This window comes from Xiphophorus hellerii, chromosome 19 (assembly GCF_003331165.1).
Source record: "Xiphophorus hellerii strain 12219 chromosome 19, Xiphophorus_hellerii-4.1, whole genome shotgun sequence".
NCBI lineage: Eukaryota > Metazoa > Chordata > Actinopteri > Cyprinodontiformes > Poeciliidae > Xiphophorus > Xiphophorus hellerii.
The window spans coordinates 11,075,568-11,206,864 of NC_045690.1; the positions used below are offsets into that span (position 1 = coordinate 11,075,568).

The window sequence follows — 131,297 nt, forward strand, 5'->3', positions numbered from 1 at the left end:
CAAGATGCGAAAAAAAACACTCATGTTTTTGAGCAGGGCTCATCTCATAGGAGCAGTCTTTTTGTGCCATACCGAGGCAGTTAGTTCAATTTCTGAAGAAAGTTATGTTATTAGAGGCAACATTTAGTTAGCCAGGAACACTGCAAACAGTGTTCCAGGTTAATTTGACATTGAACATTTATGATGTAAAAAAGAGAATGCTGGGTTAATTTAAAGTGCTAATCTCATATACATATTAGGGATAGTCTATCTTGCAAATCTAGTCATACTTTTTGAAATGTTTCACTTTACTACCACAACTGTCAGTGTGTTTTATTGGGATATTGTGTGATAATAAATGACCTTGTTAGTCCATCTGTGTATAATGTAATTTCAACACAAACTTAGTTGCACTGTCAAAGTCTTGTAAGAGAGCATTAAGCTGCCTCATTAAAACCAAGGTACACCAGATAGGTCAGGGTTAAAGATGTGGAGAAGTTTAAAGCATGGTTAGGTCATAAAACATTATCACAAGCTTTCAACATCTCACAGATTCTCAATCCATCACCTGAAACAAGAAGGAGTGCAACTGCAAACCAATCAAGACATTGTCATCCACCTAAGCTGATAGGTCAGCCAAGGAGAGCATTATTCAGAGAAACAACAAAAAGGCCAATGATAACTATGAAGCTGGAGAGCTTCATAGTTATCTCCAGCTATGAAGCTCTCATAGCTGGAGAGCTATGAGAGCTCTCCAGCTATGAGAGCTGGAGAGCTCTCATAGCTCAAACTCAAACTCGGCCTTTACAAAATGTCAAAAGACAGCCATTGTTGACAGAAAGAACATGACTTTTGAACTGGTATCTTGTGTTTTCATTTGAAGAATGAAGTATTTTAGTGGCATATCTGTTTCCAGGCGGGCACCCTGAAATACCAGGTTTTTCTGTACAAACCATAATGACACCCATGTCATTCACTGAAGACAAAGACACAACAAGCATGGCAGTGAACAGGGACTCAAGGCATCTGCCATCTTGCTATAACACTCTTCTTCCAAGTTGTGTAACTCCCCGTTTATATATGCTTGGTCCCAAAAAAAAAGATGGAAATGGAAATTTGCTATCAACAAAATGCCAACTTTCTGAGGCACATGAACCAAGCTTGTTCTTTCTGTGGAAATAAGTTATATGTGTGGCAGCACATCACTTTGAACACTGTAAATTCACAGTGAAAAACGGCTGCATTATGTGGTGTGGATTCTTTTCTACAACAGGAGCATAAAAGCTGATCTACACTGATGGGAAGATGGAGCTAAATATGGGAAAATTCTTGAAGCCTGGTGGAGGCAGCAATAAACATGAGACTGAAACGGAGGTTCATCTTCCAGCATGGTAACAACCCCATACATGCAATCAGAACTTCAATGCAAGGGTTTAGATCACAATATATTTGTGTCGAAATGGCCTAGCCAAAGTCTAGATTTAAAATCAATTAATCTGTGACAAGACCTGAAAATCTCACAATTGCTCCATTCTAATTTGACATGGTTTGAGTTATTTTGCAAACACGAATTAACCACAAGTTCCCCAAAGCATTATCTGCTGACGAAGTTGAACAATAAAAAGTTGTGACTTCTGACGTTCTGAGACCAAGAAACAAGAAAGATTATCTCTATTTTCCTGAGATTCTTTGTGTTTTTGTTCCCCAAACAACTTGCCTCACGTGGCTGTAACACCCTGAAGCCTCATGCTTTTAATTGCGCCAGTGAGGTTTGAGTAGATAATAATGACTCGCATCGATTCCCTGCAGAGCAAAGTCAAGCTTGTGCATGAGTCAAGAAGGGTTGTGTTTTAATTAATATGACTATCAGCATGAAACAAATTGTGGATGCCTGATATGCTTTTAAACAAGATGCAGTAAAAGTCATAATTTTCCATAAAGCTGCTTCACAAACATTCAGATATGTGTGCACAAATTTAACCTCAGCAATGAGTTTGTTTACGTGAAATGTTTTGCTGTTTGGCGAACTGTTGGTATCCAATGCCTGAAGCTCTACGCGAGTTATCAATAAAAGGTTAATGACTTGACCTTTTTTCAGCAGTGGGGAGAGGCTGTTCTCTGCTATGACATCCCCTGCAAAGGGTAGTACGTTGTGGAAACCAAACAGATTCTTCCACTTTTCTCATTAACTTTCAGCATCTCCCTTATATCTGTCCAACACACCGCCGTCAGCCTTTCCGTCATTAGAAGCACCACCTGTATACTAGCTGGTCCATGAACTGACCCCAATATGTCTGTGCCCAGGGGCCTTTAGGGGAATGCTATCAAAATTCAATCACATAGTAAATCCTGCACAGGCTGTTATGATAACCACATTGAGAATAACTATGTTTTAAGTCTTTGCATGCTCTGACAATGTCTGCGCTTCATTTTATTGGAAAATGCATCCAGTATGTCAACCAATTTGGTAAAATGGATCTCAACACAAGCACTACTAAAAGTATTGAGACACTGAAGTTTATTCTGTTGATATGGGTTTCTGCATCAGTGTTATGATATGTTTATTGAAACTGGTTCATAAAATACACCTGTCACTGCCGTGGCATTGTCAGATAACATGTGAAAATCTTTACAGCAGACTATTATGGAACTGCGACATATTGATTACAAAATCAATCATAGCCTAAATAGAGAGGTAAAACTGGGGATTATCCTGCAGTATTTGTTTTCTCTTTGATATGATGACCAACTAATCTGATCCATAAATACATATGGTCTTGATGTTTTAATAAATGATTGCCAACGGTTAAAAGCAGCCTCACCAAACTCTCTCCAGATGTTTTGATTTCTCTACAAAAACACCCATAAAATATCATGCTTATCTTCTAGGAACATCTCTGTGTTCTGATTGACACAATTTGTGTTGCAATTACTGATTAATCCATGTGCATTGACCTATTTCCTGCAGCCATTTCTTCTTTGCCTCAATGTTTAATCAGAAAATCTGTGTAGTGGATTTACTGTAAAAGTCTTCTCTGTTTGCCTTCTGTTATCGTCTGCTCCATTCAAACCTGATCTGCAGAGTTAAACTAAACAAGCTGATGTCTTCCTGGCCAGCTATTACTGGCTGAAGGAAGCCAGTGGAGGCTATGGTTTGAGATAATCATGCCACTGGGATAATTGCACTCTGTAAAACACTAACTGGATGTTTATGTCCAAACCCCAGGGGAAGTCATTAATGCCATCTTAATTAAGAGTAATAAAGCTCTTTATTTCTGCCTTTTGGGATGAAATGACCTTGACTTGATCTCTGAAATGACATATGAGTCAATTTGAAGACTTTATCATTCTCCAAGCATGCTTTCACAGCTACACACTGCATTAGGTTTCACCCATGCTGCTGTTGCTTGATCCTGTTGCAGATAATATAATATGATAGGTTTTGTCCATTGTCTATAGTAGCTGGGATGCACTTACAGTGCCTTGCAAAATACTGACAAGCGTCCCTGTAATCTTTCATATTTTGTCACGAGACATTCAGAATCTTCAATGCACTTTATTGTGATAGGCAACATGTGGGAAACTGTTCTGGTCAGATCAGACCATAGAACTCAATGTGTATAAACACCCGTACAAACACCCCCCGCAGACGCACCCCCACACATATATACACATATATATATAGATAGATTTGTAGAGTTATGTTAAGATGGATGGAGCTAAATAAAGGGCAAAACTGTAAGATCAATTAGAGGCTGCAAAGTACTTGAGACTTGAATGAAGGTTCATATTCTACCAGGAAAAAGGCCTAAATTATACAACCAGGGCTACAATTGGATAATTTGAATCAAGGCACTATGTATTGGAATGGTCCAAAGTCCAGACTTAAATCCATTTGAAAATTGGTAGCAAACCTTCTTATGTCAAAGGGGGAAATTCCTTATCGTTGATGTGCAAAGCAGGTAGAGATATACTCCAAAACAATTGCAGTTTTAAGACAGTGACAGATGGTTGTACAAAGTATTGACAGAGAAGGATACAAATGCATATGACACGTTTTAGTTTTTTATTTACATTGAGCTTCTTTGGTGCATAAAATTCCTGTAGAATATAACAAATCTTCATGCCGTAAATGATGCCACAAATGAATATTTTTGCATGAACCCTACATGAGAAGTTTCCATATAAATTTTTCTATATGCTTGCTATTCATCTTTGCACGGAACTCACATGAACAGTTAATTTTACATGTTTGCACTATAAGTAACAAAATAAAGAACAGTTAATATTTAATCAAACGGTTCTCTGAATCTTAAAATATAAATCACTTGGGGCACAATGATGGTAGGAAATGATTAAACTGGACAAGCTTCACTGTGGCAGAATAAACAGCCTGCCAAGGTTCAGCCAACCCAAGTCATACAGCGACTGCAGTGCTGGTTGCTTGGAAAGAAAAACAGAGGGTCAGAGAGGGAGCGAAAGAGTGCATGCTGATATGAGTAATGGCAAACAGCTGCTCGGGTCAGCCGCTAAAAATACACACCCACCCCTACACGCACATGCACATGTGTGTGGCAGGTGTGTGGGTGTGAGCATCAGACTGCAATAAATTAAAATTTGGTGTACACCTAACTTTTCCAAATAAAAAGGTAAATTAAATCAGGTATATAACTGAATTAGGTGATTTACTGTATGTGTAGAATGCTACTATGCACAATTAGGTGGAAGTATTATGCATAAATGTTTCCACTTATTCAAAAAAGTTGAAAAAACTAAAAAAATTACGTCATTAGAAAATAAAATTAAAAACCTCACTAAAAATTTGTTTCGCACAAAGTAAAAGAATGCTTTTTAAGTGAAGAAATATGCATGCAAATACTTGAAATTGAATAATGTTTACCTTTCTCACAGAAAATATATTTCTGGAGATAAGGCTTTCTGTTCTTTCACTCACATGAACTTTATCTCTGACCTCCCTGCTGTGTTTATTGTCTAACAATTGTCTAACAAACTTCTCAGATTTTAACAGAACAGCTGGATTTATTCTAAAATTTAATTAGATACAATTAGGTACTGTTCAGAATGGGTTAACCCAAAGCATGCTGCTGTTTTCGCATTTTTATTTGTAAAATATCATAAAAGTATCTCCTATCCACTTCCACTGAATTCAAATTTGGAATATTTTATAATTTATAGCTTTTATACTGATAATTTAGATTTTGTTTCAATAGTTAAAATAATCATTTAGGGTGTAGTTTCATCTCTCACTTTGTGTCCAACCCATACCAGGAACCCCGGGGGAAAGGCCCAGAGTCTCAGTAACAGGATCTGGAGAGGCAGGGTCTGGACCTGAGGCAGCAAAAACAATCATGTGGCTTCTACTGGGAGTTAGAAGCCGGCCTTCTGCCAATGATAACAACTCCCTGATCGTCCAAGCTAGAGGGAGAGAATGAGAGCGCAGTAAGGGGGAGGAATAGAGTTTATCTCCTGTGCCTGGTGTAGGTGGCTACAAAGTTTCTTTGAGAGGAGGGGCTGCCTCTCAGTTGGGACGCTGAAGGGACTCATGCGCAACCGCAAATGTCAGCCTCACGACCTTTTGTTCTGTCACTCACAAAAACATTCACAAGCTGTCAGACGGCAAATCAACAACAGGAGATATCAGTGCCACCCACTGCAACCACAAATACACGGTACATGCAGAAAAAAATAACATGCACTAATTTTTTTTTCTCATAAAGATTTAGTCTGCATGCACACAGCTCACCCCAGGCGACCACATCTCTTATCTCTCTGGCATATGCAGAGTGATAAGGTCAAAGCATGATGCAGGTAATAAAAAATCTAGATATAAGTGATGACAGTGTTTGTTTCTGACTTGCCTCCACTGTGTTGAGCGCTAAATTGTTTTGGAAAATCTGAACTGGAAATAAAAAGCAAGCACAACAACGTATGCACAGAAAAACAAACACAGATGTAAGCAAGCAAACAAAGTTGGTGATATCCTGTTTCTTTTGACTTAGCTTTCCTTAAATAGAGCTGCTGTTGGGGTGTGTAGGTATGTGTTTGTGTGTGCTCTCAGTCCAACTAAAAGGATTAAGAAGGCCGGTCCTGGATATTCTATGTGGTTTCCCCTGAGGCCTTCTGGTGAGGACAGATCCCTGCTGGAGACTGATTCTTTGCATGAATCACAGCGTGGGTGTGTGTATATGTGTGATGCTGCGTGTTTATATGTATCAAACCTTGTTTGTGCTCACTCACTTGGCTCGCCGTCTGTCTTAATTTAATTCAACATATCTCCAGCTTTTCTCTTATCTTTCACGCTCGCCTTGGCAACCATCCTCCACCCAGAAAATGTATTTTGCCAGCTTGCAGCTGAAATGTTGGACTCATTTACATTTATTATCTTATTTCTGGTTCCTGGCATGGTAAATTCTGTACTAAAATGGATCATAGTGGATACCTGGGAATATTTAAGTACAATAAACAGAAAAAGTAATGTGATTAATCTCACTTGTGCTAGACTACTGTCAAAAAATACATTTAAAGCCCACAAAAGACTAGTTTGATTACAAAATAAAAGCTGCATCCATCAGCAGCTTCACTGTGAAGCAGACTGAGCAGTCTTTCAGCAACATATTCACATGTTGTTAACTCCAGTATTGTCCGTGAGGAGCCATGTTTTTTCTCATGACATTAGGGACTTGAGAAAAAAATATTATTACGAACTCACTCTGCTGTCAAAGTTGTAAAAGCAATAAAATCAAGTTTTTCCTGTGTTCAAATTTGACTTGGTGAACATTAGACAATAAATCTTGAACAGGGTAGCTTTCCTAAAAAAAATCTATGTAGGTTTAACTCCAACATGTTACATTTCTTGACTCATTCGTGTCCATAGTTTCATGCAAAATAGGACCCCTACTAGAAAATGTCTAATGTGGAGTCAGCTGTCCAACAATGTTCACATAAATAAAAATGAACCCTGTGTTTTTTCTCGGGGTTTTTTGACAACACAAAATTTTTTCATGATTTTTGTGGCAAACGATAAAATTCCTAAAACTGTGATGCAGATTTGTAGATCCACCATTTGTCTAGAGAGTTTCATTTTGGTTTGCTTTTATTTGCAAAAGCTCTCAAGCTCATTCAGTAAACATCATATTTTAGTAATATGTGTTAACCTAAACTATACTGGTGTTGTTCTTTTCCTGCTAAAAGAACTCTTCCAAGTTTTAACTTATGGCTGCGTATTGGTGCCAAAATAAAGACACTTGCACACCCCAGGGTGGATACTTTCTTGTCACAGGAGACTATTCCAAAGTCAGCTACTGATCTGAGTAATGATAGGCCAGCACCAGTAACTTACCAGCCTGTGTTGGCAAATAAGAAGGATTTGCATTAGCTTTGGAGAGGCTGGCAACTAGCATGCCTAGACTGGTCACCCACTGGATTGCTTACGTCCTCTCCTGTCCATTAGCATGAATACGCAATCTGGGGTTAGTACTGGATAAGCTAGTTTTAGCCCTGGACAGGCTAGCAACTTTCACTCTTAGACTGGTCCCCTGCAACTCATAATTTTTTCTTCAAAGATAATTTTATCAAGAAAAATGGCTTGACACAATATCTGTAACCGGCATACATTAAGTGCATCGAATCCAATGAAACATCAAGCATAAACAAACTGCCTCATATACTGCATACTATGGGGCTGAAGTTGACAATCGATGTCGCAATCGGCTGACGATTGATTTCACCTATTTTTTCACTACCTTGAGCATTTTTAATTTGCTGTAAATTAAAAACTTTAACACTTACACTCTTCAAACATGGATTAGATTATTAAACACTAAAAGCAGAATATGTAAAGCATATTTGTGATTTGTGAAAACTTTATTTGATTTGTGGAAGTTCAACAAAGGGCCATATTTTTGCATTCATAAATTCAGAATAGAAATAGCCTCCTTCGACAAGGAAGTAGTCACCGCTGGGTGTGCAGTAGTCTTAATTTTTATCTGTAGCTCTATTGACCTGTCTGTTTATCCTGACAAGATTCTTTGCCCCTGCTGAAGAAAACATATCTTGAACATGATGCTATGACCATCGGGTTTCATTGGAATGGTGTGTTTAGAGTGATGTGCAGAAATAGTTTACTGCAACACAGCGATTTCCATGTAGTCCAGATAATTACATGTTGGCCTCATCTGACCAAAATGGCTTGTGGCTTCTTGCCAATGTTACATAAATGCCAGATATGTGAAGCACAACTAATTATTATCATATGGGCAGATTCTCCTACCTGAGCTACAACTTCTCCAAGGTTGCCTTAGGCCTCATGGATAGTTTTCTGATTAATCCTTTTTTTGCCTAGTCTGCCAGCTTAGGTAAACAGTTGCGGTTGTGTTATACTTTGCCATTCTTTAATGATTGATTTAGCAGCATTCTGCGAGTTGATCGAAGCCTAAGATATTAGTTTTTAATTTAATCCAACAAACTTCTTGTCTTGTCGAGTTTTGCTGACTAAGGCCTTCACAGAGCGTCTGTATTTATACTGAGATTAAATTACGAACAAGCTGACTATATTTTACTTTTTAGCAGACTCTGAGGGCATTTTGTGCAACAACAGTAAAGGAAGCTTCATAAAAGCATACCAGACTATTAAATATATAAAAAAGGAAAACATTTAATCCTTCTTCCTCTTCAAGTCATCTTTAACTTAAATTCTCTTTAAAAATACTGAACTTTGTCATAAACTCCTAAAATCTCAATAAGGGAGCTGTGAATACCAAATACTCTAAAGAAATTCTGGCCTTGGCTGTGTTATAAGAAACAAGGTTACTAAAAGTTCAACCGTCGGACTGCAGGAGGTTGCACAGGGTGGTTCAGAGAAAAACCTCTGTGGCCACAAGAGCTTAGCAGTGTTCCTGAATACGTGCCAACATGAGTACATCCTTTGCAGAGGCAACTGTGACCCAGGTTGTTTTGCATCATGTTGCAGCAGACAATATGATCTATCTCTGCAAGACTTTTGATGAAGCGGGTAAAGTCTGTGGTTACCTTTCATCATATCCCAGCCCTCCGCACTCTTGCTGCTGCTGCTTTGACCTGAAGTTGACTCTCAAGCTTGTCTGGCTGGTGAAATTCACCCATTTCTCAAAACAGCTTGGTCCGATTACTTCTTTCTGAGGTAAACCACTGGTTTGAATAGCTCAGAGCCTTTCATTCTGTACATGCCATTTGTTTTATTACATATTTCTATACAACTAACAAAAACCAATTGCTTGTACTTTGAAAGAATGAATTTGATCATGTACTTTCAGAGCAGACATGTTGCACAGCTGAAATTAAAAGAAGTGGTAAAACCATTTTTGGATCTTGCTCAGGCTGCTGGGGACATAGAGCTTTCCTTAATCATTTTGCTTATTTTTTTATGAATACCATATCAGGGTGTTCCAGCAAGACCCATGGCTGCTGAAAAGGATTTGTCACCACAGCATAGACACATCATGTTGACTTACTCATGAACAGTAGTAATGTGTAGTATTTTAAATTTAATGCAGCTGAATGGTGGAACGCAGCATCTTTTGAATGTCCAATCCTGCAAAAAATGTTTGGAAAGGAGTCCATCTTGCTTAAATTCAGAAATATTTTTAAAACATTCCAAATAATGAGATCTACTCTTGTATTATGTTCAATGCCTTGCACAAATATTTTTGCATATTATAATTACATCTTCCAGTTATTTGGAATATGTGAGATTTATTGAGATTCATGTGTCAGAGCAATACAAACTTCTGAAATATTGTGAAGTGCATCAAAAATAATAAATGGCCATTATGTGTTATTTTACAGTTTAATCAATAGTCAATAGTCATCCCAAGTCCCTGTTTAGATACTAGCCTTCTTAGTTTCGAAATATTTGTCAGTGAACTCTAAAAGATCCCTTGGGCAAAAATCACACAGTCTTCACAAAGTTCAATAAAATGGAATATGTTTTTTCACCTGTTTTGTAATTTATTTTAGGCACTCAAATAATTCAGACAGAAATTATTATATGTTAAGGTTAACATAGTTAAGATTAACATAGTTAACATAGCACATTTTTGCAGTTGACTTTACACTTTCAGCTAAAGTCATCTGCAAAATGCTCAAGTCATTTTGCAGATGACTTTAGCTGAAAGTCATCTGCAAAAATGTGATTGGAGAATCATCTGTTGGAGATGGTGTATAGAAATAACAAAAAAAAGTTGCCAAAGCAGTCCCCTGGGAGTATCCCAAATTTTAGATTAGCAGAATCTGTTATAATTGGGGCCTGCCATGCAAAGCAATGGCAGGAACCTATTACTATTGTCGGAGAGAAGTGTCTCTTTAAGTATTATTATTATAATTCTTTATAACCGTTAATGCGGCTCATACCGCTGGGTGCACACCTACAAATGAGGTATCAAAACGTGCAGAAAATTCACGCCATTGGAGCTATTACTTCTGGTGGGATTTGGGCTTAACGTGGCGACATAATTCGCAAAAAACTACGAAAAAAACCCCATTATAACTCAATGGGAAAAATCCTAGAAATACCCTATTTTGGAGGATTTGCTGTGTCGTCACAAATTCACCTAGAAATGCCATTCAAATTTCATTTTGTAGATACGTCTGTGATCTCTTCGAAAGTGAAGACGGCTCGTCGATACCAGTTACGGTTTGTCCACAATTTGCCTCTAAGCGACCCAAAGTTTCTCATTTTTGCTCAAGTTAGAGTGCGTTTCTGGCTGCTTAGAGTGAGAGATGAAGACAACTTTTTCAACCCAAATCATTTTTGAAATCGCCATCACGCCCACAAATATCGCACGATTAGTATCAAAATCGGTCTTGACATTGATACGCCTGTCTGCTCCGGTAAAATGTTTTCGAAATTTATCTAGACCGTACGGTTTTCTGTCACGGTGCTTCAGAGCAAAGTCATGCGACAGGATTTTCTGAGGCTGTCTGAGGCTCTCTCCCATGTATTTGAATAGAATTTCAGATCTGGGCACAACATTTCTTTCTCTCATCGCTGTAAATGTTCTGACTGAGGTACAGATATGAATCTCGGGACTATCGCAGAAGACACATTGAACTGTCATACGCTGCAAACGCTTTTCGAATATGTATTACGGTTCCCGAACAAGAAGGATTTGTTTCCAATGCTTTTTTGTCAGTAAAATGTGTTTGCTCAAACACACAATTGTGTGTTTGAGAGCTCAGCGCTCAGAGCTCACACCTGCTGAGACCATTATTTACCATAGCAACGGAACTCAAGAGGCTATTGGCTGCTGATTTGGACTACAGATACGCATCGCTGTAGTTCTATCTATCCTCAGTTGAAACAGATCAGGACTGAGAACTGGCCTTTAGAACTACCTGCTGCTATGGGCTGTATATAACTGATTGAACTCAGTAACTGTTACACATGGGATTAGTTTGGAACTTTAAAATTAAGCATACTGAAAATTTCAAAATAAAAGCCTTGAATATTTTACATGACGTAATTGCTCTTTTTGGCCGTATATGACTTTTTCATCCAAAGCAATGTTACACATGGGATTAGTTTGGAACTTTAAAATGGAGCATAATAATAATTTCAAAATAAAAGCCTTGAATATTTTACATGACGTAATTGCTCTTATTGGCCGTATATGACTTTTTCATCCAAAGCAATGTTACACATGGGATTAGTTCGGAACTTTAAAATGGAGCATAATAATAATTTCAAAATAAAAGCCTTGAATATTTTTACATAATGTAATTGCTTTTTTTGGCCGTATATGACGTTTTCATCCAAAGCACTGTTACACATGGGATTAGTTTTGAACTTTAAAATGAAGCTTAACAAAAATTTCACAATAAAAGCCTTGAATATTTTTACATCATGTAATTGCTCTTTTTGGCTTTATTTGACTTTTTCATCCAAAGCACTGTTACACATGGTATTAGTTTGGCCCTTTGAAATGAAGCTTAACAAAAATTTCAAAATAAAAGCCTTGAATATTTTTACATCAGGAAATTGCTCTTTTGAGCTTTATATAACTGATTTAACCCAGCAATTGTTACACATGTGATTAGTGTGGCAATTTAAAATTAAGCTTGATGAAAATTTCAAAATAAAAGCCTTGAATATTTTTACATCAGGTAATCGCTGTTTTTGGCTTTATGTGACTTTTTCATCCAAAGCACTGTTACACGTGGTATTAGTTTGGCCCTCTGAAATGAAGCATACTGAACATTTCAAAATAAAAGCCTTGAATATTTTTACATCAACTACTTGCTTTTTCAGCATTATATAACTGATTTAACCCAATGACTATTACACATGGGATTAAAATAGACTGTTTTGCATGAGCAGCAGATAGATCCTCTATTGCACGTGTCAAACTCAAGGCCCGCGGGCCACATGTGGCCGGCTACGTCATTTTATGTCGCCCTCTCCCCCCTACCACCGTTTTACAGCCCCATTGATTGACTTAAAATAGGTTTTGAGCACGAATTGACTACAACCTACATATCCCATAATGCCTTCCGATTCTTACCAACCAACATTACGGCTTCTCGCCACTAGAGTGCAGCAGAGTCACCTCAAGCTGATCATTAATTTTCCCAGCGAATAAAACTGAAACATCGACAAGCTAACAAGCTAAAGAGCGAAGTCCCGTGATGTTTCAATCGAGGACTTTTACCGTCTACTGCCCCCTGATTTGATGCCACAGCTTCGACTCCATGCAGCTCGTGTTTTGTCCACGTTTGGAGGCACCTATCTGTGCGAACAGATGTTTTCAATAATGACTTTAAACAAGACCAAGCACAGATCGCGCATTACTGACGAAAACCTACACGCCGTTTTGCGGATTGCCACAGAATAGAACTAAAACCAGACATCGACGAACTGACCAGGGGAAAACGGTGCCTGACATCCGGCCAGAAAACATTGGTAAGCACAAACAAACTACATTTAAATAGAATGAATGTAAAACCAAAACGCAGTATACTGGAATATGCATATAGTTTATTGATTTTGCTTGTGTTTTGTTTATTTACAGAACACAACGCAATTTTTAAACTGAGCAGTAATTTTACATCCATGCAAACTCAAATGTAATATTTAAAACTTGAATACATAAAATCAGTTATTTAACAATATGAGGTGTTGTTTAAAAATAAAAAAGATAGCAATTTCTTTTTATTGCAGAGACATTAGATTCTTAAATTTATGGTATTCTTTAAATGTTGTAATTTTGGTTCATTGTAAACTTTACCTGTAAAAAGTTTGTAGAAATCTTTAACATAAGGTCAATATATATTTTTAAACTGTAATATGTTGTGTGTGTGCGTTATTGAAAATTTATATTTGTGACAATCATTAGGTAAATGCTAATGAACTGCCTTCCTGCAGTTTATGAGCATTGAACTGTTACTAAACAGTTCAATGCAAGGTTCATTAGCGTTAGCATTTTAGCTTCAATAAGCTATTAGCTATTTATTTTACTTTTTAGCAATGTTTAGTATACTGAATGGAGTAAATCAATTACAGAAAATATCCTAGTGATTTCCCACATACTGATGAAAGCAATGACGCTAACATTAGCGTTTCTGCTGATTTTAGCTGATATACTTACTTTATAATACTGAATGGTGCACGTCCGCCTCGCTTAACGTTCTTGCGATTCTCCGCGTGCCACTGATTACGTTGCGGCGTTCTTTAGCGTCGACGCCGATTTGTAGCGTGACGACGCCGGGCCCATGCCCGACGGGCGCGCCTTGGCAGGCCCCGGCTAAATTTCTTCCGAAATTTTCTAGTTCATTAACATTGTGCATTTGGACACTGAGGCTTCTCTTTGAAAGTAAGGCCTGAACTATTCTAAAGAAGTTTGTGAAATCCCCAACAAGCTATGAAGTCTCTTAATTAACATTTTGTGACTGACAGGGTCAAATATGAAGTTAAACCGGTGTGTGTATAAGAGATATTTTTCCCAGAATGGGATAAATGTCCCTTATGCTTGATTGTTGCTAGAATTAAAAATAAATGTTTCTATTCCCTTTCAATGTTGAAGATCAAAAACAGTACATCTGCAACAAGTAAAGCAGATTTTGTTTTCTTCCCTTGCTGTTCTCCTCTCTGTCTTTTTCCTTTCTGCAAGCCTGCAGGGTCTGCCCAGGCTGTTTTGATTTAGCAGCGGGTGAGTGGCAGCCTCGACCCCACCTGACCCCAAGCTCCAGATTCTGCTGATGTCAGCATCTTGCCGCAGATTGGAGCATGCAGTTTTTAAACAAAGCCCTAGTCTCGACGCCCCAAGGGGGAATCATCCACTTTATTTTTTAAAGGGGCCATGCATCAAATCAACCAGTGGCTGCTTTAGGATTTCTTAGAATTTCTCTCATTTTCTCACAACTGAGTCACCAGTGTAGATACTGCTGATATTCTTGAGGCAACATATGACAAATAAAGTCAGCAAGTGAAATCTCATGGCAGTGTTTTGTCATGATATCCTGTCTTGCTTTCCTCTTGTCGGATGTGTTTTGTGTAGAAGCAGAACAGGCAGATTTATGAAACATACTGTAGTTATACAAAGCCCTTCTATCATCACTGCCTGGATTCTCTCCCACATACTACCTCAAATGTATTGCTTTTAATTAATTAATTAATTAATTAACGAATTAATTAATTAATTAATTAATCTATTTATTTATGTATGTATTTATTTATTTATTTATTAACCTGCTACACTTCAAAGTTTGACTTGGTTACTTTTCTTTTACAAGACAAACATATTTTAAACCCTTGTACGCTGCTCAGATTTTTCTGTTTTTAATTGAACACAACCAAACAATGTTCATGTTAAAACACTCAATAGCTTTTTACTTCATCTTAAATACAAACAATATGAGCAGAATCTAGTAATTAAAAAATCTAAGATGTCTTGTCAAATTCCCAGGATTCTTATCATAGAAATGTTCACAAATTCAATGAGCAGTTTCTATTTATTTCTTCTGAATTAAAATCCATTACTGAAACAAAATGGTGGTAAAGGCATCAATCAGCTGCAACATGTGTTTGGTGCTGTTTTTCTATGCCTCAACCGTACTATGTTTGGTAACTAACTCGTTGTGTTTGTGGTCAGAAAACAGTCTACTAATGTCTACTAATGTCATAGCAGATATTAGTGCATCTGATTTAGAAGGTTTAAGAGACACTCTGCAAAGGGACAGAGCAAAGTGAGTGCAAACAGGGGGTCAGCATGGAGAAGTAAAGGTAAACATCCAATACAAAACACCCAGAACAATCATGCACACATGAGCACACACTGAAGCTACAGAGCTGGCATGCTGTCTACACCTGACCTAACTTTATTGCCTCGATATACCCCTGCTGGCTGAATGTGCTGTGTGTGGAGATTTTGTGTGAACAGCTGGGCTGGCAATTCCAGGCTACAGACTCAGATCAGCTAATATCTCCTGGCTGGCCCTGAGGCCCGGGGAAACACCATCCATAAAGAAACTCTTATCTGGCTTGGGCCTCCTTACATTGTGCTGCTAATAAAACACCACAGAGACTCTTTGACTTGATTCAAGGCCAGGCCATTTTTTTAAGTGCTAGATGAATCGAGCAAGCCATCAGGGGTTTGGCCAACTTAATCTTTTTGTGATTTGTTCAGTTTCTTTCAAAATGAAATTACATACAGTGGATGTTTTTTTTTTTTTTTCCAAACAAAACTGGTCTCCTTGATAACCCTAGCAACCAAACACAGCTTCACTTCTTGGGGATAACATGAGTTTTGTTCAGATCTTTCAAATGTGAACGAAGCACATCGGTCAAATTATCCACCTCTACATTTTGCCCTATCAAATTTAATTAGTCACACAGGATGATTTAAGGACTCTTTGCAGAATTGTAATGGCAGTATTACACAGATGTCTGTGAATCACATAAGGAGTCATTATCTAACACTGGCGCCACTTTCTGTTAAAACCACACAGCACTGCTGATCATCTCATCATGAGATTCACATTAGTTTTTCGTTGAAGCACGGTGGATCAGTGCATCTGTATGTAAGTAAGGAAAATAAGATTCTGTGGCAGAGAATTCATAAGGTGATATCAAATTCTAAATTGACCATCTTTAAAGCTATCACTTTCAAAGTCCTTCAATCTGTTCTGCCAAATGTGGTTGTACACTGAAACAAGTGTGTACACACTGCGTAAATTTAAATAGTTCAGCATCATTATGTTTAAAATTAGTTTGAACTCTATAGGGCATGCAGTGGGATTTATAGCTTGAGCTTTTCATAAGCTTAGCTTCAGGAATATTATAAACATGACTCCTTATCGCTTTGTTTCGACTACGATTTTTTTCTTGCCACCTGAGCTGTTCTGTGGTTAGTACTTTATGGAGATGCTAATTTAATTCTTTATGCAACACTTTGCACTTATTCACACCGTCAAAGTTACCGAAGTCTGGTTCAATAACCATGGTGTTACTGCGCTTGATTGGCTAGCAAACTTGTCAAACCTGAGCCCCATCGATTTTTATGCATACATTTTTAAGGTTTTATTTTTGTGAATATAATCTTTTTTTTTTTTAAGCTTAGAAACAGATAACTTTCAATTTGGTTCTTGCTATCAAACCAGAGGTGTCCAAAGTGGGGCTCCAAGACCATTTGCATCCCTTGGGATGATTTTGTCCATGATGACGACTCAAGAATGGCATAAGTTTGATTCACCAAATCAGGCAGGTACATAAAATCACACTACTTTGCTTGCTGCATTAAGATATTTTGTGTTTATTTTATTTTTAAGCAGGTAGTAATGAAAAAGGAAAGTATTTTGCAATATTAATCAAAAGTGATAAACATTTTGTGGCCCACTGAATACTTTCAACTTGCCATTTTTAGCCCCTCCCTAAGGCAAACAGTTTGGACCAATGTATTAAACGGTGTAATCCATTTAAGTTTTACATTCAAATTCGTAAATTTTTTATTTTTTTATCTAAGCCAACTCAGACAGCCGCATCAAATCATTGCTTTTGGTGCTCCCATTGAGTCTAGGAATCCTTTTTGCAATCAATCCTCCTTACTTTGTGAAAACTTTAGCAGGTCTAAATGAGTGGTACTTTCTTATTCTTTTCCACAAAGAAACTAATCCAAAACTCTATAAAGCACAATTTTGTTTGATTTTTGATGACTTGGTAAGGGGCATTTTGTTACTCTTTTCTTTAATGGGCTAGTAATCCCATTAATGCTCCAAAAACAGCAAAACCTTTGAGAGGAAAAGTAAAAATACAAGGTGAAGTACAAACTCTAAAAGGTGAACAATAGGATCTGTGCAGGTTGATGTTGTAGTGCCACAAAATGTGGCCTCTGTCTAAGTGGAGTTGATGTGCCTTCCATTCCTGCAGCTATCGAGTGAAGAGGGTGACACTTGACCTTGAAGTCCTAGATTTGTTTTTCTAGCCCTTAGGCCATGGCTCTGCTATACAACACATAAGCCCTTTCTGTCTGGTCTGCTTTGCTTCCTTCTGGCATCTCTCCAGTGCCTAAAGCCATTTAACAGTCACAAAAAGATCCCTGTCATCCAAACTTGCCTCAGACAAGCCTATTTTAAATTATAAGGCTACTTGTAAACTATATACAGTACTTCATGTTTTTCCTTTGCAGATTTTTATGTTTGTGTCAAAACACTGAATACAACGTAAATTCCAGCCGAGTATAATAAAAAGCCAGCTAAAAAGAGTTGTTCCTCAGCAATGCCCTCTCCTGAAAACTTGTTTGTACCTCATTTATCATTTACTATTCTTGAGAGAGGGGCTCATGCTGCACCCACAAGATGCCACCCTGGATGGTTCCCCACCTCGCCCAACAGAAACCACCACCGACACTAAAAATTACAAGCAAAATATGTTTACATCTTTTTTTCTCAATTTTATTTTATTTGTTTTTTTCAATTTATCTGTCTTGTTTAGTTTCTAAACTATGAACAAAAAAAAAAAAGAGACAACAGAAATACTGTGATGTATTTACCCTGCCCTGGTAGCCATCCAACTCACAAACTTTTTCTCCCAAGCTTAGCTTAAAATTTAAAAAAGTAATAAAATAAAATAAAAATAAAAAGCTTAAGAATTAAAACTTCCCTTGCCTCAGTTTTGTTAAACTGAGCAGGCAAATCAATGGTATACCCTTACCTGCCATTATTTGCATGGCCGCCACCAACTGCCAGGGGTGTTTAAAATGCACATCTTAGATTAAGTAAGAAAAAAGTAATACTGGGAGTGTATTTCATCGATGTATTTATTACATTTCCTATAATGGTCCCTGATGATTTCTGTCTGACTGCAAAGTGTTCTTATATTTTGAATTAATAAAATATTAATGAAATCACCAGAATTCTGTAGAGGAAAAATAGACCTAATAAAATTTTAGCTGTAATAAAAGAAGTGCAGTCAAAAGAATATATGATTATTTTATTAAAGAGTTTTAGCAGTGTTTCTGTTCTGATTTTTAAGATGTGATGTTTTACTTTTCCAACAGGAAGATTTAAAAGCAATCTTTCACCAGTTTAAAAGAATTACCATAAAAAGCTCCAAGTGCTGGGAGTTGTTACTGAAGGGGTTATTAAATATCAGAAGTGGTAACCACAATGTGACTCAGCAGAGGCATATACAAACAAACACAAACACACACACACACGCACATGAGAGTGATTAAACCTCTTGGTGCACTGTCTCATGGTTAGATTTGTGTCCCGACATGTACCCTGACCTGAAAAGAGAGTGTAACAGCCCAAGGCAGGGATCATGTTCTATAAAACTGGAACTCTGACAGACTGCATCGACTCTCTGGCAGCAATCGCTAAAGTGTAACTGTAGAAAGAAACAAAACAAATATCTCATTTTGAATAGGGAACCACTTGTAATACTGTTATAATAAGAACTGGTAAAGAGGTTTCTGTTTGACTGACACATGCTGATTTAAAATAGTTTTTTTTTGTTTTGTTTTTTTTGTTTTAGACTTTTGTGTTGCCCCCTCTCTTTTGGTTCTGGCACAATGTGCAGCATAAAAGCCGGCCACTTCAGAGAGCTTGTTGAGCTTTCAACTTCAACATGCGCCTTCTGAGACCTCCACTCACTGTCAGAGCACTCAGAACAAAGCACACCATCCACTCGGCAGCCGCTAGAAACATTAGGCCACAATGTGTGTTTTTTTGTGTGTCTGCATGTGTGAGAGATAGCAGGGCAGATATGCTGCATTAATGGATTGAGAGCTTTTCATTGCTGCTGTTTATGCTTGTTTGGTTTATTACTTGACTGGCATTGATTTGGTTTGCTGCATTAATGTTTAAATGGCATTATACCCAGCTTGTTAGACCAACTACATTAAATTTAAATCTTAACCTGGCATGCACTCCAAGTTGATGGATATGCACTTCACTGAAATAAAAAGCTAAAACACTATCATACAAAGTTTCTAATGAGTCATTTTGTAGTTTGCTGTTTTAAACTTGTCTAGTCTCATTCTTTTTGATGAGAACAGAACATTCTGGCAACAAGTTGGTATATTAGAATGTTGTTTCATTATAACTTTAGTTGAAACCATTTTTTAATAGTTATTCAGTAACTAAGGAAATGTAAGCGTATTGTGAGTTAATTTGTAGAACAAAGGTATATATATATTTTTTTTTAAATCTACTCACAGCTAAAGAGGATTAAATAATTTAAAATAATGTGAGGTGATAAAATGTGAAAGATTTCAAGGGGTGTGAATACTTTAGCTCAGGACAAGCTTTGAGTTCATCTAGCCTAATTTGTCTCTTTTTCTTTCATGTTACCCTTGGTTTGAATGCAAACACATCTTCAAAGGCAGTATTTGACCTCTGTCACATACACACACACGCACACCCCCACCCCACCTCTTGCCAACACACTGTTTTTTCAAACCTCCTTAAAGATAGACACATCAAAGACATCTATTGGCAAGAATGACCTGGTCTGACCACTATGACTAGAGCCAAGCTTCTTTAAACAAGCAGTGCTCTGAGCTATGATTCTGCAGGTCACCTGCTTAACCACAGCCTGGGGGAAGAGAGGATCAGATGAAATAAGAAAGGGGGCTGTTGGTCTGTTTCTTCACCACCTTTTCACACCTGCCATGATGAAATTTCCTTTGCAATGCTCATGTTCCTGTTCCCTTGTCTTTTTTTACACCCTTTTCTCACTATTCCCCCCACCCTCCCTCTTCTTCTCCACAGTCTTCTCTCTTTGCCTCATCTGGGCAGCATTAGTGGGGCCGCTGACACGCACAATTCTGACAGGCAATCAGCAGCATGGAGACGTGCAAAATGTGCCAATGGAAAATTCTCCTCACAGCTGTAAAGAGCGAGAACCCACAACCGGCCCAGTGATGTCTGGACCTTGGAACAGATGCCCCTGAAGAATGATAAAGAAAGTTATAGAGGAGCAAAAGGTACAAAACTTTCTCCAAACACAGAGCACAGCCAGTGCTGGGGTGAGCTGACAAGAGGTGGGTCCTGACCCGTCACTCAGACTGATGCATTAATCTGCTGACAAGCCCAGCTGCTCCCACAGCTCAAGCTTTCCCAGAGAGGCTTCACTCTGAGCAAATTGGCCATCCTCTCCCGTCAAACCAGTTTGACTCAGATCTGTGGACTTAACTGTTACCTGAGGCAATTCAGGTCAAAAAGGCCCAGCCTGCTTTGCTAAATTATAGCCTTGCTTGCTTTATAGTGCCTGAGGCCATGTGTCTATACGAATGTAGTGGCTAACCAACTGCTTTACCCATAAACACCAACGAAGGAAGTAACACACACAGAAAACACATTAAGATAGCCAGGGCCCCATTTTTGTGTACTTATCTAAAACTCCTAACCCAGAACAGGTTGTTCCAGATTAGCAGTTTCAGCAGCCTTGGACGTCCTCCCAGCAGACAACACTTTATGCTGTAATTATCCTGTAATATAGCTGCAAGAGGGACTCGATAGTCTGCAAAGGATTCCTAAAAAAAAAATCTAAAATCTAGTTATAACATTGTGGCTCCAAGGCAGTGAATTAAGGTAACTGTGTCTCTGTATGGATAGCCAACGTTTTTTAGAATTTCCAAGTATAGCATATCAAACAGACACACATCTCACACACACGCACACACATACTTATATATAAACATATACATTGTGCTTTTGGCATGTTTCAATGTTTGATATTTTTAAACTTCAGTCTTTAGCTCAGTCAACATGCATGACTTATTTAATCACAAGATCAAGTATTGTCACTTGTTGATCGATCATCACTTTTATCATTAAGATGAGATATATTGTCACTTGTAAAATTTTGTATATTGTGAAAGAAACAAATGTAGCCTGAAGCCTGAATCCAAGTGCATTTAGTAAAGATTTATAAGGTGGTTTTTCCAGTGAGGGTAATTTGGAGAAATGTTTAACACCCTACAGAGTGCTATCTGCGGAGAGCACACTCTGTCTACAATTCCCTACTCTGGCAATTGACCACTTGTGGTAAAAACTGTGTTTCAAAACACAAAAATTTTGGCATTGCTTAGAAAGATGTTGATATTTCTCTCCAGTTCTGACCAGAACTGTTCACAGGGATTCGTTAGTACCTTTCTCCCAACACCATTAACATCTGGACAGCCAACCTTATACTGAGGAGCCAAACAGTTGTGCAAGTGTCACTTTTCTCCATATAAATAACGTTTGAGGGTTTAATAAAAGAGGGTCTAATTGCACCACAGTAATGTGCACTATTATTGATTCCTAAATAACTTCAAGTTAGTGCTAAACATGTGTTGTGAGGAAGAGAAAGGAAGGCTGACATAGAAAATGACTGCAGCTGCTGTCAAATACTCTCTCCTTTGGTTGCCTCGGACATAATTGTAAGATTTCAAAGTAATATTCATAGCTAAGCATTTAGTATGGGCATTTGGAGATTTGTGATATTGATTTTATGTGTGTATGACTGCCAAAAATAATAAACGTCTAAAAGAAAAAAACCATTTGGTTATCTGATAAACTTTATGCTCACAACACTGATGGCCACCTCTTTCATGACCAAGTTCGGCAGGCGGATTCCTCTTTGCAAGCAACATTGTGCAATTTTCTCCAGAAGTCTACATCAATGAGAGTCGATTTCAGCACTTTGGATGAAGTATGTTAAAGCCTACAGTGTCTTACCTGGAGTACTCTAGATAATCTTCATAATGTGCTAAATGTATCCTTTCTCTGTCACCACTAAGCTACTTATGAGCCATACTATCATTAAAAATGTCTATCAGATGCAAAATCATCAATGTGTGTTGCTGATATTTTCTCATTAAAAATTAACACTGTACCAAAATGTATGTCACATATTTCTGCCATCTGTGATAGGTGACATGATTATGGTCTGTAAAGGAAGATGGTGAGTGATTCAAGCATAACTTAGCCTGGGATGTTCCAGCAGTAGTCACGCTACAGCCATTTTACAACTAAGTGTGACCTGACCGCAGCATGTCTGCACACTTTGATGCCCCCCTGCAACCACATTATGGGTCTCTAAAGTCTTGTTGTTTTTTTTTGTATATGTCAAATGTCACTTCAAAGTCAAGAGTTGCTGGCTAATAAATATGTGTATACGCTTGGATAGTAGGACTTTTTTGACATTCAGGTCAGAGCTTTGCCTAAAAAATTCTCTTAAATCTATTTTAAAAAGGAAACTTGTATTGTGCTTATTGTTGTAGCAATACATTGGGTAGTCTTAATGTTTGGAATGACCTAACCCAAAGGCACCTCTCTGAAGCAGTGAAAGTAGTTTTGACCTAAAAGAAAAAAAAACATATCTAGTACTTCATCACCTCACAGTTCATCTCACTTCCAGTCTTTCTCGCTCTCACAGATTGCTCTGCTAAGAACTGTTTTCACTGTAGGCTTTTCAAATTAAGCACCAAATCCTCTAATTTATCTGTACATGACAGCAAGAGAAAGGTTGTGGGGAGTGAATGTATAACATTGGGCACTAAATGAAACAGATAAAAGGAGAAAGATGTCACAGACAGAGACAGAAAGAGTGTGTGTGTCAGGGTTTTGGAGGTCTGGTGTCTTTGATGTCGACTGAGCAGTGCCCACATGTCCAGCCCCTCTCTGCCAGGAAATTACAACTCCGTCCCCCCGGAGCCCCGCTGACTGCTGGGAGAAACACTCTGTTTGATGTTCTAAAGAGGGATCTCAAATGCAATTTGGCCTTTCATCTCTTTTCTTCTTCTTTGTCTGCAATTCATCCAGACTTTGACAAAGTTAGCAACATCTTCACAAGTTAAAAATAATATTGCACTGCTCTGTAAAAAGTTACTTGAAGTACAATAAATGAAATGGAACAAAACATTAAGACTGTGAATTGCTTCTCTATTAGAGTAATTACTCCTTCTGATGTAAGTTAAAGTTATCTATAAGAAACTATACTATAGTAAAGTATTGCATGACACATTGTATTATATTGTTTTAAACCTTTTATGTTTTGGAGCATTTTAGGTTTTGTCAAAACTCTCCAAGCTTACAAAAAATCTACATGTGTACATGCCTGCAACTGTTTTTACAAAGCAAATATAGCCATACATTTTAAAAAGTGAAATGTGGACACTTACCTACTGCTACAGTTTAATTAAAGATAGATCTGTCATTTTAGATGATTTTAATTCTTTTGAGAACACATAGATTTTATATATGACTAACTTTAAGAGGCAGTATTCTTCTGTAAGCTAAAAAGTTGGTCAGGGATTGTAAGGCTTTTTTTTCCGAAATGGCGTCCAGCAAGCCATATTGTCAAATTCAAAACCTGTCACTGAGCTGTTACAAAGGTCTAACATGCACGGCATGGCATATTGATATTTGTTCCATTTTTGCATTTCATTTGAAATCAAAGTAAAAGTTGAGAGGTGGATGTAGGTTGGGGATAAAGATAATGTGGGTTTTTTGGCACAGTGCTCAGAAGGATTATGCACGCTGGTTGTTTCAATAAGCACCATTTACTATGTGCTCTCATCTTCAACAAAACCAGTATCTATTTCTTAGAATTAACTTTGACTTTTAGGCTCATTGAGACTCATTAAAAAGTGTTTTAGAGGATACAATCTTGGACTTTGAATTAGGCTGTAATGGCTCAGTTTCACTATTATTGACTGTGGTACAGCCAATAGGTTAAAACACCACGATGATGCTCTCCTACAACTTGATTCTCTCCTACAAATTCGTATCTGCTTGAAGTCTCTTTTGACAATGGCATTGTTTATCTGACAGTGTGCAAATTCAGCCTCCAACATCTGTCATACTTCTATTATGATTATGTTTAGCATATTTTATGTTGAATTTCAAACTCAAAACAAAATAGATCTTTCTTAATTCAGATTATTGGGCTCAGGCAGGCACAAACAGCTGTTTTGTGTTGCCCTCCACTTGCTCTAAGCTTTATTAATAAGCTCTCGGTTCACCCTGATGATTTATGATACAGTAACACCCTTGAGCAAGGGAGGGAAAGACATAGACTACAGCCACAGCTGGGGGTGTTTGCCTTTGCACAGAGTTAGATTAATGTTCAACAGGCTGTTGTTTGGCTAAAGGAGAACATTGCTTTTCAGATGAAGCACTTATCCCCATGCCACTCTTTACTGCCACATCTCTCAGCTCACTTCTCTGTAACCAGTGTTTACTACATTTATGAGGTTGCAAGGGAGAGACAGGTGATAAAACCAACATTCACTGTTAAAACAAACCAACTTTTCGGGTTTGGGTTATTTCTTCTGATTTGGCCGAGCAGAGAAAATAAATGTGACCAAAGGAGATGATCTGCTTGTTTGGAAAAGAAGGAGAACCTTTCATGACATCACCACAATGAAACCACCATTGTTGACAATGTTTTATTCTGAGACTAGAGGTTTTTTTTTTTTAAATCCCCATCGGACCTCATGAGAGTTAAGTGAGTAACACGCTGACTCTGGTTGACCCTGTCAAGCCTGAGACCCATCCCGTGTGACTTTTCACACAGTGGCCTTAGTAGAAACTATTGCAGCGTTAAGGTGATACAGGATTAAGCAGTGTCTTAAAAAAGTATTTAACCTTTTTAACATTTTATCACACTAAAACACCAAACTTTCAACTTTTTGTTGAAATTGTATGTGATAGACTAAAACAAAGCAGTATGTATTTGGAAAACTGAATAAGCAGCATGGTTTTAATAATTTTGTAAGTTCTAATCTGAAGAGTTGGCACACAATTTGATTCATTACTCCAGATTCAATACTGTGTAAAACCAACTTGTGCTGCAATTGCAGCAGCATGAGTTTGGGGGTTTGCCTCTGCCACATTTGCACATCTAGAACCAAACCTATTTCCTGCTGTGGATCATTGTCCTACTCACAGCTCCTCTGCAGCATCTTTCTTCCAGAATTGCTGGTCCTATTCCTAAAGAAACCCATTATGATGATGCTGCCACCATTATATAAAACTCAGGGTATTGTGCAATCTGATTGATAATCAGTGTTATTCTCTTGGAACACAGAGAGCTTTACACATGGGCCACAAAGTTTTTATTTTGGTCTCAATGACCTGAGCAGATTATTTTAAATTCTTCCTGTGCTTCTTGCATGGATTGAAGTAAACTTTAACGGGGTGTCCATGTCAACAGTGGCTTTCTTCTTGTCACTCTTCCATAAAGATCAGATTTGTGGAGTGAATAACTAATGGTTGTCCTGTCAACAGATTCTTATACTAGCATGTGGATCTATGCAGCTCTTCCAGGGTCACTGTGGGCCTCTTCATGGCTTTCCCAGTTAAATTGTTTTTCCTCCCTGACCTGTCTTTTTTTCTAAGTGAGTTAGAAAAAAATACTTTTCCATATTAAAACAACAGATTTACCAGTGCAGTGTGAGAATATGTTGAGCCTGTTATATTATTTTATAAGCAAATCCTGTTTCACACAACTGTGTTTCTGAACTGTTTTCTTTGTTCTTTCATCTTCACAATGCTGTTTGTTCATTAATGTTCTCTAGCAAACATCTGAGGCCTTCACAAACCTGCCTTATTCAGACTGAGACTATATTACACACAGTTGGAATCCATTTAAACTAAACTGGTTTCCCTTGGGTTTTGTTTAAGAGTATTAAAGTAAAGGGAGCAAAGCACATAAGCACGCCACAGTTTTCAGAGTTTTTGATTTGTAAAAAGGTGGACAACTTATTTTCTTTCTAGTTGACAATGAGGCACCCTTTTATGTTGGTCTTCTGAGTAAAATTGCAACAGAAAACATTCAAATTTGAGTTTGTATTGTCACAAAATGTAAAACCTTTAGCATGTGTGAATACTTTTGCAGGGCACTGTATGTCAGACCAATAGCTCTACTGTATTATTGTTGAAATCCACAAAAATCCATAAACTATAAGCATCTATTGCACATTGTTCAGACTGCAAATATTTGACACCACCCAGGTATGTCACCAATACACCTGTAAATGACACCAGTCCATTCTTAAGTGAGGCGTTCTTCTCCCAATTAAATATGAGAGGACTGTGGAGCCAGAAAAGATGTTTTGAGTTAGCCTCAACCTGAAACATATGGGACTCTACCACTACTTGATTCGTCCAATGGGGTAAATGCCTGCCCTCTTCCTGTGGCTCTTTTGTTCTCAGATGGGTCGAGAGGTATCAGGGGATTGCTTATCACTCTGGCACAGGAGGCCAGCAGAACTTCATGGTTCAAGAGGGGAAATGACAGTGTGGCACTTATTTGTTTTCATAAGGAACACAGTGATATTGTCACCTCATGCACCGCAACCCCCCTCCAAAAAAGAAAAAAAAACAGGAACAGCAAAGCACTCCTCAAATATTCTCAAATGTGATTCACAAGCTCACAACTGAAAAAGTAAGCAACTCTGCTAAAGCTTTACGTATTTTTAATAGTGTAGGCTAATTGCATGTAATGCTAAAGACACAAGCAATAAAGGAAGATATACTGTCATTTTATGGTTTTGGGCGCCTGTGCCCAGTGAAGAAGTTGTGGTTCTCTGGTTAGACTGAGACACTCAGACATGGGGAGGTGATAATCTTGCTCTGTCACAGGTGCGTTTCCCTTGAGTATATGTGGTTTTACACTTGGCTCACACAGCTGTGTGTGTTTGTGTTACCTCAGCAACAAAAAGACAACAGCTGCTGGAGTCTCACTACAAAGCCCTGGTGAGCTTACAGTGGCCAAAATGATTTCTGCAATTGATGAGGAACAGAGAAAGAAATGAGAGAAAAGCTTTAGCTGCATACAACATTTTTCAAACGTATAATTCTTTGTTTTACATTTTGTCAGTCTTAAATTTTAATGTATTTTTTTGATCATTTTATGAGATAGAATAGACCAACAAATAATGGTGCCTTATAGTCCAGGAGGAAAAACATGTTGCAAGTTTTCAAAATGCCTTACTTACAAAAATCTAAAAAGTGTGGCATGCATCTGTATTCAGTCCCCCTTTACTCTGACACCCAGTTAATGTCATGAAAGCACTGAATGATTTTCATCTGCGATATATGCTGCATAAATAAAAGTTGATTGCTTACTATGTTGTTGAAGTCTGTAGCTGTAACATGGCACATATGATGCAACAGTTTATTTTACAATGCCCATAATTATCCATAATTATCCCAACTAATGGATAATTATGGAGACTCCTTGGGAACATGGGAAATTTTGTTTCTTTGCATTACCCCATAAAGTATTGCATTTCCACACAATACTTTTGAGTTTCCCCTCAAACAGGTTTTAAGTTCCCATGCATTGATCCTTTTTTAGTCAGCTTATGCAGCATTTTGAGTACTGAAAGTCTTTCTGCTGTAATTACTAATTGATCATTACTGGAAATATAGATGTTTTTGTTTCTGCAGGTATGCATGTGAACTTTGTTCTTTTATTTATTTGTTTACTGACCGAAATAAAACGATTAAATTCGAACAGGTTTAAGATGCATTTCTTGTGAACACTTGCACAATTTCCTTTTTTCTTATTTCATCTCCCTTAACCAAAGTATTTTTTAAACAGTTGTTTTTGTTTCATTAAAACCATTTCTCTGTCAAGCACTCTACAATTTTCAGAAAACTGAGGTCAAAGAAGAGTCAGGATCTTGCAAAAAACACTTTAACCGTATGACTTCCTCTTTAGCCGTCAGATACCCTTAATATAACTTTGCTGCAGAGTTGCTCCTTTTTATTTTTGCTATTCTCAGATTATGAGTGAACTTGCACTAACTACAACTACAGTCAGAGTAACCATGACTTTATGCAGTGCACTGAAACAGCCCTGAAGGTATACACTGTTATCAGTCATTCAATTGAATAGAATAACTGCAATCCTGTTCAATAAAGTCAAAATCTGGAGTGTTGTAAGCCCCAGGAGCGCTTACTTTGACTTATATATGTCACTATTGATGACAATGGCATTGCTATTTTATCAGGAATTAACACTGAAAGGAATACACAATTGTTTGTATTTTTATGCAAAGTAAACGGACATAATCATTATGAAAAGGTCAGTTTCATAAGCTGGACACCTTGTTCTGCCCAGACTGACTCATCCACCTTATTCCTGGCTGTGGTGCTACTGCAGAAATGATTATGTTTGTCACGATGTGGAAAACAGACTCTGGTGCAAGCAACAATTACGGACACTCTGAAATGGTAGGTAAATGGTTTATTTGAAACAGGATAATGAATGGTCTGGAGATCAGCGGCTGTGGGAAGAAGAAGTTAGAGCCAGTTTGGGTTTATATGGAATTTCACTTTTAAGTAACAGGCTAGCAGTCAAACTGAAATGTATTCTTTATTGTTTGATAATCACACATCTATGGACCCTTCCTTTTGTATATCTTCGCTATATCCTGAAATGTTCAACCTGCTGTGTTGCTTGCTGCTTCACTTTTAATTAAATGGCTTTAGCTGGTGGTTTTTAAGAATGAACTATTAATGCAATTAGTTGATTACTTTCCTTGTGTTCCTAACAGAACCATAATCAAGATGTATGAGGCTGAATAATCTAAATTTAAGCCCTGGAAAGTCCCGAAGAGGTTATCTGTTTACTTGTAAACTAAAGTCTAGTGAGGGTGAAAATCCTTACACCACTGCTATGACCGATCACCCAAAAAAAAGCCCAGTTTTGAGAAGTGCCAAGTGCCTTATAGGAATGATGTGTAATACTCTGGTAGTGCATCATATCCCTGTTTTTCAACCTGTATCAGAAATGTAATACGCAAATAATGTGTTCTCGGTTATTTAAAGCACAGAAGTGATTTAAGAGCATATAAAACACCAAATTGAATTGTATTTTACCTCTGTTATTGTCTATAGTAAAGAAGTTTATGAGGCAGATAAATACGTAAGTGCATGCAATCACAGCCAATTTCTTTGTGTAACCCACAATCTTTGAAGGAAGAAAGCACTGGCATGACAATTATACTTTGGACACCCGTATTTGTTCTACCAGAGACATTTTTTTTTACCTATAACATACAAGATTGGATGTTGTGAACAGAAATTCACGTAATGTATCACATTATCTAGGAATCACAGTTTAGATTTATAGCCCCTCCCAAACAAGCAATCTAAACTCTACCAGGAATAAGATGCACATCCAAAATATCTTTTTCATATGAAAAGGAACACTATGAACAAACCAGATCATTTACTTAGTGAGACTACCCTAGAAAAACAGAACGTCTTCAGTGAGGGGTTTCTTCAGAACCGCTGTAATTCAGACTGCTACAGGAGTTAATTCCTGTCAACAACCACCAGAATCTACAACAAATCTCTGAGTAAACTTGCTTCATTTAATCATTTAGATGTAATAGCATAATGAAATTCTTGTCTATAATGGTTTCTGGTTTTGGTGCACTACACTCATATTAAAGTGTGTGTGTGTTTGTAGGACATGTAGCAGAATTAGGTTAAATGCATACAATAGAAAGCATCAAACTGGCAATAGACCAATCAAGTAAAGAATTGTTTGAGAACAAGTGTCACATTATGAGTTAGAAATATATATGTTAGCTCATTAATCATCGTTGAACATGTTTGTCTTGTTCTGCTCAGAAAACTAGAAGAAAGTAGAATATCTGGTCTATTGCCCCTACCCTCGGTAACCCCTGACCTCTGAAACCCAGGTCCTGTTTAGACCCTAGACTGGGGGTTAGTAGTTTGACCTCACCCGGTTTGGATCAGGAGGCTAATGGCCTGCCACTGTCACTGCTTGCCACAGTCTGACAGCTCTGCTAGACCTCATCACACTGACCAAAACAGGAGCACACAGGGCAAAGAGGAGGCAAAATGGGGTCCATTTGTGCATTTCAGATCTTGGTATGCATTTGTGTCACACAACACTGATTTCTTTTATACTGGAAACACACGTGCACAGAGACCATAGACGCAAACATGAACACAGAGGGACTGTGTGCTTACAGTCAGTGCAAGCATGTGGAAGCATGTAAGCCACAGAATATTAAAACAAGGAAGACTCTGCTGGTTTCACAAATGGGAGCGCAAAAGGAGAATTGTGTGTGTGTGGCGTGTGTGTGTGCTAAGAGGTCCTGTGATGCTGAACAATGGTTCCTCTTCATCTGATCATGTGCTGTGATTGCGTGCACGTGTAATTTTGTATGCAGCCGTTTAAAGTGTGTGTACGTGTGTGTCCCTTGCGGTGCATCTTGGTCACATGAAAATAGTACTAATGAGGGACTACTGTTTACAGCTGGCACCAGCAGTCAAAACTCTGCTGCACAAGCACAAGCACACTGAAAGAGATAAGAAAGTCAGGCAGAGAGAAGGTTCAACCTGTCATTAAGTAAGAGAACTCCCAAGTTATTTAAGGTCTGATTCTGTCAACTGCAAAGAGTTTATAGCATATTTTACATACATACATTTTACATACATATACATATTTTACATACATATTTTATATTTTCTGTCTAACGACTAGTGCCAGAAACAGCAACTAGCTGCATGGGATGGCAACCAGAAAATAGCTGAACTTGCATATATCTAGAGTCAAACCAATAATCAAAAAGCTTAAAACTACTGAAACTTTAAAGAAAGAAAGAAGACCTCTATTTATCTACTGCAATATTATCATAAACTCACTGTTGGAAGACTGCAATAAATAGTGTCGAGCCTTAATAATAACCAGGAGTTAGATGTTATTTTGGGAGGCCTTCCAGTAAAAAGTCTTCCTTTGTTCTACCATCACAAACATAAACATGTGAACCTAATTTTGAAATTGATACCCAATAAATTTAACATCATCCCCTGTGTGGGTGTGTTTCCCTAGTCAAGGACTTGGAAACTTTGTGAGAGTGCATTTCATTATGGACTCTTTGTAATACCCGGACATTTTAAATGGAAAGAATTAGATGATTTCTGCCAGAAAAATGAAAACAGATGTTCATTGCGCCTTTCAGCAGAGTTAGTTTCTGCTAGAATGTTTTAAAGTGACCTGAAAACAGTTAATGAAGCAAAAGGTCAAATGTGTGTTTTTGTGTATTTTACAAAAGTAATCGACAGGAATTATTTTGATTCCATTCTATAAGTTGATTTTTTTCTTTTGATATGGAATTTCCATGTGTTTTATAAAGTGGGGTAGTTGTTAACACTGGTACATAAAAGTTTAAATGTGTTGCTTTGGAGGGGGAAAATATATGTTTAGATTTTATGTATGATGAAATACTGAGTGAGATTAGAAAGGACACCACAGCTGCATTCTCATATCAATATACAAGGTCATTTTCTTTTACTGTGCTGTAAATACTGTAAGGCTGTTTCTTACTCATATTTTCAGATTAAAGCTATTTACCTTTTCACCACAAACCAAAGTCTTTAGTCCACAGTCATTGCAAACACATTTAAGTGTGCTAGGAAAACAAACACCTGCAAACTCTAACATAGTCACATGCATGGCATCATACAGACAAATGGAGAGTAGAGTGCCCATTGCATGGGCCAGTAATCACAGCCTCATTAGGACACTTTTGGCTGAAGGCATTTGTTTTATAAACCTTAATCCGTTTCTCCCAGCGTGAAGTTTCCAGGTGATGCATTAGAGCAAGGAAGTGCTAGATATTTGTTGTTTGTGTACAAGAAGATGTGGAGCAATGATTTCCTCACTGGAAGCAAGCCAGCTGACAGTGTTTGGCAGCGCCTGCTGAGCCTTTGTGTGTAAACTTTCTGCAGCCAGAGGACCAAACACACTGTGTAATTGTTGTTCATGTCAGACGAAAGCTATTACAACGTGTTCTCAATGCTCCCAGATGACAAAGATCTCAGTGCATTCATGATTTTGGAAAACAGGGCATTTTGTCATTTTCTTCTGCGTTTGCTCCTGTGTTGCCTAATTAGAGATTTAGATTAAAGCAGCCAGTGTGAGTCAAGACAATCCATCTCATCCTGGATCCGTTTGATGGAGGAGGTGCACTGACTAAATTACTGGTCTTCATACATTCATGTTTTGCTCAAATTGTTCCTTGGTCACATGATGGGGGGGATTAGTTGCCGCTTGTGGTCTTGGCTGGTTGTTTGAGGATAACACAGCTTTTGAAAACGCTGACCGTACAAAGACAAAACATAACAACAAACCCTTTATGTCATCCAGGCAGTTTTGTCAACGTTGCCTGATGCAGTAAAAATCTGAGAAGAATCAAAGATGGTATTTTGTTCCTCTTTATCAAAGTGTTTTTATGAATTCCAGCCTGAAAATGCCTTTATTCAAATTTTGTCACAGTGCAACCATGGATTTCAGTGTGTTTTATTGGGATGTTGTGTAGTGAAATAAGATAAAGTAGTGTATATACTTGCGAAAAAAAAAGGATCAAAAAGATCTTTATTTTTCAAAAATAAAAGTTTAAAACATTTTGATTTGCCCAGTACTTTGACACCCCAAATAAAATCTCATAAAACCGAATGCTGTCAGAAGTCACATAATTTGTAACAGAGTCCAACTGTACAAATAAAACTGCACTGAGAATGACTGAGCTTAATTAGAGAACATCAAAGTCCAAACAGACTCAGCAAGACAAAGGAGCACAGCAGAGCAGCCAGAGATGAAATTGAGAAGATATTAAAACAGGTTTAAATTACAAACAAATATCTCCAAATTTGAATATGTGAGAATATTGTTCAGTCTGTCATCTGAAAATGGGAAGAGTGTCACATAAATGTAAACCTATCTAGACACAGCAGTCCACTTTAACTGTGAAGTTGGGTGAGGAGAGTATTTGTCTGAGAAACAACCAAGAGGGACATGGTGGGAAAATCTGTCAATGCTACAATTATCGGTTTGCACGCCACAAGTGTGTTCTGAATTATTGAGTGGCAAGACGATACTTTTAAAAAAGCCATCAGAAGTCTTTGTTCAAAGCATGGTGGGGGTGAAGATGTATTTCTTCTGCACGGACAAGGAAGTTGGTCATGGTCAATTAAAGGATGCAATACTGAAACATAAACCTCTTAGATGCTTTAAAATATTTGAGACTGAGGTAAAGTTGGTCGTACCATTCACTGAAAGACTGATGGCTGTAACTACAGTGACATGTACTGACTTAGAGGGAGGGGGCAGTAAGCAAATGCATGCCACACTTTTATTGGCTTTTTGAAAAAGAAAAGCAACGACACTGCAACACTGCAGCTTGTGGTTGGGACACAATGTAAAAATGTTCAAGCGCTATGAATCATTTTCTTATCAATCTTTTCATTCTTGCTTCTTCTGGAATCATTTTGTCTGTTAAAATCAGAATAATTTGTGCATTCAGCTCACTGACCAAGGACTGTTCGCTGCTTGTTTTTCCTAGCTAATGAAAACCAGACATGACTCCTGGTGCCAGAAGGAAGACAGGGTAGTGGAAACAGTAGATGATCTTGAGGCAATGTGAGCGATGCATTACTGCAAACGCTGAGGGACTGCTTGGCTGATGTTTGGATCAGAACGTTGAAATTAATGCCACATGCTGTGAAGTGTGATCGCATGCAGAGTGGGAATCCATCACACTTCCACGACATGAGGGTCATAAAGTTATTTTCCTGTTAAGAAATGTTGTGATCTGTTCCTTGGTGTGAACGTGCACCGTATGGTGAATAAAGAAACAGAAAACAAGTGGATCGAAAGAAAAGGGTATATTAAAAACATGTGTTTGGGGCAGTGCCTGCAAGTGATGGCAGGGTGTTTTTGCAAGCCTGTGACAGGGAATTAAGGTGAGATGAGACACACAAGGGGTAAGGAAGAACTGCTTGGCTTTGGTTATGGGGATGTGGAAATAAAGTTTTACATCCCTAGCTGTTTTATAGTGCCATTTACAAGACAGCAGGTGCAAGGCTATTAAAATCTCCCTTTACTTGTAAAATCACTTTAAAATGAATTGCACAGCCAGTCTGTGTGACGACTAATAAGAAGTTGAAGCAGGCCAGTAGCAAGTAAGGAAGAGAAGCTGGGCCAAATGAGTAGGGTTAGAGGAGGATTAGATATTAGAGATCCTAGAGTTGAATCATTCTCAAGCTGAGCTGCAGTTCTGCTGAAAGTTTCACTCTTTGCTATCGAAGCTGCTCAGAAATACACATGCGCATCTGCACACACAAATCAGCGAAGCTCGGAGAGTGAGGCACTCCCTCTCACGCAAAGAGTTGCGATTGTGTCAGTGCATCAGGCGTCCTGCCAAAGGAAGGGGGAGTGAAAAAGTCTGCATGGAGGGAAGGAAGGGGGGGCGGAGGGGTCCACAGGTGCTGAGTCTTAAGCCGGGTAGGACGAGTGGGGAGATGAGGAATCAGGGTTAGGCAAGTGGACACATTAGGACACAGTAGAGGAGATGTTATTATGGGCCAGCCCACATTTTTATGACTCCACAAAAGCCGGTGGCCTCAAGCAGGACAAGGAAGCAACCGCACGCTAAGGCTGGTGGCCCAAAAAAACGGCTGAAGAGGAGTAGTGACATCAAAGTGTTTCAACAAAAAGTAGCTGGAGCGTTTGCTACAGTCATGACTTGTCAACTGCGTCATAAAAATAAATACATGACGTTTTTGAACATCTGATTGTCTGAAAAGTGTAAAACTGTTCCAGAATTTTTTTTTTTTTACTATCAAGCATGAATACATGCACATACATAGAACTGGATTGTTTCTAAAAAAAAAAAAAAAAAAAAAAAAAACAGAGAGAGAAGAGGAGAAAGAGGAGGGGGGAGAGGAGGGGAAACATGCTGGTAGATTGTATTTGCTCAGCAGAATTTAATATGAGCGAGCCAGTGGTGCTTTTCTTCTGGGGCCAATTCCCTGGAGACACATCCATCTCTGAGAGATGGTTGGGAGGACAAAGGAGGACTGCCCCCAAGACTCAACCCAGACGTGCTTAAATACACATGCACACACATGGAGCATGATGGTGCGCACGGATATCAACAGTTGTGAGCGTGTACGCCGCTGTGCACATATTCACACAAGTGCGGTGTTCAGACAGAGTCCGCCTTGTCTCACAACAACTATAGAGCTGGAACAGAGGGAGAAGGAGGAGGAGGGAGCTGAACTGAAAAGGACTCTGAGAGGTATACTGAAGTAAAAGGATAGAATGAAGGAGAACTCATTTAATGGAAAGTGACATGCTGGATGCAGGGTCTTGAAAGCAGAGGGAGATTGCTTTGAGAGAAGCAGAAAGGCAGGGAAGAAAAGAGATGTTGTAGTAAGCAGTAATGTCTCATGACAGCCTTGCCAGTCTAAGGAAACAGCATAAGGACATGTTTATATACAGTGTTATGGCAACCTTTCCAGACTGCCTTAGCTAAATCTTAACCTTGTTGAGCCAGTCACTCACCATCTCTAGCAAACCTATTCATACTCTTGATTTTTTTTGTGATTTTGTCACTTCACAACTGAAAACTTGAATGTATTTAATTGGAATTCACTTTTATAGATAGACTCAAAATGGTACATATTTGTGGTCCTATGTGTATTTTAAGTTCCCTTTGTGCTTTTATCCCTAAATAAAATCTAGTGCAACCAAAACTCACTTGAATAGAGTCAACCTGTTTTTGTTTTAATCTCGGAGTAAAACTGAAACTGGCCTACATGCAACTGTATTTAGTGGAAGAGTAGTCACCTCGCAATTTGAAAGTTGTAGATTTGGTTCCAGGTTTCTCCCCTGTAACATGTTGCCATACCCCTTGCAAAGGAGCTTAACTGTTTCTCACCGATCTGTAAATTAGTGAAAAACGCTGTAGTGTGAAGTGCTCTGAGTGGTCAGAAAAAAAAGAAAAGAGCCTAGAATATAGATTCAGTCCATCAACTCTTTGCCGTGTCATACGCTGAACTCATCATCCACACAGTGAAACATGGTGAAGCTAACGTTATTCCGTGGGGATTCAGCTGGGACTATGAAGTTTTTTCAGAGGGGACAGGATGTTCACAAATAATCTCAGACTAATCTGACTCAGCTTGTGCCATTTTGCAAAGAAGAATTAGCAATAATTTCAGTCTACAGATGTGCAAAACTAGTGTAAAGCAACAGACTTGCAGCTGTAACCACTTTAACTTCTATTCATCATCTATTTTGAGATGATCTACGACATAAACTGCAAAACAACACATGGAAGTTGTTTTGTAATATAAAGAAGGGGGGAACGATTTTACTTTTGCAAGGCTCATGTCTCACAGTGAGTTAATAATCGTATAAATTCTTTGACATTATGAAAAAAAGAAAACTGACAATAAAAAATGTCACACTTAGGTGTTTTTCTTCAAACTTACCTCGACAAATTAAAGCCAACTGCGTCCTATTACATAAACGCCGTTTAAGGAATTGGGTAATTGTGTTTTGCTTAGTTGGTATAACAAGTCGCGTAATCACACTTGTGCGAACTCCGTGGAGATTTCAGGCCCTGGAACAGCCTCTAGCCCTTCTTAATTCATTTCCTGTTCCTGACAGAGGCAATGAAGGATAATAAGCTCTACGCTACACTTACCGGTCTTGATGATGTAGTCATGCAGCTTCTCTAATAAGGAGAGAGAAGAGAGAAGAAGAAGGAGAAAGAGGGAAAGAGAGCGAGAAAGAGAGCTGTCTCATTAAATTCCCTTCCTTTGTATGATTGATGTGACGAATACATAGAGCTCCTCCAAAGACAGGAGCATGATGAAAACATGCCATCAAGACCACAACCTGTGGTTCGACTTTGGGGAGATTGCTCATTTTCTTGTCTGGATTGATGGCTGTAGTGCAACACAAACCCTGAATGGTGTAGTGTGGTACAGAAGGGTAGTTAGATATAAAAGCTGCTGTCCCTCCTGAGGGTTATTGGCAAGACAGGCAGCTCTGGAAGCAAAACTGAAAGGATCATGTTCCAGGTCGATGGGGCTCCACGGCTCTGTCACAGGACTGTGATTGTTTATGAAGAGAAATGAGAAGAACAGTGCACTGTCAGTCACTTAGTCCTCGTGTCGCATTAAATACATTTCTTATTTTTAGTTTCTTCCTGACATTCACAGCATCTGTACAATGGCTTGCAAAAACCTTCACAGCCTCACTTTTTGTAACATTACTACTATGTATTTTATTGAGATTTTGTGTGATAGACCAACACAATGTAGCATGAAATTGAGAAGTGGAAGAAAAACAATACATGGTGTTCGATTTTTATTTTAATTAAAATCTGACAAGCATGTTGAGCATTTGTTGTCTGCCCTCTTCGATAGGTTACCTCTAAATAAAATCCAGTTTAACTCCCTTTGGCATCAGTCAATATATTCCACATATGTGTAATTCAGCTGTTTCAAGAAGGCCTTAGATATTTGTTAGAAAACATCTGTGAACAAACTGCATCATGAACACCAATCAAAATAGTAGTCAGGTAGCAACTAAAGGAACGTAGCAGTTTGAAGCAGGTTTTTGTTGTGAAACACTTTCCAGAGCTTTAAATATCCCACAGAACATTGCACATCTGCAGAACCTGGAAAATTGCTGAAAGAAAACCTACAGAAGTTCCGTTTGCAGTTTGACACAAGCAATATAGCACACAGAGCAAACATGTGGAAGAAGATGCGCTGGTCAGGTGCAGACTTTCAAAACACTGTGTGGAGGAAACCTTAAAAACCATGACCATGGTGAAATATGGCGATTGCAAAATCATGCAGTTACAATGCTTATTTTCAGCATGGATGAGGAAGCTGGGAAGTCCAATTGATAATCCCTAAAAGTCTTGAAAACTGATCTTTGCAGACATCATCCAATCTGAATGAGCTGAAGCTATTTTACAAAGGAAAAGGGTAATAAATTTTAGTATCTTGATACAAATAACGAAGGCTTCCTGTTGTAACTGCAATGAAAGTATTGATAGAGATACTAATTTCTAGTTACAAATGCACATCACATTTTTTTGGGCATTGTATTTGTAAAATCATTTCAAAAACAATAAATCCTTTTCCTTCTTCTCTGAGATTATTGCTTACTTCCCATTGGTCAATCACATTAAATCTCAATGAAATATAATAAAGTTTCTGGTTGCAACACAACAAATAGGAACAAGTTCAATGAGTAAGGGCATATTTTGACTATACAGTGTTTACACAATTACTATTAGGCAAGGAGTGAGAGTTATTCATGTTTAAACTTTGCAGCTTGAACAAAAATAAATGCAGTCACCACTTTATCTCCACTTCCTCCTTTGCCCCACATAGATTCCAAAAAACTGAACAGATCCTTGGTTTTTTTCCAAACTGTGCAAATGCCTGGGTCAGATTCACTCTAGATACCCATGACCAGCCTTAATACACATTTCTCCGATAGCCTACTACTTGGACCAAGCAGGTGGGGGAAAAAAAATGGGGGATAAACTCACCAAATACACACACGTGCACGTATGCAGAGTTAATATGAGGTTGCGGAGGTCATCAAGTGCACAGAGCGAATGGATACTGCACTTGCCTGGCCTCTTCCCAGCTGGTTTTGGGCCACAATGCAGGTGTCACACGTCCCCCCTTACATATCATTCTCCAGCTACAGTGAGCTTCCATAACAGGTGCAGTAGGTTAGATTGCAAGCCCCTGCATGCAAGGAAACAGACTATTGTGGCCCTTCCATGCGTCATCTCCCACTTTATTCATATATGTTTTTTTAACTTTACGTCTTTCCACATCTTCTCTACCCTGCAGCCCCAGGGAGCAATCGAGAGGTCCAACCTGAGCGTGTAACCTGACCACATCTCTTCGGTGTTGTGCAAGGTTGTTACAAAAGGGAGGGTAAAGAGTGGTGGATATGTTGGACAGCTTGGCAGTGTGCTTTTGTGCATCTGAGTGTGTATGTGTAAGTAAGTGGTGTATTTTGGAAGCAGTAAATAAGACCACAAAATGATAGATTTCTGACTTCCTGGAACAAGTACGGTTAGGTCTGTTTGTTGACATTTAAATGGTAATTGATCAATTTTAGTGTCCATTTGCAAAAACATTACAAAAATACACAAATGTGAAAAAGGGCTTTCTCCCTGCACTGCTGTATGCATGCACATGTGCAAGAAGTTTCTAAAAAATTGAGCTTATGCCAGTGAGTGACATCCAATGATTATGCATTATTCGTGCACACACACACAAAAATCTTTGCAGCCTGCTTTATTTCATTATGTGAAATCCAGATGTTCTTTTTGGCTGCTGGTGAACGTTTTCAGCTGTGCATGACACTGTTGTTGGCCTCTCTACACTGAGTGCAGACAGGGAAACAACGCCTCAAGGCAAGACTTTCTGTTCTTTCTCCCTGCCATCGCTTGATCCACCTCCTTCTTTGTCTCTTTCAGTCAGCTCTTGTCCACTTACTCACACTTTTGCACCCTCTTCCACGTCTCACCTCTCATATCTCCATCCCTATCTCCTCCTCTTTTCTCCGTGTCTTTGTCCCTCTTATCACAGCGGTCTGCTTTTGGAGACGAGGCTCTCACTAGTCACAGGTAGTCAGAGGGCATGGAGGAGCTGGCTCCAGAAAGTCTGCCCTATACCTACTTTGACATCGGTTCTCCCTCATTTGCACACGCATCCACACGCACACACTTGCACATTCATACTAATTTGCAGCCAGCATGGTGCAGCAGTCAAGTCAAATGTCAGATAACAAATTACTCTAGGGAGTCCTCAGAGTTCAAAGAGAGCAATGTGTTGCTCATATCTGTCAAGCCTCACACTCCTTGAACTTAGTCACTGTTTTGAATGAATAACACTCATCACTGCTTCATTGTTGACATTTGCTCTTAGTGAATGATATGAGAAAGTCTTAGATCAGTGATTCTTTAAAATTTTGCTGTGACACACGTCGAGTATTCTGGCCTGGATAAGTTCGAAGAAAATCTCAGATTGCAATTTCATTGCTATTTTTGTTTCAATCCTGAAAATACATCTCTGATGATTTTTGCACAATCTTTGCTTTGCATAGGTGCTTACATCCTTTTTCATATTTTGTTATTTTACGGCCACAAACTTCAACATGTTTTGCTATGGGTTCAAGTGAATGATGAGCATAAACTAGTGCATAGTTGTGAAAGCAGTTTTTTAAAATATATTTTTTTATTGCCTTCACAATTATGTGCCACCCCTCCAAGGAGTCTGTACATTGCAGAACCATTGTTTGCTGCAGTTTTATAGCTGTAAGTATTTTAGGGTTTAGCACATTTCGAGGCTGAAATAGTGTCCTGTCTTCTTTGTAAAATATGTCAAGCTCAGTCAGATTGGATGCTGATAATCTATGAACATACATTTTCAAATCTTGATCATAATTTTGCTGAGTCCATTGGATGGTCTACACTTTTTATGCCTGTTTCACCAATTTATCAATCTTATCTTACTTCCACAAAAGCTAGATTAATGGACTTAGTAGCTCATGATCCTCCTGTTAAAAGATTCTCCCACCTGGGCTGGGAATCTCAAAGGTTCAAGAGCTGTGAATACTTTTGGAAGGAACTCTTCTGGTGGTCTAATTCTTTTTTTTTTTTTTTTTTTGGAGGAATGAAGGGGGGTTGATAATTTGTTCTGTCTTAATTGCTATATTAGTAACTGATTTATCTTTGTGATTTGCTTCTCATTCATTCATGGTGCTATTCATTTTGAGCTGTAGAGGTGCCTGCTTCTGGACTGCTAGGTAATTTTGCCCTCTACTGATGAAAATGAGCAATTGCACAAATAATTTAATCTTAAAAGATGTTTGCCCTTCTAAAGTAAAGTAATTTCTTTCTAGGCCGTGAAAACCTACAGAACTTAATTTATATTATGAAAGTAATGGTTTTGTCTCACTGGATGAGTGTGTTGCTATAGCACAAATCCCAAAAAAATTAGAGATGTACTTAACTGCACTTCTTCACATTAACAGACTCATTAACCTCACTTAACTGTCAAAGCTTCTGTTCGAGGCTGTTTGGAGGTGGGAGACAGCTGTCTAGACACATAGCAGACCTCTTCCTACTATTGTTTGTTGGTGGTCAGTGGTGGCAGAAAAACAGGAAGAGTGTGCAAATGCGCCAGTAAAAGCCTTGGGCCAGGAAGAGTAAAAACTTCCTGTCTTTAGATGTTTCTTTCCATGAGAGCTCACATCCAGACAGGCAGGTTTATGGAATCAGATGCTGATGTGCCTGATAAAATCTTGAATGAAGCAGAAAACTGCACTACCAGCCTTCCGCCTCTCAGTGGAGGCACTGCATCAAAAAACTAGGCTGTTACGTCCATGACGTCTGCGAATCAGCTTGTTGTTGTCTAATTGAGATATAAATAATCAGTCACAATTAATTAGATCTCTAAAGCTGAAAACAAACATTTATGCTATATTTTGATTGTTGTAGTGTTCATCACGAATCAGCTAAATTAGTGAGCAGTAAGTTTTGTACAGTGGTGATGTTTTTGCACTTGTTTGATATTGGAATGCCTTATGAAATATTTAAAAGCTGTGAAATCATTATTTTGTGTCAACATGTGAACTAATGAGTCTGTTCATTGAGCTATTTCTTTAAATTGTAAAACTAGAAATTAAATAAAGGTTTTAAAAAAATGAAAGGCTTTGAACACACCAACCAAAAAAATGTAAGTTAATCTACAGCTGTTCAAAATCTTAATTTAAAGATAAAATATTTGGAAGAACAGGCTGCCTTGCTCTAATCTGCCATTAAAAATCTGCCTTTTCAATAATCTTCACACTGAGTAAATAATGACTTTATAACTTGAAAAAATACCAAGCATGAAACTCTCTGTTGATGCTTCAGTATCAGAAAATATTTCAGGTATTTTGACTCATTAAGTGATGGCAGAAAATTACTTACCATTTCAATTACCACAATTGACCCTAATGTAAGGCTAACAAAAGGTCATACATGGTTTGCAAAAGGCTTTCAAAATATAAAAACCTCAAAAGTCTGCAGTGCATTTTGTTGTAATTACAGATACAAGTCTTCTGGAGTATACATGTGGAAAGTCTAAAATAATTTGATCTTTTTTTAAAAACTCTATCCACAGATTATTTGTTAGATTTACTTCTGGACTTTTAACACATGATTTTTAGCATTCCATTGTAGTTTGGGTTGCATGTTTAGGAATTGTTGTTCTTCTGCAAGTAAGTTGCCTCCCCAGTCAAATTTTCTTTGAAATCCTCTAACAGGTTTTCTTCCAATATTGCACTGTCTGTAGGGGAGGGGAAGGCGAGCCCATCTAATTCTGCTGCCAGTGCCATGCATTACTTTGGGAATGGTGTGTTTAGGGTATTGCTAGTTTCCCCCCCAACATTTTGCATGTACTGTAGGGTATGAAGGTAAACTTCCATCTTATCTGACTGGAGCACCCATGTACTCTTTGAGATGTTCAGGACTTGGGATATTGTTTAATAACTGCCTAACTGCTGTATTTCTAGGTTTTCATTATTCTGTTTGTTCACTGATGTTCACAAGCACAGAAATGAGGCCTTCACAAAACTATTTATATACCAAGAATAAAGCACTGATTGACTTTGGAATGTCTAAGAGATAACAGAGTAAAGTGAGCAAAATAAAGTTTGTGAAAAAAAACAACTTGTGGGAATATTTTGGGGGCTTGAATACTTTTGCAAAGCAATGTTTTTAGTAAGGATCATAAAACAACAGGTACCTTTCTTTAAACTTTGGAAAAGCAAATGTTATTTTTCTCTTTTTTATGCTCAAATTCTTCTTTTGTTTTATATGTCAAATAAACAAGGTCTATAAACAAATGTAAGCAATTCGTACAGCAGACCCCTGCCTCTCTCCCCTTCATTCGACCTCCTTCAGCTATCCTTTGACCCATGTGACTTCAAGTATGCACATGCCACCCCGTGCTAATGATGTCAACCCTCTGCTTCACCTTCCTGGAGGTCACAGAACTAATACATTTCTCACATTCTTGCTCCTGCTGCCAGCCTCAAAGGATAGGAGTAAATCTGTGTCCCAGACATAATATTAGGCACTGATCATTTTCCCCCACTCGAGGTGGTTGTTTCACCTCGAAGCTCGAGTCAGTGGCACTGTAATTATGAGAATTTACAGCTGAAACATAGGCTGCAACATTCCTCAGCCAGCTGGAGGTCTGCCTGTAAACCTGGCGCCTTTACCTGAGGATCCTCCCATCACTGAGAATTGGCATAAACAGTTTGAACCATCAACACCATGAGAGGTCATAGGTGTATGTCTCAGTCTTCATAAGTTTTCTCTTCCAAGACATCTTAATGTTACACTTTACACTTAATTTCACTTTTAAGTGAATTTATGTGTAAAGGGACAATTTCCTCAACATTTAGTGGCAAAAATTCGCCTCATGATTCTTAAATGTAGCTCTAGTTCCAACATGCAAAGGTAATATAACAAAAAAGAAAAGAGCTCTTTTTTACAATTATAAAATACATCACTTTGACATTAAATCTGGGCTTCAGGGAAAAATCGTCTTGCAAAAACAATCACAGCCCAGCCCCTCACCTAATTGCTCTAAGATTGACATTTAGTTGCTTAACATTAATGATCTTAAAATGAAAGATTACTGGACAGGTGTTGTGGGAATGAGGCACAAGGGTCCCTTCAAGCTCCAATCTACTAAGGAATTCAGCATCATCACAAAGGTTTTTCAGATTAAAACTCATGACAGTGCCACTTGAGGTTCGACTGGAGTTGAATAAGTACAGCCCACTTTTAGCTGTCAAATAGGCTGGTGGCAGTTTGCTCCAAGGTCAAAGGATCGCTCGATAAGAAGGTGCAACAATGAAAGCGAGAGTGAGGCCGGATTTGAGCTCAGTCTGAGAGCCAGAGGATGTGAGCCATGCGTGGAGGAAGGGACCGGAGGCTGAGTCACAGGGCTAAGTTTGCCAGTCGAACCCAGAAACCTTATGTTGTCATCACAGCTCTTTCAGAAAGTCTTGAGGTAATTTGTACATGTGTGCTGCAGAAACAAGAAACTCAGTAATATACTACTGGCCTGTTTGTGAAAAAGAATATGCCTACTCACCGATTTCTGTTGTTTCAGATATTTATATATATATAATATCATTATGCTAATTAAACTAACCATCTTAAACTAATGAAAGACAAAGACAACTGGAGTAAATGCAAAATATATTTTTTTAAAATTCTGGTTTCATTTATTAAGAGAAAAAAAAACCTCATCCAAACCAATCTGTCCATCAGGGTTAAAATACTGACTAACCCTAAAAATTGCATAACCCATCTTTATAGCAAAGTCCAACCATCAACCTCTTGTAGTAATGGTAATGAGTCTATTGAATTATTGTGGAGGAATTACTTTTTACCCACATTTAAAGCATGCTTTACAGCATGAATAGTTTAACACCATACTGCAGTATTTTAATCAGATTTAAGACTGTACTTAACCTAGGTCACTCTTGAATATTCACTTTTCTTAACTCAAGTTCACTTATGTCATGATCCTGGGTTGTTGAGTTATTTTGGTAGTTTGATTTGATTCTAGTTTCATTATTATTTTGTGTTCCTATTTTGGTTAGATTTGCCTGTTTTCCTTTAGGTCAGTTCTTTTTAGTGTTTCTAGTCATGTTTATTTCTTGTTTGCAGTTATTCTTTGTTACTCTAGTTTTATTATCTAGTTTTATTATTCTTTAGTGTAGTTCTTTAGTGTTAGAATTATTTCCTGTTCTGTTCCTCTGTGTACTCTCCTTTGCCTCCTGTGCCACTTTCTCCTTCTCCCTCCACTCACACTTGAAATCCATTAGTTCATCAGCCCAAGTTTTGGTTCAGGATTCAACCTTCCCATTATTTAAGTCTCTCATTCTTAGTCCCTCCTGGCCAGATCCTTTCATCTACTCCCATCACTTCCTTGCTCTGTGTTCTCCTTGTGGTTGGTTTCCTTCTATGGATTTTTTGGGTTTGTGGTTTTGTCTCTGCTCTCTTTGATTTTGTAAGTTGTTCTTCATTATTTTTCATGAAATCTTCAAATTCATTCAAATTCCATCTCTGTATTTTGGTCCTACATCAATCACTTAATACACCATGACAACTTGAGCTTGAGGTCCTGGCAAGGTTCACAACTGTTCCGTCTTTTCTCCATTTGTGAATAATGACTCTTGCACATGTGCTGCCATCTGGACATTAGAAGCACCACTTTTAAAGGCATTAGCTGAAATTGGATGTTTCAGCTTGAAACTGAACAAACGAGACGATACCTATGAGCTCAATCAGGCAGTCAACTCAAACTGTGTTGCTGGAAGTCACTTTCGGGCATTATATGAATACAAATATCTCATCCCATGGTGATCCATTCAACTTTCACACAAAATGTACAGATATTCTCTTGATGAATGATGGTTAAAAAATGCTGAACTTAACACCAAAACTCACTAAAGTGTCTTTTGTGGAAACCAAATACATGTGCTAGTCCCAGACCATTAGGGTTTAAAAAAATGGTCCTACATACGTTTTTAAAGTCTGAGGTTTTCAAGAAGATGAAAGACAAGACGCTCCTCTTCCAACATAGTCTCACATGTTGACATTCATGATGTAACGGCTCTAAATTTATGTTCTCTTAACAGAAAGCAGCCATTTCACAGACTACAAAGCTAAAGGTGCGTAGTGAAACCTCAGGACTATTTGACCTTACTGAACCCTTTAAGCCTCAGGCAGCACCATTCAAAAAGCAAAATGAGAAGATTGTGTATCTCCTTAGTGCAACTTTGCTGTTTTGATGACACTAGGGGTGGGGGAACACCACAGGAAACCTCATGGTGTCAAAAGTAGTTATTATAGGACTTGCAAGAAAAACAGCAACAAAAAACGACCTCACAGAGAGGGAAAGGAAACACAGAGCTAAAAGAAAATCCAGTAGGCAGACAACAGATGCTGTGGAAAGACAAACAGGCTACAGCAATTAGTAAATCTACTTTTTAATTTAGTCAACTCGCTGTCAACCAGATCTAGATTCTCACAACAAAGAAGGTTTCGCTTTCTGTAGGCTGCTTTAGTTAAATTAAGATATTGGTCCCTTCTTCTGTCACTACACTTAGATAGATGCTCACTTCCCCAACAAAGTTAGGTGTAGACTAATGCAGTTAAGGTGAAACCAGTTGCAAATTTTAAGATTTCATATTAGAGATGGTTAAACACTGCCTAGAGTGATAAAAAAAAAAAAAAACCACAATGAAATAGTCATTTAAACTTGCATTGAAAACTCCCCTGAGGGATAGGAGTGTGAAAAGTCTCCCCTGAACTCTAAACAAATTATGAGTATAATATAATGATAAGTTAGGAGTGGCTTTAAGAACAGAAATTATTTTTGAAAATCAAATTAAAATTAATTACAATGTGCTATAAAGTTGCCTGCGAAGAAATCTTAGCATTACACGTTATTCTTGTTTTGACTAGTTTTTTGACATGTTTTTACATCTCTTTATTGGTCTCTTTTATTTGTTTTCTTTGTACGGTTGTTGCTTTTATAAAGACCAGATGATCTCCTCAGCGCAGACTTTCCAACAGGCCATGCATTAGTGAATGTGTTGCTTAGTCTCCGCAGTAAATGTTCCATACTTCCCCTATTTAGCTGAAGTCTGAATTGCTTTAAAACTCTTTCAACTGTTAGCATACATTACTATTATGTCCGCACTCATCTCCCCTAGCACCACTTCCACCCATTTCCCTGAGTCTGGGAAGCATGGCTCACCCCATGCACCATGTGCTCATGCAGAGATAAGCTAAACATGGCTGATAGCTAGCACAGTACTCTGATACTTTGGAGGAAAAAGTTGTAATCAGGTGTGCTGCAAGCTGTCCCCTTGACATACGTTCAACACTCTGTATCACACTCTACATTCAGCCTTTTGCCATTATCAGTCAAGCATTGCGACCACTGGTTAGTTCACTTCCACGACCATTACTGGCACCTATCTGAATCTCTGGAAACACATCCTCACCTTCAGGCTCGTGCCTCCACAGAGAACAAGCAGTAAGAAACAAGAGGAGCGTGTTGCACAAAGCGAGGTTGTCTGGGACAGAACCAACACCAATGAGTCAGTGATGTTGATGGGGAGGTTTTGGTCACATTAAGCAGTGCATAAGAGCTGATGGCTTGTGTTTTCTAAGAAATCTGTGACTCAGAACATCATTAACACACACACTATAACTGTTCAGTCCATGCAAAACAATCTTAACTGCCTCATCTTTTCCAGTAGGATTTGTTGTGATGCTAGTTGTGCATCTTGTTGAGAAACTTGCAATTAACTGGACCTTATTATGCCTGGAGTTTTTTGATGATAGATTTAACAACAGGAAAAGTCGGAGTGAATGCCACATCTATGCAACATTTGACAAAAGACTTGTGCTCAGAAAGTCTAATGAGGGTGTATTCTGGTTTGGGTTCTTTTTTTGTTTGTTTGTTGGGTTTTTTTTTTTTTTTTTTGCTCCACTGAAATAAATTAACCCTTTTAAGGATCCAGTAAAGAATGTGGATTGAGAAATAGATAGCTTCTGTTCATGCTCACAGTATATAAAAAGTCCTGTGAGAGTTGGCATAAGGTTTTGTTGGGTCTAGTATGTTGTAAAAAAAAATATATATATATATATACATATATATATGAGGGTCTGGCCAGTAGTCAGCGGATCAACCCATTTGATGAGCGCTCCAAGCAGACGATGCAAAAAGGGAGGGGCAGAGGAAGAGGCAGAGGACAAGAGCTGATCTGTGTTGCAAGGGCTGATTATGCGTGTTACATGGGCCGGTTTCCTGGTTGTTGTGTTTGTGTTGGAGCGAGTGGCTCCAGGCAGATGTTGCAAATGAAGGAGGTGCTGCTGTGTGCTGACTTAGTGGGGGAAAACAGTTCCTTAGGACAGTTGATTAGTGTTCGGTGGGAAGAATTTTTGACAGCAAAATACACACAAGATGTGGATCATTCCTGAGCAACAACTAACAACTTTGATTCTGTAGCAAAATGATGATCCAGAACAGCAGGCTGTAGAGTCACCGGCTAAACTTTACATATCTCTTAAAATCTTTCCCAATTTTGTCATTTTGTAAGGAGAATCTTTGCCCAATTTTATTGGTATTTTTATTTGATTAACCAAAAAGAAGTGGCTCATAGCTCACACTTTTTGAAATCGTAAATTATGAAATGTGTAGCATACATTACCCCTGTGAATTAAAACCATCTGTGAATATATGTTTTCTAACCTCACACACTTAATTGGCTTTAGGTCTGGACTTTGACTAGGCTATTCTAACCATGAAGAGGTTTTTTTGTTGTTGTTTTCAGACTTAAAGGTGAGTCTCAATATTTTTACTGCATCTAAAATAGTTTATTGATGTGTTCAGAAACTTGCAAGAGGATTGCTGTTCAAATAGTCCTACTTATTTTCCCGTTAATTCAGACCAGCTTCCTCGTCTGTCACTTCCAAAGAAAAGAATCTGTCATGGTGGTTATGTTGCAGCCTGCGTGATGTGCAGTGTTATTTACTAACCAAATAAATAAAAAGAATAGCGTTTGCATGCAGGCCAAGAAGTTCAGCTTTGGACTCATCTGACTCATCTGAGCACCTTCTTCAGCGTTTGAAATTTTACCTATTTGTTTGTGCCATCCATCCATCCATCCGTCCATCCATCCATCCATCCATCCATCCATCCATCCATCCATCCATCCATCCATCCATCCATCCATCCATCCATCCATTTTCTAACACCCTTGTCCCTAGTAGGGTCCGGAGTGGTGCTGGTGCCTATCTCCAGCTAACGTTCCAGATGAGAGGCGTAGTAAACCCTGAACAGGTCGCCAGTCTGTCCAGGTATTTGTTTGTGGCTACCTGCAAACAGTTCTGTTTATGGCTCTTTTTTTTATATAAAAATCTATATTTTCTTTCCACTTCATAGCTATGGAATACATTGTGCTGTTGACAAAGTCAAAGGATTTGAACTCTTGCAAGGCGTTGAAGGAATGACAACACCAAACTCCCCCTCCAGCTGTGCCCTCTGCTCACACACGAACAGACCGTTCATTTATCAGTGTAAGCATATAAACACTGCCTCAACAGTCAAATTTTACATGACCTTTTACATTCTCTCTGCCATCTATACACGACATTTGACACCTAGAAAAGAAATCACTCATTCCCATTAACACAGTATGTGCTGGTATACTGTGATGCACTGATATGTTTAATTATAAACCTTTAATAAGCCAAAATGGAAAACAATAAAAGGTGGGACATCAACTTCAATGAGAACATTTATTTATTTTATTTATATGCATTTGCATATAACATCATCAATGTACTACGAATTATTGAGCTTATTTCTGTGTTTAGTAATGGAGAAAATCAGGAAAAACTGAAGCATAAATTACTTTAAGGGAGTTTCATTCAAGACTTTAAAAGTTACATCATTGCGCAACGCAGAGGAAAGTTGTTTGCCAGGGATGTATCAGCGTAATTCCTCCCTCTTTTCTTTCCCTGTGACTGGTCGGTGCCTGTGTCAGTCAGGGGGGAGGGGTGCACCGCTAATTTCCACATGCCTGTATGTCAATTTAAGACTCAGACTGCGTTTTTAGTGTGTGGCTGACAGTAGCAGCGAACTCCAGCGTGCCTGCCTAGATCCAGCAGCAACCCCCGGTGTTGGATTTTTGCTCGTTATCTGATCGGATGAGGCGCTTACTGGGACGCGCGTCTACCTGTGCACGCCGAATTTGATCTTTGTAGCCCTTTGGATATTTGTGTCACTCTAAAAAGGAAAACGCACTCTTCTCAATCCTATTTCGAGGTACCTTCGCTTTTGAAGTGAAGCAAAACTTTCCAGGAGCCCTAACAACTTTGGTCTAGATTTTGGGGAGTTCTTGTGGACAGAATCGTTTCGATTTCACCGGAGGAAACATGTTCGGCAAAAGCTCCGTTATGTTGCTGAATCTCCTCGTTCTGGTGCGTGCGCTCCTGGCTCACGAGTGCACGCCATGTAACCTCCGGACATGTCCAGTCAAAGTCGCGCAAGGCTGCGAGGGTGGCCGGAGCGTGGCCAGGGATCCATGCGGGTGCTGCGACCACTGCGCGCGCCTGGAGTGGGAGCCCTGCGGCGGCCAGGACTGGACGCACGGTTACTGCGCCCTGGGACTGACCTGCGCCTCTATCAACAGCACCGGAGCGGCCACCATGCCTGAAATTGGAGTGTGTAAACGTGAGTGAAACTACTTTTAAGTATAAGCCTAGAAATTGGAGACAAAATGTTTATGTTATTGCTTAACACCAGCTCCAAAGTTTGGCAGTGATCCAGTGATTGTAAGCGGGTTGAAATCATCACTATTCATGTGTCAGTCCAGCCCAGGCTGCAGTGACCATCTCTTGTTTACCCTTGTCTGGGGCAGTTTTTCATGTCTGAGGGGCTCTTGACTGCAGGAGAGGGGAGTCATATTCGGCCTCATTCAATCTGAGCTCAGAAACATGACAATACATCAACGTAGACTTGGCACAAGGTCTTCGCTCTGCTGGCAGCAGGCACCATCCCTTCTGTTCCAAAAACATTTGAGACAAGAGAAAAACACAGATATGACTGTGTGAGTGTCATAACTAACCCAGGGCCATGTAACACTTTTCATGATATGACAACCTTGAGTAAAACTAATGCAGTTACAGTAGATCATCCTTTTTAGGCAAGTATTTCAAACAAAAAATTGCAACATGATATCATGATATAATTATTCTATAAAACTATATAATAGCAAAATGTCTTTGCTATTTTGTTTTTTAAATGATTCACTTACTTTAGTAAGTTAAAAGCACTTATTGGATAGAATGCTAAAATTGCTTTTGTACTCATCATAGTGTAACACAGATATAACAAGGTGAAATTGGCTGGTCAGTTTGCCAGTTATGCCAGAGCAGATAGCCTGTTGGGCTGCAGTTAAACATCCCTTAGCTTGCTAATGGGGGATTTAAAACAGTGTTACTGAAATAAGAAAGCTAAATGGCACTTCTTTGATTTTAAAGCTACAACTGTTTGTGTTTCCAAATAGCTAAGACTGTCTTTCCTGTAAGCAGGGAAGAATGTAGTAGTCTTCTTTCAGTTAGCAAGAGGTGGGGAGGGGTAATTCTGTGTTACTGTGTTCTTAGCGCCTGGGTTACTCTGGCACCCTCTCTGGCATGTCATTTAAAGTACTTTAGACTATTTAACTAGCATAAGAGAAGTTGTTAGTAGTTTTGAAATCACAGCTGTTTTAAACCTTGATGTACATTGATACGGATACTTGATACTGAGTCATGACTGGCATTGTTAATCAGAAAAAAGTTTGTGGTGTTACTTTCCTGTCTGTACTCAATCCTTTAAGTGTGCCACTAAATGTCTGAAAACATGACTTCAGATGTTTTTTCTTTACACTTGTTGAAATTCACAATGCTTCTCTGTTCTGTCTTCACCAAGCAGTAAGGCTGTTAATGAGGTGCTCATTTTACGCACAATTTGAGTTACTTTCTCAACCTCAAATCAGCTTGTAATGCTATGAATGAAGTCTGAAGCACTGGTCTTTCATTGAGGAACAAACAACTCATGGACAGACCCCCTCCAGCTGCACCACCTGCAATCTGTCCGGCTGGTTTGTGAATGATTGAAGGGGACTGGCAGGTCTGTAGGAGAAAGTAAGCAGCTCTCAGTGGGTGTCAGGATCTCCTGACCCTGCTCCTTCATCATCCTTCTGTAGGGTGGTCCAAGTTAGGGCTTTTTCATGGTTCTTTGGTCCCCCCCAGGTGTTCCCAGGAGATGCAGGTGCTGATTATGCCTAATATGCAGGCGTCTGGCGGACATCGCCTTCTGCGTCTTAACAGCTTTGGAACAAACTGGAGACCTGATGGCTCCTCTGACTGAGTCATACTTCTTCGGCTGCTGCTGACCTCTTAAATCAGACAAATGTACTCGTGCAGCCTTGATATCCCAAAGGAGCCTAGGTGGGGGTAAATCAACACCTCCCAGTGTGTTTTCAGGGGCCGTACCAAGACTGCTGGGGGCTTATCCCAAATTTTGCTCACTGAAGCTTCGAAGGGCCTTATAGTGATTAGCCCTGCAATCAAGAGCGAGGGTAAATGTTTCCGCTTTTCTAAACCCCTGCTTTGCTGTTACAAGTTGGATTTACCGGGTGGCCAAAGTGTAGTTAGTGTGCAAGCTTAAAAATGACATGTCACACGTTTGACTTGAACTAGAGAGCCGTGGCCACTTGTTTTTGTTTTAAGCTTTAAGTTCTTGAACAGTTATAATTAAACTGCATTGAGAGCATTTTCTCCAGGTCTTCATGCTTTGCCTAGTCATTAAGTCATGTCTGTAACAGAGAAGGAAGTGTTAAAAAAGAAGTGTAAATCAAGAGAAGGAAGTGTAAAAAATGATTTTACTCAAGAAAATAGTTATAGACCTTATATTTCTGTTTGTTTTTTAGATTTTAAGTCAAAAATTACCGTACTGCAATTAGTAGCTGTCATTACTAAACAGCAGACTTTTTTTAGGTTTTTGTTTGCCTTTATTCAACAAAACATTCTCTCTCTCCTGCTATTAACTTTTAACCTTCTATTAATATACAACATATACTACAATAGTGCTTGTGTCTCTTTTTTGAGAATCTACTCTGTCTTCTCAAACTCTGTCAGTTGTGGCAAATGGTCACTTGTACCAAGTCAGGTCCTGCTGCAGGTTTCTTACTGCTAAAGGGGAGTTTTTCCTCTCTACTGTCCTCTTTTGCTCTGCTGTGAGAAAGGTTTGACTGACAAACACAACCACCAGGTAATGTTTGCACATTTCCAGCTAACAATAGTCATCCCACAGTTGCTCAGCGACTCTCTTGCTATATTTAGCAGCATTTCAGACAAAAAGAATAGTATCAGTCCAAATTGTAATCGGCAGATCAGGCATTTTAAAGATCAGTAATCAGGGATTGGCCAAAAAACTGCAATTGGTGCACCTCTTTTAGAAACTAAATATACAACATTCAAGCACCTGTTCTGAGAAGATGTTACCAAGCCTGTTCATCTGATCATTCAGATAATGAATTATTCTGTTGGTACCCATAGCAGAAAATGTCCCTAGAAAATATTATGAGTGATTTGTTCCTTGCAAAACAAGTTTTCTTAAGCTTAAGAGACACTTACCATACCATGTCACTGAATCCCTGTTTCACAGGGACATTATGTCCACTTCACTCCATCGCATGCTTTCTACTTCTCCCTTCCTCTGGTATTATCTAACGTTTCAAAGACTTCCTTTTAAGCTCGTTATCAGCCTTAGGCCCTGTAGAGGTCAGCTTTCCCAACCTGGTCCTGGATGCCAAGACAAGCAGTCTCAGTAGCTAAGAGAGGAATACCCCTGCAATGAAGCCTTATAGACTTTGGCAAGAGTCGTGCCAGACCGGAAAACAGATAGCCAGAAGGGACTTTAACAGATTCGGGTTGAGCTGAAGGGACCTAGGCTGAGGCAACTTGAAACAAATAGGGCTCAGTGGGGGGTCAAACTAAAATTAGTGAAGACATTATGTTCAGTGTCCAACCTTTCATTGATTGTTTTGACTTCTACCTCCTTTCATACATGCCAGATTTAGCACCCCACACAGACAAACACTATCACCATCTCAAATGAAAATACCCTTGTGGGTGCAGGAAAGCCTCAGAATGGAAAAAATGTGTGGATCATTTCAGGGTGAAGGGAAATTATTTTGACTGGGTTTATTGGGAAACCAACTTGTGCTCTACCAGTTCACCGGCCATCTGGGAGAGCCATTAACAGAGTCGGCTGGCTCGGGTTAAAGGTAACATTACCTTCAACTCTGTCAGCTGGCCAGATTTCACTGTAGCACTTATGGCACAGGAGTCACCCACAAAGTTGGCTTCTGCTGCAGTCACATTCATGCTGATTCACTTCAGCTCTTCTCTTTTCATAACAGCAAGAGACAGTTATACTCTCAGGGAGACCTATCTGGTGTGGAATAATAAGATCCACATAAAGTGCCTTGTGAAGCTATTAAAACAGCTTGAACTTTTTCATACTGAAGCCTTTTTAATAGCACCTGCTCTTATAAAGCAGGTAAGTATTTTAATGGGTTTCAATGCAATAGAAAAAACACAATTGAAAAGAATGCATGGTTTTATACATTTTTACAGACAAAAATGTAAAAACTGTGGCATAAATATGTACTTAGTCAACATTTACTCTGATAATACTAAATACAATCCAATGCAAAGTTCTAGAGGAGTGTTAGGTTCTAAAACAATATACCAAGTTTTGAACATTTATAGCCACCTAAACTCAAACTAGGCAAAGAGTTCATTAGTCAGGGAAGCAGTAAAGATGTCCATAATAACTCCGGAGGAGATGTAAAGATCCACGGTTAAGCTGGGAGAATTAGTCAGAACGACAACTTAGTCTTACAATTAGCCATGCACTTTACAAATCTGCCCATTATGAAAGTGCTAAAGAGAAAAGTCATTGTTGAAATAAACCCATAAAGATGTTCACGGTCAGTCTTCTCTTTGTATAAAAGAAAACTAACAATACACAAAACACTGAAAATAGAATCCCATCGATTAAAAAAATAGTGGTGGCAGCATCATGCTGTGTTGATGCTTTTGGTGTCAAAAAAACCCCAAAAAACTTTAGATTTTTTTATTAGAACTTTGAAAACAATGCATCATTTTCCTTCCACTCTACAATTACATTCTACATTGTTTTGTTCTGTCACTCATTGCAATAAAATACATTGAAGTTTGTAGTTGTAATATGGCAAAATGTAAAGCTAAAAATCTTTTCAAAGGCGCTTTGTGTTTATATGCATGGTGTGTTTGTTGCCAGCAGATTTAGGCTACTTTTTTGTATTTTAAGTTACAGTACAGACCAAAAGTTTGGACACACAGTTGTGTCCAAACTTTTGGTCTGTACTGTAGATAAGTAGATTATTTTTCAAATGCATTTCTCTTTGTGTTGTATTTTATTTGAAAGCAAGAAGTGCTTTAATGAATAACAGTCATGCATCACTGTGCTTAATTGAGGCATACAGTTTGCCTCATCATGTTTATTCTTGTGGAGCTGTTATGTGCAGCAGTAAAGGATGGTAATATTGGGGTATATTTATGCATGTTTATTCATGCATGAAAGGTGAGGGAACACTGAGAGTAGTGTGTACACTGAAGCCCTTTAATCCCAGGATCTTGCTGGATATTCAGCTTTAACGTGACATTCCATCCATGCGTAAAGTTTTGTCCAAATGGGGTGTGTAAGCCAACTTGGGGTGAGGCACAATGAGAGACGCGGCTGCAGGCTGTTGTTAGTGTGAGTGGCCACAGTTCAGAGGAGGTGTTGCTGCAGCCGCCAGAGACGCAGACCCTGGGAGGGCCCCATGCTGTGGAACAAAAGCAAACAAATGGGCTCAGTAGCTGTAGTAGTGTGGCACAAAGAGAAGGGAGGAGGGACTGAAGCCCAGAAATACAGTGGTCACTTCAGTCTTGTCTGTGCCAAAGTAGTGTCTTGCAACAAAGGGGTTGTAAACTGGACCAGTATTTCTAACTCTGTCCAGTGTTTCTTTAAAGCCATAAAATCTTTTTTAAATGGACAACTAGTCTAACACTTTGTTCTCTTTAATGTCTCCCACAGTTCTTCCTGAACACCCAGATGCAGGCCTTGAGGATGAGCGTTGTCCTCTAATAACGGGCTGCGACAAAGCGGGAGCTGAATGTGTGTGTGATGCTCGTTACTCCTGCTTGGGAACTTTTACCTATCCAGACCAAGAGACCTGTATGAAGGCCAGCAAGTCAGGTGCGCCCTAATCTTCCCAATCTCTCTTTCCGAGTTAAATAACAGAGGGATTGGATCAGGCAGCAGTCTGTGAATTAGAGTGCAGAATGATCTCCAAAGATTTAAGCTAATCCATAACAGATGTTGCTCTACGATGACTAAAGCTACTTACATTTCCTAGTGATGACACAAGTTCCGGCTTTCTGTGGTGGTTCCCTGTTCACTTCTAAAATCTGTCGATGTGTGTGATTCATTGATGACTTTGATTTGTATGTTTCAGAGGGTCGAAGGCACGAGCACAGGGAGAGACACAAAGAGAAATATGTGGGACCATCTAATCCGACGTGCATGTTCTCCGGGTGCAACCTGACCGCTGACGGGTGCATGTGTGAGTCTCAGAGCTGCCATCACCACTTTGCCTACATCAACCGCAGCCAGTGCCAGGAAGCAGCAGGTAATCCTCAAATGATCTGCTGCTGATGACCACATATTCACCCTACTCCACATTATTTTTTAATGTTCACCACTTCAAAGTTACATTTACAGTTAAATATTTTTTCTCTAGAAATACAAGCATGGACTTTCAAATATGAACCTAAAACAATTACATTTCTCCACTAGTAAACAAAGTTGTTGTAACAGTGACAGGGAATTTCTCATGTCACAGCTCATTATACACTGACTTGCAATCAAATCTTTGCAGGTTATTTTTCAAAATAGGTCAAGGTCAGTCACTTTACAAGTAGAACATCTGTGAACATTAAATTTTAAGTCTTGACTCAGAAAGCATTTCACTGTAGTACTTCTTATATGTTTAGGGTTATTGTTATGATTTTTGTCATGCAGGAAGTCATTAATGTCATTCCTTTTCCCATCAACTCTTGCCCAGCTGAAGAAAAGCATCACCAAGAGGCTTTATGCTGTGTTGTAATGTTCTAGGTTGGGTATACAGCTTCGTTAGTTATATGTGTTATTTTTCTTACAAAGGGCTTCGAATTTAGGTCAATTCAAGTTTATTCGAAAAGCACATTTCAGCAAAAAGGCAGTTCAAAGTGCTGTTAACAAGCTCAATTTTGTGATCATCTGACTAAACTACATTTCCCACATGTTTCCTTTGTCTCTTGTTCCCTAGTGTGGTTGGTCATACAATTTAGTTGTGCCCTCTATTTCCCATTTCTTGAAAGTGGAATGAGCAATGCTCCATGAGTTGATTAAACTGTGCTTTCAACTTCTCTATAACTTAATTGCTGGCCTGTCTGGTGTGTTCCGTACGTAGTTGCTGATGTTCTCCAACAAACTTCTGAGAGCCTTGTAGTACAGCTGTATTTATACTGTGATTAAACTACATACAGGTGTAATCTACTTGCTAAGTAGTTGTGATATCTAAAGCGAAGTGGCACTGGGCATCAAAGTAAAGTGGGCTGAATAAAAATACAGGTTTACACTGTTAAGATTGGCCTCCACTTCTCAATATAGTACTTTGCTTTGGCATATCACACAAAGTTCTGTCATTATAAATGCATACAGGTTTTAACTGGTCAAAATATGGAAATCGTGTAAGGAGTGTGAATAGTGTGAATCATTTTGAAACTAGAAAACATAAAAGTTTTTTTGAAATTCAGTTTTGGAATTTTTTGGTGCAGTGCAGTCTCATTAAGTTGCAGCACACTTCCTAGCTTCTTCTGTGCCACTGGTGAAAAGGAGAATCACCTGAATGGATCAAAGATAATGTGTTTACCTTTGCTTTTAGCATCCTCTTTGATTGGCACTTGTACATCTAAAAGACTATTGGCAGAGCAAGGGTGTATTTAGTTTACTAGTTTAGACAGTGGCCTGTCTGTTAGATACATAGCTGCTAAGTGTTGACTTCCTGCTGAGTGGCATTCACAGAACAGAACTGCCTCTTAACTTTAAAGAATAATAAATTAAACTAATCGCTGCTTGAAAATTGTGTTCAAATCTGTATAAAAATAATCAGGTCCCTATTAGAAAAATCTGAGATGAAAAGCAGCTCTTTTCTTGCAGCGAGCCATAAAGACATATTCACGTTTATTTAGTCTGCAGCTAATAGGTGGGTTATTACAGACATTCTCGGTTCTGTTTGTCTTGAGCCGTTTATGCAGTAAATCCCACAGGAAGCGTGTTCATCAAGCATCATTTTGTGCACACGCATCCAACAGAATAACCTCTGCCTTATCTTAGAGTCTGAGCCGAATGGATGACTGTCTGATCTCACACCAAAACAACATTTTTCAGCAGCTTATGAGTATTCATAGCAGCACACATCTACCCCTCTTTGTGGCCCATTATTAAGCAGAAAGTCAGGATGTGAGAATCTATTAGGTACTAAAGCTTTACATGCATCCGGGGCAACAGACAAATGTAAAGATGCATTGACTTTATTAACTTTTCATGTGTGTGTGTGTGTGTGTGTGTAATGAGCCTACATATATGGGCTTGAGAACGTGCCTGTCTGTGTGTGTTTGAGCGAGATAATTATCTTGTTTGTCTTGATGTCGCAGCAGAGATTTTCTTTTGTCTGCCGTCACTGGCAGGACTTTCCTCTGCTAACAGAATGGGATTCTGTGGTCAGGATATACACTCCCCGTTGGCTCCATGGTGACTCCCTAAACCAGACCCTAATATTATAAAATAATTCACATAAAGAGCAGTGTTTATATGCCCTACTGACAAATACAGTCTTTAAACCTGATCTCAAGCCACAGATGCTGGACAGATAAAACATGTCTTTACAATAATGTGTTTATTTAAGAGAAAAAGAGGTACACTATTATCACTTTTAGTTTTGTTTTATGGACAGCTCTTAACTATACAAATATCTGTATTGAAATTACATCTTACAGTATGAAAGGTTCTCACAATTTGTAACATAGATAACATAGATAATTTCAAAAGATAATCTTGGTCGGAACAAATTAACTGTAGAAACTTCAAACTGTTTTTGTAACCGGGATGTAATTAGGTAAAGTTTGGTATTTAAACATGGGCATCAATAAGGATTTGCTCAGTTTGTTTTAACCAGCTTTAATTAGCTTTTAAAGAAAATTCCAAATCTCTCAAGAACTGATTGTTTATGTTGACATTAGTCAGATTTGGCTTCAGCAAATCATTAACTTTTTGTCATTTTCCCACTTTGTAACTGAAAGCTTAAATTTCTTTTGTTCTGATTTTATTAACATAACAAACCAAACTATTCCATGCTTGACAGATGTTACATTTAGTAACAAAATCTAATTAAAGAAGTTTGATCATTTCAATGACATCTTTAAAGCATAAACTATCTGAGTACATGTACGACAGCGTGAGATAATGCAAGATATGCTGTTCTTTTGCTTTTATGCTAACATTGGGAAACTTGCAAATCTTAGACCTAAAAACTTTATCCAGTTTTTAGTAAACCACAGCTGTGGCTTAGTAAAATAAATGCTTCCCTAAAGGGAAATTGAGGAAAATAGGACAATGAAAGTAAAGTCAGATCATGTAGATCATGCAAAAATCCACAGAACTCGTAAAGGAATTTTAAACAAAAACTTAAAACTACTTACAAACGTTTGGCTTGTAATACAATTGTGAAACGTGAGGAAAACTACATATTGTTTCAAAACTTTTTGCAATCATAAATCTGGAAAATAGGCAGCACAAGGCAAATTTACCTGTATAGCACATTTCAGCAACAAAGTAATTGAATGTATTATCGTGTATTACATGATGGAAACATAAAACAGTAAACAAAAGAAAGTGGTGAAAAGTTGGAATACAGACCACAATTAATGATATTCCATTAATCAAAGGCAGCTCTGTCCAAATGAGTTGTTAGCCTTGATTTATTAAAATAACTCAGTGTTTCAGCATTTTTGCGGTTTTGTGAAATTTTGTTCCAGATTAGAGGAACATCAGTTCAAGGAGCATGACTACATTTGCAAGGTACTGTAAGTCCAATAGATTTTGGTTTTCAAATTGTTGCTTCAACAAAATGTGTTCATTCACTCAAAAATGCTGTGATACAATTCCATAATGGGTACTGTTGTCATCTGTTTGTGTACAATTAGGAGCAACATGGAGAGCCAGATGTTTCACCCAGATGTCTGAGAGGAAGGAGGATGTGATAACTGTAGCAAAGAAAGGACAGATGTAGGAGGATAGGAAATGGAAATAGAGACAAACCATTTTGTGAACGTATTTGTGTACAAGCCCCAGAGGGTCATTACTGGGCAGTGTTTGGTAGTTTTACTGTCAGGAGTAGTTTACAAATTTCCATTAAGATAAGGTCCCAGACAGCTATTTCAGAGAAATTTCTCTTGTGTTGTGGAGCCAGCGATCGCAGGTTGTGAATGTTTTGTTTATTCATGCAACATTTCAACATCACTTGATGCTAATATATAATCACTGTAGTGGTAGATGTAAACAATAGAAGCAGTCACTCCCCCTGCTTTGTCATTCAAAGTGTTGCCCAAAAAGTGGGTAAAATGGGGCAATGTGCCTCCCAGACATCTGGTAGTTCACATGTGATTCATCAGTCGGGGAAGTGGCGCCCACTGTAATGTCCATGGCACCGACTGAACTTGCTCTCACAAATCCGCTAGCCTACGTCTGCCACCTCCGTCCTGCCTCCCTGTGCCCTTGTGAAAGGACTGTTAGTTCTGCTTGGCTGCAGCCTCTTTGTGACCAAGCTATTACTGGCCAAGCTAGACCCACACCGGCTGGCGAGGGCACGAGACGTCTCAGTGCTGATTGTTTGTGTGCCGTCTGAGGAAGCCGCGGTCTCATCTTTTCCCAGGTTTTATCTATGAAATTATGTGCCTTGCAAAAGCTTTTTCACATTTTGTAACCACACGCTTCAGTGCACTTTATTGAGATTTTAGATGGATAGGGCAGCACAAACCAGTACATAACAGAAAAAAGGTGAAGAAAAAAATGTGTCATTTTCTTAATCTATTTTATGAATGCAAATACGTGTGGCATGCATTCGTATTTAGACCCACTGCATCAATATGTTGCGACTAGACGTCCAGGTCTTCAAGATTTGGCTTTAAACATTTACGTTGAAATTTTGCCTGTTCTTCTTTGTAAAATACCTGACGCTCAGTCATGTTTTATTGTGGGGATGGTGTATTCAGTTCTATGAGCAGCGTTAGATTCTCACCTCACATAAGGTTTTGCAGCATGTTAGAAAAGTTACGTTTTTCTCTAAGAGCACCTTCCATCACAATGTTGTTGTGTCCTCTACATGCTATGCAAACTGCCTAATTGCAGTCCTTGTTGGTTTGCAGTGGTTCTTGTTAGCTGTTCAAAACAAACCTTCACAGTACAGAAATATTTCTAGTGAATTTTGGTTAAACACAGACAGATGACAAGATTTATCTGTCAAAAAATGCATTTAATCATTTTTAGTTGGCTTCACCACACAGTCATATTTAGCTAATGTAAAAAGCATGAGTCAGCAAATAAACATATGTAAACTGATACAGCTAAACTTTTATTTACATGTATCAGATTGAAGGGGTATGAAAGGGTATGAGTAGAAATACAAAGATCTTAAATTTTCTTTGCAAAAAGCCTTAAAAACTACTAAAAAATTCTACTTCATAATTATTTATTATTAATCTTTTTTTAATTGTACATTACCAATAATCTACAACATAAAATTCAAATTAAAATGTTGAAGTTTGCAATTACATCAACAATGACTTTGGAAGGTTCTCTTGAAAGGCACAGTATAAGATTATAGTGATACAAAAAAGGGAGAATCGCTTCTGTGTGGCTATTGAGAGAAAAATAAATCTCCCATTTTTGGTTTTCAGTCAATCTACTTTATTATCAGCCACTAACCAATACATGCAATTTTGAACTGAAAAGAGCACCCAGAAAACCCACAATAACTCTCCAGTCTTTCTGTCATATTAATCTTTGTAATCATTAGTTTTGCTACTTTTATCACCACCTGGTATTCTCTATTTTTCAGCCAACAACATTTTACAAGTTCCCCAGCTGAGCTTCAACCATTTCCTGTCGCTCTCTGACCGAAATCTTTTATTGTCATTATTTTCCCTTTTTCTCTGCAAGGAAAAAAGATCCCATAGCCAAAACATGCACCACATAACTGCCTCTTCCACAATTTATCAAACAGCTGTCTGCAAGCCAAGGCCTCTCGTAGAGTTGTTTTCTACATTTGCGACACATAAGGGTTTAGTCTGAAAAACAACACGTGATTGCTGTTTGGTGTGGCTCTCTAATACTTTGTGTGCATCCTCATTGAGCAATTGTTTATGTTCTATTACATGATTTTAATAAGGGGATCAGCAAAAGGGACTATTGTTTTCAAAAACTATTCCTTGAATGCTACACTAAAAGAACAGTTCAAACTTTCTAATGTGACTGATGCTTTACCCCCTGAAGGCGACTGGATAGAAGAGTATGCCCTAAAAATATTGGCGTTGACCAGCCCTGAGCTCTTTACACTCCCTCCAGCAGCCTTGCCAAAGCTTTATCCCATGCATTTTGTGTCAGACACAACCATACATGGTGTTGCAACTGTCTGGCTGTCTTGCTTGAAAACTCCTCATCCCTGGTCTAGTTTTGTGCCATCTGACAGCAAGGAGCTGTTTCTCTGGAATGTACTGCTACTGGGCACACACAGGCGTGAATTGATGGGAATATCTCAATGTCCATGTCTTTTTCATTCATTCATTCATTCATTCATTCATTCATTCATTCATTCATTCATTCACTGGTTAAGGTCAGGTTATTCTTGTGCAACCATCATGGCATGAACTATTTTTTGTTAAAAGTAGTGGAGTTCCTGCTTCTTAAATATGAAGTTATTTGCCTGTTAAAATATTACAAGCAGTTAGTATCTTGCCTAGACAGCTCTAGGAACATCTTTGTTTGGCATAGATCACAATAGATGATCCTGGGCACTTAAGAAAATGGCTAATGTGAAAGGCATCAAGCATTAATTGAGACAGCACAACACAGTGCAAATTTAGTTTTTAGTGAAGTTCAAATTTGGTATCCCTAAGAAAAAACATCTAATTCTTGTGAAAGCTTTAGGGCACCCAAGAAAGTTCAGCAAATCCCAAGACTGTCTCCTCAGCAATGGAAGCATGCAGGTGTAAGTGTTGCTATATGCACAATAAAATATTCCAAAGCTGACCTAGTGCCAAAAAGGGCAGACTCTTATCTCCAAGAAAAACTTCAAGGACAGAATAATATTTTTCAGTTAGTAGTAGGATTGGACATGATAGAGGGATTTTCTCAATGGATAGAGGGATTTTCTCAAATAAAGTCCCTTATAGAGTGTTTAGGACATCTGGAGAATGGACTGTTTGGAGAAGAAAAGGTAAACACTACCATGAGTACAGTGTCATGTCGACATGGAAGCATCATGAGGTCATTTTGTTTAACGGAGTGGGGTTTTTTTTTTACTATTTTGCCTAAAACACTGCCATTATTAACCCCTTAACTGTCACACTCAAACACTTGCATGTTGCCCTATGGGTCCATGAGGACATGGGTGTCCTTAGTGGGTTTTATAGTGCAGGATCAAGAAATCCTCCAGGAGCATCTATACCCAACAAAAAAGGAGCAATATGGAGATGAGCAATTGTTTGACCAGCACAGCAGAGCAAAATTGAAAACTAAGTTGCTTAGCAGAAACCTCGTCAGATTCATGTCCCATTAAGAACATATGTATTGGACCTTGAATTATTTCTTATTGAACACCTTTATTACATCATAAATGTTTTATATTAAACTTCACTGCACTATACAAACAACTGACAAAAAGATCTATTGCAACACTGAAACAATAAAGTTTATAAAGCACAAAACCTAGTCTCTAGAAAATTGATACTTGCATGAAATTAATCCAACATGTACAATTTTCAACAGTCGAAGAAAAACTTCCTGGCAGATCTTGTGCACTGAAAGGACTTTTTGAGATTTAAACTGGAAACCTTACTGGGTGTGAAGTGGCAATCCTTAAGAGTAGCACATTACTTTTGGTTGAATAACTTCCACCAACAGAAGTCATTAAGGAAAGAAATGCAGAGATGCCAGCTTCTGCATGCTCCAAGTTTCCTCCAGCCTCTACTGGAGCTCTGAAATCTTCACTAAACTTTTACCTGATGACCCTGCCTCTGCCTTTTGCCCTGAATCCGTCCAAGTCAGCTTCCTCTTACATGTACGAAAGTACAGGTTGAACAAAACAGACTTTCTCAGTTGTAACTGTTGGTGGGCATGGGGCCATGCCCCCTCAACTTAATTTGAGAGACGGCCCGATGTGTCCCTTGTGGGGCAACTTTATAAAACCTGAGGATAGACCAGGAACCCACGGAAGGCAGCTGGACTGAGAGGGCTTTGTTCTCCATTGATTTGTTTCCAAAGTCAGTAGGTGAACAGAACTCACATTGTGCACTTTTTCCATGAGTAAACTCAGGCTGTCAACGGAGCCTCCTCTGCCCGGTTGAGTTGCTCTGCTTTGAGAAAAAGACTGAGCTCCTTGTACCCAGCATGAAGCAAAATAAGCTATTTAGAGTGAAGGATTTTTGCTTCTTCAATGGGCTGTGGAGATGCCAGAAATAAACTGTGTTTACATAAGAGATCAATCTGTGGTTGCAAGATAGTTTTCATATTCCACTTTTTCTAGATTTTCCAAAAAATAGAACATCTGCTTAATATGCATATGGAAATGATCAAGCATACAAAATCTATTCATTTATGTTTGTGCAAGTTGGGTTATTGCCACCATTGTATTACAAAGATTCAGTCAGTGGTCGCTGACTCACTAATTACAGCCATTTATGCATTGAGATAGAACATAAAATCCATTTGCTGCTGACTCTTTCCAACCTCTGTGGCTGCCTATTGTGTTTAAAAATATTCCAGCTAAAACATATATTAATTAGACCTGCAAGGGTTGGAGCATTTCCACAGAAGGATACAATTCTGTTCATTTAAATGACAATGGCGTGTCTGCCAGCTGCTTTTCCCAGCACTCTCTAACCCCGGCCATTATCGCAATTCAAAGAGTAATCAGCCTCCTCTGAGTCACACACAATACAGAGAAAGTGTTTTCTGTGGATTTTTAAAAGCTTGGAGTTTTCTTTCTAATGCAAAATGGGTTCAACTGAGCAGCAGTGGACTGTGTTAGACGTTTTTTTTAATGTAAAACACCGGGCAATCAGCAGTTCCAAGTTTATTTAATTTCAGTCTAGAAAATTGGCCAAAAACCCTGGAAAGTGTTGTAGCCTAACGTTGATTCTGGGGGTTTCCCTCCTTTTGCTATGACACCATTTAGTAACTGAGTTTATCAATGAGAGCTTTGTAGCTCTGTTCACTGTTCCCAGGTAGCCTGAGTAAACAGTACAGTACAGATACTTCACACTCCTGCTGTATTCATCCAGAGCCAGAAAACCTGAACGTTTTGCTTCTTCTCAATTTCAGCCATCAGATCCCTCCACCCACCAAATCAAAGGACCTCTTTACTTGAGGTCAGGCAGGTAACCGCATTGCAGGAGAGTAGACTATTTTTTAAAATGATTTTTTTAAGGCTTTTGACATTTAATGAAGAGTAAAAAAGTTTTGAGTCTCAAAATCACAATAAAAATTACTATAGTTAAAAAGTAATTTCAAAGAGATTCCAGAGTGAGTACCAGAGTGACTGAATATTTCTCTGGCTGTTTGGAGCACAGGGTAATGCAATATGGCCACCACCAGAGTCTTTTGACACTGGCAGTCAGCTGGCTAAAAGAAGTGAAGTAATTTTACATCATGTTCAAGAAAAACACTTTTGATGATTTTGCAACATTTCCAGTCGCTAGAACCACAGAGGGTTATAGTGTGGAAACTAAAGAAGCTCCACTGATTATATTTATGAAAGGGATAGTAATTATTCTTCGACATGACTTTCCAACAAGTTAGTTTAAAAAGTTTCATTTGAGAAATTTAAGACAAGTCAAATTGAAGGGATTCAATGCTATAGTAGAGGTTAATCAATCACTACGCATTCACACCTTTCACAAAATACCATCTCAATGCAAAACATATTGGAGCAGCACAAACGGCTTCTTTTGTATTTTTGCAAATACAAAGAAGCAAATACGAAGTTGCATAAATTATAAGAGGTTCCTAAACACTTGGAAGCTGAATGGGTATAATACCACTTTTCATCTATACTTTAGCAACAAAAACGGTTTCTGAATTGAAAAGGGTTAGGCTTATTTTGTCAATATAGGTTTTAGGATTAAAACCTATATTGATTATTTGTGATTAATTGCAATTGAAAACTACTTAACTACTGAAATGATTAACTACTACCAATAACAAAATCACAAAAATCCACTTTAAAAAAATACAAGGTATGTCTTCAAGGTTTAAAAACCCTTAGTCATACAATTTCTAGGGTCCTTCTCAACGATATGCCAGAGAAAGTGACTTGAGTTTTCTTTGGCTATATGCAGCATAGAGCAGCAAACCACCTGCTTACCTGTCTTTTGAGACACATCATAAAAGACTGTTGTCTTAGGAAGGCCTACAACAAAACTCTGGAAACTTTACAAAACCACAACCCCAAGCAGTGTTACGCAACCTCGAGCCTGTTTAATTTCCTCTCCTCAAAAACCAGATGTATGCAAAGATTGTCAAGCATTTCTCATAACAAAATCATGAACAGTTTGGTTTGACTTAGTGCAATCATTTGTTCACATGTTTCTTCTGTCAATGTCATGGTTTTTTTTGTTATTATTATTATTTTTCATTGGAGGTGCAGGTCTGTGCTCATTGTTATCCATGATCACTGCTCATAGTGGCAAAAGTGGCTTTCATGGTCCCAGTATTTGCAACAGGAAATGAGGAAAGACTGATTGGTTACAGTTGGAGCATCAATCTGCTTTCAACCTCTCTATGTCCTGGTAACATTACAGTAACAGGGAGAACCAAAATAAGCATGTCCCTTCAGGTTAAGTAATGCCTTGTTTTGGAAGCATACAACTGTTCTCAAGCAATATCTGAAAAAAGAGGGTGCTACTTTTATTTTCCTGAAAAGGTTCCAAAATACACTACTGAGCCCCCCGCCCATATTGGCTGCACACTACATTCCCCCCCAAAATGGCTATCAGAGCCATTATATTGTCTCTGCAGATGAATAGACAAACGCAGCCTGGTATGCTAAGTGAAGGAGAGTCTTTAAACTGCTATGAAGCAAAGCTCTGTTCAAGGTTGGCTACTATTAATGACTGGGTTTTAGAGCATGAGAAACTGTTTGGATTGTGGGCAATACGAGCCAAGGAGAGTGGGATCAGAGTCGCGTCGACAGGATCTGTGGAGTGCTGTGTCATGTCCAGAGAGAGCTGCCTGTGCTCTCACTTTCCTGACAGGTTGCAGTAAAAGTTGCCCTGGACTGAAGTGAGGATCTGATGACTGCGTGCAGAGTTCTGCAGCAGCACCTTTCTGAAGTGACTCAACTGACACTGCAAGCAGCCAGCTGTCTTGCAGATTTGCACTCTCACATGGTGGAAGCAGTCTCCACCTCTTCCTCGGCGAGAACAGTGTTTGTACTGTCAGAGCCCAGAGCTCCAGAAAATGGTATTACACACATTTATAATGTTAACATAAGTCATGTTTTTTTTGTTTTTCAGAGGAGCTGAGGTGTGCTGGGGTGACATGTCCTGCCCTGCAGCTGCCCTCTTGCCCTAAAGGGTCGCTCTTGACCAAGAGCTACACGCCCCCTGCTGGGTGCTGCCCCTCCATGCTGCCCCAGTGCACATGTGATTTCCGTGCTTGCAACAAAACCCACTGTCCAAGCGGCCAGCACGCTGTTCTGATCAGTCTGGCTAGCGGTCGGCCAGGAGACTGCTGTGACGTCTTTGAGTGTCAGAAAGGTAATTCCACTGAAGTACATACCACACACTTTGATTGCTCTCCTTCACAGAAGCAGTTGCACAGTTGGTGGGAGGTACTTCATTGATCTGGAGGTAATTATTCCCCCCTGCATGAGGCTTTCCCCTGCTGAATAGAAAAAAGGAAAGTTGCTGATTAGATGGGAAGTGTTAGGAGTGCTGAGTCAATTTCCCCCAGAGTTTATAAGAAATAGTTCAGGATTTTCTAAGTAAGATTCTGTTAGAAGGGTATAAGTAGCCAATACCTTACCAGCTGTAGATAGCTCATTTTTCATGTTCATTTTGTACAACCTAGATTATACTGGGTATTTTAAACTAATGGCCAGGGGAACAGAATAAACTGGATTTCCACCACTCAAATATCAAAAAGGGAGGCAGTGTGTCAGCAATAGCCTTTCTGTTAGAAACACATTCTAAAAACAGAAGCTATGGGAGAACAAAGCCTGCATGTGACATTAATTTTGTCATCTGTAGTGGTCCACTTGGGTCCACCAGGACTCTCAGCGGACATCACAGTGGTCACAATCTGGACCAGATTGTTTTGTGCTTGTTGACCATGTATGCAGAAAAAAAGAGTCATATCATGTGTAAAAGAATGAAAACAGCAATGTTGGCTTTTACCTATTACCTGGCCTATTACTTTAGAGACTTGGAATTTTTTTCAAATAACCTAAAGAGATGGGACATAAAAGGGGAAAAATGATACAGTAACAGGAGGAAAAGAAAACTACAGTTCTCAAATCTTGAGTTTTGTAGAGCACAGGCAATCAGGAGTGCCAGCAGGGAGGGGACCTGCGGTACTGGCCTGTTTACTCTGCCCGCCCAACAAATATTCAGTGTTTTACCAACAGAACAAGTTCCCATTCTGACTCATCCAGATGTATAAATGTGTGCCGTGTCCTGGAATTAATAGACTTAACAAGCCTGGTGACCAGAAAAGTGCTTAGGCTATGAATTTTCTGAACAGGAGTGCAATGTCAAAGGGTTCCTGTCTGGTCACACATCCAGAGGGGAAAAGGTTCAACAGTTCATTGATGGGAATGCTTTTTATGTGCTCCAGTCTGCCAGTGGGGAGGGTAATCGAGTCCGGCATGCTGGCGGGGGCTGAATGGCAGCCGTGGGGGCCACAGGATCAGTGTTTTGATAACAAGTGTCCGCTGCTTTTTGGACCTGGGGCTTGATGCCTTTTGTGTTGCTTCTACTGTCCGTTAGGCCCTGCATGACTGCCTGCAGTGTCAGAAAGCTCCACAGAAAGGGAAGTGGACAAAAGCACAGACAGAGTCCCCTCTGTAAATTTTCTGAAGCAACATTGACACAGCATGACTAAATCACTTGAGACACCATCCTCCAATGAAAGACATTTTAGCACACCCTGTCTTGTATTTCTGTTAGTGGTATGGAACGATTGGATTGTTTCCATGGCTGGGTCGAGGGGCTCATTTTTAGCCAGGATGAGTGTGTGCAATTACCAAATGCACTTAGTGAATTTTGGCTTCCATAAACAATGGAAGGTATTCTTCTACTGACTGAACAACTATTGTAGTTTCTAAAACTTCCAACACTGTTCTGGACCAATAACATGATGTCACAGATGATCCTGTTTAACTGCTGTTTCTTAACACTCTGATTGGCACATTCACAGAAAATGTCCCATGATGTCAGACTTTACTCACATTGCACATGATGATAAGATTCATTCTGATGTTAAGCAATGAGGCTGAGATCACCATGGAAGACTTGATCTTGTTTTGAGCATGCAGCCAACAACTGTCCTCAAAAGATTTTAAGATGCATTAAAGATAGAAGTTAAATTTCCCATCCACTATTTATTTTTTAGAAAAAACAATGTTTTGGTCTCACCACTGTCACGATTTTAGATAGACTTCTGCTCATTGTTTTCGAGTCCATCTATCTCCACATCAAATCCTCATATCAATTTATTGAAGAATGAACAGCATAAAGCACGACTGGAATTTAAACTCTGCGCCACATGTTATTTAAGGGATTACCATTAACAAAAGCTCAGGAAATCACATGTGAGCATCCCCTTAAAGTGACTTCCTATTGCTTCTCTGAGCGTTAAAAGGCCATTGCCTTCCCTTTTGATTTAGCCGGGCTGAAGCACTTATTGCATTTTCTCTGGTCTGTTCTGATGCACACATAAGTGGGATAAAAGGAACGGAGAATGAAAGGGAAGAGAAGGGTGAAAAATGGACAAGGAGAGTAATAAAAGATCAACAAATCCCCTGCTTTACTTTCAACTCCCACCTGCTTCGTATTAGGAGCGCAGTGCTGGTTGTCGGGAGGCATGGGGTCATTTGGCGAGGAGGCTTTTGATTATCCGCCTAAAGGTATGGTGTACAGATGCAGGCATGACCTCTGATCTCATTTATGACTACAAAAGACTCCCACATCAGTTCAAGAAATGTTACCTTAAGACAGTAGGTTGTCTTCTGTAACACTTTCTCACATACATGTGCATCTTAATAAATTAAAGTATCTTCAAAACTGAAATTCAGTAATTCTATTCAAAAACTCACTGCACATTGAGAGAAAGATATTAATTTCTGTTAATTCCCATGATGAATTATTTTACATCATCATTAAAAGGATATTAATCTAGAGATTTTATGTTTTGATCTACACTATCCAAGACACCAGTTATCTAGCAGATAGTGATTGACCCTTTCTTAAGAAGGGTGTAACACAAAGGTTATTGTTAAAGAAAGCTGGCTGCTAAGCATCTTAATGGAAAGTTAGGTGGGAGGAAACAGTTATTTAGAAAAATGTACACAAGCAACATGCATAGCCCCTGCTTTGAGAGGTCCATGAAGCAACCCTCCTATATAGGAGAGGAGTTATAATTGTTACATTTGTTTTAACAAGCCATTCTAGAACCAGAGACCAGACTGTTGCTTAGTCTTCAAAGTTCATGACTTTGCTGGTGATTTTGTCCTGTATTCGATTGCTTGATCATAACTTTTCTCAATGCAACCAGTCAACCAGTTCATAGTCTCTATGGCTTAAGGACTTACTCCCCAGGTGTATTAAAGATACAATATCGGAGGATCAACTTCATGTCAGGTCCTTTCAGCTGATTGTGAGGTGTAAAGAACATATGTAGCTTGCAGATTGAAAATGATGATCTCAAAAAAGAGCTCAAGTTGCTTGTGATCTAGTGTTAGGTTTCTCCAAACTTTATTTAGATGCTGCTTTTACTTTCCAGCTGGACATTTTACTTGACCACACTGCCAAACATAGCAAAATGTGTAATGATCTTGGTAACACTGAGCTTCACTGACTAGAAAACCTATGGGATATTGTCTAGAGAAAGGTTAAAGACACTAGACTAAACATATTGAGTCTATATTCATATTTTGTGAGAAACTGAAAGGTTTTCATCAGCTAAAAGCCATAATCATTATCTGTAACAGAAATAAACACTCTTTCTGTAATTAATTTTCAAATTGAATTCATGGAATAGCCACATTCTAATTTAATGTGAGGCATCTGTGTATTGATGAAAACATACCATGTTAGGTAAGATGTTATTTTGATAGACACCTCAGTACCTGTTAACCATGTAGAGAAACTGAATTCAGGTTTCTAATGGTGAATTAATCCAGGATAATTGTGTTTCATAGCTTACAGAATGCCTCTTGAAGAGGCTCTAAATGCTTGCATTCTGTTGGAGAAATTCAGGCCCAGGTGTGGATAGAGTCAGCAGAGAACTGAGCTCAGAGTCTACCAAAGATTCTGACTGAGTCCTCAACCTTTTCAAGACTTATTAAGTCCCTGTGAAATTCCTCACCATAAACCCACTTTCATTTTCTGATAAATGTAATTTGTGGTTATCAGAGTTTAGGTTTGCATGTGATGGATTGCACAATTCAATCAATAATACAAGATAATTTATTCAGGAATAGGTTGTTTTCATGCACAGTTGTGACAGCCTCTCACTGATGAAGAAGATGTTGCTGACAACTGTACTATTTTTCTAATGTGGTCAGGAGTTGGACTTAAGCATGAAGGACAACGTATTGTGTACTTACTCCCAAACCCCAGTGTGTTTATAATTGTCCTTCCTATATAAAATTTAGTTTAATACTAACTCTATTTTTGTCTTTGCAGTTTCTCCAAATTGTGTCTTCAATGGCAAAAAGTTCTCAGAAGGAGAGGTATACCGCATGGACCCCTGCTGGCTGTGTCAGTGCCGCGGAGGAATCTCCTTCTGCTCCAAAGCCGAGTGTGGTGAGCTGGACTGTGAAAAGTTCTACATTCCAGAGGGCGAGTGCTGCCCCGTTTGCATAGGTACACACACCCAAGCCATTCTTTCACTGAAATGTGTCAATTTAGTTCAAGATTTTGCTGAACCATCACATTATTCTAATGAAAGAGCCCAAGGCCCTTTTCTAAATTAATGTTGGTATTTTTGAAAAATGCTGATTTTCTGCTCTGTTTGCACCACCAGTTCACCTTCAGTTTTTAGTGAGAACAAACCCTGAGACTTTCAAAAAGGCTTTGCAAAATAGCAAACTTTGAAAACCGGATTTACAGTGATAACCAAATGTTTTGGTTTTTGATCTGAAAAACTGAGATTTTGTAGAGCAATTTCTGTTAGTGACATATCCACGTAAACTGGACATCTACAGATAAATAAAATTATGACACAGATGCCCACTTCTTAGGGCACTACTTTTCCAATTTTCTTTCACATCTATTGTGGTTTCCCCTGACTATTTTTGTTAAACCTTATGAGCAAGTTCAGAAAGTTACATAAGAAAATAAAATGTAAGTACATTTAAAGAACATAAGCTACAATTGATCTTTCAGATCTCTTTCCTATCACTGCTTTAGCCATGCTCATGATCTTCTTTTGAATTTTAATTTCTGTTCAAGATCTTGGGCAGGTCTAATTTGTGAGGCATGCACTCAAAGCCAGGTAGGCAGCTTTGCTATGTCAGTTTGGCTTAGGAAAAGAAAAGGTCTTGCAGTGCATCTGGCAACCACATTATAGTCAGTCAGGAGCCTGTGGACAGAGATTGCAGCCAACATTGGCCTCTGCCAGCATACCTACAGTTAATCAAATGCATGAGAAAGGATAGAAGGCAAAAGTTGGAGCGTTGGAGGATCACCTTGAAATGTGGAGTCTTTTGGATGATTTGAATGCTGCTCTAACAGAAAATCAATTTGACTTAAAATCAAATAAAGGCTATCAATACATAAATAAACAAAAACCTTTGAATGATTAATCACACAATGCTCTTTTAGAACACCCTGTATGACAGTGGTGTCCAAACTTTTTGCCATGAGGGCCAAAGCCCTTGAGGGCCACAAATATTCGTATATTTTTATAACATTATTAAAACGAAAGTTTTGTACCTTTTCTTTACTCTGCTCAATATCATACTAAAAAAATGTCTCATTTGAAAAGTGAGATTTGCTTTTGAGAAAACCTAGGTTATTTGTGGCTCTAGTTGCACCATAATTAATGGGAATACATTTTTTGCACCTAATATTTTTTTAAGAAGATGTGATTTATAAAATATGTTGCCCTGAAAAATGAAAAAGTGTAAATGAAATGCCTGTATGCCAGTTTTGTTCCATTCTAGAAGTTTGCTTGGGGGGGTGCACCCAAAGTTTTACAGCGAACCATAAATGGCCAGTAGGCCGCACTTTGAACACATCTGCTGTATGACTAAGAAGTAAAAATTAAATTGTTAGTAGCTAAAGTCTGTGAGAGATTAGCTAATGTAAAACAGGCTTTTGATAATATTTAAAATGAAGACCAATTTATTGCTTTAGCCATGCTCATGATCTTAATAAACTGTCTTATTTTAGAAGTTAGCATGGCTAGTGCTGTTATTAGCAGTTTGTATAGCTTTGATGCCTTTCTGTAAGAAGATCCTGAATTTGAGTCCTGGCCTGGGGTCTTTTTGCATTGAATTTGCCCAGTCTTCTCTTACAGGCATTGATTCTGTCTGAACCTAAAAAATACACATAGTAGGATAATTGGTGTCTCTAACTTGCCCTTAGGAGTGATTGTGTGTGTGCAGGGTTGTTTTTCCTGTGGCCCTGTGTTGACCTGTGATAGACTGGCAACCTGTGCAGAGTGTATCCCCCTCTCTAGCCCAATGACCATTGAAGAAAGGTACCAGCACCCATATCCCCTGCCGCAACCGTGCAAGGATAAACGGGTATAAACAATAGATGGATAGTTAGCGATGCCAGCATGACTAAAACAGCAGTTTGATCAAACACCAAGACTGCAGTTTGTTGATCTCTCTTGCTGTCTCAAAAGTTGAATGAACCACAGACGTGTTCCAACAATTCTTCTGACTTCATTTGCTTTCAGTGCAAAAGTAAACATCAATATTTTTGTTAACGCAGAACTGGTACACTTTATGAAGGCATTAGGTATACATTGAGTGAATAAAAATCAGCTTAGGCCAATCTCAGTCTACTGAATGGGATTTTAGCAATCACAATTTCAGTATTGCTCTTGTACACCGTAAACTGCTACCTTTATGTCTTTCATACTCACACATTAAACTTTTTTTTTCATAAAAAACAGAAATATCCATGGTTTTAGATTTACATACATTAAGATTGTGCCTAAGATGTTTAAAAATGGCAAATAAAAGCAAGGTTAAGAGCTTGCCTTCACTGTCATCCATTACTTAAAAGTGAGCAGAATAACTCATCAGGTTAACTGTAAAACTGTCGCAAAACTTTATGGCTTCTACTCAAGGTTAATGAATAAATCTACAAAAGCACTTTCTTTTCTTCAGCGAGACAATTGATATATTAGAAGTCTGGCTTGGCCTTTGACCGGGGGCCTTGGGGATTCACAACTAAGATTTGAACAAAGAAGTTGTAGTATTTGCCAAAAACTAGAGTGGATTCTGTAGGGACTAGATATTGTGAAACTTTAAAGCCTGTCTGTGTTGCACTTTAGAAAACCTTACTTGTAATAACATAGCTGTACCGCAAACATTTAAGCTCATGTTTATATTTCCCAAATTCAAGAGTGCTTTGTCGTTGGCTCTTGTTCAAACGAAAGTCTCAGTATCTTATTGACTTCCGGGGGACTCCCTGCTTTTTACTGTCTGCATCAGCTGCAGACGAGAATGGAGAATCAACTCTGAAAATGGTTTTATTTTGACACCCAAGTAAACTAAAAACACAGCTTCACAAAACAAAAGTACATAAAATGTTCCTTTCTTACTTTACTTTTGTACCAGAAGGTATAATGGATGTGTATTTTTCTTCCTCAGATGTTGAGTTGATGTCGATGGACAGCACTAAGGCTAGTTGCTGGGTGAATAACAAACTCCGAACCCACGAGGAACAGTGGAAAGAAGACGACTGCACATTCTGTCAGTGTGTGGATGGGGATCCACACTGTACAGCCATGGCCTGCAAACAGAGTTGCCAGAACCCTGTAAAAATTCCTGGAGAATGCTGTCCCTTCTGCGAAGGTATCTGAGGGCTTTCCAACCAAGCATCCTGTCGTATTTATTAAGTTTAATAGACAGCCAAATTCTCTGAGCTACACATTAACCCACATACCACACGGGTAAGGCTCTTGTGGCCCTGCAGCTTTACTACAAAGAATATATCGGCATGGGCTCATTAAAGGGGAGGCCATAGTGCATTCTTCAAGCTGTAGGGTTCTTTGTATTTCTTTATTGCCCTTGCCCACCAAAATGAGACCCACCTGTGTGGATGAGGTTACGGCATGCTTTCAAAGCAGGAGGCTACATAATTGAGGTTGATCTTTTCTTTCTTTGTAAAATTAATTACAGCTCGACGAGCCACTCCTCCTACAGAATGTCCCAAGAACGGTTCAGTTGTTCTATTTTTATTTATAATGCAGATTTACAGTAAAGTTGGCTCAAACACAAGACAGTCTGGAGCCATGCGTGAATTTGCATTAAGCCCCCGGGGATGCTTTTTCATCTAAACTGGCAGACTGAAGCTTCTGCGAGTGCCAGACACATTAAACTTATTAATGGGAGGCCACTAAGTAACACACAGACGTACCATCCCATCTTAGAGTGTAACCTACCTTACTGTAGTGTAATTGCTCTGCAGTTATCTGTAATTGCTGTTTAGAGCATTGTAAATGTGCAAATAGGTAGCTATCATAGATGGAAAGAAAGATTAGATGTTGCACCAGAGGGGGTTTAAACAAATGCTCATTTATGTTTGATAAAGTTATATTTTTATGTCATAATACTATGTCTGTCACTGTTCTTTCATTTTGCAGAGCCATCCTATGAAACAGTTAGCCCATTGCTGTGTCCACCATTGGAAAATTGCTCCCTTTCAGGGATTGAATGCCCCTATGGCTTCCAACAAGACCACAATGGGTGCCTCCTCTGCCAGTGTCTCAACAGTAAGTTTTACCTTTGGTTTGAAATCTCAAGGAATTGATTTTAGTGTAATAAACATCTGATATAAACATTTATCATTTTCTTGTTGAAAATGATAAATGCTCCGCTCTGTCAGCGGAATCTTCATGTGCACAGCCAAATAGCACACTATGTCTTTGCTTTTCTGAAGCTTTATAAGATGACCTTTCTAATTCAACTCTTTCAGATGACTCCTGTCCTGACTTGGGAAAGTACTGTTCTCTGCAATGTCCATCGGGATATGAGAAGGATGATTTGGGCTGCGAGGTGTGTGAGTGCAGCATCCCCACTCCCAAGTGCCGAACCCTGACCTGCACAAAGACCTGCCCTTATGGATATGTGTATGTTCACCTGATTACCCAATGGGTTTCTCATCACTCAAATCCAGTTATTCTCATCTGTCTAAACATCTGTTTAAACAGGCCCAGGGTTTCAGCCTGTTTAAAGTCATCTGTTTCTGTTGACTCTGCAGGTTGTTTTGTACCTTCACTATTTTGTGGTTTCGTATTGTTTTGTACCTGAAAACTTTGACCCGACAATGCATCAGATTGTATCTGCCAGAAGCACGTTTCGCAACTGTTTTGACAATTGATAACTACTAATGAGCAGCTAATAAAGACTAAGCCCCTGCAACTTGTAATCTGCTGAAAGCACTTTATGCAGCTAAAATGTTGACTGTTATGCTTTCCCTTGATTAAATGAGAAACAATTTTAATGCATATTTTACTGATTATGTCAGTGCCTGCATTGTGTTAATGAGCCAGATTTGTCCAGCTGACTGAATCAGTTTTAACTTAATCCTAATTTATTCATATCTAATCATGTAGACATTATCTAAATTATTAAAATTGGAGGCATATAAATTGTATGCAATACATTTATTAGATTAATTAATTCATTAGATAAATACAAGTAATTTGTAAGTCACATAGAATAACTATCAATTAAATCAAACTAAATCATAGATCATTTCTTTTTTTGCATAATATGTCATTCAGATTAACTGAGGGGGAGTCACTCCAAGCAGGCCTTATTGTCAAGTACAGGAAGTTGACAGAAAATGAATGGAAAAGACCCTAAGTTGCAATGTTACACAGAAGTCCAGTATTCTAACTAAAACTCATATGAAAGCAATGAGCAAATCCATAAGTTCAAAACTTACGGGTATTGAACTTCAGAAATTTTTATTTTCTTTATCGGGGTGTGGGAGAGGACTTCATCAATTTTTTTAAGAACCATGTTAATCAAATGCTTTATGTGTTTTAGACCTGTCACCTCTTGTGTGCACAGTAAATTGCTGTGTTTATATAATCAGTTGAGTGCTTATTGAATCTTATCGAGCATTACCTTGCAGGCTGTGCTTGCTCATTAGTCAGTATGTCAGCAGCTATTTGGCATCTGCGATCAAAGCACCCATCTACCTTGGTGGCCATTCCCAGGATTCTGAATCTGTGAATGAGTGTGTCTCTTTTTGAGTGTGATTATGTTTCTGTGGGGTCCACGTTAGCCTTTCAGCTCCCTGCAACTCTTTCCCCTCCTAATCCCATTTAGCCCAATCAAACATCTGGGAGCGCTCTGTGCCAGTATGCTTAGTCCCCAGGCACTAGTCTTATTTCATAAATCATCATCCTGTCTCAATGCAACGATCAAAATTGCATCAGGACTAAAGACAACTACAAGAAACGTATACAGTCTTGATACTTCTAATATCCAGCCTTGCATCCGGGAGCTATGGCTGAAGACAGGCCTAATATAGTTGCAAAGAAAGGAAGAAAGTATGAGAAGGATCCTGTGGGGGCAGAAAGAAGAGCAGGAAGTCTTTGTTTTATCCTTCCTAAGCAGCTGTTTGTGTCTTGCCTTAGAGGTCTGAAATCCTCTGAGAGCCTGTGTGTCTCACAGTGCAGATTTGTCCTCTCACACTCCTGATTGTAGTTACCATGAAGCAAAACAAAAACCAAGTTATAATGATCACTTGATGACATCCTCTGAGTTTTTTGGTGTTCAAATCCAAACTAGGAGAAAAACAAACCCTGGAAAATGGATTAGGCGTGTTTTGAAGAATTTCCTCTAGAATTACCAGTTTATATAAAGTTCTTTGCACTAGCCTTTTTTTGTACTTTATGAACTTTTTCATATGTTGTAAGATGAACAACCACAAACTTCAAAGTATTTTACTTGGATCCGAGGTGAGAGACTAACACAAATTTGACTCGTTGTGTTTCTTTTGGCAAAAACAAGTTATGTATCCATTTATTTTCACTTCAAAGTTATGAACTAATTTCTGATTGTCATAAGAACATCCAATAAATTATATTGAAACTTGTGGCAGTAATGTGATTAAAAAAACTTTTAGATTTGTGAATACTTATGCAGAAAGCATCCAGAAAGTCGAATCAGAGACTGAAGATGTGTAATTTATCCTTCTTAGTTAAAAATGTCAACATTGTGAACACAGACTATGAATGGCTTTTTTTCCAGACATTACATTAGAAATTCTGCTGAGCCAGCAGTCTATTAATAAGCTTCCCCCCCATCCCCCTCCCCAGTGTCTCCCCAAGAACCTCTATCCCCTCTGGAGCCCAAAGACTTGCTTTGCATTCCACATGCCATCTTTAAACAAAGCCTTGCTATAAGGTTGCCACACTCTCGCTCAGTATTTGTACAGAGAGGCGCTGGCTGGCCACTCACAGTGTTGTTTCTATCACTCTTATTGCTGTTTCAGCATGAATTGAGTCTTCAGTTTGCTGAGCCTGAGATTTGCATCCACTTTATGCAGTGCATTATAGATTTTGGAGTCTGTTTAATTTCAGCAGATGAAGATTAATGGTGTCATTATTTGGGTTTAATGAAATAGCATAAGAATCAAAATAAAAAAATTATAGCTACAGAGAAAAATAAAGAGGAAAGCTGAGTGAATGGTAAAGAGGTGGATACAGTTTATTCTTTTATCTGTGATTTGATAAAATCAAGCTGTATCCCATCCATGTTTATTGGGCAGATAATAGAATCCAACTGTTTCCAGCTTCTGCATTTCATTCTGCTTCTCAGTCTGCATGAAATCTATACTTATAACTTTCCATTCAAGTAAAACTGTATATTATCAGGTTGGCCATCGGAAGCCCCCTTCTTCCACCATCTTTTTCTGTAACATCAACAACAATGTTTTAAAATCTACCCTAACTCTTACCAGTCCACTGCTCACTAAGACTTTTATATACCAACTGGAGATTCTGGGGCAATACAGATGGCAACAGGCAGAATTGAAAGCATCTGAATTGGCTTTGAAGTGCCCCTTTCAGAGTCTTTAGAACTGGTATGATATTCAAACCACAAGCAACTCATATGTTGAACTTTTATTTGACATTCTCCAAAGAAACCAGTATAAAGAAAGAAAAACTGGTCCAGATGTTGATTATTCGTGACTTTAGAAAACTTCTTTCAATGTGTCACAAGGCCATGTTTCTTCACAGATCTTGAAGAAATCCAGTCTTTGAAACAATTATGTGGGACATCATAGCTTATTTGCCATTGTAGTAACAGACTTTTGATCACATGTGCTTCAATGTGTGTCTCACCCCGCAGGAGGAACAAACATGGCTGTGAAATGTGTCGTTGTGTGAAATGTCCTCCCTTCACCTGCGACAAGTACTGTAGCAATGGCTATCGACAGAACAGGAAGGGCTGCAACATCTGCATGTGCAAAGGTATTAAAGTAACCTTTCAGTACCGAATCTAATCTCAGCACTGATAAAAACAGAACATCTCCAAGTTTTAGCACACCAGAAGTTATAACAGAAATGCAAAATAAGCTAACTTGGAGTCATCATATATTTAGTTTTCTGGGTTCTACTGCATCTAGATTGTTTTCATTCAACTGATGATTTATTTAAATAAGATAAATTACTGGGTCTTTTAAAGGCAAATGTAGATGTAGGGATATTTGATTAGTAGTCTCTGCTAAAACCATCTCATTTACCGTAAGATCAACATGAATAGGAAATAAGTGAAGTGCTACATTGATGCTGGATTACATTTCATGCTATGTGTTTATTTTTCCAATTTAGGCATATTACAAATATTTAATCTCCTGGTTTTCTTGAATAGTGGGAACAGCAGTTCCTTTCTACAAACACAAACAAAAACTCAACAACATCTTCTGTAAATAATCCTCTGTTTACCTGAGTTAAAAATTCTGAATGAGCTTCTGTTTTAGATTTGGGAGATGTAAAGGAAAGAGAAAACATTTTTGGAAGCCTGTTTAAATTTATTGATGTTTTTCAGATCTAAAATCTAAATGAATAGTCCTGTAAGCATCTGCCTAAGTTGAACAGTTCACAGATTGTTTCAGACTTTAAAAGCTGTGTTGTGACAACTTGGCAATTTCTTACTCTTAACAAGGTCTTTGGGTGCATTTGAACAATCTTATACTCAAGGCAGTGTCTAACTGAGTGAAATGACTTAGAAGCAACTATGTGGCTGTCAGTAAGAACATTTTTTTCTCTAAGTGAAAAGAAAATGAACTGCTTGGATGTTTTTCTCTTTCAAGATCAAAAAGGTCATACTTTCTGTATATCATGACTGTGTATATTTGTGTTTCTAGAAGTTGACCAAGTTCCAAGCACGACCGTCCCAGCCATTATGCCCAGTTTCTGCCTCACTTCCAATGGTCGCAGATATGAGGAGGGTGACAGCTGGCACGACGGCTGCCGTGACTGCTACTGCCTCTCTGGACGGGAGATGTGTGTGCTCATATCATGCCCCATGCCCAGCTGCTCTCATCCTGTTGTCAAGTCTGACCAATGCTGTCCTACATGTGAAGGTAAGGCTTCACTGTGAGAAACATTCCCATGTCTCTGCTTTATGAAAATGTCTTGTTGCAATAAATGCAACATAAGATTAGATATTGAGCTTGCACTGGCAGCAAAGTCAATGTAAGTTTTTAGTTGTCCAAAATCAAATCAAGTCAACTATGTTTCCATCAAGCAAGTTGCACCAAAATATCTATTATTTTGTTGCTACACAGCAAGAAAATAATAGATAGGAGCAGTTAAAAAGAAAAAAAGGAAGATAGGGTTAGAAAACATGAATAAAATAATTAATTAGCTTCAAAAGAAGCAAAGTAAAGCAAATAGAAATAGTTAAAATATCAAGAGTAGAGTTTATGACCAATTAGCCAAATTAGGTCTTGACATCACTAAGCAACATCTGCTGACTATTGGAACAGCCAACGGCAGAGTTGGCACTAGTGTCCATCTTCATTGTAAATAATCATCCACTTCTGTGCAAATAACCATCCCAATGTGGCCACAGTTCAAATATACATAAAACAAATGAAGTAATAAACTTCTATGTCTCTTTTAAGATCAGAGTTGCAGTATTGGCTGCTTGTAGCCTCATCTAAAAAAAATATAAACAATCACTACTGAAGCCAGAAACATACACTTGGTTTGGAACACAGATACACACATAACATGTGTCTTTTTATTCCGATAACAGTCTTACAAGAGACACTGTGATAAGAGAGGAACTGTTTGATGAAAGTCTTTCCTTTCCAACAACATAGCACAATTTGCTTGGTGTGGTCACACTAACAGCAGTTGTACCTAAACACTTTCCTCATCTGGTAATAACATATCATAATTCAACTCTTAGATTTTAAACTTCATGGCCTCTCAATTCGGCACAGTCACACTCTCTATGTGTTTTTTTGGAACTGGAAGGCTCACTGATCCACACCCACACTTTTATATCCACAACTCTCCCACTTGTAAGGGATATTTATAGAGGGGTGACTCAGCTGGCTGTTCAAATATTTAGAAATGAAAGACTGTCTTCTACTTTCTGCTAAGCACCCTTTTTAGTCAGGGGACAACAGTCTAACTCTTTGCAGATGTGCTCTGCTCTGCGAGACACTAAAGATGTTTTGAGCTAAGTGTGTGAAAAAACAGACTTCTGTACCGTGCCAGAGGCTTCTTTTTATTAGACGGTGATCTGCACTTATCGCCTCTGACCTTCATCGTGTCAAGATATTGCTAAAATGTAACTGATTGATCATGATTAAATCAAGCTGTAATTTACTCTTTATGTCAGATTTGATGATTACTGATGTTTGTGAATATAAATGATGTTTATGAATATAAATACATATATTCATATTCATAATTATGAATACAGTTGTCAATGATTAGAAATCAGGCAAAATTCCTCAAAACTCCTTTTTATTTAAGAAAAGTAAGCAAAGGTATCTTCATCATTAGTCAAATTAATTAACAAAACTATTACATCAATAGGATTACACAACATATTTTTTCCTCCCTAATTTTTTTAACTAGAGTGAGAGCTTAAAAATATAAACAATCATTTTAACACAATTCACTCAGGAGATTCACAAAGCAGTGGATTCATCAGAGGTTGTTATGGCTAACTCCGGTCAGCTTTCACATATTTCCTCAAGCTTGTTGTTTTCTACCATCATCAGCACATATTTGTCAAATTATTTAGATTGACAGCGAAGAAAGATATGATGTCTTCTGTGCATATGTGCAAATTGAGTCTTTTTATACCCTGCAGTTAATATTAGTTGTGTGTTTACTACTATCTCCCGAGGTGCATCGGGAGTGGGACCCCATTCCTCGGGAATGGGGACTTGATAAATTTCAACTCCCCATTCCAAGTCAGGACCTTTCAGAGGATTTTTAGCTGAAACAAAGAAGTGTAGATATCAGAACAAATGAGTATCTGAAAGAGGCTTGAAATAGTCCAGCCAAGCTATTTTCAAGGTAGTTGGGGGAGACAGTTAAAAGTTTGTTAAAGGTCAGACATAAGGTGTTTGTGGTAACTACAGAAAACAAGAGAAACAAATTGTTCCTTTTCTCCATTAGATGAGTCCGGCAGTGGCCAGCCTGATGGGATGGACATGGTGGTGTGCAGAGCACCTGGAGGGGAATTTTATGTGGAAGGGGAAACCTGGAACCTGGATGAGTGCACGCGCTGCACCTGCAGGAAGGGACGTGTCCTGTGCGACACGGAAGTTTGTCCCCCAGCGCTTTGCCAGACACCCATCAGAAACAAGGACACCTGTTGCCATATGTGCCCAGGTAATAAAAAAAGGGAAAGGAGGGGTTCCCTTCAGGAAAACAACAAGGTTGAACAGCTTTAGGAAGGGCCATGTGAAGCAGGTCAGGGTTGTTTAAAGCTGCTGTTGATGTGCTATCAGCATGTGGTTTTGTAGGGTCTTGCATGTTGCTCTTTGTGGCCAGTTTTATGTCAAGCACAGAGGCCCATAAAGAAACCAGCAAAGACCGGTTGCATTTACGTAGAGCTCCTCCAGGCAAGAAGTACAACATGTGGACTGCTTTCACCCAGCGGCCCACATCAGAGACTCGTCTAACTGTCTGATTGCTGATGGGACAAGACTGTAATCTTTCTGCATCTGTACCACTCCAGTGCTGAGGCAAACGTAATACCACATGCACATTTTATTTACAACTGAAGCCAAACATTTCAGAATGTCTCACACATTTATAAACTTACAAACAACATTTCCCATGCACTCCCAAGAATGAGGCCCACAAATCATCTATGCATGACTGCATCTGAAAGCTGCTCCTCGAGAATGCCGGCCTGCCTTATCCCTGCATCTACGCCCACAAAAATGGACTGTCAGAGGCCTCGCTTTGATAAATGTATGGGCCTGGTCACCAGGAATGTGAGAATAATACACATCTCACCGATAAGCCTTGTAATGGATGTATACAGTGGCGTCTGTACATACTGACTGAGTCCCCCGCAGTATGGTCATTAAAAGGCCATAGATCTCAGCCCTGCAGTCTTGTCAAAAATGGAGATAAGATTTTGGGCTTAAGTGACAGCTGCCAAAGAGAGTCACCTGGAAAGCTGTTGTTATGGCTCTGTAACCCTTGCGGATTGAAATGTTAAACATCACAGGTCACTTAGAAGATGAGCTATCAATTAGGCAATGTATCAATTAAGCAATGCATGGCATTCCCCATTACACATATGTCTGGCTTTACTTAAGTGATGTACAGTAAGTGGCTCTAATGTGATAGGCTTCTGCAGTGTTTCATTATTGACTAGATTTACATGTGTCCACCGGCAGAAGAGACAGAGAGCAACTTGCTGCCAGTGAACAGCAGCCAACAGGAGTTCTGCATAACCGCCGAAGGAGACATGCTGCAAGCCGGGGACTCCTGGAAGGCCAACGCCTGCACAAGCTGCACGTGCAACAATGGCACTATTCAGTGTTTCTCCCAACACTGTCCGGCAGCCAGCTGCAGGGTACCAGTTTTACTCAAGGGCCAGTGCTGCCCACATTGTCTCGGTACGTTTTTGGGTGGGTGTCGAGAAAAATATTGATGGGAGAAAGCTGCCTTTTGTGCTGGGAAGTTATCCTTAGTTGAAACAGTATTTTGTTTAGTTGGCACATTTGAAATTATGCACAGTGCCTTGAAAATGTTGTCATGGATGTTGAACCTTTTCACATTTTGTCCTTGCAAACAAGAATGGATTTTTTAGGGGGATTTTATTCGAGACCAATACAAAATAGCACACAACACTGAGGTGGATTTTACAAATAAAAGAGTGGTGTGCATATATCCCTCTCTTACACCGATTCTCCTTATAAAATCCAGTGGTACCAGATTACTTTCCAAAATGCCAAATTAGAATATAGAAATAAAATGCACCATATATAATGTAAGCTCAGTATAAATACAACTGTTGTGACAGTTGTAAACAGCTTTAAAGTAAGGCTTGCATATAAAATAATATCCCAAGCTCTGAACATATCAGTCTGTTGTTCAAAAACAGAAAGAGAACAGCCCAGATCCCCCATGATAACTAAGAAGAAGCTACAGAGAGTCACAGCCCAGGTGGTAGAATTGGTCAACAGGTAATTATTAGTCAGTTGGTCCACAAATCAGACCCTTATAAAAAAAGTGGCAAGAAAAAAGCCAGTGTTTAATAAAAGCAATGAGAAGTGTTTTTTATATATATTATACAAGGCACATAGGGGACACAACAGACATCTGAAAGGAGGTGCTCTGGTCAGATGGTACAGAAATTGGTAGAAATCAAACACTGCACACCAACCTCAAAGCAAAAAATGGTGGTGGGGGCTTCATGCTGTGTCAGTAATATTCTTAAGTAGGGACAAAGAAGGTGTTCGGAGTTAACGAAAAAAGGGATAGTGCTAAATTAAAAGCAATACTGGAAGAAAACCGGTTGGAGCTACAATGTAGTGGTTAAGATCAAGGGTCGTATTCATGTGTAAGATGTACTCACAAATGCATTCCTCGCTTTTTATGTTTTTATTTATATAAAACATTGAAAACCGTGTACTAACTTCAGACACTTCACAGCCATCCACTTCTACATTCCAGTCTGTCATAAAATTCCCCAAAAAATACATTGATGCCTATAACAAAACACTGTTTTTCACTTTTGCAAAGCACTGTATCACTTCCCTCTACTTTTGAATGATGGTGTTAGTAATATTGGTTGTAATGTTATGAGTCATGGGGCTACTTGTCTAAAAAGAAGAGAACAAGATTCTGTGACCATTTGTTAGGTCCAGCCACTTAAACACTAAACAGGCAAACAGGATCACATAGAAAACATTCCATGTGCCAGACCCACACAGTCCACTCAGAACGAAAACATTCCTTGAGCATCCGCACATTCACACGTGCTTCCTGTTCCCTGGCTGCATTGGCCCATAACACTTTCGCCTGCTGGCATCACAGGAAGGCAAAGTCCCATGTCAGCTTTTCCTATAGAGGAAAAACTAAGCATACCCTCCTATTGTTCACCCCGACATGTAGCTGTTTTGTTATTTAGCCGATGGAAAACAGAGCTTTTAACATAATGTGCGCACAAAGCGTCCCAGTGGAAGTTCGGATGACAGATCCAATAAACACATCTTATCAGTTGAAACACCAGCGGGTGTAAACACTAACTCACTGCAGAACTCTGAAAATATTGGCATCTTGCTTCTGTCTGAACAGAATCAACAACATCAGCATCAGTGACTGTGTCCACCAGTAAACAAAAGGAAGTGGTCACCACCACATGGCAGAGTGGATCTTGGATTACAACTGTGACCATCCCACTTGTCACCGCTGATACAGGTAGCTGTCTGTTCTTCATCGTCCTCCAGTACTGATCCTGTCCTGTTAGCTATATGGCAACTTTGCCAAACTCTTCCTGCCAGTTTCTAAGAGTGTTTATGCTAATGTGGCCTGTTGGGAATGGCTTAATAAATGAGTGAAATGTATATAAAAACAAGAGTGATAAATGGATCTTGAGCTAAACATGATCCTTCCTGAGGGAGACAGGAGTCATTTTTCATTTTGAATGACTGGACCTACTTCTCTGCCCTAGAGTATATCATTAGTACAAGATGTTTTCAATTTAGGGTCAGTAAATGTTGACGTTACAGTGCAGAGTAAGTTTTCCATGGGATGAATACATCGGTTCCCAAGGAGTTTAAGTATTTTCCAGGTCTGGATAAATATGGAAAAAATAAGAGTATTTAAAAATATTTGTATTTCCGACATGTTGTTCTTATATACTGTAGATCCACTTTTCAATCAGATAATCTCTGCAAATGTCTGCCCTTCCATTCACCTATGCATATGTCAGTCAGTCCCTTTATTTATCTGTCCACCAGTGCATATATTTCCAACCTAAGGTTGATAATATTTTCTGTATATTTATAGGGAGCTTCTGTTTTTATACTTTAAGAAAGGAAAAAATTGACAGGGGCCCCCAGAAAGTGGAGCATTTAGGTATTTAGAAATGTGTAGAAATCCAGATCCATAAACGTCCTATGTCTTTTCTGTGTCACATAGACCAGCCACATTTGGGTGAGAACTACCCCAGCCATACGGAGATGGCTCTTGTTTACCAATCAGCTGCATGGATCCTTGCAGGACTCCTTTTGGCCATCATTATCTTTCTCATTGTGGCATTACTCATCAACAAGAAAAAGAAGTGGGTGCAGATGTCCTGCTACAGCGCACCAAAGAAGGTGAGCGATTATCCCCAAATTAATAGCCTGGTGACATGAGATGATTTTTGATTTGACTGGCTCTAACCAGTGAACAGTTTTTTGGAAACACAGCTTGATTGCAGCTACATTTAATTTGTAGCGTCAATCAGGTCACACTAACAAAAAGGCTCTTCAGTGTGGAAGGTGCTGCTGAGGAAAGGAGGTGGGAAAATTACTTTGGCTCATTTAGGTTGCGATAGAACAAAAGAGAGCACAACCTAGCAGATAACAGGAAGGCTGAAAAGAGTACAACAAAGTTCCCATTTATCAATTTGAGCTTTTTAGCTGTTGGTTTTGGAATATGCTGTTTTTGGAAATGTTGGCACTCATTTGGAAATCTCAAAGTTAAAGTAGGGGTTCTCTTTTTATAGAAAATTACATCGTCTGTGTTGTCTTTTATTATAGTTTTATTAAAGTTCTTAGAGAGAAATTGGAATCATACACAATCCAGTATGTACAGGTCGGAAATAGGACACAAAATAGGCAAAATATCTAACAAAGAAATGTTACTGTTGAGCTTAATTTCTGACTTTTCCTAGGAAGCATTTTCCCTGATTTTCCCGTTCCTGGCCCAGCCAGTACTAAAACTGTCACAGCTTAAGAATAAATGGTGTTTCCCTTTGCTCTTTGCTTTCAGATAGCAAAAGGTCGTGCCACCCATAAACCTTTAAATGAGCCTATAATGTCAAAATATCAAGTTATCTCTTTTTCTACAACAAGCAAGCACCAGTGACTATAAATCATGATGCTGTCACTGCAGGTCTACCAAATAATGACCTTAATGTGTTGTTTTCCCTTCTTCTCCCCCACAGACGGTCATCCTGAAGAAACATGTGAACAAAAATTCAGTCATCTACATGGAGCCCTCCAAGGAGAATAAGTTTCAGAATATGAAGAGCGACTGCGGCATCATCCACTTCTCTCCAGAGATAAGCTCACCTCCCTGCACGGAGAAGATGACCATTCCCAGGGCCAAACTGAGCATGGGCAGTGACTGGACGCCACGCTAAAAAGAAATTTATAACAGCAACGGAAGCAAAAGAAATTCCCATACTGCTCAGTTTATCCCACTTTTTCTTTTGTGTGAGAGATAAACTCAGCAAGAAGCATATGACCAATGCTGTTTTTTTATCATTCGCCGATTATCTTCGTAGTTTGGACGTTCGATTGAGCGACAAACTTATAGGGCAACGGACTAGTGGATGTATTAAGAATACAGCCAGTCTGGGTTGCAAGGAGGATCTAGAGAGACTCATCTGCCAGAATCAAACTCTTGTACTGTAAAACACTTGCTTCTTACTGTTTCATTTGAAACTGGAACTTTGCAGATGAAGAAGGAAGATAAAAAGCTTTAGGACAGGGGTTTGGGCTGTGGCATAAAGGGAACATTAAGAATGCTAACCCCCCCACAAAATGCAGCAGTGCATCGTGGATGTAACCATCGTTAGCAGGCCAGATTCAAACCCCTGCATTAGAATGTGTGGTTTTCATTTTAGTTATTGTATATTTTTACAGGATTTGTATCATATGTGGTCTTGTTTCTGTTTTGTTTCTTACTTTAGAGCCATTTTAAAGTTATGTTTATGCTATTTGGAACATTCCCACACACTTCACAAATAACAGTTTTGTCTAACTTCAAATGAGTGGAGCCATTCCTTTTTCAAAGAAAACCAGTTAAAGCAGCTGCAGTGCCTTGCTTAAGTATTCATATCCCTTGAACACATTTTGTCACATTACAATCTGAAAATGTATGCATTTTACTAATACTTTCTGTGATTGACCAACACAAAATATAAGGAATCTGAAGGGAAAGGAAATGTGATTTTCAGAATTTTTTACAAATAAAAGTCTGAAAGGTTTTGTAGAAAGACGTCTTCCTGTAGTTACAGCTTCAAGTCTTTTGGAGCATCACCAGATAAAGTCAAAAAATGTTGCCAATTGTATTTTGCAAAGAAGCTCTTGCGCTATCAAATTGCATGGAGAGCCAATTGGATTCTCATCCTATTTCTGCTACCACTACTTCTCACCGTAGGGATCTATCATACATAAAATTTATTGGCCAAAAGATTACATTTCGGTCTCACCTGACCAGAGCAACATTTTTCCATGTGCTTGCTGCATGACTCTACAAATCTCATAAATCTCTCTCATATTTATGACATTTGTGGAGTTCACAACTAAAAACTGTCCTGCCAAAACAATTATCCACATTTGTGACTCACTGAACCTATTTATTTTGTAGACAAGGTTAAATATACAAGTACACCACACCTTTCAGAATTTTATTCATAAATAAAATGAAAATGATGTTTCCTTTTGCTTCCACAGTTGTTTTCTTTTTCTTGTTGGTCTAACACATATAGTCCAGAAGAAACATTGAAATTTATGGCTTCAGTTTGACTCAATGTGAAAAAATTCAAGGGTATTAACTTTTCTGCAGACACAGGAGGTGAACTGAGTCTAAAACGTACCTTCCAGTCATCTTCTTTCAGCCAGAACTCTGTAACTCATTTGAAAGCTATTAGAAGTGAACCAGGCTGATGGATGTTCCTTCAAGTTGTTTCAGGTTATGACCAGACAAGTTAAAAAAATATATGGATCGGAAAGGAATGTCCATAACATTTCTTTCATTTATTTGCGGCAGAGCTGCTGTTTATACATGTCAGCAATTGCTTGGGATTATTATTTATAGAGCCTTAATTCTACAGCCTTAGTATTTTTTTACACACATTACTTTGGTTTTAATATTTAGCCAGTGTCAAGAAAAAAGTAGTATACACAAGGATAAAGAGTTTTGGATCATCCACTGTTTATATTCGGAGGAATAATGTGAAGTGTTGTCATTATAGGAGTTGAGAATGTGTAGGTGTTGATATGTAAAATTTCTGTGTTTTAAAGACACATCACTTTCCTCAGAGCCATCAAGGAAAAACAAAAATATCACTGTTCAAAATTCCTGAAGGAATAAAAGCCCCAATCAGGGACTATTTAGGTACACAGAGATGTTGAACCACTAGAGGTGAAGGTTCTGGACCTGCTTGGTCCGCACAAAGGACAGATTCCGAGAAGCATTGCAAAACAGTCTAGTTTTTGGATCAGAGTTGTCTCTTCTTTGCCAATATCCCAATTCTGAAACAGTTCCAATGCCAAAATAGGTCAGAAACCAATTTATTCTGAAGTGTTTGCAGTACATGTGTCTGTTTGAATCATAAGCTTTAAAACAAAGAAGCGGACCGTAAAAGCTTACACGTAAAACCTCTGTCCTATGTGTAAAAACGTAAATTCGTAGACGTAAGAGAATCTTATTTATTTTTTCACATAGCTTTATTTATTAATACTATAGTTTGAGATTTTTTTCTTTATTGAAAATAGCTTTAAGTAGCTAAATATAATGTACATTGTAGACTGTTTATCATTTCTCTTTGCTATATTCTCTACCTTATTTATTTCAGTGCTGCAAATCTTGTAAATATGTTTCTAGATTAGAAACTGTAACATTTATGCTTTTTATTTTAAAAAATAAATGTGTGAACCGGAGAGGCTTGTGCTGATAAACTTGGATTTCAAAAACATCAGTGATGTCATTCAAGATGGTGTTGGTTAGGGGTTTTGCTTCACTTGCATACCCACACACATCTGGTCCTAGACTTGTGCTACAAATGGGAATTCTTCTACTTTTAGTTCCCTTAGATCTGATTGCTTTTCAGTTGCAAATTGATTTAACAGAGATGGTGTTGTGGAGTGAGGGTGTTTAAGTATGAATGAAGAGGAAGAAGACCTCTTCTCTGAGCTGGTAAAATACTGAATGAAATGACTCGAGACCTGGACGTTTGGCTTAACCGCAACTGGTGCTTTGACTTGCCCTGTTAAGATCACCTATAAACTTTAAGGTAAAGAAGCTTCTGGGAGTAAAAAATTGACCATCTCAGTGTCTTCAAGTCAACTTATTTACCAAATATATATATCATTGGATGCAATCTACATGCCCACTGGTTAACAGGAAAACCTGTTAACCAGAATGGTTTTTCCTAACAAGAAAATCCATCAAGATTTTTCTAGTTAGCAACCTTATAGGTTGTTTGGCATTATGGGTGTTTCTTCAAATCCCAGGACATTTAAATAAAAATGTGATTTTTTTGTCAGTAAACTGAAAACGAATGATCATTTACACAGTTTTTTGAGTTAATTAGCTGATTAGGGTGTGACATTGTGAGCTTCTAATAATCTCTTTGTTCACAGTATTCTAATTTTACGAGACACTCAATGTTGGGTTTTCATTATCTGTAAGCAACAAGCATAAAAATAACAAGAGGACAACAAGGAATATATCACGCTGTGTGCTGATTATATGTAATACAGAAGTTTCATTTTCTGAGATAACTAGCGAGAAATATTGCACTTTTATGCAATGTTCCATATTTTTAGATGTATCTGTAGTTCAAGACTTTTTGCACATCTTTACTAGGGATGTTGCTAGTTTTTTTTTTTCATAAAGAACTGAATGGATTGATGAATTTAATTACGCTCATATATTTTTTGTTTGCATAAAAATATATAAACAGATTTCAAAGGACTCAAAAACATCCCCAAACAACTTTTGAGGTAAAACGTAACGTTCAGAATGTTCACCATGGATGATGTCTGTTTATGCTCTGGACAGACAAACAAAAAAGACAAAGTCAAAGTGTGGGAACATAATATTTATTCCCTCCATCTTTTACTCATGACACATAATCTACAACAAGTAGCCCTTTTCCTACAAAATCTGTATTAAGGCAACAAAGTCCATTAAACCTCTTGTTTCTGCCTGAAAACACCAAAAGATTTTTGGGAAATGCTCAGAGTTTGGAGCTAAAGAACTGTTCAACATGATAAAAGAAGAGTCCCTTGTGTCTTTGGGGCTTGTATTTTTGTCCCAAATAGAAAATCTGTCAAATCTTTGAGCAGATAGATCCTGCAGGACTGAGGATAAAATGCAGTCTTTGATTCTCACAAAAGGATCTTGTAGTAGTCATCTTTATAGCTGTACAAGACCACCACAGCCACCCTGAAAAAGGACAACATGTGTTTGTTATATTGAGAAGGGGAAAAAAACGTATACTCGACATCCAAATGGAACATTTCAAAATCAGAACAATGAAATTTAGCCAGGAGGTTTTCCGGGAACTTTATTAAGAAGTAAGTCCTGTTTAGCAAGAGGATGTAACTTTGCCAGGAGCACATCTCAAAAGAGACAGAGCCTTGCAAGTCGCAGTATATTTGAACAAAATCCCTATGTGAGTCATAAAAATTACTTGTGAAGTTACCAAGCTAAATAAATAAATCCAACAAGAACTAAGTAAAGGAGGAAGGTAGAAAATAACCTCAGCTAAATTTTATTTTATTTTTTTACAAAACAAACAAAAAGAAAAAACAAAGAAAAGCCCCACACCTATAATAATTATGTTAACTGTCTAAGAACAGCCTTTCAGAGCCGCCAGAATGGCTGTGGGCGAGTTGAAACAGCAGTGAAGATGTTGGTTTACATGCAATAGTTCTGACTCAAAGAAAAGGTCACTGCCTTTAAACCCATCCAAGATAAGTTTAGTTTACGATTCCGCTGCAGCAAGGTGACTGCTGTGAAAACCCTTTACCCCGCTCATCTGGCCTTAGCTGCCTGTCCCTCACATTCAACAAAAACATGTACACGAAAGGATAAAAAACAGATGCAAAATGTATACATCGTCTCTGGCTCTTTGGCCCGGTTTATCAGTGAGGCCTTGTGCTCCCCCTAAACAGCAACACAAACACAAAGCAGAGATGGGAAATTGAAACCAACTGCGTTGGAGAGACTTTGATTTTTCCTGTTGCCGTCTCATTCATGACACTGGCTCTGGGGAGCTGACCTGAGTCGGACAGCTGAGGTGTTATGATCCAGACGCCAGAAGACCAAACAAGGCGAATCCTTTGCCAGATTCCACCTCAGGAAACAGGATCAACGGGGGATTTAGTGTTCTTCAAGGTGGTGGTTATCTGTCTAACAGCGCTCTTTGAAGCTCTGGCTATCACCGTTACACCTGGTGTCAGGGAGTGGCAGTTGCCTACAAAGGAGGTTTTTTATGTTTTTTTTAAATCATCCTTTAACCTATTTACCTGTTTAGTTTTGGCTCTTTTTTTTTTTTTTAGCCAAAACGAGTTTAAATTTTTTATGTATGTATTTAAGAACATATATTATGAAAATCTAGTACTTGAAAGCCTAAAAACCTTTTTAATTAAAAATAAGCTAATCAGCATCCTCCTACAGATAAGAAATTCCAGTGCTACAAAGATGTTTATGTTGGTGAGCATAAACACAAACAAGTTGGTTGAATTGATTTCTCTTCATTCAACCAACAGCATCATCTATTTCTGAGCTAAATGAAGGAAGAGATATTTTATCTTCCTGTCCAACAACCTTAAGAGTAGAATTAACTTAAAGTGATTTTTAGGGCGAAATGACATGTGAGAAACAGAAAAATCATGTAACTGATTATTTGAGGAAACATTTTAGTGAGTTTGTATTTACCACTGAAAATTAGACAAAATTGATTGATTAGTTAAAAAAAAAAAAAGGAAATCGAGTTAAAATTGTGAAGGTATGATTGATGAAAAAGGAAGATTTCTTCTTCCTCAGAAAATTAAAGGGTGATCAAAAAAGATAATATTCTTCCCAAGACATTGCTATATCCACAAATACTAAGTGAGAGAGTCAACATTCTAGATTTGCAGGAGCGGCTGAAAAAGAACACAACTTTTTGCACATTTTTAGTTCAGTGACAGCTAACCTTTTCACAATCTTAAAATGGTGGATCTCATCACAGATGGACTTCAGGTAGCGCTGCTTTGGGAGACGAGAGAGCAGAGTCTTGACGGTGCTGTTGAACTGTTCTTCACTGTCAAACTGGAAATAAAAATATAAAAAGCAAACTTGAAAGCTACCTGATCTGAATAATAATAAAGACTGAATGATTGTGAACCAGAACAGACACACAAACTGAACAAAAACAAACTCATAAAAAGAATTAAAGCTGTAATTGAAATCATAAGAGGGATGATTTTTTTTTTTTTGTGGGGGAAGTTTCGAGGGGTGTGGAGCAGGAGGCAGAGAGGAGATGCTAAATTTTTCAGATTTTCTTCCACTTTACAACATCGAATTGTTCCATCAAATGAAGTCCTAAAATGAAGTCCTGAATGAAGTCCACCCATACATACATACATACAGTTCTTGCTTTTTGGAAAATTCAGGAAATAGACTTTTCCAAGGTGCTGTATATCATATACTGTAATGCAGTATACAAGCTGTTTCTTATTTTAAGCCATCATATTTTTAAAGATCTGAATGAGTTTTTTTGTGTGACTTGAGCTAATTTTTCATATGGAGACATCCATCGCCAACAAACACCATGTACATTCATGTGTGTCATGCATCCTTCCTGTTGCCTTAAACATGTGTAGAAAAGGAAAATCTGTATGAGTGACTGGGTCAGGCTTTTGCTTATAAGACCACTGTTTTAGGAGCATTTCCTAACCTTCTCTGTGTTTCTTCACTTTATAATTAGACTTCGTGGAAGGGAAACTGAAACTTTATGAGCAAAAGGTCCCAGTAAGGAGTTTGGAATGTGAATATAAACACCTCCTAACAGTGTGTTTTGTTAATTGCAGCACATGTCGGTCACCTATGTTTGCCAAATTAGACTTTTTTTCTGTCTATGGAAACATGCAGGGGAGTTTCCTCACTTTGCTCCTCATGGGACGCGGCTGCAAAGGAAGGAGACGGGATTCCCTTTTCCTGTCTAGGATCTTGGACGTTTGCTGGCCATTCTTTCCTTCCCCACCCTCCCTCACAGCCCTCACTGGGATCCAAAAATTTTATGAACTGTGCTGTGCTTTTGATGAAGCTAGTAGGGAACCCACCTCCAGAGACAGGAAGTTTATCAGCGTTTCCTTCTGCAGGTCCACCTGCGGGATGAAAAACAAGAGAAGTTTCAAAACAGAGCCTTATCTCAGACTCTAAGTAAACATCGAACTCCACAGAACACAATGCATTACATATTTAGACTGATACTGTTATTGTGCAAAGAGGCCTAATGGCTTGTTGGATTCATTCTGCTGCATTCCAGACTGACAGGTGGACAATTAGGCACAGGGTTCCTACATGTTTGACCATATTCTGCATTTTTCCAGAGTCCTCTATCCATTTGGACATGCTGTCAAAGTATAAATATAGAAGTTCAGGTCACACTGTAACTACAAAGAATGGCTAAAAGGAAAGGTGGGTGAATGGATGGATGGATGGTCAAATGAAGTTTGGAAGACTTTTGATTATTTTGTTTTCACACATCACATTTAGTTTCTGTGTCTGTTCACTTAATCATAATGACTTTATCTGATCTTTTACATCACAAAAAAGGATTATGAAATTTTGAAATAGTAACAATATTTATTTTAGTTTCTGCTGCTGAGGAACCCTGTTAATATGCAACCACAGAGACTCAAAGCTGCTCACAGCATCAAACTCATTAAGCCTGTTATGTTTCGCCAGCTCCTGTTTAGTGCTGCAGCAGAGATTCAGTTTAGATTCAAACAGGGCATATTCAGGCATATTCCTGAAATACACAGCCCCATTATAATTAAGGCAAGCGGGAAGGTTTATCCATGGATATCATGCCCTAATCTGCAAAACGACTGTAAATAAACTCAATATGGCAACCATTTACACCCAACCCCCCACGTCCAACAAGGTTAAGCAAGCTGCCTTCTCTGCGGTGTGTATTGTTCTGTGGCTACTGGAACGGATTCACAGCCATCTCTCCACCAGCGGGGGATCGAAGCGTGACTATAAAAGGGCGCTACTCTCCATGATGTTTGTTGTTTTAGCCATCAAAAACCCTTTCCCTGTTCTGTGATTTCACACATGAATTGAGCAGATAAGGTGGAAGAGAAAACAACAAAATAAAGAAACAGAGGACTTACTGCAAGGACCTCGATGTTGTTGCTCTTGTTCTGCAAATTGCTCCCCAGATTCTGTAATCTGGTCTGAATCTGAAGAAAGAGAAACAAATACGGCATACATAAGAGAAAAGAAAAAGCAAATAATAGTTCTTCCCGTGAAAATAAAATATCTGGAAATAATATTTTCACCTAGTCTTTTTCTAAATAAACTTCCGGGATGGCTTTGAGCTACAGGAAATATTTTCTTAACTAGAATAGTGCTCTCTCACAGAAACAAGAAAATGAAAACCTATGAAACAGCTTTTCATTAGGGAAACATAGTCACAGCTATGTTTCCCTATAACTGTGACTATGTTTCTACTTCATAGCTGTGACTTTACCCGATATGGACAACCTGATATGTTTCAAGTTAAGATAGTTGTTAAGAAAACAACAGTTGAGTGTAGTTATAAACAGTGCATAGTGTTAAAAGTGCCTATCTTGTTAATTAGAGCAGAAAAAAGTAAAAGCAGCAAGAGACTTTTAATCCGATATTAAGTGTCTGTGTGAAAAAATGCATACAAATGATATAAGATGAAAGTATTTTAGAGATGTAGAGAGAAAATCATATGGTGGCGGAATTCCAGGATTTTATGCTTAACCAATATTTTGGCAGCTCTTTGGCTATCTGATTTTCAATTGGTGGATCCACCAGATTTCTGATAATAACAAGATGACATAGGCCAGATTCCAAATACGGTGCAATGAAAACTGATATTCCACCTACTGATGTCATTTCAAACAAACATATTCTTTCACTTTATTTCAGAAAATTATAACAAATAGGCAATAACTAGTTTGTGTTGGAGATGTAAAGTTCATAGCAAATTTTTATGGGTTAAAGTATGAACATGTATGAAAAGCTTTTTAGTTTTCGTCTGCATAACGATTTTACTTATTTGTTAGATTTGTAGAGATGCAAAAAGACCAACATCCCTAAATGTTGGTCTGCTTTTGATAGATCTGCTTTATTCTTCAACAAGAAATCAAAATTGGCTAAAATTGTAATTTTGAGGTTAACAAAACTAATGAACTAACTAACTAATCCTATTGGTGCATCTGTTAAATAGACATTTTAAATATGTCTATCTAAAACATTAAACATTCAGAAATTGATTTGGTAGATAAAGTGAAGGTGTTGTTTGTGTATCAATAACCTGAGCCTCATATCGTCTTCTTGCACTTGCGGAAACTTTCTCTGGACTGATGACGTTAACGTTCATGTTGGTGCTACTGCCATGTTGCTCCAAAGAGCCTGAAAACAGTTTTCCACATTTACCATGTTATTAGAAGACTGGGCGAGAGCACGTTTATCTGAGTTACAGCCCAACAGTATGAAAACAGAAAGCTGTTTGTGTTACGGTGCAGTAGGACCGTTGAGGCTTCTCAGTACCAGTGTTGTTAAGCTGTGATCCTTTAGGGTTCTGGAGGCTTATGCTCTCAGTCATTTCTCTGCAGGGGAACAAGAAGAGAATTCATGAGATGGAAAACCTCATAAATCTTTTTGAGCAATCTGAGCTGCACATTACACAGATTTCTTTACCTGATGCTTCTCTCGTCAAATACTTTGGTCCGGCATTTCTGAATGATGTGGTCCACCAAGTCCCACTCTGGAATTCTCTTCTCAGACTGCCTGTCTTTCTCAAAGGATTTCACCTGGGAACACAGAATTCTTCTAACATACTGCCATTCAAAAACATTCAGGTATTTTGTGCACAGTTATCTTCAACACTAATGCTTTCTGCAGAAAACACACAAAGCAAGTTTTATTCTCAAATCACAATACACCTTAGATGTTGGCGAAACAAAAAAAAAAAAAGGATCCAGGGCATTTTGTTGATTTACCTTCACATAGTTTCCATCTTTGTCAGAAACAAGTGCCATGCAAGTAATGCCAGCCAGTCTGCAGTGCTCCAACAGTGTCTCCTGAGACTGAACACGAAAAGATAAATTTTTATTCGCTTTAAAAGGAACATCTCAGTTTTAAATGTCCAAAATAAAATGCAACAGAGTTTTCACTGTTAGTACTCAACAACGTTGGCCTGTGTGAGTCTTGAACGTCTAAGAACTACACCCCTCAGACAGCTTACAGTTTTCAAACCAAGTACAAGAACTATTACAGAATAAGAAAGCAAGAATCTTGATTCAAGAAGAAAATGCAACATAAATGCAGAATCAAAACCTCATGATGTGAATTCTGCTGTAGCCATTTGCACAGTGTTGTGTTCAAGGCTGGTCAACTCTATGCAGCAATTTATGCAAAACAAGCCCTAAATAAGTACAAAGTGCATACATTGTAAACAGTAAATGGACTTTCTCTTCAGTTGGCTGATATTTCTATATAAATGTTTTTTAGCTGTCTTATATTTCATTTTCTAAGCTATTTGCCTTGTAATGGTATAACTTTTTTGTTTCGCCTTTTCTCACAACCTCTCTCTGACTGCATTATGTCAAAGGTAAGTTATCGCCTGAAAGGCCTTAGCTGACACCACAGGGGCGGGTTTGCCATATTAGGCAAATAAAGAGTGAAACCATCACCAGAGCATGGATAAAAGCTGTGGATTATTTCTGTTAATATGCAACCACATGAGCGGCATTAACAGTTCTAGCAAGAGGGGATTTATGCCTGAGAAGTCTACAAAAAAGGTAAAAAGCTAAAAACTTTTTACTGGTTCATGCATAATCAACAAGAAACTGTAATTGGCAATATAATTGTTTTAAGCAAGAGTCAAACTTTCCTAATTGCTTCGGAATACTGACACGCCCCTACAAAAGACAATGAGAACATTTAAAGCACATATTGACTGCATTGATGGAAAGTTTAGACAACAATACGTTATATTGAGTAGAGGAAGAATAGAGGAAGGATTAAAATGATGGTACTGGGTGGTGGCTGGCAGGCTGTTTGTCAAATAAAGATTGTGACAAAAGCATGGCACCAGAACTCCTAGTCCTTACTCCAAACACCTTCATATTGATGGGAGTGATCTCAGCTTGGCCAAACTTCCAAATTCAGTCAAATTATTGCAAATCAGAACTCAAAGCACTTTCTTAAAAGTGGTTCTGATAAAACACCGGCAGGGTCAGTCAGTTAGCTAAACAACTCTGTGACATTTGAGTTTGCCTATTTTCTGTCAAATGCCACTATAAGCATACAGCTGGGGACAAAAGCAACAACTTCCTCCAGTAAGTCAGGTGTTGCCCTCTGTAGGCAGGAAGAGATGATTGCATTTCAGCAAACTAAGTATAACCAAAAATACAAAAATAAATGTGGGATTGAGTTTGGGTATACAAAAGGCTTAGTTGGTAATCATTAAATATTTTTCGAGACTGCAGGGTAAAATCGCATCCCTAAACAGAAAGAAGAATAGCATATATTTAAGAGTTTGCTATAATGGAAATTTCTGTGTTATTACTTGTACTTTCGTTACCAGAGTTCTTTTTGACATGTATTACTTTTCTGTGTCTTTCTCAGCATTTTTGGTTTTATTGGATTGGTGCAGCAGAGAGACAGACAGGATATGGGGAGAAGGATTGCAGGGGTATTATATCCTGCAATGGTCTGGCTGCCTATAAAAATATTTTTACGCTCATGTGGTATTTGGCTAAACTGTTGAGCAATTTGGTGGTAAAGTAAAACATATTTATGACAATAGTATCAAATCATAGACTTACAATGCTTGATATGGCCATAATAGGCAAGAACCAACAATACTAAGAACAAAATGCCTAAAAAGCTGGTATGATCACACATTCATGAGAAAAAAGAAAGCTTGCATATTTTGTATGCATCAAGACTTTTTAGACTGCTCTTTTTTTCTCACAACCTTTCCGATTTAGTTTTATCATTAATATGTGGTAGAATTGTAGGTGTTATTAAAGTAATTTTAGAATCTTATAAAGGCCATACAATTAATACAAAAAAACTCAAGAATCTACAGACAAAAATATTTTTTAGTGGGACTACATTCAGAAACATGCTGGCAGTGTCGCAGTGTGGGCCTGCTGGGATGGAAGGTTTGCAATCACATTTTTGTTTGATACAAATTTCATTAAGTATTATTGCTTATTTGTTATATTTTTCATACACAATTAAGTCAGCCTGCTGACCTGTAACACATCGTAGGCAAGGTCTGCAGAAACGCCTGAGCTCCACAGCTTCTGGACAACACTAATGGCTTTGGACATTGAGGAATGTCCAACTGGGACCACCAGGACATCACAGGAACTCACCACCAGCTAAAACAAAGAACAAATATAATTAATTGCTAATTACAGCAAAAACAAAAAATGATTGTAAAGACAAATATTAGAAATGCTTATTGTTAGGAGTTAAAATAAAACATAAATTACTAAGTTTCCCTTTTTAAATATAAAATAGAGATAAATTGCTGTGCCCCCTTAAATAACTCCTGGGAGTGACGATGTGCAATGATCATAGTTATTAACGTGTTTCTAAAAGTGGCACCATGGCAGCCGACGGCTGCAAAAAGGTATCATTAAATATGAAACTCTGCCTGCTGCTCCTCCATTACAATAATTAGGAATTTCAGATTTCTGTGCTTTTATGTGTCTGTCTCTCTCACTGGCTCCTCCATATTGGCCATGGCACCATAGACTTTGTCCAGAGCAATGCTGGCCCCCACTGCGTTGGGGACCGGCACAGTGGAAGCTGGTCCTCGGAATGCCAGGATCTAAACAAAAACATAAAAAAAGACAAAATAAGTGGGAAATATATCAACAACACTGACTCATGTATTGTGTCATGATTTTGGATTTGAAATGTTGGTGGTTGACTTTAAAACCTACCAGATGATCATAGCGTCCTCCAGCAGCTATGATGTCTGGTGCAGTTCGCTTTCGTTTCTTGATAAACGCCACAAACTGGAAGATGACTCCAGAGTGATGCTGCACCTTGTACACCAAACCTAAGTTAACAATAACCTATAAAATAGAAAAACCTGTATTAAAAAAAATAAGAAAACATAGATAGCTAAGGATTTTTTTGCTGCTTTAAAACTCAAAATTACCTTTAGTTTAACACCCAGTCTTTTCAGGAGGACAGTGAGCTCCTCCAGGTCCTTGAGGCCCTGCTTGGCCAGCTGAGTGACGGCTGTCTTCTGTTTGGTGAGCGATGTCAGCAACGGTGCCAGCTCTTGCAAACTGCCCTTCTGCTCTATGTACTTGTACAATGTTTGCAGCTGAAAACACAACACAAGGAGAGTTTTGGCTTGTCCATGCTTGATATGCAAAAATCTCCCTTCAAAGCTGAACATATTTGAAGGCACCAAGTGTACACTTACAGTGTTGGTTGAAAGGGAAAAGTTGCAGAACTTTGCCTCAACCTCACCTCTGGTCAGCTTTTCATTCTGCAGCAAATGTGTAATAAAGTTACTGTCACATTAATTACAAGAAAAAAAACACATTTTAATTTAAATATTTTGCATTTTAGCACCAAAAAATCTAACTGTATCTGAAATTAAGTCAATATATCATATTATAAACATACAACATGTCATTATTTGTGTAACAAAATAGAAATTAGAGAATTAGAAGCAGTTTTTGTATACAAATTGCTTTATTTAACTGGGGTTTGTAGCTATTCGTTTATGCCCAGCTTATTTAACCCCACACATCTCAGTCTTAATGGACTGAGATATTCATTATGCAATTCTTTTTAAACAAGGTCACACTTATGATACTCTTTTATGATTTAATTATTTAAATTTCATTTCAGCAGGGACATGATGCATTGCATTTTTATCACATAAATAATCACAGCTTAAAACTGAATATTTACTTTGACTTAAAACATACTAACAGATGATTCAGCGCTCTAGTTAGTTTCCACCATGATTGCTTCATACGTGTAATCTTATGTGTAATATAAGCTGGACTAACCCTAGCATCACAGAGTATGCTGGATGCCTGGCTCAGTTTGTCCTCGGGGACGCCACTGTGGAGTAGGATGGCCTTCAGTAAGCTGGTGTGGTTCAAGTAGATGTTATAGTTCCTCTCCTGCAAACACAAACACACCTTTAACCCTCTCAGCTACAATTACAGTCCATCTTCACACAATAAGCACCTCTGAATAATAACTGTTGTGTCCGGCAGCAAACATTCTTTAAAGCTTTCACACAAAGACCGGGACAGTGCAGAGGATCAGAAACAGGATGCATGAGGGATGTAATAGAGGCTAGACACAAGGCTGTCTGAGTTTATAAGGTGTGGAAAAAGAACCGGGCTGGAGACTGACGCAGCTCTGCGATGGATGCAGACAGGAAATGGACTGTATTGGCAAGGAGGGAAGGAAGTGGACAAAGTAACGCAGAGTAGATTGACTACATAAACAATAAATACAATGTTAATCAGCCATCCTTTCACACATTTTGGTATGTTAGGAATGTGAATGGGAAGTGAGAAGGAAAAAACAGGAGTTGAAGCAGAGCTGATGGCATTTTTGTAGGACGACATACAAGAATGGCAGAATGACGCATAAACTAAATGTTCAATCTGAAAACAGCAAACAGGAGGAGGAAACAGGATGAAAAACTACAAGCAGTAAATGTGAAAATAACCTGAAGAGCAGGAAACTCCTGGATTATTTCAGAGACGGTGTAAATGGTCTCGGCATCCGGAAGCAGGCTGTTAGTGACGGGTGTGATGATGTCAAACGTGCACTCCAGAATCTCCCTCGGGTGTGCACGATCCAGCTTTCTGGGTCGGAACACACGTTCAATGCAGTACCTGGACAGAAATGAACACTCAGACTTTGCTTCTACTCAGGATGAGAATTCAGTCCTTAAGACCCACACTTTTATTAAGTTTTGAGTAAAATTAACTTCAGTGACCAGCACACTTCACCTTTTAACTTACACAGCCAAACATACAAATGCACCAATTAGGCTTTTTCAGGTCAACAAAGATTTCTGATTTTCCCTTCATAAAAAACAGAAAATATGTTGTGCAGGTTCTTTGATAGAGTTTTGAATCCAAACAAAAGAGAGTAACTAACAAGATTATGCAACACTGCATATGTCCACCAACACAGAAGCACTTACAGATGCACTTATAGACTGAAAATGAGTTCTTAGTTTTGATGAATATACTGATCTAGAAAAAAAATATCTGAATCTTCAGTGTTTCATCACTTATCAGACTTGTGAAAGGGAAAACGGGATGCATCTTAACACAAAATATGTTTTGGTTTGTGGTGTTGCATTGTGTGGACAAACGTGATCTCACAGATTTCTGTGCAATGACCCCTAATTGCCTGCACTCATATCTCATGACATCTAGTTGTGATAATTTTGTTTTTGTTAAATACAATGAATGTTATATTAATATAATATTAATAGAATTAATTAGTCTTAGCTTTCCTAGAAATAAAATTGTGATTGGTATAACATAGAACAAAAAATCATCTCTTTGAATATCAACGCATGTTTAGCTTTAAAACCAATTACCAACTTTACCTCTTCAGTTGTGTTATATTGTTGCGGGCAACAAATCGTGCAAACGCCATCTGAAGTGGAAAAAAATGGGTTGAGACACTTTGTGCAGTAATAATGACAGTAAAGTCAGAGTACGTAGCTGTAATCAATCACTGTGTAGACACTACATTTGGTCCTCAGGGTTTCCTGAAGCAGCTGCTGATCGCTGCCTCCAACCGTGTGCATTTGCATTTGAACCACACATTCATGAGTGTGTGTGGTATGTTTGTAGAACTCACATGAAGGTCATGGGGCAGTGTGACCAGCATTCCACTGTGGTCCATAAAGCAGGCCAGCTCGCTGCTATCATACAACTTCCTGTTTCTGGGGAGAAGCATTGGCGTGTGAAGTCGTACTGCACCTGAGGACACATTACATCTATAAGAAAAAACTCAAAGAGAACATGCAAGCAGATACAAAGAGCACAGCTTGAGGATGGAAAGCAACACAAACACATGCACAGAATCTGTGCCGCCTGACAGTGAACCTATTGTTTAGCTGCCTCACACTGAACCAGATGTTGGGGTCTTCAAAACAGACCAAGAGCAGGTCAAGGGGTGCAAGCAGTTCGGGATGATGAGTAAACACTGATTCATGTTCGCATGCACACATGTATGCTTACCGTGCTTCTTAAAGATTCTGGTGATGCTTTCATACACATGTTGCTGCAATTTGGAGCTGCTGAAGTTGAAGTTGCCCTGAAGGGAGAGCAAACAAACAACCTCTGTTAGAGGGGTTATTACGACATGTAAAAAAGTTCCTGTGTGCCTGTTAGAGAGGGTAGGGAGAAAAAAAATGAGAGAACAGTGAAAGTAATGAGTCTGCAGTGACATCTTCAGGTATAGAGGGGGAAATGAACAAGAAGGAACAAAGATTTGCTCCAGCTTTTATATTTCTGAGGTTTCTGCTTGAATTTAAAATTAATTAACTTAAGTAAAAATGACCCTTTCATAAATTAAAAAGATAACAAATAACTAGCTTTTAGGTTATTTAGGAAATATTTGCTTCTTCAAATATAATTTACTTACACAAAATGGTTTTGAAATAAAAAAACACAAAGTTCTTTCAGATTGTAGCTTTCCTATAAATGCCACAGATGGCAGGCATCAAAATGAAGTAATTCTCTGTACTTTGTGAGAATATTTCATCTTGTTAGCACAGTGATGGACTAGTGACCTATTTTAAGAAAAAGCTCCACTGGCGCATATCTGAAACACTTTAGAGGACTTAGACTGTCATTTGTTAAAACTGAATATTGCATCAGATTTAAGAAGGAAATCATGAATTTGCACAAAACACTGATTATTATATGATCCTGATGAGCATTTAGGGAGATTTTAATATGACAAAAGGCTATTTGAAGTTTAATTAATTATTCACTGATATATTCCAAGTTTTATGAATTTACAAGTTAGGTGATAAATCTCAGTTAGCCAGCTGGACAGTCTCATGACAACAGATGCTTACACTGTCATAAATTAGGTTTCCCAAAATGCTAAAGGACACAGAGTGTATGAAGCACAGATGAAAACCGTACCTTGTGCATGTCCATGTCATAAGCATAATCCATGACTGGTGTGGTGTTTTGGGAAAACAGCTGCCCCACCATGGTGCGGTAAGCCTTGCCATTGATATTAGCCATGGTGTGCTGCAACACCTCATGAAGCTCTGACTCCTCCATCTGAGGCGGCGGCAGCAGTTCGCTCTTCAGTAACTCCTGGGTGGTGGGTCGAAGGGCCGGGTCATGCTTCAGCAGCCACTCTATTACCTTCCTCTAACAATGGAGAATGGCACCATACTGTTAAAGTGCAGCTTCAAAGTGTGGAGGACAGAGAATTGTATCACATTTTGTGGTTCAGTTCTCACCAGTGTTCCTTGTTCATGTTCAGGAAAGTCTCCTGGGAAGGAAATTGACTCCTGCAGTGTTTAAAGAAATAGAAATGAATTAGAACTCAGGTTTAGATAAAAGCGTTTAGCTCAATTGTTTCTCATGACGTACCATCCGTAGCTGGCTCAGGACGGAGATTCGCTCTGCACCCGTCACAAACGGCCTGTAGGACATCTCAAAGAGAATGATGCCCAGACTAAACAGATCAACTTTCTGTTGAAAAATAAGATTGAAGTCAACATTAAGATGTAAGAAACAAAATATGACTGAATTATTCTGGTTTTGGCCAGAAACGTGAATTTGAGTTTCTTTCCTGGTTATATGTGGCTTTGGTGTTTCCTTGGACCTCTGGACTGACATAAAGGGCTGTTCCAACCATTCCTGTCATGTTACCTAAAGGTAGTAGTGCAAAACTAAATGTTCGTGTCAGGGATGGGAATCGAACTTCCATAGTTATCAGAACTAAAGAGTTATTTAGTGTGTCAAAACTCCACCTGAAGGGTCTGGTTTGGGCATCACAGCTGAGCTGCTGTCCTCCAGTTCAAATTTACCTGCTGCCTGTTTGAAATAAAAATGTAAAGCTCAAACCATGACTAATTTTACACACTTTCAGTTAGGCAGTCTCCACAACATACCACATTAGCAGGATGATCTGTAGCCAGACCAAAGTCTCCGATTTTTACATGGTCTTGGGAATCCAGGAAGATATTCACAGGCTTCAAGTCCCGATGAATCATGCCCTAAAAGAGATTAAAAATTTTAAATGACTGAAAATATTGATTTAATATTTACATTACAATGTATTTAGGTTCCAGACCTGCTCATGGATGTAAGCAAGACCATCCAGAATCTCCCTGAACAGCCTCCATAACCGATTTCTGTCCAGGTATAGACTTTGATCTATTGTGTCTCTTAAAGTGCTTTTTTCACAGTATTCCATCTGTCAGGGTCACAGGAAAATCATAAATCAATCAATATTTATTCATAATGCACTTAATATTAAAATGCCAACACAAGCCACTTTACATCAGATTATCATCAGAACTGAAGAGCCGAACTGATGACAATTATGAGAATGAAGACATGAAAATTCAAACAGCAAAGTGTCTGAAACTGAAAAATTAATGACAAAAATAAAAAAGGACTAAAAAGCAAAGGTTAAAGAACAATCTTAATATTCAATCTTAGTAAGATTATTATTTTTATTGCATAAATGTAATAATTTCAAATAAACTTTAAACCACTTAAAACTATATTAAGACTAAAGATATGGTTATAATTTGAGAATAAATAGAGATTTTTTATGTTTAAAACAAGCTTGTTTTGATTTTTAAAGACAAAACATTCACAACAAAAGTCAAAACGTTCAGTAGGAAAAGTTGATCAGAAAAGAGCCGCTTACCTGTATGTACAAGTAATGTGCTACAGAAAGCTGCTGATCAGAATCTGAGCTCTCAGTTGTGCTGGTTGTTGTCGGCCTTTTTTTTGGCTCCATCTGTAAATACATACACAATATGTTTAATATTGTTTACAGCTCCAGCCTGAAATTACCAATGCAAAAACAGAATACAATTTACTGGGGCTTATTAGTTCAAAAATTTTACAGTGAGAATATGGTGGTGTTTAACTCCAAGCTGAATGCAGTGCATCAATATGTGTGCATTTTAGAGTGTGTTTGGGTGAATGTCAAGTGTAAAAGCCTTAAAAGTGGTCTATATGAATAGAAAAGTGTTACATAAGTTTATGTAATTTATAAATTTATCTTAATTGGGACCACATAGTTTGACATTATTCCAAAGAATGCAGCTGATGTGCCGTTCAGAACATTTACAGCTACTGCTTATTGTTAATTCTCAACCCGCATTGGGCTTTTACATAATTATCTCAATCATCAACTACCCACAATTACATTAAAGTATTAAATAAACTACACCAACACGGTAATAAAGATAAATAAATAAACATGTAGAAAATGTTCAGACTTGTGATATGTCGTCTGTGCTGTCATCCCCATTGTCGAAGATAATGTCACTCCTCGAGTCACTGTCTGACGGTCTGAATAGAAACAAACAAAAAAAACGAACAGGAAACATTTGAAATGTGTAAAAATGTTGTCCCAAAAAATTCTAAGCAAATTTTTTTTTTTTTTTTAACTTACAAAAACGATGCACCAAATACATCATCCTCATAATCGTCTTCGTCTTCATCACTCGACTGGTGCCCGCTGCACTTGGCACTGGAGGACCTCTCGATGGAGGTGGACCACTCCACAGAGCTCGACACGGCCGGAGGTGGGGCGAGGTCCTCCACGTTGTCAGGCAGGCCGAGCTCATTGAGGCGGCGCGGCGGGTCGCGTGCCTGGGGATGTTTGTCGGGCGTGCTCTGAGGCTCCGAGCTGTCGCTGTTGCTCAGCACTCCCATAGAGGGCAACTCGTGCCGCTCGATCCAGGCGTTGTAATAGCGAACAATGTTCTCATGGTTCAGGCGGGAAAGTAGAGTCACTTCCCCTTTGATGCGCCTGAACTGCTTACTGGCTGGATTGACCTGGATTCGCTTCACAGCATAGTAACAACCGTCCAGCTTGTTTTGTACCTGGGCATAAAAACAGTTTAAACAGAACAAAATGGAGTTTTAATTGTGGTGATGAAGATCTCTTAATTTCAATTTAGGGGGAAAAAAGGTGTTTACCTTAATTACAGCTCCAAAGGCCCCTTTTCCCAGAAGCTGTAGCTCCTCAAACTCATCAAAGTAGCGAGAAAACTGCCTCTGCATCCCTGAGCTGAACAGAGCATCAAAAATGTGGCTGCGGGGAACAACGGTTGATCCAAAGTCCACTGCCAGATCTAGAGAAGAAATCATTTTATGTTAAATCTTTACTTGCAAATGTTAAATGGTCCACAATCACCAGTGCTTTCAAAATTTCTTAGTAAAAAGCTACTTTATATTTACTTCTTCAAAAAACAACATACATTTGAACTGTTACAACCTAAAAGAATCAAATGTTATGGAAGTTAAACAAAATTTGTAAAATTGATGACACGAGAGTCTTACTCTTTTTCCAAAACCCAAACCAGTCAATCAGTCCAACACTCCAAAGTCAGACATACAAAGCAGAAAACATTCCACACTAAAGTGGATCAACTCTCATTGAACCATGCCTATATTGAATGTTTTGATAAAAATGTACTTAATCTAGCAATATCATTGTAAAGTTTATTTAGATAGCACTTTTAAAAACAGGTTACAACTGCACCAAAGTGCTGTACAGCTGTACAAAGACAAAAACACAACAGAATAAATTGACAAACAGAAAATAAAAATAAAACATCACAACTGAAAAGTCAATTTTGCTTAACTTAATGTTCTCCAGTTTGGAATAATTTTGTCAACTCACCTTCTGGACTGGTGTCCTGGTACTGAGGAAGGTTTTTAGGTGAAGGGGGCTTGAGGAAAGAGTGGTCCAAAAGCTGTTGAGTAGTCCAGCGGTCAGCATCATTCAGGCAGATGCATCTAAAGACAATAAAATAGTGGGTCAGGTATCATAATAAAGAATTATTCACACACTACTAAATCTGCTTTAATATTTTAAAAATAAACTACAATGTGAAAAAAATACATTAAATATCTATGTTTATCTTGCTACTACCACTGTTACAATAAAGAAAATAATAATTCCATTATCTGGGGAGATAAATTGCTTATTGTTTCATTGATAGCCTTTTATCTCCCAGATAACACAATGATTTTTGAAAATATTTTCTTTCTTAAAACCTAATAAAAAATCCAGGTGGTGACTTTTTGGGAAATGCAGTGTATTAATAATTAATATCCTGAAACTGTTATGAAACAAATTCAAAAGAAAAAAAAACACAACACAAATACCAAGAAGATTTGTCATAAAATACTAGTGCAAGAAAGTGGTGGAGTGCTAATTCATACATACTTGTGGAGGAAATCCTGAAAATCAGCAGGCAGGCTGTTTGGTACAGTAAATGGATACTCCTTCACTTCTTTACCCTGACTCAGAGCCAGCAGCATCAGCCCCAGGTTCCACACATCCCCCTTCTTCCCGGTTTTTGTTGGCAATGCTGTATCCTCGGAAAAACGGACCCGAGCTTGATCAAAAATGTCTTCTTTGCAGACATCAGCAAACCTTTTTGATAAGCTGTAGTCTGTCAGTCTAATGTTCCCCTCAGAGTCTACCAGCACACTGGAGGCGCCCAGCTGTTTGTGGACAACAGAGTTGGAGTGAAGGTAGTTGAGGGCGGCCAGTAGCTGAGCCGTGTAATGGCAAAGTTTATCCAGAGGAACTGGGGTCCCACTAGTCAGGCTTTGGTTTAGGTTGATCCCAGGTACATGCTCCACCAGCAGGTTCACCATGATGCATTCCTCCTTTTCAGTGGAGCACAGCGCCATGTAATGCACCAAGTTTGGATGATCTAGTCGCAGGAGGGAATTGAACTCATTCTCTGCAGCATGAATCTGCAAGAAATTTAACAAAAAAAGGTTTATGGTTAAAAGTTTTAAGCTAACCCAAGTTGGACCAGCAGTCTGAGGCTATTTCCAGGGTTCCTGGACATTTTCATGAGAGCTTTCCATACCAATTCAAATTTCCAGAGAAGAAAGAAAGAGAACATTTATTTAGGATAAGAAAGGACAAGAACAAGGAAGGAAAGAAATAAAAAAGAACGGAAAAGATAAAAGGAAAAAAGGGAATAAATAAAGGATAAGAAAAGGTGGACACAATACGGAGTAAAGAAAGTAAGGACAGAAGGTAGGAAGGGATAAATGACGGACACACAGAAAAAACTCAAAGAAGAAGGGATAAAAGTCAAGAAGAATGGGGCCTGAGGTGACAGGTAAGGAAGGAAGAATGAAGGACACAAATAAAAAAAAGCAATGAAACACCATTTAAACAATTGGAATGGGGAATAACATCTTAGAATATATATTTTCCAGACATCACAAGAATCCTGTGATCTGCAGAGACTCTAGTTGGAACAAAATTTCTGACACTGGGACATCCTGAACATCAACCATATTTTTTGTTATGACATTTATTTTGAAAGGTTTAAGTAGAAAGTGGAACCCAGCATATTTGCTGGGGCGTCAGGAAAAAATGCATGGAGTATGGAAGCATGACTATAGCAAGTGGCTGTAGAAAAGTTATTTAAGTTTATAGAATTTATAGAATAACCTCATTTCTACCTTGAAAGAAGGGTCAGCCAGCGAGGTATGTTTACATGTTTTTGTATAAGTTTTTATGCCGTTATTGTACTCATGACACCATCTCATTTAAGTTTATGTTGTATTTTAGTTCGACGGTGGCGATGGTGTCAGTGGGACAAAAGTGGAGTTGTAACAAGAACAACTTTAAAGATTTACATTAAAGCCGACTTCATACCATCATTTAAACAAACTCTTTATTGCCATTAAGAAGAGGTGGAAGTGATAACAATCATAACACTAATCTAAACCAAGTAACACTGATGAAATGTAAAAGAGTTGATTTTACAAACAAATACTGTATGTGACACTGATTTTATAAACTCAAATGTGTTTGACTCAGGACTCTGTATCAACAAATATCTAGAATCTAGGACCGAACGTCTTGATCAGGACATCCATACAAATTATTTTGATTATTTTCACCTTTCAAGATAAAAATTGCAAAGTACTTAAACAGGAAATTAAAACACAACACACCAAAAACAAAAGCAGCTACTTGCCTGCTTTTTACAGCCCTCAAGTTTTCCTTTCTCCTGGCTGGTGAAGAATTTGCCCATCTTCTTGCTCCAGCGCAGTGACCACTCATAGATCACAGAAAATTCTCCAGAGTTCGCTTCAAAACCGCAGTAAACACTCCGTCCAAGTCGTTCGCTCTCACCTGTCAGAAACAAACACTCAGATTCTCTCGTGACTAATAGGCAATATTTACAAAATAGAAGAAAGGTCTTGTACCAAGTCTGCCAGGTCTCACCTAACATTTTCCCTTTGTGGACAGCAAGTTCTCCAAAAACGCTGCTGCTGAAGTGAAGCAGCTCCTGTGTGCGGTGGTTGTCTTCATTCACTGTGTCGCGTCTAGAAATAAACATAATTCAGGCATTACTGCAGTAATGTTGAGGATATGGCAGTGTTTGTGAGGGTGGCATACCTGTGGCGTGTATTAGAGGTAGTGCGACGACGGTTAATAACAGCTTTCTTGGCTTCAGTCAGTTCAGTAGTTAGTCCACTGGGGCTGGGTGGATTCCCCAACACAGACGAAGTTTGCTCCATGCTCTCAAGTCGCTCCTGTAAATTAAAAAAAAAGAACTATTAGGGATGATCAGTAATATTTTTAGATTTTTTAAGAGAATATCTCACCTATTTACTTTCATGCTTTTTAGAATAGAATAGAATTCAACTTTATTGTCATTGCACTGTCACAAGTACAAGCAACGAGATGTAGTTTTTGTAGACTAACACAAGTATAGTAAGCTGACATTAACAAACATGCTATGCATTGCTTGATAAAATCAATTAATAGTGCTCCTTTACTCTCTATATCATGATTGTTCATATTTTTGATGTCTATAAAAGCTAACTGATATATTTGTCTGTCTTGCAAGCAACAATGAAGTGAAGAAGTTTTTTAAGTATGTGAAAGCTTCTATTCTTGTATGTTTTATAAGATTTTGTGATGCAAGATCTTCATGTTTTACTGTGTTTCTATGACAATAACTGATAAATACCTGTTTGGCCATCTCTTTTCTTTTCTTTTCCTCTCGCTTCTCCACTTCTCTCTTTTGGATTACAGCCATGATCTCTTTTTTCTACGAAGATAAATATGAAACACTCAATATAATGGATATAAAATACTATAAATAAAGTATAATATCTTAAATATGCAGCCAGATTCAGATTTTATGGCTCCTATTCAGGGGACAAGTGCTTAATGGTTTTGATTGAAATGCACAGAAAAGCCAACTTAAAACAAGGGAAGAAATGAATAAAACAAATTTTTAAAGCTTAATATTTTGCTTTTACTAAAACAAAAAACACCAGATGAATCACATTAGAGCATCACTTTACATAACAGCAACAAAGTAAGAATGTCTCCTCACCATTTCCTCTTCCTGCTTGCGCTGCTGGTCCATCCTCTGTTTTTCCTCCAGGGCCCTTTTCTCCTCCTGCCTCCTCTGGTTCTTCAGCATCTCTTCATGAAAGGACCGCGGCGGGGGCTTGTTGTGCTCACTCAGGAAGCCTTGGATGTAGTCTGCTAGCTCGTAAATCATCACCTGGCAGAAGGAGAGAAGTTAATGACCAGAAATTGGTGCACCATATGTAACTGTGTGGTTTATCCTCACCTCCCCGCATCGTGCCGCTGCCAGCTTGGTTAGTTCACTCTGGAGATTCTGGAGGTTCTCATTTGAAAGGCCTTTGGCATTCTTCAGCTCCAGCTCTGGAGGTCTGTTGGTGTCCCATGATATTTTTATCATTTAATGATGCAACCTCTACAACGGATCTTTGTAATTCTTTGAGGCAAATCACAAGCAGGCACATGGGAAGCTCACTGTTCCCTAAGAGATCTCTAATTCTGTTCTCTCATGCAAGTCCATGAGGATAAAATCTAGATAACTTGCTTTAATACTAGAGGTGGATTAAAATATCCACTTAAAAATAAAAAATCTTTGCTGAAGTTTTTGCTAATATGTGTAAAGATAAATATTGTTTGCAATAATTGTGTTTTTGTTTACTGGTTTAATTTTAGCCTACTGGTTTTATTTTAGAAATATCTGAACTTCCATTATTAAAAGCACTAGAATTGCTTCTGTTACTGTCATGTCCCACACTGAGGGTTCTCACAAAGGTCCCATTACTTATTCACACTCAGAATTGCACATTTTTAGGTAGTTTTCACAAAACTGATGAACATCTTGTAGCAAAAGGCTGAAAAGCAGTTCGGGATTGTACTCACGCGTCCGGGTACGTGGGAGGGCATTTCACCAGCAGGTCCACGGTCACGTAACACTCCTGCCCATTATTCAGCCCACTGGGCCGCAGGCAGAGGTGCATCTCTGGAGGCCTTCTAACCTGAAAATCAAGTCAAATTTGATTTACAGTTGAAATTAGGCATTATACTGTTGGCTACTAAACCTAAAAGAAGTTTAATCTCAAGTTTTAGTCATTATCGTGATCATTGTGAGCTACAATTAATGCAGGTATCAGAGTTACCTTCCAGGGATCCTGATTTCGCAAATCCTGGAAATCATCTCCAAAGATGGAAGCAATTGCTTCTAGTTCATGTTCCTGCTGTACTGTGTAGTCTTCTGTCCCATCTGTAGGAGTGTGCTGACTACTCATTCTTCTGCCTCTACAACTACATGGCAGTCCCCCTAGTCCTCGCTCACTTCCAGGCGTCAGAAAGAGGAAGCGCTGCTGCTACCGAGATGCCCTCCGCAAGCCCTCCAGCTCTCCGACACCCTGTAAGCTCAAACTTCAGAGCTTAACACGCACAAAGTATTGAAATTAAGTTGCGTTACTCTTTAATTTGCAGTTTAAAACTATCCACGAGCGACCATAACAACGTTGCAGCTCGCGCATGCCTGTTGCGAGATGTGTGTCGCATGTGAAACGTCACCACGTGGCGTTTACAAAAATAACCTCTAGAGGGCGGTGATGACTCGGTTCTGATGCTGAGAGTTTTTCCATTGAGTTAATTTATATGCATGAAATAAAACTAACTTATTGTAATTTCACTAAATAATTATTAGGACACATCAAAACAAGACAGTTTCATTTAGATATTCAACAAATTGGTGTAAAGAATGTAAAAGCACAAAATAGATAAAACATATGTTTGTTTAAATTCTGTGTTATCCAGGTCATTCAGTTCAATTCAGTTAAGTTCAATGAAGTTTATGCATGTAGAACCAATTCACAACCATGTCATCTCCGGATACTTTATATACAAAAACAAAGTCAATTGATCCTAGTTATTAAACAATACAGTCAAGTTATCATTATTTTTCAGACTTCAGGTTAAAAAAATGTTTTCTGTCTTAGAAAACCTACAGAGTGCTTAAAGTCATTGACTTTAAACATTCATCCCTGGACGAGTATGTAGTGACAGTAAACATTAACTCATACTGTGACTTTGCAGCAGTTCCTCATACCAAGCATGCATGTAACCACCATGGAAAAGAAAATTCCCTGTAACAGGAAGAAACCTTGAGCAGAAACAGGCTCAGTGGAAGCAGCCATCTGCTACGACCAACTAGGTGTGAACAGGCACACACAAAAAAAGAAACAGAAACACTGATAAAAGGGTGCACTTTCTATGCTATACTATGCTATATTATGCTATGCTGTGCAATCCGAGAGATTAAAAAACTCTGCTTTCCATTAATGACAAAAGTTACCTTTTTTTTACATTGTCTAGCAAGTTAACTTCTTCATATTTAAAAAGTGCAATAATGTGATGATTATAATTTGTGTAGCAGTTACACATTTTAATGGATCCAGGTCCTCTCATTGTCCTCTGCTGGAAACTCTTGATATCACTTAAATAGGCTCTTTTTTACATACTGCTGTGTATTGATACCAGTTTCCCAATGCTACATAATAAGATCAGCTCATTTTAATGCATTTGAATTTTTGAAGTGGGTATATGTGAGATTTGCAGCTGTTATGTTATAACTGCACCATGTCTTTTTTAACCTTTGTTGTAGTTCATTTTTCTGTGTGCAGTGGTTGCATTAGTAACTTTTTTGTGTCAGTATACTATGAATGTTTTTATTAGTTGTTTTTTTTCTACATAGAGAAACTCAACATAAAACAGTATAAATTATATATTTAAGTCTATTTTAAATAGAAAGCTAGCTTGCTAAACATTGATATGATAGAGTTATTAAACTCATTTAATGTAAGAGGTGGTATCAAAACATAGTCACGTGCCTTCGCAAAATATTTTTGAGGTATTCTTGTTTATTTTTTTAAATTATTTATTATTCCAAACCTCTGTAGTTCAAGTCAGTAAATCCCTCCACAGAAAAGACAAATTTACCACAAGTTCTTTGCTATGCTATTTCTATTGCAATTTAAACAGTTTGTAAAAATTTGCAGCATCCTGCTCCTATCTGCAGACAAGAAGTTAAAAATAGTGTATGGTGAGTAGTGTGGCACAAAGGAATGCTCTTTCATTCCTTTAGTTGTGATACAACTTAACATTTTACATGCTATGCTTTCTTTCACAAGTCTGAAATTGTGCAACAATTATAAATTACTATATTTTATAACATTTGCCCATGGAATAATGGTATTCTAACTAAGAACTCAAATATTAGCATATTTCCTGCAAGTGACAATATTTCCTCATATGGCACTGAACACACCACAAAAATATTTTTCAACTTGTGGGTTTCACAAATATGGAGCTGCTCTTTTCAAACTCGCTGTCTGCTCATAGATGACTCTGGCACTTCCAATCACCCTACAAGGAAACATCTGAGCCAATCAGAAATGAGCCCCACTTGGTCAGATAAGACACTCAGAGCCCAGCTGGTGTTACCATCAGCTGTTCCACACACTGAGAAGGTTGAGTGCACACACCGGCAGGATGATTTACAGACATATACAATGTTCTGCATTGCCTTATCAAGACACCAGTGACGGTGCATTTACTGAGTCTGATTAGTGGGCTTTTTGTGGTGTTATACATGATACATATAAGCGTTGTGCCTTATGCACACTGAAATAGCAATTAAAATATGATTATTAAATAGGTCAATTATGTTATTTAAATAATAACAAGACATCTACAATTAGACCAAAGCTCAAAGTCACTTGATTGATTTTTAAAGTGTGTCACATAGCAATCCATTGACTTCTAACTCTTTTCACATTTTAATTTTTTAAGACATTCCAGTGGTTCTGTGATTTTATTATGAACAGGAAAGCCTATCCATATAAGTTAAAGACACTTTTCCTGAGGCTTGCTGGTGTGCTGGAAGTTCTTATTTGGGCTTGTCTAAAGCCTGGGTACAACCCCCCTTGATTCCTGGATCCACTGTGGGGGCTATATAAGGGATACTCCATACCATGAAACCTCGTCCCAGTGGAAGCATCTGTCTGCCAGTGCACCTTGGTAAGTACATGGCACACACTGTCTCTGATTCTCAAACAATAATTGTAAGTAGCTTCTGATGTTTTTATTGTAAGTCCACTTCTATAGGTTTGAATAAATAATTAGGTAATGATTGACTTCATGAATAATGAAATGAATTGCAGATATATTTAAAACTAAAAGTCCTGGTTATTAGGGGTGAATTACAAAGTGATGCTGAAATACCTTAGGCTATTTTCTTTTATTAAAATTTATATTAAAATTTTGAAAGTAAACACTAACTTCGTGTAGTAAAAATTCCTGGAATAGTGCAGAATATATGAGGATAATCAGGAATTATCTCAAGGTTCAAGTGAATGAGATAATGGGCATCTGAGGCATGTTGTGAAGCAGTAAGACAAAAGTATCACAGTCCAGCCACTTCTGATCTGGCATAGCTGGAGATCCATGTGTCACTTGTTTCACTCCATTTAGCACAGTGTAGGGGGTGGGGGGGTACAGAACCTAAAATAGACCTCAGGTCTCTCTTTTATGCCCCTCTTTGGTGCAACCTGAGCAGCTTCCAGAGATTATTGTGGCTGGAGATATATGCTATCAGAGGTTCATGACAAATCTAGTTCTAAAATAGCACATTAATTAACACTTCATTGGTAGCTTCTGTTGATGTGAGTTGTGTTAGCTATTATTAACACCTTGCAGTTATTAGATTGCCCTGGCAGGTATCATAGCTTACATCTGGCATTATTACATCTTCAGGCACAGTCAATAAATAATAAATATAACAACTGTTATTGATTGCACATGCTATAGATTTTTTTTAAGGTGCACCTTATTCAAACAGTATTGTGGGTTCTGTTGCTTACTGTACTGGGGGAGTTTTCTTGGGATAATGGGATTTTATGGAACATTTATTCACTCAAATGCTCATTAGCTGTCTGCCTTAGATAAGATAAGATAAGATAAGATAATTTTATTAGTCTCCCATAGGAGAACTTTATCTTGGAAGCAGGGGCAAAACTGCAATACAACAATAAAAAGCCCATCCAAAAGGACAGTGACCATGAATAAATACATAAAAACAGAAAAATACATAAAAGCAAAGTGTCAGATTTGCAGTACATCCCCATAACCATTCCCATTCGCATACATGCAGAGTATGTATGTGAATGGGAATAGTAGTTTTATCTGCATGAAGGTACACTTCAGCACTAGACAAATTCTTCTCAATGATATTAATAAAATAGAAACAGCTTGGTTTTTAATATCCCCTTAAATTTTGTTTCAATCTTTCATACTTGAATTATAGACCACCAGATAAGCTGTAATCATGTGCGACGATGATGAGACTACTGCACTTGTGTGCGACAATGGCTCTGGCTTGGTTAAGGCTGGATTCGCTGGAGACGATGCTCCCAGAGCTGTCTTCCCTTCCATCGTTGGAAGACCCCGCCACCAGGTAGAGTGAAGATAAAGGGCATCTTGAAAAAAAATCATTAATCAAAAATCTATTCTTGGAAGATGATTGTGAAAACATATCTCTTCTTTCCTCTCAGGGTGTGATGGTGGGCATGGGTCAGAAGGACAGCTATGTGGGCGATGAGGCCCAGAGCAAAAGGGGTATTCTGACTCTGAAGTACCCAATTGAACATGGTATCATCACCAACTGGGATGACATGGAGAAGGTGTGTGTGTGTTAACAAAGAGACTTTCTTAAATCCTTCACAACAGCTGAGATTCTACAGTCTTTAGAATTTACAACCTCATCTAACACAATTACAAGTGGCTTTTTTTTTTTAGATTTCACTTTATCCTCGCAGTCTGGTGTTTATCCAGCCAGCAGTTGTACCTGACTTCCTGTCAGCTGCTTTTTTTTCTTTCTGTCAGATCTGGCATCACACTTTTTACAATGAACTGCGTGTAGCTCCAGAGGAACACCCTACCCTCCTCACTGAGGCCCCGCTGAACCCCAAGGCCAACAGGGAGAAGATGACTCAGGTGATTAGAGTTTTGTCCAAACATTTCGGTCACAACATTCCTCAAGTTGAGACTTCTTTTTATTCTGATCATTTTTTCTTTTCAGATTATGTTTGAGACCTTCAATGTTCCTGCCATGTATGTGGCTATCCAGGCTGTGCTATCCTTGTATGCTTCGGGTCGTACCACTGGTCAGTAATTTTTTTCTCATTTTCAAGAATTTCTTTATGGTGTGAGTTGTACTTGATTAAAACTACAATTTACTGCCATCATCCTTGCAAGTATTCATGCTTCACTAATTCTTGCTTTTCTGGTCTTGCTTTAAGGTATCGTACTGGACTCTGGTGACGGTGTTACCCACAACGTCCCAATCTATGAGGGCTATGCTTTGCCACATGCCATAATGCGTCTTGATCTGGCTGGTCGTGACTTGACTGACTACCTGATGAAGATCCTGACTGAGCGTGGCTACTCCTTTGTCACAACTGGTAGGGGGATATCAGGCTTTGTTTTATGCATTTGTTAGAGAGGCTGACTGTCTTTTCCTCACTGCTCAAACTTTTTACCTCTTAGCTGAGCGTGAGATTGTGAGAGACATTAAGGAGAAGTTGTGCTATGTGGCTCTTGACTTTGAAAATGAGATGGCCACTGCTGCCTCCTCTTCCTCGCTGGAAAAAAGCTATGAACTGCCCGATGGTCAGGTCATTACCATTGGTAATGAACGTTTCCGTTGCCCAGAGACACTCTTCCAGCCTTCTTTTATTGGTGAGTTTACATGCACCTGGTAGATACTTTTTACTTCAATCTAGTATTTTCCTTAGTAATTTATTAAATTCTGCTTGTTTTCCAATAGGTATGGAGTCTGCTGGAATTCATGAAACTGCATACAACAGCATCATGAAATGTGACATTGACATCCGTAAGGATCTGTACGCCAACAATGTGCTATCTGGTGGTACTACAATGTATCCTGGTATTGCTGACCGTATGCAGAAGGAGATCACAGCCCTGGCCCCAAGCACCATGAAGATCAAGGTGAGAAATATAAAGGTTTACAAGTTACCAAACTCTGATAGTGGAATTTCACCTTTCATAAAAATCAAAACCTGCTTACATCCTATCTAGATCATTGCTCCACCTGAGAGGAAGTACTCTGTGTGGATTGGTGGCTCCATCCTGGCTTCCTTATCCACTTTCCAGCAGATGTGGATCAGCAAACAGGAATACGATGAAGCCGGCCCCTCTATTGTCCACAGGAAATGCTTCTAAACCAGTAGTCACCTGTTTCCATTCATACACTTGTACATCTTTGTGTTGTATATACCTGTTTATGCATCGTTGTAATAAAGATAAGCCTTTGAAAAAGTACCTGAACAATGCAATTACTAGCCAAGAATCCAACATGAAACAAAACACAATAATGGATCAGGCCTAGTCTGACCTTTTTTGCTGATGCACACAGTGGTTCACAAAACTTTTTATTCCACATGAATGTTTTTGTGTATTTTATTTCAGGTTACAGACACAAATGTTCTTATATCTTACTGGTATTTGGAGGACTACCAAGTTGTATGGACCAGCAGGATGCTATCTGTTAGTATTTTTTTAATTTAATATTAATGCAGAGTGATGGTAGAACGGAAGTGGTGAGGAGTTGGCCGCCATGTTTTTGACACTGATGTCTATCTGTCCTTTGAATCCTCTTTAACTTCTTAAGCCTTTAGAAATGAAAGGCCTCAAATTAGCTTTGACTTTTTTAAATTAGTCCCTAAATAATATAAATCAATTTTCTATGTCAGTTCCTGGATCATTTATCATTTTGTATTATTTTGTTATTGGTTTATTAATAGAAAACAGAAATATGTATAACAACAAAATATATAACATTCAGTTTTGGGAAAGTGTTTCAAAGGTGATTATGGTTTGTTCACGCTTATCATTTGACCTAAGCTCTTTAATGTGGGTACGTACATGTAAAAACAAGCTAGTAAGGCATTGAAATCCAGGTCTTGATGGATATTTTGATCAACAAATTTTAGTTCCGTGTAAAAATTGTACCTTGTTTGAGTTACACAGTAAACCGGAGTAACTGCTCTAGCAGAACTGTCCTCGTGCACCGCCCAGGCCGGGAGACGCTGGGTAATAAAACACACACCCCGAGGCAAATGTTATTCGAATCGTGTCCGTCCAATCAGAAAATAGAGCACAGGGAGCGCCGCTGTTTGAAAGTACTCCGGAAATAGGTAGCCAGCTTCACAACCGATTGTTGAGAGGACGATAGCATCATGCAGTAAACTTGTGGAAGGCCTAAATAAGTGGAATGTACTTCGCTTATTGATTGAGAAAACATAGTGGACAACTTGAGGTCGGATGGAAACGAGAAACTCTTTCGTTTTTTCGTTTGTTTACAAACTAACATGACTGCTAAGCTGTGTAGCTAACGTTTGCTTGCTAACTTGATGACCGCAACGTATACACGAGAGAGGCTGCTTACTATGTATAATTCACTGTCGTGATACCTGGACAGTGACGCTTTTGTCTCGTTGAACTGTAAGACCGTTAGTAGTATTAATAGGTGCCTCGAGAAAATGATTTAGAGATTTGAGAAAAGTGATAGAATTAGAAAGAGCTGGGTTTTAGGCAGGACTGTTTCCCGTGTACCTTGTTCATTAATGGTGGTGAAAGGGAATAGTATCAGAGATCATTAATAGTGCAATTCTTCGAAGGAATTACTTTAAAACATGAACGTCATGGAGAAAAATGTGATGCGTTTAGCGGCTGTTCAGCACCTTCGCACCGTTTATGGAATAAAGATAAAGAACTGGAACAAAAACAAAGCAACCAGCTGCAAGTTAACAGCCACCCATTTGGTAAGTTTAAAGACATTTAATCAACATTACCATATTTGTCTTGTGCTTGCAGTAGCTGTAGATTTTTCCCACTTGATAAAACAATTATGGTAACTTTAGATCAAGAATGAACAAAACTCCACCATCAGCTTTCATTATTCCTTTGTTTGCAGTTGAGACAAGCAAATGTTTTCTTACGTCAGTCACTGTTGATTCTTTGTGTGGCTCTGCCTCTGATTATTTGCACAGTAGCCAGCAATATAAATCTAAATTTAGCAACAACCCGACACGGATTTTCAAATTGAAAATTCGGATACACATTTATAAAAACGGAATAGTCATTACCACATGACCTACTTTTTCGAAACTGACTTTCAGGGTTGCAACACTTTTGCAACGCCTGTTAAAATTTACAAAATGTCCCTAAGATGCAGAATCAGCAGCTTAAAAAAGAAGTGAGGATCGTGACATTTCAGCATTTTGTTCAGCATTTTATAATACAAATAGGCAAAAGCTGCTTTGACTATTTCAAGCAGTCAGTAGTTTAATCAGAAAGCTGTTGAGGACTGAATTATTAACTATGGTAAGAATCACAAGCTGGTCAGGCATTTGGGAAGTGGAAATTGCAAATATTTTCAGTCATACTTTTCCAAAGTCTTTCTAATCAGACAGCAAAGAAGTTGCCAGAGTTTCTAATTTGTCTGAAGCTATGTATTAATGTTGATGAAACCATTTTTTATTTAAATCTAAGAACTGGATAAATAATAATTATTATTATGTCTTTTAATAATTTCCAAAGCAAAAAGTTTTTGGTGTACCGCTGGACAGCTTGCCTTGCTACAATATGGAATGTGGACGTGTGCCAAGGTAAGAAAGCTCACTAATTATATTTGAATTCTACTTGCTTTTTGCATGTTGGAACTTGCTGTTATGCAAGTATTTTACAAAAAAATGTTCACCATCTTTGCAGCTTTCTGGTTGATGCTTGCATGAAACTGCTTGCACATGTTGAAACAGAAGGTCTGTTCAGAAAATCGGGTTCTGTTGTACGCCTGAAAGAACTCAGGGTGAGTGTTAGCCATGGCTGGCCTTGTTTTCTTTTGCAAATTCTTTGGGAACTGCATTTCACAACAAAAATATGTTTGTTTCTCCAGGCTAAACTCGATGCAGGAGAAGAGTGTCTGCCAACAGCTCGTCCCTGTGATGTCGCAGGTTTGGTGAAGCAGTTCTTCAGGGAGCTCCCAGAGCCCATTCTGCCCACAGAGCTGCAGGATGCCTTTCTCAAGGTCCAGCAGCTGCCCTCTGCGGAGGAGAGAACCTCTGCCACCATGCTGCTGTCTTGTGTGATACCAGACAAAAACATTTGTGTACTGCGTCACTTTTTCGACTTCCTTCACAGTGTATCCCAGAGGTATTGTAACTACTTATAGCTGAAGTTTGTTTATACAGTTTTCCTCTCATCTTCAGTGGAAGTTATGTGTCTTGATGCAGATATTTTTAGAAGAAAAGGACATTCAGAAATGTATTCTATTTTCTTTTCGGATTGTAGAAGTGCAGAGAATAAAATGGATAGCGGTAACTTATCTGTGATTCTGGCCCCAAACCTCCTTCACTCTGGAGACGGAACAGAGAAGATGAACGCCAACACGGAGAAGCGCCTTAAATTACAGGCAGCCATTGTGCACTGCTTTATAGAGAATGCCCAAAACTTCGGTATGACTTGAGACACTATGCCTGAACTTCCTCTCTTAGCTGTAGAATTTGTTTTCTCATATTAAATACTTAACTTGTGTACTTCAGGTGTCCTACCTCAGTTTCTTCAAGAGAAAGTTCCTGCCATGATGGGTTGTGAGCCAGGGGCTCGATCGCCCTCTCAGGAAGAACTAGAAGAAGTGAACTTAAACTCAGGGATGAAGAAGAAAAACAGACGCAGCTTTGGAGGTAAAACTCTTAGTTAAAGTTGTATTATGGGCATCTTTAAATGAGAACTTGAAATACTCAGGGAAAACCAACAACTGAAATGTAGCTTTAAACTCTAGTTGACCATAATTGGGTGTTAATAGGATTCTTATCTTGTCTAGAAAATTCTGGAAAATTATATTTGATTTTTATATTTTCTGGGTCTGCATTATTATGATAGAAAGGAAATGGATCTAAAAAATATATTTTATTTGCAGACTTTAGTCCATATCCCAACATCTAAAAGTTCTATGAATCCATCCATTTATCTTTCAGTTTATCTTTTTGTCTGTCAACTATCTGTCCTCCTGTTTGTCCCTCAGTTCTTTTGTCCATCTGTCCATCCTCTTGTTTTTCTATACATCTGTTCATCCTTTTGTCCGCCCATTTGTCTATGCTTTCATTTGCTGCCTGTCCATTTGTTTCTCAATCCATGTATGTATGCGTCCGATTGTCCCTGTCCACAGTTCTGGTGTCTGCTCAACTATCCGTTCATTTTCATTCCTTATCTGTCCACCTGTTTCTTCATTCATTTGTCCATCCAGGCATCAATTAATGTCTTTAATTCATAAATTCATATGTATGCTTTATAAATTACCTTAAAATGGGCTGAAAACTCTGGAGATCTGAGTCAGAAGAACTGTTAATATAGAACATATTGTGTAAAGCTGCCAGTGTTTTCCTAAGAAAATCCTGTTTATTTGGCTGGGTTTGTCTCATGTTTCAGATATGGTCTGTGGTGCACTGAATAAGATAAAAACTAATAGAACTCCCACAAATATCAGCCAGACCGAAGGTCTTGGTAGGTACAGTTGTCACACGAGATAAGATTTGCAACAGAAAGCATGAGATGCTGAAATAATCTATCTCCTGTGCAAATCAGATTGCAGCCTTTGTCTTCTTGAAAGTGGAATTAATGTTTTGTTTTTTCCTTCATGAAATATGATGCTTTGTTTTTTTTTTCTCACAAAAATCTTTTTCAAATCACCTTCTGTAGCACCTATCATCTGAAGATTTTGGAATTGCCTGGCTTGCTGGCTTTGCATTTTTTGCCTGCTCGTGATATTTGCATATAATCACCTACAATTGTCTGCTGGCTGGTCATCTTCGCTTTGGTTCAAAATAATTTATTGTTTTTTATTATTGCAGCAACTTCTTATTTGAAGACATCTTTATCTTAAGTTTTTCCATTATTTTCCAGTGTTTTCTTCTACAACTCCTGTGATAGCAACACCATCCTCAAAGAGAAAACTTCCACTGGAACCTCGTAACTCATTCGGATTTTCAAACAAGAAGCGTAGATCTGTCAAAAAGACTCTTGGGTTTGAACTTCTCCCCAGCTCTTTGTTCAACGGGACCTCCACTCCTGGTTCAGGTACTGTTGAAAGCTTGTTCAACTCTTTTGCTGCACCTGTCAGTTATAGTTGAGATTAAATGTTTCTTGTATGCTTTCCAGCCTGCAGTGCTTCAGGAGTTCTGGATTCTTCCCAAAATACCTTCTCGTCGACAGGGAGGTCGAAAAGGCAACCATCTACCTCTACAATAAGGAAGAGTAAACGATTTAGCCACAGGCATATTGTCAACAGGTAGGTCACAAAACTGTTTCCTTTGTCTGCATCTTTATTTTGAAATGGATTCATTATTATGCTTTTACCAACTTGCACTGATTACAAGTAGTTTGTAGTTGGTTTTTTTCCCAGTACGTCCCCCCCACTTCCTCTACTGGGGAAAATAGGAAAAAAAACACACCAAGGCTGAGCTCAGTGCACTTGTGTTCAAACTGTGCCATATATATATTTATTAATAAATGACTAAAAAACTAACATCCCCCTGATGTTTAATCTCTCCCTGTGTAGGAAACATGTGTCTGGATGTAGCAGTGGTTATAGGTCTGTTTTGGGTTTTTTTTTTGTTACAGCTGAACTCTCTAATGTGCATGTACTACTGAATAAGAAAATAACCCTAAATCATCCAGCTTGAGTTTACAGATTTTACAAATCAAATCCAAATTGTCTTTTACCATTTATCCTACCGCAACTATTTCTCTCTCTATGTCTGTAAGTTCATTACCGCTGTTTTTTTTTGTTGTTCTTGTTGAATATCTTGCATATATTTCTTTTGATAAGCAGATCATATAAATTTCTGTGAAATTATATGTAATAACCTTATCAATTACATTTAACTGCAGTGGGTAAACAGGAAATGGATCTAATCTATTTTTCTTGTTTCTGTATTTAAGCTGGCCAATTTATGTTCCTCACAGATGTTTAAATCTGTTTCCCTCTCAGGGTTGAATCTGGAAGAGCTGGCTGCTTTTCTCCTAAAGTCACCAAAAAAGAAGCTCCACTCAAATCTCTGCGCCTGCGTTTCAATCTGGGGAGGAGCAACAAAGACTCTGTAAGTGTGGCGCCCCACTAGAACTCTAGCATTTACAAATTTTATTGAAAAATTTTGACCAGTTACATGAAACAGCCACACCCTGTGTCCTGCACTTACCTATTTTTAAAAAATAAAATTTTACACCCTCAGTGAAATTGCTGTAAAATTGTTTCACATATTCTCTGCACTGCGGTTTACAGCTAGCACCTTATTAAAATGTTCTGAAGAGTAACTTGCAGAAAAAAGTATATGAATCATCTTCTATAACATTCACAGTGGGTGAATGACTTTATTGATGCTGCTTCATATTCGTTTTCCTCTTTTCACGTTCTCCTCACTATTGTTTAGTTCTTCAGATTTGTGGTTTTGATATCAACAAAATAACAGTGCGTACTTTTTACTTTGTGTCTGGTTTCCTTTCGTTACCTGGCATTCCTTGGAATGAATCTGCTCACCATTATGAACTTATGCAACGGACAAATGTGACTTACGGTAAATAAAAATATTGCTGGGAGTTTTGAAACGGAGTTGGGAAAAAATTACTCAAAATTGCTTGGGTTTTCTAGGTGAGCTGTATATTATGTGCAATTCTATTGTTGCAAAGTTTTGTGTATATTAAGAACCATACAATAATAAAAAGCCAATCAAATCAATACAGATGTCTGTGATTTCTGTCTTCCTCTGAAGAACTAACCCTAAAACCTGCTATTTTCTAACATTATGTTTAACTTTGGTAGCCTCTTTTGGGTCTCTTTAACAAAACACTAGCTTTTAGCTTAACCCTCTTTGAAGGCTCTTTCATCTTTCATTTCTCCTTTGTGGTGCTGATGAAGGGGTCTGGGTCCATTGGCTTGCGTCTTGCCACTCAGGAGAGCACCAGCGGTTTCATTTTCAACAAGGAGATGGACTTTACCCCATCAAATCTGGACAGAAAAACTGAATCCAAGAGTAAGTACCAGAAAGCATGCAATGTATTGTTAAAAATGTCCATTAAATGTAACATTCTATTAATTCTACTTCTATTTTTCAGGCTCAAAATACATCAGCAAGTCAGAAGATAACTTGCTGACCCCCCAGTGTGATTCGAGTGCCCACCAGGCCTCATGGATTGTGGAAACTCCTGTGGGAACACAAGCTTTGGACAGAGGGTCTTTCACAGACACTCCATTGACCACTGCCCTCAAGGGCAGCTACTTGTCTGAGCCAGCGATCGTTGCTTCCAAGCTGTCACCGGCAAACATTCTTCCCAAGAAGCTGTGCTGTGCTTCTAGCTCAGAGAGCCTGGAAAGCATGCGCTTCGTCTCTGAACCGCTGAGACAAAATGATCCAGCTGTAAATATCCAGAGTGACGCCAGAGAGCCGGAGAGTGACCTCCGGGCTTCCAAACAGGGCTTCTGCAGCTCAGTTGGAGAAAGTGGGATTAAATTATCAGCAAATGTTCCTGGTACTCCAACCTCAGCCTTTGAAATTAATACCTTTTGCCCACAAGCTCAGGCTGATGAACAAAAGGTTACTTTTGGTCAATTTAATTTTGAAGCGCTCACTCCTTTGCATATTGATAGTTGTGTGTTTGAGTCTAGTCCACACTGTAGTCCAGTAGTCAAAAAAGGTTTATCTTCTTCCTTTGGTCGCTGTAGCAATTCCATGTTGGGGTCAGTTGAGAGAGTTCCACAGCAGATGAACTGCAGCAGGCTTATTGATGCTTTGGACATGCAGAGTCCTGCTCATTTCTCACTGGCTGTCTTTTCTGGGCTCCAATCCACTCCCTACAAGCCGGGTGTTGAACTCGATGATGAACCCAATATGCCAAACAAAACTGAAACTTTAGGAAGCAAGTCACATGAGGGGGTGAACATTTCCCCAGAGAGTGGAGCTAAAGTCAAACACCAGCCAGCTCTCTCACCAGATGGCCGGCAGACCCAAAAGCGTCGGGTTCTAGATCACATTCAACACTTCAACAAGCTCACCCTTTACTCTCCTTCAAGCTCAACGAACAAGCAAATAAAATCTCCCATGAAGTTCCAGCGTACCCCTGTGCGACTGACTGTACGTAGGATCAACTCTTTGACGGGAGAGAGCAGGAAGCCCAATAAAATCCCAGAACTCACTGCTAACCAGGCTGGCCATGTGACAAAGGCTGTGAGTCTAGAGAGCGGTCTCTCGCCTCATCCACAGCTCCGGCCACAAGTAGAGCGCTCCAACAGTACGGCTCCCGCAAAGAAAGCCCCTCCTGTCCCACCAAAAAGACTCAGCACCTTGCCCCGAAAACTCAAGCCCGGTGCCTTGGGTGACATGACCAACAAAGTTCAACCAAAACCCAAAGTGGAGTCTGATCCATCAGCTGCCCAGAAACCAATCATTATGCAGCAGGTTGCAGCAGAGAACATGAGCCATTACAGAGGTTCTCCAAGAAACCCTCTCAACCATAACCAACTTCTGTCTGCTACAAAACCTGTCGACTTGTAGGAGACTGCCTTTTTCTCTTCTTTTTTTCCCTTTTTTTTGCTATGTGGGTTTCTTTACCCCAAGACATTAAACATTCCGACATGTTTACCTTAAGCTCTAATTTATGTTAGCTGCAGCAGGTTTGTGTTGTTTTACGAGCCTATTGGGAGACGTTCAGATGCCTTAAGTAAAATATTGACATATCACTCTGTATGGTTGCATGTTAAGCGTTTAGATCACAAAGTGCAGGGTAAATTATGTAAAATGTTGATAGCTGGTGGTGTGAATGGAGATATGGATGTTACGCTTTTATTTAAAAACCTTGAAAGATCTCTTTGTTTCTTAGGGAGCTAAAGAAATAGTTGAATATATCCTTTTCTTACTGTCTTGTCATAAAAAGAAGAGAAAGAAATCCTTGTTTTGTTGAATTTATAGAGGGATAAAAAGCCTATCAGTGTTTATAAATCTGTATGCTTTGGTCAATTTTTATTTTACTTTTTAATTTTTTTTGCTTTGCTTTTTGTCAGCACTGTGAAATGCTCCAGACAAATAAAAACGGCTTCATACTTTTGTGAATTTGGCAGTGAAATCTTTATCCCTCTTGTGATTGGATTAAGTCAATCTTCAACCACAAGGGGGCGTCCTGTAGTTAGTTCTCCACTTCAATAATATCCAAGCCTCAGTTCTGACTATCATCCTGATTTAAAGACATTTAGTAGTGGTTTTATTTAGATTTATTAAAATATTCTTTGGTCTTGATAAATGCTTTTCGGGTCACAAGAAGTCTAGGATTTGTTAGAACGTAAACTTTTCTCTGACTCTGTAATATCAACATTCTGAGCAGTTGAAATAAAGCATCAAGAGCTACATAAAATATTTTAATCATATCTGACGCATTATGTTTTAATCTGACAAGATTGTGGAGATTTATTTTGCCCCGTCTAACAGAAGCTTGCATACCTTTCGTGTTTAACATGATGGATCAGACTTGGATAGTCTCCTGGTAGAGTTTCTGTTGCTGCAGTGATGGGAGAACACTTTGTGTGTTTAGTTTGGATTAATAAAGCATGAAGGGTTTTTATGATGAGGGATGTTCCACTAGCTTTTCTTCTCTGAAAATACTTTTTTTTTAAAAAAAAAAGTAACTTCACTAAACGATTTACAAATGCAGGCATTTAATATGGGAAGGAGATTCTTATGGTTGCCAGGTTGTGAAAATCAAATATGAACTGCGTGGTGAGAATTGGACATGTTGTGAGTTTGAAGTAGCAGCAACTTTACAGTCTTGAAAACAGTATTACAATAGGGCATGAACATTTTCAGGTTGGGTATTGTAAACAAAAATGAAAACCATCACTCACCGGCACTCAATAACTGGCTTAAGGATGAAGTTTATTGTATGCTTCATTTTTACATTAAATCAGAGCGGTCCATAGAAGTCAAAGCTCTGGAAAGACAGAGGGTTCTCACTAATCCTGACATAAAAAAAATATGCCCCCCTTGAATATTAAACTTACTGCTAGCCAGTAAAGTAAACAATTTATTTCAACTTCAGACATTTTTTTTCTTTAAATTAATCACTCACAGTGCTATATGTCCTACATCTTCATAACATTGCTAAATTTTCAAAGTAACTACAAATGAATACATTCTGGTGGCTGGTAGCTTTCTCACTGAACATGTAAAAGTGAGCCTCAATGGTTTATAAACTTGGAGCTGAAATACTGTTAAGATTAATCAAAAAGAAAAGGGATGAAAACAAGTTAATTAGCATTGCATGACTAAATATTTAAAAATGCTACAATTAGTAAGAGCGTGCACCACAGTGCAGCACATGTAGTGTACAATCTTTTTTAAATGAATATGTTCGTAAGGTGTGAAAATGTAGAGCGAAGCTTTATTATCTGGTATCAATAGCACCCTGTTCACAGACCAAATCACCCCAACTGGTTTTCTAAAGTGAAACTGGACCACCATTAAATTTGCTGTGAACAAAAAGATCTTTATTCATTGGATCAGCATGATTGGTTGAATGATGCAGTTCAAGAGAAATTTCTCACCAAACCTCAAAATCTAATGTGGCTTCCTTGGATATTTTACACATCCAGTAGTCTACTCTGGACCTGAATCTGTTTTAAAGTAAAAAAGAAAGAAAGAAATTAGCAACTGTGTTTTACGCTTTGAACGTATTTACATTTATTTTGACATTCCCAAAAAGTTTGGTTTTCCCAGATAGGTGAAACAGCAACCAGCACATTTTTCTGGTTCGCTGTTGTCTGCTATTCATAGCAAATATAATTAGAGGGTTCCTACATAAAGTATCGGATTTCATTAAATATTTTCCAGGGCTGGATAAGTATTAGATTAAGAGTGGGAAATATTTGTATTTCCAGACTGTATTGTCTATTTAATTCCCTGTCATACCATCTAAATGTTGAATTGACTTGTCCTCTCTTCATTTTTTCTTGCCTACTCCATGCATCCGCCTATCCTTTCATCCTTTTGAATCTTTGCTTAAATATGTTCTATTTCAGTCTTTTCTTC

The 131,297-nt window shown here is 38.5% G+C and overlaps 4 protein-coding genes across 8 annotated transcripts; 3 read left to right on the plus strand and 1 right to left on the minus strand.

Moving 5' to 3' along the window:
• The first annotated feature begins 49,980 nt into the window (after window positions 1-49,980).
• LOC116709088 (cysteine-rich motor neuron 1 protein) lies at window positions 49,981-91,225 on the plus strand. 3 transcript variants are annotated; one of them, XM_032547391.1, is made up of 16 exons: window positions 52,007-52,121; window positions 52,230-52,558; window positions 56,107-56,268; window positions 56,528-56,701; window positions 67,905-68,147; window positions 72,297-72,476; window positions 75,443-75,646; window positions 76,438-76,566; window positions 76,770-76,923; window positions 80,165-80,286; window positions 81,183-81,401; window positions 83,464-83,679; window positions 84,702-84,923; window positions 86,608-86,730; window positions 87,454-87,632; window positions 88,466-91,225. In XM_032547391.1, the coding sequence occupies exons 3-16, from the start codon at window positions 56,250-56,252 to the stop codon at window positions 88,661-88,663; spliced, it is 2,382 nt and encodes a 793-aa protein (XP_032403282.1). In that variant the 5' UTR covers window positions 52,007-52,121; window positions 52,230-52,558; window positions 56,107-56,249; the 3' UTR covers window positions 88,664-91,225. The 3 variants fall into 3 exon arrangements, with proteins under 3 accessions (XP_032403281.1, XP_032403280.1, XP_032403282.1); XM_032547390.1 differs by lacking the exons at window positions 52,007-52,121; window positions 52,230-52,558 and adding an exon at window positions 49,981-50,667 and having other exon boundaries at window positions 72,297-72,416; XM_032547389.1 differs by lacking the exons at window positions 52,007-52,121; window positions 52,230-52,558 and adding an exon at window positions 49,982-50,667.
• Window positions 91,226-92,332: 1,107 nt separating this feature from the next.
• On the minus strand, window positions 92,333-114,655 carry eif2ak4 (eukaryotic translation initiation factor 2 alpha kinase 4). Its single transcript, XM_032547383.1, has 39 exons — window positions 114,258-114,655; window positions 114,001-114,116; window positions 113,390-113,492; window positions 113,147-113,320; window positions 112,775-112,855; window positions 112,198-112,334; window positions 112,024-112,124; window positions 111,773-111,930; window positions 109,987-110,525; window positions 109,438-109,553; window positions 108,732-108,886; window positions 108,202-108,635; window positions 108,026-108,098; window positions 107,446-107,538; window positions 106,861-106,983; window positions 106,679-106,783; window positions 106,538-106,601; window positions 106,357-106,436; window positions 106,155-106,256; window positions 106,022-106,072; window positions 105,693-105,929; window positions 104,778-104,853; window positions 104,395-104,516; window positions 104,138-104,187; window positions 103,241-103,409; window positions 102,564-102,680; window positions 101,966-102,031; window positions 101,693-101,863; window positions 101,472-101,606; window positions 101,249-101,356; window positions 100,773-100,901; window positions 98,508-98,594; window positions 98,206-98,318; window positions 98,056-98,114; window positions 97,820-97,917; window positions 96,645-96,713; window positions 95,586-95,630; window positions 94,457-94,572; window positions 92,333-92,700 (listed from the first exon to the last, which is right to left on the minus strand). The coding sequence occupies exons 1-39, from the start codon at window positions 114,384-114,386 to the stop codon at window positions 92,643-92,645; spliced, it is 4,959 nt and encodes a 1,652-aa protein (XP_032403274.1). The 5' UTR covers window positions 114,387-114,655; the 3' UTR covers window positions 92,333-92,642.
• Window positions 114,656-117,052: 2,397 nt separating this feature from the next.
• On the plus strand, window positions 117,053-120,489 carry actc1b (actin alpha cardiac muscle 1b). Its single transcript, XM_032547392.1, has 9 exons — window positions 117,053-117,168; window positions 118,454-118,603; window positions 118,701-118,829; window positions 119,032-119,142; window positions 119,228-119,312; window positions 119,448-119,609; window positions 119,695-119,886; window positions 119,975-120,156; window positions 120,247-120,489. Exons 2-9 carry the CDS (start codon window positions 118,475-118,477, stop codon window positions 120,388-120,390), a joined length of 1,134 nt encoding a protein of 377 aa, XP_032403283.1. The 5' UTR covers window positions 117,053-117,168; window positions 118,454-118,474; the 3' UTR covers window positions 120,391-120,489.
• Window positions 120,490-121,328: 839 nt separating this feature from the next.
• Window positions 121,329-129,329, plus strand: arhgap11a (Rho GTPase activating protein 11A). Of its 3 annotated transcripts, none has more exons than XM_032547386.1 (12): window positions 121,329-121,991; window positions 122,770-122,837; window positions 122,941-123,037; window positions 123,125-123,381; window positions 123,520-123,683; window positions 123,771-123,911; window positions 124,657-124,731; window positions 125,131-125,304; window positions 125,386-125,515; window positions 126,218-126,326; window positions 127,142-127,256; window positions 127,339-129,329. In XM_032547386.1, exons 1-12 carry the CDS (start codon window positions 121,863-121,865, stop codon window positions 128,772-128,774), a joined length of 2,895 nt encoding a protein of 964 aa, XP_032403277.1. In that variant the 5' UTR covers window positions 121,329-121,862; the 3' UTR covers window positions 128,775-129,329. The 3 variants fall into 3 exon arrangements, with proteins under 3 accessions (XP_032403277.1, XP_032403278.1, XP_032403279.1); XM_032547387.1 differs by having other exon boundaries at window positions 127,178-127,256; XM_032547388.1 differs by lacking the exon at window positions 124,657-124,731 and having other exon boundaries at window positions 121,330-121,991.
• Window positions 129,330-131,297: the final 1,968 nt, after the last annotated feature.

Excerpts from the sequence above, each read along its gene's own strand:
- LOC116709088 (XM_032547389.1), top strand. The coding sequence starts at position 50,370 with ATGTTCGGCAAAAGCTCCGTTATGTTGCTGAATCTCCTCGTTCTGGTG. Across the intron at positions 68,148-72,296 it reads CGTCTTTGAGTGTCAGAAAG|TTTCTCCAAATTGTGTCTTC; the intron begins GTAATTCCACTG and ends TTGTCTTTGCAG. Across the intron at positions 83,680-84,701 it reads CTGTTGCCATATGTGCCCAG|AAGAGACAGAGAGCAACTTG; the intron begins GTAATAAAAAAA and ends GTCCACCGGCAG.
- eif2ak4 (XM_032547383.1), bottom strand. The coding sequence starts at position 114,386 with ATGAGTAGTCAGCACACTCCTACAGATGGGACAGAAGACTACACAGTA. Across the intron at positions 106,073-106,154 it reads TCCTGAGCCAGCTACGGATG|GAGTCAATTTCCTTCCCAGG; the intron begins GTACGTCATGAG and ends TAAACACTGCAG. Across the intron at positions 104,188-104,394 it reads CACTGCCCCATGACCTTCAT|ATGGCGTTTGCACGATTTGT; the intron begins GTGAGTTCTACA and ends TTTCCACTTCAG.
- arhgap11a (XM_032547386.1), top strand. The coding sequence starts at position 121,863 with ATGAACGTCATGGAGAAAAATGTGATGCGTTTAGCGGCTGTTCAGCAC. Across the intron at positions 123,382-123,519 it reads CTTCACAGTGTATCCCAGAG|AAGTGCAGAGAATAAAATGG; the intron begins GTATTGTAACTA and ends TTCGGATTGTAG. Across the intron at positions 125,305-125,385 it reads GACCTCCACTCCTGGTTCAG|CCTGCAGTGCTTCAGGAGTT; the intron begins GTACTGTTGAAA and ends TATGCTTTCCAG.
- actc1b (XM_032547392.1), top strand. The coding sequence starts at position 118,475 with ATGTGCGACGATGATGAGACTACTGCACTTGTGTGCGACAATGGCTCT. Across the intron at positions 119,143-119,227 it reads ACAGGGAGAAGATGACTCAG|ATTATGTTTGAGACCTTCAA; the intron begins GTGATTAGAGTT and ends TTTTCTTTTCAG. Across the intron at positions 119,313-119,447 it reads TGCTTCGGGTCGTACCACTG|GTATCGTACTGGACTCTGGT; the intron begins GTCAGTAATTTT and ends TCTTGCTTTAAG.